This window comes from Euleptes europaea, chromosome 18, assembly GCF_029931775.1.
Source record: "Euleptes europaea isolate rEulEur1 chromosome 18, rEulEur1.hap1, whole genome shotgun sequence".
NCBI lineage: Eukaryota > Metazoa > Chordata > Lepidosauria > Squamata > Sphaerodactylidae > Euleptes > Euleptes europaea.
In genome coordinates, this window is record NC_079329.1 from 4,312,756 (window position 1) to 4,456,934 (window position 144,179).

The 144,179-nt window shown below is 45.4% G+C and overlaps 1 protein-coding gene and 1 gene segment (V, D, J or C); both read right to left on the minus strand.

The window, feature by feature from the left end:
- Positions 1–2,317: 2,317 nt before the first annotated feature.
- LOC130489885 (immunoglobulin heavy constant mu-like) lies at positions 2,318–13,842 on the minus strand. The segment is given in 6 exon segments: positions 2,318–2,481; positions 6,713–7,045; positions 9,672–10,013; positions 10,554–10,880; positions 11,876–12,187; positions 13,839–13,842. Coding segments are annotated over 6 exon segments (1,482 nt in total).
- A 4,986-nt stretch (positions 13,843–18,828) lies between these two features.
- On the minus strand, positions 18,829–119,492 carry LOC130489888 (uncharacterized). Its single transcript, XM_056863677.1, has 21 exons — positions 119,447–119,492; positions 119,001–119,345; positions 85,633–85,692; positions 56,653–56,973; positions 55,710–56,027; positions 54,347–54,673; positions 53,917–54,183; positions 53,498–53,569; positions 44,651–44,959; positions 42,889–43,215; positions 42,135–42,449; positions 41,047–41,229; positions 30,278–30,598; positions 28,356–28,679; positions 27,107–27,433; positions 26,861–26,943; positions 26,620–26,806; positions 25,253–25,600; positions 24,665–25,057; positions 21,070–21,239; positions 18,829–18,852 (listed from the first exon to the last, which is right to left on the minus strand). Exons 1-21 carry the CDS (start codon positions 119,490–119,492, stop codon positions 18,829–18,831), a joined length of 5,067 nt encoding a protein of 1,688 aa, XP_056719655.1.
- Between the last annotated feature and the right edge of the window lie 24,687 nt (positions 119,493–144,179).

The window sequence follows — 144,179 nt, forward strand, 5'->3', positions numbered from 1 at the left end:
TCAAAAGAACATAAGGCGAGCCCTACAGGATCACACAGGGGCCAGCCAGTTCCTCTGGAGGTCCAGCAACAGGGCATAGAGGCCAAGGCCTTCCTCTGATGTTGACTCCTGGCTCTAGTATTCAGAGGTTAACTGCCCCTGAATGTGGAGGTTCCCTTTAGTGACAGTAGCCACTGATAGACCATCTCCTCCATGAATCTTTCTAATCCCTTTTTAAAGTTGTCTATGCCCGTGGCCATCACTACATCCTCTGGCAGCGGTAGGGTTGCCGGTTCTGGGTTGGGAAACACCTGGAGATTTGGGGGGGGGGGAGTGGAGTCTGAGGAGGGTGGGGTTTGGGGAAGGGAGGGACTTCAATGCCATAGAGTCCAATTGGCAAAGCGGCCATTTTCTCCAGGAGAACTGATCTCTGTCACCTGGAGATCAGTTGCAATAGCAGATTGCCAGCTACCACCTGGAGGTTGGCAGTGGATTCCACATTTTAATCACTTGCTGTGTAAAGAAGTGTTTCCTTTTGACCGTCCCGAGTCTACTGTCCACCAGCTTCATTGTACGGCCTTGAGTTCTAGTATTTTGGGAGAAGGCCAACAAGTTCTCTCCGTTTACTCTCTCCACCCAGTGCATAATTTTATAACTCTCTATCATGTCCCCCCTTAGTGGTCTCTTTGCTAAACGGAGGAGTCCTAAACTCTTCAGTCTTTCTTAATAGGAAAGGTGATCAAGGCAGAAAGGTAGGGTATTTGGTACATAAATAAAGGAGAATTCACAGGAGAAGTAATGTATTAATCAAGAACATAGCTTTATTATAATGTTGTACATATAATCATAGTAAAAACGACCCGCCCTCTAGGTGCTGTGTGCAATGATCCCCTGTCTATTTTCCTCTAAATTTAAAAATGAAACTGAATACTTGAAGCTGCCTTCTATTGAATCAGGCTGTCCAACAAAGTCAGTATTGTCTACTCAGACTGGCAGAGGCTCTCCAGGGTCTCAGGCAGTCATTGCCTAAAACCTGATCCTTACTGGAGATGCTGGGAATTGAACCTGGGGCCTTCTGCATGCTCTACCACTGAGCCACAGCCCCTTTATGGCTTTATATGAGGTACATAACAAAAACAGAATAAAACATGAGCACCACAGAGACACATCGACACAACAGAAGCAAAATTGCACCATATAAATTTGCTGGATTTAAGATGTAAACAGCTGGCTGGAATCTACTTGAGCACAAAAGCATGCTTAAGAGTATGAAGTAAAACACATGGATAAAGCAGCCTCGCCAGTCAGTCATCTCACAGAAGAGAATGGAGAGGTTAAGTCCTTCATTGGGATAGCAATGAAAGAAATTGGAAGTGTCCATTTAGTCCATTGTCCTTTAGTCCATGGATTGCAGGCATTGCTGTTTCACTTGGAATTGGGAGAGAAAATGAAGCAAGAGGAGAATGGACCTCAGTTTTTTCCTGCATTGTGCAGGGGGTTGGACTAGATGACCCTGGTGGTCCCTTACAAATCTATGATTCTTCTCACAAAGGTGACGGAGAGGTCCTTTTTCACACTGTTGATGGAAGAAAGTGAAAAACTCTTTTAGTTGATGGATGGGTTGTCATTATCTGACGATCGTTGGCTTTGTTATTTTACCTGGAATTGGGGAAGAATAATAATAATTAGTGTTGCTCTAGGAAAAGTGTTACACAACTTCCTTTACGGACCTATCTGTCTTCAGGTTCACCATCACCATGTTGTGAGGTATTCTAATGGCATGAGAAATATTTCATAATGTATAGCTGAGGGACTGGGGGAGGGAGTCTGTGATGAATGGGATAAGTAATTCCCTAGCCATTTTAATGGTCTGGATATGCAAGTCTGAAAACTATACCTCCCTTGTTGATGTGGTATCCTCGTTTAGAAAGATTAAACTTCTCAACATTTTGCCCATCTTTAGTCTGGGCCATCTGATGATGATGATTGGTACCAAATATAACCTTTGCTCTGTTCCCCTCCCTTTAAAAAATGAATGGCTATTGGACCACAGTGCCTTGATCTGGATGGCCCAGGCTAGCTTGAACTCGTCAGATCTCAGAAGCTAAGCAGGGTCAGCACTGGTTAGTACTTGGATAGGAGATCACCAAGGAACACCGGGGTAATTATGCAGAGAAAGGCAATGCCAAACCACCTCTGTTAGTCTCTTGCGTTGGAAACCCCTACTGGGTTGCCACAAGTTAGTTGAGGCTTGACGGCACTTTACACACACTTTTAGTAAGACTACAATGTGTAATCTATAGTATATGCTTTCCAAACCCTTTCTTTCATATCCCACTTACTTTATCTTGATGACAGTCACGGTGGCACTGTAGAAAAGGCTCACGAGGAAGAGGATGATGAAAGTGGAAAGGAATGACGAGATGTTTAGGAGTCCTTCATCGTCATCCGGGTCTACAATCCCGTCAAGGTAAGCTTTGGATGATAAATGGAAATCAGTTTCTTTAGGAGTTCAGAAAGAAAAGGAAAGGTCTCAGTGTAGTCGACCTAAGGTATCATAGCAACGTCAAAAGCAAGGATTAAGTAGGAAATGGGGAAGATTCACTTTGATAGGCAGCAGAATTTTTTTTTTTTGGCATGCAGCAGCTGACTCTTGAGGAAGTCATGTGATAAGTAGAATTAGGGATGCACCAAGGCAAATAGAGGAAGAGCTGAATTTTTGAAGCTTTGTGTGTGTGTGTGTGTGTATGTGTATAATGCGCTGTCAAGTTGCAGCTGACTTATGGCAACCCAGTAGGGTTGGCAAGGCAAGAGCCTAACAAAGGTGGTTTGCCATTGTCTTCCTCTGCATAGCCCTGGGGCAGTTGCAGATGGTGGCATTTCGCTGTCTTCAAGTGGGAAGAGGAAAAAAAGATCCCACCCAAGACAGAAGGACATGCAGTTATTTCTGCCCAAGCAATGAATTATTACTTGGCTTGTTGGTAAGAAGTCCCACTGTTCTGCAACTGTACCAAGGGAGTTTATTGAAATTTCAATATATTACAGGGAATTAAAGCAATAGAGAGAAAGATGCTGCACAGGGCAGCAGAATGCTAAAACTGTCAATGGTTCAGTGCCCAGAACATTTGCCCGGGCAGTCTGGTGGTGGATTGGCACATATCTCACAGGCAAGTAACCCATGACTTAGCCCATGATAGATGTGCAAGTTCTTTATGAATTTTGTTTTGCAATTTCTGTCCTCTGAAGACAGTTTTCTCCATTTAACATTATGTACTGATAGCCACGCAGAGCCTTACTTGGCAACCATTGCTATTCTGGCTTAGATATTTTTTTTCAGATTTGTGAAGAATGAACTTCTTGCTGGAGTGGTATAGGATTCTTTCAACTTCTCACAATAGACCATGGCAATAAAGATTGTAATAGAGCTATAGCCTAGCACAATTTTGAGGGGCAGTGAGGATGTAATATGAGTAAATTTGCGGGCCAAACCATGTAATACTGGGGATCTATACCTGGGACCCCTGACATATCATTTAATTTGAAGAACACCTGTGAAGTGCAGGGAATATGGATGTGTGTATACGTACACAAAAATGTGTTTGTGGCTTCCTAGAGGCACCTGGTTGGCTGCTGTGTGAACAGACAGCTGGACTTGATGGGCCTTGGTCTGATCCAACAGGGCCTTTCTTATGTTCTTATGGATCTCTTAAAACTTATTCCACTGTTCCATTTCCCTGATAAAAATACCCCTCCTGGGCTGCTTAAAATCCCAGTAGGGAAAAAAGACTGGAAACCATAGCATTATTATTTGGGCATAGGTGGTTGTGTTAAATCCCACTTTCTCAGAGCTGTAGCCCCACTCTAAATCGCACCCCCCCATTGCTGTTTTTTGCAGCTACATTACAGAACTAGTGTTCCAGTCACAGATCCCTAATACGTATCACAGTCAGAGAGGAAGGCAATGTCTCCCCCTTCGTTGTGTAGGTTCTTTTATATATTTTATTTGACTTCATTTATACCCCTCCTTGTCCCCCAGTGTGGACCCAGAGTGGCTTACATCATTATTTTCTCTTCCGTTTTTTCCTCACAGCAACCCTGTGAGGTACGTAAAGTTGAGAGTGCTTGGCTGGCCCAAGCTCACCCAGCAAGTTTCTACAGCAGAGCAGGGATTTAATGTTGGGTCTCCTAGATCTAGGCTGGCTAGGCATGGCCCAGCCCAACCAAATGACTTTTACATCATATCTGGCCCTCGCAACAAATTAGTTCAACACCTCTGCTCTGGAGGATACTTATACCCTATTCTCTATGGACTTCAACATGCTGGCGTCTCATGTGTGATTATATTTGTGAAGGGAGAGAGAGAGTGGGGTGAACAGATGGGATTGGGTTAGGTGGAGTGTCGAGATGGGGATTCACTACGTTTGATCTAAATGGAGAATGATGCTGAGTTTGGAAGGGAAGGAAAAAGGCTAGGAGAACTTCATAAGTGAGACATGATGGTATAGGAATTAGCTCCTAGATGACCTAAAGTAGCTGCATTTCAGAATCCCTTCCATCTTTTCTGTGATTCTATGAATGACCGGCCTTCTCCATAGGGATGATGGATAATTTGATGTGGCATGAGAGAATAAAAGACACAGAAGAAGAAGAAGGAGTTGGTTTTTATATGCCTATTTTTCGGTGGGAGGTTTTTGGGGTGGAGCCTGAGGAGGGCGGTGTTTGGGGAGGGGAGGGAGGGGAGGGACTTCAGTGCAATAGAGTCCAATGGCCAAAGTGGCCATTTTCTCCAGGGGAACTGCTCTCTATCGGCTGGAGATCAGCTATAATAGCGGGAAATCTGAAGCTTGTACCTGGAGGTTGGCAACCCTGTTTATGAGGAAGCATGTTTAGTTGGTATCTTCTTCTTTTTGAGTGGGAAATAATTGTATGGATAACATACCTCGCCTTTTCCATGGATATATGTGAACCGAACTGAGGGCAACTATTGTGCAGAAAATAGACAGCTGTAAATATTTACTTGTGTTCATGGTGTGTTGATGTGAAAAGAACTTGCTCTCGCTAGACACCCTGGTGATAACTTCTAGAGTGTTTCTGATTCTCAGGGATTGGCCTCTTAATTTGCTATGTGTAAAGGGTGTAATGATGGTACACACGTTCCTCTACTCATATCAAATTAGCAAGACATCTACATTTTATATGAACCTTTAAATAGGGTAGTAAAGAAATGCCTTTCATGATCCAAGTCCCTGCATCTTCAGATTTGTTCCTTAGGATGAAGGAGCATGAGAAAATAGCCTCATCCCAGAATTAAATATGCTACCATTTTGAACAATAACTATTATGATGTGTATGTGGAACATGAGAAAGTGGGAGAATAGGAGGTCGAGGAGAATGCACAAGAGCAAAGGCCAAGAACAAGGAAGAAGCAGTGAAAGATTAGATGTTGAGTACAAAGTCAATAGCTGCAGTGTAAACATGTACACTGTTACAATGTGCTACCATGGAGCACCTGCAAACATATATGTTTAAATTGAGTCCAGTTTTAAGCTTTTATTTGTATGTTTTAATGTTGATGTGTTTATATGTATCTTTATGATTTATTGCATCCATTGTTGAAAGTCACCCTGAGCCCGGCAGTGATGAGGAGGGCAGGGTATAAGATTGATTTATTAATTATTAGTTATTAATAATAATAATGCCTTAGCAGTTGAGAGCATTTTCCCCAGGGCCTGTTATGTGGGCCCTACTTTCTTTGAATTTCATTACCCTGTCTTCTTGTTGCTGTTGTGTGGTTTTGTGGTATGCCTCTTGCATTTAAAGATCTTTTATCCCCCCCTGTGGCTTTTAAAATCAAATAGTGGCCCTTATCGCAGATGAATGCATGAAGCTGCCTTATACTGAATCAGACCGTTGGTCCGTCAAGATCAGTGTTGCCTATTGTGACTGGCAGCGGCTCTCCAGGGTCTCAGGTGGAGGTCTTTCGCATCACCTACCATCTGATGCTTTTAGCTGCAGGTGCCAGGGATTGAACTCGGTACCTTCTGCATGCCAAGTGGACCATGTACCACTGAGCCACAGCCCTTTTTCAGGGAGGCATGGTTCAATTATTTATCAATCCACGTATCTGTATCTTGTTAATGTTGATATTAGGAATTGCTTATAGAATTTTTAGCATTGATGCTTAATTTAGCATGTTTTTAATTGTATTGATACAAAGAGTATTGTGGGACTTCTTTTTTTTTAAAACACCTACTGGCTGAATGTGTGGTGCATGCACACCTTAACAAAAACCAGAAACAAAAAGAATGTTTTTAGCATCCCTTGAAAATCCAGGAATAGTTAGAAACTCGATGTCAGCAAGATTGGCAAAGGAGCGTTATTCCCCTCTGAATTTCAGTGGAGTTGAGTGCCTCTTCAACTGAGAGATAATATACAACCTTACAGCACGCCAGACAGTCTCCCTTTGGCTTGAAAAACATAGTTTATTGCAAACTGGATTCTGCCTCGAATAGGTGAATGACTTGACATTTAAGACCTCTGTTTTGAGACACCCCACATCACCCCTCCTTTCCATTACAGAGCCCGTAAGGAGATAAGAGGAGGCGCAACTAGAGAAAGATGCTGGTGGAAACAGGGGGACGGAAGATAATGAACAGAAATGGCAACAATGGTTAGTAGCAAGTGTTGGTGGTATCGGACAGCACGAGGGAGACGTTGACAAGGGTGGGTTTACCCGTGTTCTTGTCTATGGTCTTCTGAGTTGTCTGGAGGGGGAGCGCCTCGTGTCCCACCACGCAAGTGTAAATGGCTCCGTAACTCCAGTCCTGCTCTCTGACGTTCAACGTGCTGTAGGTAAAGTACAGCTCGGGGGTCCTGGATTCCTGGATGGGCTTGCTGGTGAAGTACTCTGAATCGGCTACCGGCTCATCGTTGCGCATCCATTTCACGAAGAAGTCGTTGGGAAAGTAGCCTTTCAGTAGGCAAGTGAGGGTCGCCGTTTCCTTCAAAGCCAGCTGTTCCGAGGGTGGGGGGAGGACGTAGACCGCGGGAGCGCGGTAAGTACTCCCTGGATGGTGGAAAGGAGAAAGGGTTATTGTCGAAGGCTTTCACGGTCAGAGTTCATTGGTTCTTGTAGGTTATCCGGGCTGTGTGACCGTGGTCTTGGTATTTTCTTTCCTGATGTTTCGCCAGCAGCTGTGGCAGGCATCTTCAGAGGAGTAACACGGAAGGACAGTGTCTCTCAGTGTCAAGTGTGTAGGAAGAGTAATATATAGTCAGAAAGGGGTTGGGTTTGAGCTGAGTCATTGTCCTGCAAAAAGTATCAAAGGTAATGTGCAGGAAATTTTTTGCAGGACAATGACTCAGCTCAAACCCAACCCCTTTCTGACTATATATTACTCTTCCTACACACTTGACACTGAGAGACACTGTCCTTCAGTGTTACTCCTCTGAAGATGCCTGCCACAGCTGCTGGCGAAACGTCAGGAAAGAAAATACCAAGACCACGCTCACACAGCCCGGATAACCTACAAGAACCAGAGAAAGGGTTAGTCAGCAAAATGGACTAAATTAGAATTTTAATGTTGTTTTACATAAAGGCAATACAGGATGATTCAGTGGGCATTTCATAGCCATTCTGGCTACTCTGGAGAGTACCAAGCTGAGAGATCCAGTGAACGTGATGCCACCACTGTGGACAAAGACAGGAGGAGTGTCAGGAATACCATGCAGACGGTGAAAAAACAAGCAAAAAAGGGGAGGCGGGAACGAAGATGAATAGTCACAAATGCGTATTCCTTGAATTTTTGACAGAATTCTTACCCATAGCTAGACCTAATGTTCTGACGATTAGCATGTTTTGAGAATGGCTGTAGGACATAAAGTAGCACAGTATGGACTGATTTCATATTGCGGACTGGCAAATTAACCAGCATAACCGAATCGTAGTTTCGATATAATGGCCTTCTAGCCAACTAGCAATCGGCTTTTACTGAATACTTCGATGGCTATCACTCTCTCGCAGAGAATTTTCACAGAGTCAGTTTGAAAGCTCATTGGCATCGCTGGTAATATTGCTTGATATCTAGGCTGGTAATTTTAAGGGTGGAAAGTGGTCAGGTAAGAGCTGTGCTGGGAGTAGGTATGCTGTTTTCTCCATGGGGTGTAGCTAGGGTTGCCAGGTCCCTCTTCGCAACCGGCGGGTTTTTTTTTGGGTTGGAGCCTGAGAAGGGCAGGGTTTACACAGGGGAGGGACTTCAATGTCATAGAGTCCAATGGCCATAGTGGCCATTTTGTTCCAGGTGAACTAATCTCTATCGGCTGGAGATTCGTTGTAATAGCAGGAGATCTCCAGCTAGTACCTGGAGGTTGGCAACCCTAGGTGTAGCTGCCTGTCCTCTTGTGAGTGGTGTGTTAGATTTGAGTCTTATAGCATCAGCACTTTTTAAACTTCAGATGCCTTATCCAGCCGTCCATACATATTATGATGGCACACTCCTTTATTTCATGACTGGTATGTTGTTATTATGTTTATGATTTATGTATCTTGCTGTTATGTTTATGTATTTATGGATCTTTCTTGTAGCATTTCACAATTATGCAGATGCATTTTAGCAATATATTCTGTTCTCCAGTACCTGGAGGTTGGCAACCCTATGATAGCATACGGGCCTGCCTAAACCTCCCGGACAGGACCTGGCAACCCGCTATGCAGGCACTTGACTACTGTCCTTTACACCTAGGTGCAGCTGCCTGTCCTCTTGTGAGTGGTGTGTTAGATTCGAGTCTTGTAGCATCTGAGAGACCAACAAGATTTTGGTGTGTGTGTGTGTGTAAGCTTTGGAGAGTCAAATCTCCCTTCATCAGCTTTGATTCTCGAAAGCTTATTTCCTCAAAATCTTGTTGGTCTCTGAGGTGGATTTGAATCTGACGCTTCTACTGCAGACCAACACGGCTACCCTCTGAAACTATCTTCACTGGTGTGTGTTTGCATGAATGTGTGAGAGAAAATCTGAGTAGGGCCCCAATAATCTGCTGCCTGTTTAGGACTGCCAGTCATCTGGAAGACCCCATAGTTAATGGCTGTTGGGCTGCCTTTAGTTTGGTGAGCCATGCATTGTGTGGGCTTTGATAAAACACTGAATGGCTTGGGACCAGGGTGCCAGAAGGAGTGCCAACTCAGATATGATCCTGCTTGTCCCTGAGGTCATCTTTAGGTGCCTCCTCCTTCTGATATTAGGCTGTAGTGACTAAAATGGCGAGTTCTTTTGGGGCAACCTTCTATAGGCCTAGGCTGGGGAGAGTGGGGTAGAAATTTAAATAAATAAGTAAATAAATATGGAATTTTCTTCTCAGCACAGCTCAAAGGGCACCAAATTAATTTTTTTGGGGTGCCAAGTTAAGATGCTTTTCTTGTCCACACAAATTTGCAGACTAGTTTGTTCTATTGCTGCTTCTTACTGGTGCTTAGTTGTTTGGGTTTTTTCCTTTTCTTTTGTATGATATTGTATGTATTGTTTAAATTCACATTATCTGCAGTTGTTGTGAGCTTCCTTGAAGGTATTTGAGGGTAGAAATATTTCAAAGGCAAGTAAATCAATGCCCATGCAGAGTATGCCAGGCCGAGAGATCTGATGAAGCTAATACAAAGTGGAGTCATTTTTTTTTTTTTGTAATGTAAAAGAGAGACCTACCTTGAAGCTTCTTCAGGGCTCTCGTTTCAGCTGTGGGAAGAAGGGAAGGAATAGCAACTTTGCACTTAAAGGTCTCCCCGCTGTTCCATTCGTCTGGGCACACAGTTGTAGTTGCATCTACAAATACCAGCTCTCTGTTTTCTTGCGGTGTAGCCTGTCCAATTCTGGTCTCCAGCTCTGTGTTGTCACGTTCTCGTGTCCAGACAACATCCAGTTCTTTAATATCGTGATCGTAGGGAATATTGGAGATTCTGCAGGTCAGCGTGGCTGACTTGGTCAGGTAAATATCTGTAAAGGATGGGGGGATGGTCGCCACGTGGATCTTCGCATCAGGAACAATACCTAAGAAGTGAAGAAGAAGAGTTGGTTTTTATATGCTGACTTTCTCTACCACTTAAGGCAGAATCAAATAGGCTTACAATCACATTCCCTTTCCCTCCCCACAACAGATGCCCTGTGAGGCAGGTGGGGCTGAGAGAGCTCTTATCAGAGCTGTGACTAGCCCTAAGTCACCCAGCTGGCTCTGTTTGATTAAGGAGAATCAAACCGGCTTACAATCTCCTTCCCTTCCACAACAGATACCTTGTGACATGGGTGAGGCTGAGAGAGCTCTAAGAGAATGGCGACTAGCTCAAGGTCACCCAGCAGGCTTCATGTGTAGGAGTGGGGAAACCAACCCGATTCACCAGATTAGAGTCCACCGCTCATGTGGAGGAGTGGGGAATCAAACCTGGTTCTCCGGATTAGAGTCCATCACTCCTAACCACTACATCATGCTTAGGAGGTAAACATTTGAACTGTTCTTACTGAAGACCTGTTTTCACCTGATTTGGTAGGGACTCTGGAGTTCTGGATGTAACTGGGTGGAACTTTTCAACTTACCGAGGTCACAGACAAGGGGCCTGCTGATATTCTTGGTGCTGGTGAAGTTCTCGCTGCGCACTTCGCAAGAGAATTTCTTGTCGGAGACCCAGTCCCTCTTATCGACCTCGAGCTCGCTGACGATGCTGTAGCCACCACGACCCATCACGGCTGGCCCAGTGGTGGTGAAACCAGAGCCGAGCACATGCCCATTCTTCCACCACTGGACTGTAGCGCTAGCAGTGTGCAAATTAGTAGCCATGCAGACGATGGAGGCATTTGGGTTAGAATTCTCAAAATCTTCTAGGCGTGGTGCTCGGATGATCATCTCAGGCTCCAGACAGGAAGCTTAAGGAGGAAGGACAACAGCAAAAGCAAGGGAACTTTACTACAGATGAATCTGACTGTAGCAAGTGAAAGTACATTTATGTGGAGGGATTTACAGATATCCAGGAATCTTTTCTCAGAGTAACCCCAATTGCATTCACACATATCTGTGATTAGGGGTTAGGCTTCCATAACAGAAGGCTAAGCTTCCAGCCAGACTTAAATTTCATGTTCCTCTTTCTTTCTTAAAAAAATTAATCACTGTTGATGAAACTAAAGCTTAGGTCTGAGCTGGACTTTGGTCACCGTTCATTATGTTAAGACAAGAGAGTGATGTACCGATTTTGGAACTGGCTGGTTATTACAGAGTTGGATGGAATGTGTAAGCATTAATTCTTTCTGGAAGCTTTTACCCATGCAAATTCATGCCATGATTGTCTTTGAAAACTGCCTTGTGGTTTCCAGGCAGAATGGTAAAGGTAAAGGTCTCCTGTGCAAGCACCAGGTCATTCCTGACCCATGGGTTGATGTCACATCCTGACGTTTACTAGGCAGACTTTGTTTTATGGGGTGGTTTGCCATTGCCTTCCCCAGTCATCTATGCTTTACCCCCAGCAGGCTGGTTACTCGTTTTACTGACCTTGGAAGGATGGAAGGCCAAGTCAACCTTGAGCCAGCTACCTGAAACCGACTTCTGTCGGGATTGAAAGGTCATGAACAGAGCTTGGACTGCAGTACTGCAGCTTACCACTCTGCACCACGGGGCAGAAAGGTGGGCTATATTTAATTCAATAATGAAAATACTACATTGTTTAATCAGAATGTGCTGTTGTGGCAGCCTTAGATGCTATTTTCTGAAATGGTTTCATAAGAACATAAGAAAAGCCCTGCTGGATCAGACCAAGGCCCATCAAGTCTGTTCACACAGTGGCCAACCAGATGTGTCGTTTCATGGTGTTGTGGTTCATGGGGAGATGTTGCTCTTGGAACAAGAGAAGCCAAATCAGTTTACTTACTCGGACGAATGACTTGTGCCACTCCAGTTCCATTGGCGTTATTAGCCCTGCAGTAGAATGGCTGAAAATTCCACCAGTCATTGGCCGAGATGGCCACTTGAGAGCTGGCAGTGAAGGTCCCCATGGGGTTGAAAACAGATGGGAACTGCTTGATGTAACTTCCATTGATGCTGACATTCTGATCGTCCCAGCTGAAACTGACCACGGGAGGCACGACGTCCTTGGCTAAGCATCCGATGGTGATGAGTCCACTGTTGGGGATGCTCTCAGAGGGTAAAATGAGAGGGAAAAGAGAAGGTGCACTTGGAGGAACTGTGGGAGAAGAAAAAAGAAAACACAAGGATGGAGAGTTAAGAAGAAGAAGAAGAGTTGGTTTTTATATGCCGACTTTCTCTACCACTTAAAGGAGACTCAAGCCAGCTTACAATCACCTTCCCTTCCCCTCCCCACAACAGACACCCTGTGATGTAGGTGGGGCTGAGAGAGCTCTTAATAGAACTGTAACTTGCCCAAGGTCACCCAGCTGGCTTTGTGTGTAGGAGTGGGGAAACAAATCCAGTTCACCAGATTAGCCTCCGCCACTCATGTGGAGGAGTGGGGAATCAAACCTGATTCTTCAGATCAGACTCCACCGCTCCAAACCACCGCTCTTAACCACTACTCCATGCTGGTTAAGTGTTAAGTGTTCAGTCTTTATTGATTAGCCAAAAGAAAGTGAACTGTTGTCTAGCTGCAAAAGGAAGACATAATTATCCATCATGCACATCTGGGTTTTTTTCTGATCAAATGAGACTGGCTGATGTTTTGGTTCTTGGTGCCATCTTCAAGTACTTGAAAGGCTGTCATATAGAGGATGGTGCCAAGTTGTTTTCTGTTTCCCCAGAAGGTCAGACCAGAAATGAAATCAAAAGAGTTTCCATCTAGACATTATGAAGAATTTTCTAACAGTTAGAGCGGTTCTGCAGTGGAACAGGCTTCCTTGGGAGGTGGTGAGCTCTCCTTCCCTGGAGGTTTTTAACCAGAGGCTAGATGGCCAACTGTCAGCAATGCTGATTCTATGACCTTAGGCAGTTCATGAGAGGGAGGGCATCTTGGCCATCTTCTGGGCATGGAGTAGGGGAGGAGGTAGTTGTGAATTCCCTGCATTGTGCAGGAGGTTGGACTAGATGACCCTGGTGATCCCTTCCAACTCTATGATTCTATGATCATAGAGTCTAGAATCATAGAGTTGGAAGGGATCACCAGGGTCATCTAGTCCAACTCCCTGCACAATGCAGGAAATGCACAACTACCTTCCCCCCAGTGACTCCTACTCCATGTCCAGAAGATGGCCGAGATGCCCTCCCTCTCATGATCTGCCTAAGGTCATTGAACCAGCATTACTGACAGATGGCCATCTAGCCTCTGCTTGAAAACCTCCAGGGAAGGACAGCTCACCACCTCCACTGAGGAACCGCTCTAACTGTTAGAAAGCTCTTCCTAGGTGAGGAGACCTAATTGTTCCCTGAGCCCTCCCAAATCTGCAAAGACCTGAGAGCCGGTGGGTGCATTGCCCCCTTTGAAGTTCTCATTTAACTCACCTATCCACCCCCCCAAAAGCAACCGTTTACTGTCCATTTCATTTTTAAGTAAAGAAATGTTTCTGGTTGAGAAAGAACCCGACGGTTAATACCCCCCTCCCCTGAAATGATCGTGCTTCGGATTCCACCCATGTGATCTACCCAACTCTGTCCACCTCAGATTCTCTCTCCCCAAGGAAGGGATTTTCAAGTCTACTCACATCCTTATTATGCTGAAGTTTTTCTGAAATCCCCCTCCCAAATTTGGCTAATGTGACTGGGAGGATGAGAGGGGCCTTAAAGGGAGTGTGTTCTTTATTTAAGGAAGCCATTCATTGTAAATAGGTAAATGCTCTTGAACATGACATTGTCAATTTCGAACAACAACAAGACCCTGTACTTACTCATCTTAACTGCTTTTGACACTTTCTATTTTCATATGGGGCAGAGTTATCAGGAACTGAGATATAGGGATGACACTTAAAAAATCACTGCTTTATCATTCAGTTTTGATACCTCATGTGTGTAGCCCCCACTAAATGAGCCAGGGGTTTAGATCATGAGTAGGTAGCTGGGATAAGGAGGAGGAAGAGCCCCGTCTTTCACTGGTAACTTTGAAAGCTTCCCAGATCGGTAGTACTTTGCAATTTATTCTAGCTATAGCTGAGGAATGGCGGGCAGCCAAAGTCTCTCTAAAGCTGAAGACTCAGTTGGAGAAGAGTAGGATGCCTGGGTACCATGCTTTCCCTAGTCTTGGTTTGCTCCTTGGCAGCCCAGGTATCACAACCATACATTTTAAACTGCTAGCGATTTGAAAGGGAATCCTTGCCCCATGTTTTCCAAGCCCTAGCTAGGAGCCAAACAATTATTCTAAAGCCGAGCGCCACTTTCTGAGGGATGGGGGCTGCTATCTCTGCTCCCACACCTGCTTTGGTGCTGGTTCCTTCCCAGGGAAGCTCTACACATCTGTATTGCTGTACCAGGTGAGCACGACAGAGTTGTACTGCTGTACTGAGGTAAGCACTACACACCTGTACCGCTGAACCCAGATAAGCACTACACATTTGTACTGCTGTATGGAGGTAAGCACTAAACACCTGTACTGCTGAACCCAGGCAAGCACTACACACCTGTACTGCTGAACCCAGGCAAGCACTACACACCTGTACTGCTGAACCTAGGTAAGCACTAACACATATGTACCACTGTAGCCAGCCTTTCCTAAGGTGGGTTGGCTGCCAAGGCCCAGGTCTTCAGGTGAGGTCCCCTGCTGTCGTCCTCTACCCGCTCAACTCCCTTGCAGCCCATCTGCTCTTGGTGATCTCTGCCACCAGCCATGCTCCCAGTTGCTAGTGCTACCCAGCACAGTCAGGGTAGGTTGTGTGAACACTGGGAAGACTGGACAAGGAGCAAGTGGGTAGGGGAAGGATAGCTAGCTAGGCAGTGGGGGAAGAGAATGTAGACACATGAACAGGGAGATGTGAGCAGGGGGCCCAGTGGTAAGGAGAAGATGGGAGCCCCCTGGGTCACTCTCTGCCCCAGGCCTGCCAAAACCTGGAACTGTCCCTGGCCATAGCTACAAAGATCTGAAGAAACTGCCCCCCCACTTAGATGAGCAGAAGGCTGTCCCAAAGCCGAGGTGGATGCGAGATTCCACCACTTTCTTCTTTCCCCACTCAATATTGGTCTTCACAGGGGGTGGCCAGGGATGTCCCCAAAGTGGTAACAGAACAGGGAGTCATCCTGTTCTTCTCCAGGTCAGCAATGGGCTCCAAGGGGTCTCTAAGGGCTCTGCCTGGGTCAGCAAGAGGTGATCCGAAGATGTTGGTTGAGTTGAAAAGTTCCGTGCCCCCCCAGGCGAGCAGTGGGTTTCAGAGATCCTGTGGGCTGTGTTTGCCCCACCTGGCAGTCCCTGCAGAATGGTGGGTGTGAAGGAGAACCTACGTGCCCGCCCCACAGCTTTCCCAAATTGCCATGAAGCCCTTGCTGACCAGTTCAGGGAGTTTGGCTTGCCCTGCTGCTTAGGTCTTCCACTGGCTAAGCTGGGAGATGCGGCTCTCCTAGCTGGTTTTTAGTAGGCTGGGCTGGATCCCCCAGTCTGTCCAGCCCTTGCAGCAGCCAGGGAATAGGGCCTCTCTCTGTTGAGCTGCCAATTTAGGCTGAGGCCAGAAGAGCTACGGGGAAGGTCTTAGCTTCCTTGAAACACAGCTTGAACGAGCGGGGCTATTTCCAGGCTACTGAGCTTCTGGGGATCTAGGAGTGGTCTCCAGCTACTAGCTCCACCTCAGCAGGGAGCTATCCAGCTCCCACCCAGTTTAGCAATGACCTTTCGGGAAACCGTGTTGGTTTCCCCTGCTTGAGCTGGAGCTGCTGCAGATCTGAAAGCCATGCAAGCCTGAAAGTTCTGCTTCAGGAAAGCAGGGAGGGGTGCTGGTGTGTGGCGGTGGAGAGGATTGTGCCAGCCGCGGTGGACAGGAAGCGTATTCGAATCACAGCACCTAACTCAAAAGTATACGCTGGACAGCGTCATCATCAGAATTAATTTCCCTTTAGGAACAGCCGATGAAATCGTTAAAATGTAAATTATTCAGAGAATAATACTTGGGCCATGATCTTACATGCTATAAAATAACACTTCCCCTCCGAGTTATTTTCCAGCTTGTGGCTTTCTTGCTCCTTTCCCTGCATCGCTCAGCTGGGTGACTCTCAGTTGAGCATTGGAGTTCAGGGAAACTGCTTTTAGAGGACTTTGGGGAAAATGCTGGAGAGCCCAGCTTTCCCCAACCCTCCAAAGTCTCTCAGCAGGGATCTAACAGCAAGCCAGCTGTGGGATTCACACGGTGCCTGAATTCAGAATGAGAAACTGGAATGTAAATGGAATTACTAGTCCTCGTGCCCAAACCTATTACCACCCCCTCCTATTCTGCACAAAAGACTCATCCAAGGAGTCCTTTCCCCTCCACCTTCTCTGCTTCTATCTTCCCCAGGTACAAGAAATGCAGAATGAAACCCCGTTTTACTCACCGAGCCAAAGGCAGCAGCTGACTGAGGAAACCAGGCCTCTGTTGCGGACCCAAAGTCTGTGGGTATTCTAATGGGGCCTCCAGAGTTTTCCCCTAATTACATTTTCAAAAATGGTCTTTAAAAAAACAACATCACATCATCGACACTCTTATTGCTGGCAGGAAGGTCTGAATAATTTGACTGAGGTTTTGGAGGGGCTATAATTGATCTTGGAGGGGCCACAGGAAACCTTTGTCCCAAGGTGGACTTCCTCTTTTTCTCCTGTTGTTCTTCTTGTCTTGTTGACTTCATTTCAGAAATCCACAAATTCAATTTCTGGAACAACAACAAGAACAAGAGGTACTAGATTTATCAGAGTTGGCAAGAATATATTCAACCAAACTCCCATCATTTGGTTTATATATTAGTCTGGTTTTTGTGTGTGTAAAACTTAATTTATTAAAATGCAGCCCCACTAGGTGTTTGGGGAGGGGAGGGACTTCAATGCCATAGAGTCCAATGGCCAAAGTGGCCATTTTCTCCAGGTGAACTGATCTCTATTAGCTGGAGATCAGTTGTAATAGCATTAGACCTCCAGCTAGTACCTGGAGGTTAACCATGCAAAAACAAAGTTAGCCTGCTGTATGTAGCCATTCAGCCTGAGGACTAGCTAAAGTGCAGTCCATGTTGAATCCTGATGATGATATCCATTGAAACAGGAGAATACCGGATCCCTGTTGTGAGGGGTTCATAGGAACTATGTTGTCTACTGAGCAAAGTCTATTGATGGGTTATTGAACCGAGGACTAAGTCCAGCGTTTATATATCACACTCTGGGGAGATCATATTACTTGGAACTCTGGTGATCTCAAGGAGTATCATAGAATACTGCCTGGACTTTTTAGCTCCATATTTCATGCTTGGACACTTCTCTGCTGCACTGGTTTTGTTTGTTGCATATTGTATTTTGATTGTTGATGTGATATGGTTATTCGTTTGTATATCTAATAGAATATTTTGATACGCTGATAGTGACTGGATTATTACTTTGTATATTTAATTTTTGGCTACTGAGTACCTCGAGGCTGACAACCCTAAAAGGGAGGATTGTGCTAGGACTGCTGAAGTATAGGGTGTGCTGGTGATCTTGAAAGAACCATCGAGGAAATCTTGAGCGGACATAGCTTGAATTTGGATGGGATCTGGGGGTCAACAAATACCACTGATTTTTTTTCCTATTCTAAAAAGCAATTTCTGTTCTTTAAACAGAAGTTGTTAAGCCACAATTAGCTTTTTTGGGGGTGGGTGTTGATGTCTTAGGTGGGGAAAAGCTGTTTTCCATGGTGGGCCATGCTCTCACTGACCACGCTCTGGGTAGGCTGCTGTTAATGGCAAAGTAGTGTAGCCAGGAGACATTGGTGGACACTTGCACAATTGTGACTGTGTACATGAAACCTTAAAAACATGCTTAGCCTGAAGAGGAGAAGACTGAGAGGGGATACGATAACCATCTTCAAGGGCTGTCATATGGAGGATGGTGCCAAGTTGTTTTCTGTTGCCCCACATGGTCGGACCAGAACCAACGGGTTGAAATTAAATCAAAAGAGTTTCCCTCTAGACATTAGGAAGAATTTCCTAACAGAGAGGTTCCTCAGTGGAACAGACTTCCTCGAGAGGTGGTAAGTGCTCATTCCCTAGAGGTTTTTAAGCAGAAGCTAGATGGCCATCTGTCAGCAATGCTGATTCTATTACCTTAGGTAGTTCGTGAGAGGGAGGGCATCTTGGCCATCTTCTGGGCATGGAGTAGGAGTCACTGGGGGTGTGTGTGGGAGGTAGTTGTGAATTCCCTGCATTGTGCAGTGGGTTCGACTAGATGACCCTGGTGGTCCCTTCCAACTCTATGATTCTATGTATTTTCTGCCATTTGCAGGTAGTTGTTCCTCTTTTTTTGCACAGCAGTTGACTTCTTCCAACTATCCAGTTCTTTAGAAAAATGTTGCATTTGATAAACAGAAGCTCAACAGCTGCCCTTTCATTTATTGCATATTTTCCCCCAGAGCAGGTACTGAATTAAACAGTTCAATCCTAAACAGAGTTCTATCCTTCTAATCCCACTGACTTCAATGGATTTACGAGGGTGTAATTCTGTTTAGGGTCACACCTGAAACTCAGCAAGGTTGAAATCTGTGGTATGTGTTTCTCCTGATATTTGCTACTCATGGCAACGTGGACAAGAAACAAAGACCACAGGTGACATTTTGGCAATTCATTTTCAGAACAGATGTCTCCTGTTTACACAGATGTGGACAGATGCTTCCACTTTGAGCAAAGGGCTAGACATGGTCATATGTTGCATGTGAGGCTTATTTCCTTGTGTGTCGGGGAATCAGCTTAATGAGGCAAACTGCTGGTTTGCTGGGGAGTAGGGGGGGACCCAGACTGAATTGGCAATAACATGTTTGCTTTCTTTTTCATTCAAAATTTCTCAGCACCTGGCAAAAATACATTTCTGATTAGTGTTGTATGGACCTCGTAGTCTCTGCAGCAAACAGAATCTGTGATGTATCCATTTCCAGTAAGATAATCTGAGGCACAGCTCCATTGTTTGGTGGGGAAAAGGATGTGTGCGTGTGTTAAGTGCTGTCAAGTCGCTTCTGACTCATGGCGATGCTATGAATCAATGTCCGCCAAAATGTCCTATCTTTGACAGCCTTGCTCAGATCTTGCAAACTGAGGGCTGTGGCTTCCTTTATTGAGTCAATCCATTTCTTGTTGTGTCTTCTTCTTCACCTGCTGCCCTCAACTTTTCCTAGCATGACTGTCTTTTCCAGTGACTCTTGTCTTCTCATAATGTGACCAAAATACGATAGCCTCAGTTTAGTCATTTTAGCTTCTAGGGTTACTTCAGGCTTGAATTGATCTATAACCCACTGATTTATTTTTTGGGCAGTCCACGGTATCCATAACACTTTTGTTACTTTTGTCCAGAGAACCACATACTAGCCGAATGTTATGAACCTTCTCAGGTCAGGTTCTGAAGCTGGGGTGCCCTCAAAACAGCTTTTCTTCTCATTTCATTTCTGGAACATCCCTTGCCCATCTCAACTAGGTTTGTTTACCCTTTCCTTTGTAATCGCCCCTTTCCCAATTTAGACTACAGGGTGTTTGGGACAGGGATAAATCACTGTCAAATGCCAGGTAAACTGACAGAACTGTTTGCGTGATCATGATCGTATTCATAATTGGTATGTCTCTTTAAGATGGGCATATTCGGCAACATCTCACATCAGTCAATGACACCATATAAGAAGCAAAAAAAGGCTTTATTGAGTAGCAGAAGTTTTTTAAAGATGGAGTCAAAAGTTACACAATGGAGGGCAATAGGATGCAAGGTCATAAAAAAGAATGGGAGAGCGGAATAAAATAGGCAAACTAAGGAATGCACTCAAGGGTGGCACAGGTCCAATGAATGGTCTTTGGTACAGTGCAGTAGAAAATAATTTGGGGCTCATCCTTGATAGCTTCATTTATATAGTTTGTACTCATTGTGGCAAAAGGCAGGGAGGGTAGGAGTCTGCTCTGAGTGCGATGAACATAAAATATCTGTGCTGTGTGGTTGAGTACACTACAATTTATCAATTCACTATAATATGCAGATGTGCCATATCAGGACAAATCGACAGAAGAACCTTGGCTATTTGTCAGGCACCACATACTTGTGGTTTATTATAGTTCTAGAAGAACAGTAATTTTATGCTGTGAGTGTAGGAAAGTCTTGATAGTTCATCATCAGTATTCTGTGATCACCAACCTATTGGCTTGGATCAGGTGATGCATGAGTGGAAACATACAAGGACTTAGTGCAGTTCCATTGTGTAAGATCTTGTACAACACCTATGCTTTCCTCCCTATATATTATAGCATCCATAAATTGGTTGCCCAAGAACTTGTGCAAGTGGAAAAGACCATAAGTTTAACTTAGCACAAGCAGCTATGGCAGTCCCATATACCCCAAAATACATTAATCAGAACATCTTTCTTAGGAATGTTGTGAACTCCTGCTAGGGTCCTTGGAAAGCCAGTCTAGACAGATGTCTCGAAGATGTGCTTAAGTAGTAGAAGAAGAAGAGTTGGTTTTTATATGCCGACTTCCTCTACTGCTTAAGGGAGACAAACCGGCTTACACCTTCCCTCCCCCTCCCCACAACAGACACCCTGTGAGGTAGGTGGGGCTGAGAGAGCTCTTAATTGAACTGTAACTTGCCCAAGGTCACCCAGCTGGCTTTGTGTGTAGGAATGGGGAAACAAATCCAGTTCACCAGATTAGCCTCCGCTGCTCATGTGGAGGAGTGGGGAATCAAACCCGGTTTTCCAGCTCAGACTCCACCGCTCCAAGTTCTCCTGTACAAGTTCTCCTGTAAGATGAGTGGGCAGGATGAACCATTGCTGGGTTCCCTTGCATATCTATGATTCTGTAATGTGAGGCTCATGCATGCATTTGATGGGTGAGCAAATGCCAAAAAAGAGAGAACATTCAGAATGAATTGATGGGTGAGTAGTTAGAAAGAGAGGGTTTTCTAAATGTGTGTGGTGCTACTATGACAGAACTCTAAACCTATTTCCACTTTTTACTTTGAATAAAGTGACAAGGCCCGCATAGGAGAGTGAAAGAAGAAACAGGACCAGGTAAGTGGAGACCCTGTAGCAGGCACCTTCCATCTCTGTTAGTTCCCAGTACACATCTTCAGTTCCATTGCAGATGACACAGATGTCCGCACCCATGACATTACAGTCCTTGGAATCTGCAGAAAGAGATGAGATTAAAATGTCATTCTATGGAGAAGAGGAACTAGCAAGCAAAGAGAGCAAAAGCAATTAAAAAGAGGTTGATGGAACAGAGATGCAGGGAGATTTTCCAGAGAAGGAGGAGGAGAAGGAGGATTCTATATGCCAACTTTCTCCACCACTTAAGGGAGAATCAAACCGGCTTACAATCATCTTCCCTTCCCCTCCCCACAACAGACACCCTGTGAGATAGGTGAGGCTGAGAGAGCTCTTAGAGAGATGTGATTAGCCCAAGGTCACCCAGCTGGCTTCCAATGTGCATCACCTTGCTCTTATGTGCACTGAATTTCATTTGTCACATTTGTTGCCCACTCACGCAACTTGGGAGTGATCCTTTGTGGAGGTTTTCACAATCCATTTTGGTTTTCACCATCCTCAGTAATTTGGTCTCACCCCCAAACTAGGCCACTACATTGCTCACCCCCAATTCTGGATCAGTTATGAACAGATTAAATAGCATTGGTCCCAGTTACATTCCTTGTAAGTAATTCCTTGTATTACCCTCAATTTCAAGAACTAGCCATTGTCTCCTTCTCTCTGCTTCCTGTATTTTAACCATTTTTAACTGAGAAGAGGACCTGCCTGCCCTGTCATCCAATAATTTTGACTCAGAAGAGGGACCAACCTGTGATCACATGATTAGTAAGTTTACTCAGGTATCTTTGGTGAGATACCTTGTTGACTCAAAAGAGGACCCACCCTGATATCACATGATTGGTAAGTTTACTCAGGTATCTTTGGTGAGATATCTTGTTGAAAGCCTTTTTGAAATCCTAGTACACAACGTGTACCAGATATTGCCCAAAGGGGAAGTACTTTAGTTACCTTTCATGGGGGGAGGGCAGCTTTCTACTGCAGAAAGGGATTCCCAAGGTGGGAAGAAATGCATTCTGTAAAACAGGGATACTCAGTGGCTTGGGAGTCACATGTGTCTCTTTGACATGCCGCCTACTGCTCACCAGAGCACCATCTCCCAACATGGCACCCAACTCATTTTTCAGGAAAGTGGGCAAGGCTGTGGCCCCATGGGATGTGTCTGGCAGGAGGTTCCCACTTAGCACAGAGAGAGGTTCTAACCACCCCATCTCTTGCAACAACACTGGAGTTCAACTGGAAGGGTACTTTGAACCTAGGGAAGCATTTCTCTTTTACCGTCCAACCTAATGAAGAGTTCTGGAGAACTTGGAAGCTTGCACACTGCTTTGTGCAAGGGCTGACTGGAAAGCCCTTCTCCTCGCTCTAGATATCCAAAGTTTGGCTAGGGTCCAACTCAGGCAGGGAGAGACAAGCCTACGTGATCAGAGGTACTGTGGTCATTAAAAACGGTTATCCACTTAATATTTATTCTTATATTTTATTGTATGAGGCACTCGGGGGCATAGACTAGCCATGTGGCTCTTTTGGTTGATGGTACACACATGAACACATGAAGCTGCCTTATACTTAATCAGACCCTTGGTCCATCCAAGTCAGTATTGTCTACTCAGACTGGCAGTGGCTCTCCAGGGTCTCAGGCAGAGGTCTTTCACTTCACCTACTTGCCTAGTCCCTTTAACTGGAGATGCTGGGGATTGAACCTGGGACCTTCGGCATGCCAAGCAGATGCTCTACCACTGAGCCACAGCCCCTCCCCAAATAATAATGTCAAATAATAAATACAGCATAGTGATGATGTTTTTATTAAGGTATGATTTAAAGGCTCTTTCTTCTGTACTAGTAGCCCAATTAAGAAGACTTTCTCCTTTGTATGTTCTGAATGTGTCCAGAAAAGGTAAATAGCCCCAAGCATGTGAATGATAACATGGAAACTCTTGGTAATTGGGAATGTGGCTCTCCCTGAGCCGTGGAATACGTACCACTGCTGTAAAGTGATGCACAGCAGTGGTGATGGGTGGAGCAGTCATATGTGAAATTGCAACCCCAGAGTAGGAAGAAATTCATAGGCTAGGCACATGGGGGACATTTTTCCACCGTGGAAACAGAACCCCCAAATGGAAAGAAAATCCTTGGTGTGAAAGCACCCATGGGAACATGTGACCCAGCCAGTCATATACTCCTGTGTGCTGTTGTGCTAGACGTACAGCCGGCCAGTGAACTCCATGACTTGGCAATCACTTGATTTGATCAATCAATCTCGGGGAGGGGGGATATTCGCAACTGGTGATTACAATGTGAGCCAAACATGGGCCATTTATGCTTGGTAATTAGCTGCGTGTTCCAGGCTGGAGTGCCCTGCATATTTTTTGGGGGGAGTTTTTCACGCTGAAACATCATTCAGGAGATGACTGTGAAGCAGGCGCCATACCTGCTTTGCATTTCTTAAGAGCCCCTTTAACGCAACCCTTTGTGTTTGCTCTGCCCTCGCACTGACGAACCCCCTCAAGGAAGCATGCAAAATTCACAGCAGCGCGTTAGCTATGCAAACACAGTTGCTAATGGAAGGAACGAAGGAGCAAGAGAGTTGGGGGGGGGGTTGGAATCTCTCTTTTTGCACCGGGACCGTGAATACGCATTTTAAAGGCCATATTTTTAAAAAGAGCTTTGAGCGAACATCCAAAATTGACCCTGCATAAATGGCCATACGTTCCTGCCAGGGTTTAATTTCCTTTCTCTACCATCTATAGAAGAGAATGAATTGCAGTTCTTGGGTGTGGTGGACAAGAAGGAGAATGGCTAGAAAAGCTTTATAAGTGATCCATGATGCTATAGGGCTTGGCTCCCCTCCCAGCATGGTGTAATGGTTAAGAGCGGTGGACTCTTAATCTGGAGAACCGGGTTTGATTCCTCCCAGTGTACTTTGATTTTCTGATAATCCTGCAATACAGATGATTATTTATGCTGGGTAGACTGAATGCCATCCCATCAGGGAAGTTAATAGGTCATTTAAATAGGATACCATACTGTGAGAGAGAGTATGTCAATGTGTTCTGGCCAAATAGACACTCTTTAGCATTCCTTGTTTAGCTTTGACTTGCTCAATGAGGCTAGAGACAGATGGATAAAGCCTTTTATTCAGGAATCTGTCTCTGAACTGGATAATTTGAGGGTTCTTTTAGCAGGGATGGATTTTAATACTACATTGACAGCTGCCAAATTTCTTTCCCAGTCAATTAAGATTAAAAAAATACTAATTTCCTTATGGGTTATTCAGATAGTTCCTTTTTTTATTTTGGTCTCAGTGTGACATTGTTCAGAGCCAAAATGGCCATACAAACATTATCATTAAAGTAAAGATTTAACAGAAGATCTTTTTAGGTGTTCAACATTGCCAGTCTGTCCAGTAAGGAGGCAATAACAAGACAAGAGGAGACTCAAGAAAGGAAATTTATGTTTGTGGAAGTGGGGGAACAAAAGGTCATTAACAGAAATGGCAACAATGGTTAGTAGCAAGTGTTGGCGGTTTCGGAGAGCACGAGGGAGACGTTGACAAGGGTGGGTTTACCCATGTTCTTGTCTATGGTCTTCTGAGTTGTCTGGAGGGGGAGCGCCTCATGTCCCACCACGCAAGTGTAAGTGGCTCCGTAACTCCAGTCCTGCTCTTCGATGGTCAACGTGCTGTAGGTGAAGTACCGCTCGGGGGTCCTGGATTCCTGGACGGGCTTGCTGGTGAAGTAGTCTGAAGCTCCCACCGGCTCATCGTTCCGCAGCCATTTCACAAAGAAGTCGTTGGGGTAGAAACCTTTCATCAGGCAAGTGACGGTAGCAGTTTCCCGCAAAGCCAGTTGTTCCGAGGGCGGGGGGAGGACGTAGACAGCGGGAGCGCGGGGAGTCCCACCTGGGTGGTGAAAAGGAGAAAAGGTTAGTCAGCAAAATGGACTAAATGGAAATTTTAAGGTAGTTTTAATGCTGTTTTTTGTAAGGGACATAAATGATGATTCAGTGGGCATTTCAGAACTATTCTGGCCACACTGGCATGTGGCAGGATGAAAAACCTGCTGAAACCGATGATATTGAGCAATTGGGTACCTACCATTAAGCCGCCTCAGGGTCTTTATTGTTGTGGTTGGAAGAAAGGTTGGAAAAGTAACTTTGCATGTGAAGGTATAGTTCCTCTCCCACTCTTCTGGGTTAACAGCAGCTGTTGCATCAACAAATACCAGGTCACTGTTTTCTTGCTCCTTGGCCTCTCCGATTTTAGTTTCCAGCTGTTTATTGTCACGTTCTCGTGTCCAGGTGACATTCAATTCTTCAAGATTCTTCTGACCACTGGGTATGTTGGAGATTCTGCAAGTGAGCTTGACTGACTTGGTCAGGTAAATATCAGAGAAGGAGGGGGGGATGGCCTCCACTTTGGCTGGCGTTCCAGAACATTCACCCACTAAAGACCAACAAAGAGGGAAATGAGAACAGTGTTTGCTTCCACAGTCAATGAGAACGTGGCATGCCATAGCTCCTGATATTCTGTTGGTGCTTAACACCAAAAATGTCTTGTGTTTTCTTTAAATAACCAACACGTTTAAGTATTTTCTTCCCTGTGACCAACCACAGTCTCTCAAGGATTGATGGAGAATGTCTCTTGCCACCCCTAGAGCTGGGTTAAAGAGACTGACTCTTGTAGACAGAAGCTCCATAACTGCCTGAACCCCCTTCCCTTGGAGATCCACTAAAACCCAGACCTGTATTTTTTTGGGAAAACAAAGAACACTTTTTTAAAGGCTTTTTTTGGGTGGCAGTGTAGTATAGTGCTTAGAGTGTCAGAATAAGATCTGGGAGAGTCAGGGTAGAATCCCGACCCTGGCATGGAAGCTTGCTGGTTGACCTTGGGCCAGTCACACTCTTAGCCTACCCTACCTTACAGGTTTGTTAGGAAGATAAAATGGAGGATAGGAGAAAGTTGCGAGCTACTTTGGATCCCCACTGGGGACAAAGGTGAGGTGTAAATAAATTGAGCATGTTTCATGGTAATTCACTGTTTCCGCTCAATGTGTGTGTGTGTATTAAGTGCCGTCAAGTTGCTTCCGACTCATGGCGACCCTATGAATGAAAGTCCTCCAAAATGTCCTATCTTTGACAGCCGCTCAATGTATGTCTCAATATTTATCACAAAAGTCAGATCTCTGAAAGTTGTGTATGTTCTTGTTGCTGGCCTTCATAAATAAATACATTCTTGCAAGAGAATCATTCATAGAATCATAGAGTTGGAAGGGACCACCAGGGTCATCTAGTCCAACCCCCTGCACAATGCAGGAAATTCACAACTACCTTCCACCCCCCACCTCTAGTGACCAGAAGATGGCCAAGATGCCCTCCCTCTCATGAACTGCTTAAGTTCATAGAATCAGCCTAGAATCATGCAAGTAATCAATCTCTGGTGCCCAGTTTGGAGGATATACTTACCAGAAGATGTTTCAGCCTTAATCATGGGCTCAAGAGAAGAGGAATGATAGATCACACTGGCATAGCTGTCTTTCCCATCCCCTACTTCGTTCCTACCAATCTTCAGGATGCTGTAAGTGGTGTAGGCATTCCCAGATGGCAGTACAGGCCCATTGTCATACAGTGATGAGTCCAGTAGTACGCCATTCTTCTTCCATGAGATGCTGATTTCCATTGGGAAAAACCCGCTCACATCACACACAAGAATCTGAGCAATGGTGCTGTTGGAAGACACTTCACGATAGACTTGGGTGATGGTGACGATAGGCTTGATGGTTGGTATATCTAAAAGACAATGGTCAAGTTGAGATCATTATTAATACAAGGTAGAATTAGGATTGCTTCTAAGGTTGGAGGAACTGCTATACAAAAATGTGGTCGAAAGACAGAAGGACCTTGCTAGGAGAGCATCCTTCTAGCACAATCAAAGCCGGATGTTTGTACTCACTTGTATCCTGTTTGATTGTGACATCTTTGGTGATTTCTTCTTCTGAGCACATGGTGGCTACTTTGCACTGGAATGTGGTTCCCCCTTTCCATTGCTCGAGTGATACTGGGTGGCTACTTTTTGCGTTTTTGCGCCCGCCGTTATCCGTCTTCACAATTTCAGCCGGAGGATTGGTGCTAGGGCTGCCGTTTACATTCCAGGTGATTTGGATATTTTCCAGGAAGGAGGCCTCCACGAGGCAGGTGACGGTGGCTGTCCCTTCAACCAGATCTCTGTAGGATGGTTTGGTGATGGAGACGGTCGGGGTTTGCATTGATTTGTAACAGGCTGGGAAGGATGCCAAGAGATAAGAAATATTCAGTGAAGGCTTCAATGACCAGACTTCTTAGAATGAGAACATAAGTTGTCACAGCTCTATGCACCCTTACTTGGAATAAGATCCATTGAACTAATTGTCATGCACTTTTCAGTAAACTTGCAAACCTTGGGTTGTATGACTTTTCAGTGATAAAATGTAATAAAAACATGCATAAAATTATGATAAATGTCCTGCTGATAGGGTTGCCAGCTCCAGGTTGGGAAATACCTGGAGATTTTGGGGGGTGGAGCCTGAGGAGGGCAGGATTTGGAGAAGGGAAGGACTTCAGTGCCTTAGAGTCCACTTGCCAAAGTGGCCATTTTCTCCAGGGGAATGAATCTCTGTCGCCTGGAGATCAGTTGTAATAATGGGAGATCTTCAGCCACCACCTGGAAGTTGGGCACCCTACCCGCTGATACAAGTCAGCAATTATCCCTTGTCTTTCCCATGCTACTTTGTCTTGAACTCAGATGGGATTGATTTGTCTGGTGAGGTCTAACTGGCATCAGTTTCCCAGAAGCCCTTGGACCAGGCTGTGGGCAGTGCCTACTACCAGGTTGGACTGTTCGTGTTTCTAGATCTGTGGTTGTGCGCTCTGTCATGTGTTTATCTCCCTGGGTCTCTTCTTTACTCGGTTCCTCTTTCTCCTTGCCTGTTCAGGATCCTTGTGTATGAAGTTATTTACCTTCAGCTGGGCCACGTCCTGCCTGTTTGCTTGTACCATGTCTTCCTGGATTTTCCAGTTTCTGATTTTGCCTTAAATGACCCACCCAAGTTCACAGGGCCCCTACATTGCTTATATCCTAGGGAACGCCCCAGATTTATCCACCCTAGTAACAGCTCTTGATCTGCCGCTCTTTGGGCACTTTCTGTAGGCCAAGCAGTGCTCACCTTTGCATTTGCTGGTGTTGTACATTTTAATGTCCTGGGTGTCTGGCGGGTGCGTCACTCGGCATGTATACTGGTCCCCTTTGTCCCAGCTCTTTTTGGTGATGTTTTGTGCTACGGAGCTGGAGTAGCCATTGCCTTCTTTTCCACCGAGGGTCACCTTCACTTTCGTTTGCTCCACAACTCCATTGATCAGCCACTCCACGTCGGCTTGCCCAGGGCCAGAACTCAAAAGGATGCATACGATCTCCAGACTGGTCTCTGTGTTCTCCGCATCGCAGTCAGGGGTTAACAGGCGAACTTGAATGGGCTTTATTTCCACACAATCTGAAGGTAACGAGTGAAAAAAAACCTTGCTGATATCTGGGAAGATGCATACAGGGCCTTCTGTAAAGGTATGCTTCCATAGGAAGTGTTATGGGTCTTGGGCAGGCTCAGCCGTTCACCATGAGCCATGTATCATCTCTATCCACCCCCCGCTCTCGTCTGAGGCTATGCATAGTGAGTAGAATTCACAGTAAGGCTTGGTATACCTTTACCACATTCCAGATTCCCCCTGTTTCCTTCCAACATGCCAATATAAGAAGAGTAGCAATATTGGATCAGACCATGGTTAATTCAGTCCAGCATCTTGTTTCTAAGAGTAGCTAGTTGGATGCCACAGTCAAGCCCATTGCCAACAGCCTTGACTGGCCAACAGTTCTCCAGCACCTGATAAGCCTCTGTACCCAAAGGTCTCTCTAGTATCAGAGGAGCATGCCTATTATATTAGGTGCTGTGGAACACAGGCAGGAGAATGCTGCTGCAGTTGTCACCTTTTTGGGGGCTTTTTAGAGGCACCCAGTTGGCCACTGTGTGAACAGACTGCTGGACTTGATGGGCCTTGGTCTGATCCAGCAGGGCCTTTCTTATGTTCTCATGTTCCATTTGGCTATCATGGGTAAGAGCTGGCAGAACATACATTTAAGAACATAAGAAAGGCCCTGCTGATATGATAGAGGGAGACATGATAGAGGTCTATAAAATTATGCATTGTTTGGAGAGAGTGGACAGGGAGAAGTTTTTCTCCCTCTTCCATAATACTAGAACACGGGGTCATCTGCTAAAGCTGGAGAACGAGAGATTCAAAACAGATAAAATGAAATATTTTTTCACACAACACATAGTTAAATTGTGGAACTCCCTGCCCCAGGATGTGGTGATGGCTGCCAGCTTGGAGGGCTTTAAGAGGGGAGTGAACATATTCATGGAGGAGAGGGGTATTCATGGCTGTTAGTTAGAATGGATACTGGTCACGCTGCATACCTATTCTCTCTAGTATCAGAGGAGCATGCCTATTATTTTGGGTGCAGTGGAACACAGGCAGGATGGTGCTGCTGCACTCGTCTTGTTTGTGGCTTCCTAAAGGAACCTGGTTGGCCACTGTGTGAACAGACTGCTGGACTTGATGGGCCTTGGTCTGATCCAGCAGGGACTTTCTTATGTTCTTATGGATCAGACCCAGGCCCATCAAGTCCAGCAGTCTGTCCACACAGTGGCCAATCAGGTGCCTATAGGAAACCCACAAGCAAGATGACTGCAGCAGGTTTGTCCTGCTCGTGTTCCACGGTGCCTAATATAATAGGCCTGCTCCTCTAATCCTGGAGAGAATTGGTCTGCATCATGACTAGTATCCATTTTTATTAGTAGCCAACCTCCCTTTTAAAATTAGCTAAGCCAGGCTCAAGATGGCTCAAGTTCTTTCAGAAGATCATTTCATGATGCAGATACTTTGGGGGATGGCATCTCACAGTGGCTTTCCCTCTTCAAAACATCACCAGAGCCCCTTTTCATCTACCCCCCAATAAGACAATTGCATTTGTCTTGAGTGTAGAGCATATTGAAAATTTCCAATCTTGGTTTCCACCCCGTGGTAAGGGACTTACCCCTCCTTTCGATGCGCTTTCGTTCACCCCCTTGCTTTGTAATAGCAGTGTGTTTTACGATGCAGGTATAGGAGTTCTTTTCAAAGTCCGCAGAAGGCACTGTGAACTGACTGCTACTGCTGAACTGTCCATTGTTTGCAGCTGGGTGCACTTCTGGGAATGTCTTTATTCCGCTTGCCACCAGAGGTTCCCATGTGATTTCCGCACTGCCTGGAAAATACCCAGTAGCCAGGCAGGCAAAGGTCACACTTTCCTGGTGTTCGCCGGGGGTGGAGCCACAACAGGGGACCAAAGGGAAGACTGAAGGAGCTGTTTTTTGTCCTGTGGGAGAAGGAAAAGGGACAGAAGCAACAGAGAACGTGAAAAGGCAGAACTAAGCCTTTCATTACATTATGTTCATACCTCTATCTCTCATCTATACATCTTTGCCTGTCTTGTCCGTAGCTGTATAGACAAACCTGTTCATAAATGAATGAATGAAACATCTCTGTCTATCTCCATCCTCATATGTATAGCTTTCTGTATAGCTCTCTGTGGTACCACGCCTAGGGTTGCCAGCTCCGGGTTGGGAAATACCTGGAGATTTTTGGGATGGAGCCTGAGGAGGGCAGGGTTTGGGGAGGGGAGGGACTTCAATACCATAGAGTCCAATTGCCAAAGTGGTCATTTTCTCCAGGTGAATTGATCTCTGTTGGCTAGAGTTCAGTTGTAATAGCAGGAGCTCTCCAGCTAGTACCTGGAGGTTGGCAACCCTTATTGTTGTGGTGGAGCTGCAGCAGGAGACCAGAGAGAATACTGAAGGAGCTGATTCTCACGCTGTGGGAGAAGGGAAAGGCACAGAAGCAACAGAGTACACAAAAAGCCAGAAATAAATCTTCAATTACACTATGGTTACATTCAACTAGTTATCACAATATAGAATACCGGGGAAGCATTTACAACAACTTTCTCATACCTTGATACCTTTTATAACTAATCCATCAAAGAATCCCATGAGACTTCCATGGAACTTTATAGAAAACGAGAGACATGTTTCTTCCCCAAAGAGCTTACAATGGTTGGCAGATCGAAATGTGATGAAGGCCACACCCAAATCATTTTGCGGTAGCAGTGCTTTATGCAGTGAACCTCATGGCTCAGTTTAATTATTCCCCTGCCTTTAATCCAGGATTAAATATCTGTGGCTACCTCAGGGAGAAGACTTGGGTTTGGGTATTTTTGGGGAATCACCCTACACCCCCAAGCTTCTCTCATCCATAAGCTGATCAGATGTAGGACAGTCCTTTAGATCTGTAGCTACTCTAGCTGGGGTAGAACTGAGTAACTCGTGTTTGTCTGAAGCCGAGAGCTCTGCTGAGAAAGAGCTGAAGGACTCTGTGCTGAGGTGTGGCTTTGGGATACATAGTGTAGCATAGGATGTCTCTTCCTTTTTTTTGAAAACCAAAGCTCAGCTGGGATGTCTTCTACTCTTCCTAATGGGTTGGAGAAGGTGACATCTGACCACCGTTGAGCTGGATGAGATGAAGCTTTGGGAAGTCATAGAAAAGGAGTGTGGAGCGTCTGAAGTTTAGAGCTCCTCAGGGAAACCTGAACTTTCAAACTGATCACTCGGTTTCAGAAATGCTGGGAGAATCTCAGTACTCCCCCTCCAACCTTCCACCTGCCCCCAGCACAGCAGGGACATAACCTTCTTTCTCAGTCAAGCATATGTCAGGAAGGTTGAGGTGTGTGTGTGTGGGGGTCTCCTTGAACTGGGGGTCTTCTTTCCAGGAGTCTTGAAACCAGACTCCCTCCTCAAATTCTGCCTTCCTCAGCCTCCACCCCCAAACTCTCCAGGTATTTCCCAACCTGGAGCTGGTGATCCTACCAACACGGCTACCCCCTGAAACTACCTTTCTGGATCCCATTGTTTTGCCTGGAGAGCTGGGCATGGCTTCCTGCTGAGCTATGGCCCAGGAAAGGAGGTGGAGCCATTGCCCTTCCCAGCATATGGCTCAACGAAGCTAAGGAGACACCAGGAATTTCCCCCACCATTCTCGAAGCCACAGGAAGGCAGGGATCTATCCACACTTTCCCCAGCTGATAGGGTTGCCAGGTCCCTCTTCGCCGAAAGCGGGAGGTTTTTGAGGTGGAGCCTGAGGAGGGCGGGGTTTGGGGAGGGACTTCAATGCCATAGAGTCCAATGGCCAAAGCGGCCTGAGGGGAGGTGGCCGGGTACTTCCCTTATCACTCCTCTCAAAGCTGCAGCTTGGCACAGAGATTTCCAAGTCTGCTGTGGTTTCCCAGAGACTCCTCCTGAGCAGGCTGCCTGTGAACCTTGATATGATATATTCATAGAATCATAGAGTTGGAAGGGACCACCAGGGTCATCTTGTCCAACCCCCTGCACAATGCAGGAAATTCACACCTACCTCCCCCCACACCCCCCAGTGACCCCTACACTCCATGCCCAGAAGATGGCCAAGGTGCCCTCCCTCTCATGATCTGCCTAAGGTAATAGATTAAGCATTGCTGACAGATGACCATCTAGCCTCTGCTAAAAAAAAAACCAGGGAAGGAGAGCTCAACCACCTCCCGAGGAAGCCTTTTCCACTGAGGAACCGCTCTAACTGTTAAAAAATTCCTCCTAATGTCTAGACGGAAACTCTTTTGATTTAATTTCAACCCGTTGGTTCTGGTCTGACCTTCTGGAGCAACAGAAAACAACTCGGCACATCCTCTATGTGACAGCCCTTCAAGTACTTGAAGATAGTTATCATGTCCCCTCTCAGTCTTCTCCTTTCCAGGCTAAACATACCCAGATCCTTCAACCTTTCTACATAGGACTTGGTTTTCAGGCCCCTCACCATCTTTGTTGCCCTCCTCTGGACATGTTCTAGCTTATCTTATTCCTTCCCAAGAAATTGTGAATTTTGTGACTGTGATTAAGCCACGGTGTCTGCATCTCTTGGTGGTCCCTGCATATTTTACTTCTGCAAATGATGGGAAAGTAAATTCGATGTAAAGCTTTGCCACTGTTGCCCAAATTTGGCATTAGGAGCCCCATGCCACTGAAGTGCCTGTTCCCTGAATGAATTTTTCCCCATGTCCTTTTTGACAATTGTGAGGGTGCATCAGGAGAACAAATGGTGTCCTTCCTCAGTTCCCCCACATCCATGATGCCAGTGTTTTGGAAACAGTAGCCAAGATCCTGACAGACCGGCCTCCTCCTTCCTGGATTGTCAGGTGGGGCTCCAGATATTTACTGGCAAATCCACACCCCTAACTTCTTGGGAACACTGTATTAGCAAGGTGAGCTTGATAATGTGCTGACCTGGATAGCTCAGGCTAGCTTGATCTCTTCAGACCTTGGAACAGGGTTGCCAGCCTCCATGTACTAGGTGGAGATCTCCTGCTATTACAACTGATCTCCAGCCAATAGAGATCAGTTCACCAGGAGAAAATGGCTGCTTTGGCAATTGGACTCCCTATGGCATTGTAGCCTATCTCCTCCCCAAACCCTGCTCTCCACAGGCAACCCTACCTTGGAAGCTCAGCAGGGTCAGCTGTGGTCAGTATTTGGGTGGGAAACCACCAAGGAATCCCAGGGTTGCTATGCAGAAGCAGGCAATGGCAAACCACCTCTGAATGTTTCCTGCCTTGAAAACCCTACGGGGTCGCCATAAGTCAGCTGCGACTTGACGGCAAAAGAAAAAAAAAGCTTCCTAATGGGCATCCACCCAGTTACCATCATGAGGTTTGGCCTGTTCTTCCTTTCTATGGAACACCTTGCCCTCAGGACCAACCTGCCTGGGACTTCTGGCCAGAAGGTTACAGGTGTGTGCTCTGCTGGGGAGGGCAGGGTTTGGGGAGAGGAGAGATCTCAGCAGGGTATAATACCATGGAGTCTACCCTCCAAAGCAGTCATTTTCTCCAGAGAAACTGATCGCTGTTGTCTGGAGATCAGTTGAAATTTGAGGTGATCGCCAGGGGACAGCTAGAGGTTGGCAACCCTATTTTTGCAGTATGAGCTTTTGAGAATCAAAGCTGCCTTCATCAGAGGTATCTGATTGGTCTCTAAGGTTCTACTGGATTCAAATCTAGGAGAAAATAAACCAAAATACTAGTCCTCATGCCCAAGCCTATCACCATCCTTTCCGGAGAAAGGGCTCACCCAAAAAGTCCTTTCGCCTCGTTAGGTATAGGAAATCCCGAACAAAACCCTGTTTTACTCACCAAGCCTATGGCTGCAGTCGACTGAGGAAACCAGGCTTCTGCTGCCAACCCACAGTCTGTGTCCGTGGAAGACAATCTTTATTCTAATGGAGACAGAGTTTTCTTTTAACCATATTCTCAAAAAATGGCGTTGAAAAAAAGGAACTCCAGTTAGTCATGAACAGTGAGCTGTTGGGTGGGGGGGAAGGAGTTGTAAATTATTATTTGACTAAATATTTTGGGGGGTATTACTGATGCTCAAATGAGGCCACATGAAACATTGCCCACGCTGGACTTCCCCTTTTTCTCCTGTTGTTTTTCTTGCCCTGTTTACTCGGGCAGGGGCCCCCAGCTCAGTGTTAGGACATTGGTTTTGCATGTAGAAGTAGGGTCGCCAACCTCCAGGTACTAGCTGGAGATCTCCTGCTATTGCAACTGATCTCCAGCCAATACAGATCAGTTCCCCTGGAGAAAATGGCAGCTTTGACAATTGGACTCTATGGCATTGAAGTCCCTCCCCTCCCCAAACCCCACCCTCCTTAGGCTCCACCCCGAAATCCTCCCGCCGGTGGTGAAGAGGGACCTGACAACCCTATGTAGAAGGTCCATGGTTCAATGCCTGTCATATCCAGTTAAAAGGATCAGGTAGCAGGTGATGTGAAAAACCCCTACCTGAGACCCTCCGGAGCTGCTGCCGGTCAGTGTAGACAATACCGGCTTAGACCAACAGTCTCATTCAGTATAAGGCAGCTTCATACGTTCATCTAGAAATTCAATTTCTGAAGGCAACAACAACATTTATGTATTATCAGCGCTCAGTAGAATGAGAAAGTCTGAGTAATTTGACTTAAGATTGTCGGAGTTTTTCAAGGGTAATAATTGAACTGTAGCAGGAGTCACATGAAACCTTTACCCAGACTGGACTTTCCCCCTGGATTATTTTCATCATTTAAACATCCAGAAATTCACTTTATGGAGGTAAGAAAGGTATGAGTTACAGTTCGCAAGGTTCTTTGTGACCCCACTGTGGTGTGTTTTCTCCTGATATTTGCTCCTCACGGTAATGTGGTTAAGAACCAAAGGCCTGCACCGACATTCGGGTGAGTCATTTTAAGAACAGATGTGTCCTGTTCACACAAACAGTTGGGGCCAGATGCTCCCACTTTGAGCCAAGGGCCAGTGTTGGTGCACAGATGGTGATGGGCATATTTGTTTGTTTGTTGGGGAAACCCAAAATGGATCGGCGATAACATGTTTGTCCTCTTTTTGTTGTTCAAAGTTTATTCGTCCCCGGAAAATTAAATTTCTGATTAATGGTGGGCAGGCAGCATGATCTTTGAAACAAACAGGGCCTTTGATATGTCCTTTTCCAATAAGACAATTTGAGGCACAGTTCCTTTTTTGAAGTGGAAATTGTTCTTGACTTCCCCTATATTGTTACCTTGGTCCAGAGAACCGCCTACCCCCGCAGCCATCCACTAGCACAGGCGTCCCCAGGTTTTTGAGCTTGTGGGCACCTTTGGGATTCTGACAGGGTAATGGGTGCAACCACAAAATGGCTGCCACGAGAGGCAGAACCAACCACAAAATGGCTGCCACAAGAGGCAGGGCGAACCACAAAATGGCTGCCACAAGCGGCAGGGCGAACCACAAAATGACTGCCATAAGAGGCAGAGCCAACCACAAAATGGCTGCCACAAGAGGCAGAGCCAACCACAAAATGGCTGCCACAAGAGGCAGGGCGAACCACAAAATGACTGCCACAAGAGGCAGGGCCAACCACAAAATGGCTGCCACAAGAGGCAGGGCGAACCACAAAATGGCTGCCACAAGAGGCAGGGCCAACCACAAAATGGCTGCCACAAGAGGCAGAGCCAACCACAAAATGGCTGCCACAAGAGGCACAGCCAACCACAAAATGGCTGCCACAAGAGGCAGAGCCAACCAAAAAATAACTGCCACAAGAGGCAGAGCCAACCACAAAATGGCTGCCATAAGGGGCAGGGCGAACCACAAAATGGCTGCCATAAGAGGCAGGGCAAACCAGAAAATGTCAGGGAGTGAAGTCATGCATAACTTTACTAATAACACTTCAATATTTCAGTGAGAAGCTCTGTTTAACAGGATGCTTTGAAAAATGAAAATATTGTTGTAAAACATTTTCTTGTGTGATCCAAGCTTTCTTTCAGTCATACTGTGAAGATTAGGATGGCCAGACCTCTGCTGTGGGTGAGGGACCCCCTGCTTTGGCCCTAACGGGGTCTTACCAGGTGCAAATTGAGGCCTAGGCTTAGCTGCTGTCGGCACAGTGATGTCACTTCCGGAAGTGACATCAACATGCTGATGGTGTCAAGGCCTAGACCTCAATTTGTGTCTGGTAGGACACCCCCCGCCCCGCCACAAACCTCCCCTGCTGGTTGCTAGGGGGTACCTGGTAGGGTTGCCTGCTCTGGCTTGGGAAATACCTGGAAATTTTGACTAACTATTGAAAGCTTATACCCTGGAAATCTTGTTGGTCCTTAGGTGCTGTTGTGTGTCATTTTGCTGTCAAGTCACAGCTGACTTATGGCGACCCTGTAGGGCAGGGGTGTCGAACTCATTTGTTATGAGGGCCGTATATGACATTAAAGTCACTTGGCTGGGCAGGGCCATGTGTACAATAAAATTTAATCCCAGGTACCAGAGATATAAACTTTATCGAAGATACAGGCAAAGCCAATTAATGTTTTTTTAGTTATAATATTAACATGCTTAAAACAATAACACAGCATTTTCTTTCATTTAACAGTCTTTGATCATTGATACCTCGGGCCTGGTGGGGCATGGCTGCCTCGCGGGCCGGATAAGAGCCCTCAAGGGGCCTTATGTTTGACACCCCTGCTGTAGGGTTTTCAAGGCAAGTGACGTTCAGAGGTGGTTTGACATTGCCTGCCTCTGCATGGGCTGAGAGAGATCATCTGAGAGAGCTGTGACTGGTAAAGTTGCCAGCTCCAGGTTGGGAAATAAATTCAGGGATGGCTTTGCATTGTCTGAATGACCTGGCATTGAAATGCCTGAATTATTATATCAATACCAAATGACAATAAAACAGCAGGAGGTTGAAGATTCAAAGCAGTTTGTTTATTGGCCAATACACAAAACACCTGGTGAAAATTGCCCAAAGCGCAGGACAATTCACACACACATCAAAGGATTTCAAGCACAAATATAGTCTTTGGTAATGCGTGGTACAAAGACACAATGCATAACGTAGAGACCCAAATACCCATACTAGGGACCCCCGGATTAGCACACCCTATTAGAGAATCGGAGGCGTTGCAGAGAAAGTAGTGATCTAATGCTCACTAATGAGCAGAGAAGACCCACCAGGTGTCAGGTGCTTCTCTGTTTGATCCTAAATCATTGCTATCCTTATCTTGGACCTTGGTTCCTGCCAAGGCTAACTAAGGAGGTTCCTAGCTGGTCCTTATGAGTGGGAAGCCAGCTTATGAAAGCATACTAAGACCATCTAGGAGCAAAATATTGTCGAAGGCTTTCACGGTCAGAGTTCATTGGTTCTTGTAGGTTATCCGGGCTGTGTGACCGTGGTCTTGGTATTTTCTTTCCTGACGTTTCGCCAGCAGCTGTGGCAGGCATCTTCAGAGGAGTAACACTGAAGGACAGTGAAGGAGCAAAACTTAGCCTCTTATACTTGAGGCATGTAACATATACAAGTGCTTGGTGTGACTATAGTAATGGATGCCAACTCTTATATACTGAGTGTGGCATGTTTATGAGTGCAGATATACTTAATTGAGTACAAATAATATAATTCAAATCAAATAATACATTTCCCATAGCATATAATGATTTCAGGCATTACAGCATGGGCATCTGGTAGGGTTGCCAGCTCTGGGTTGGGAAATACCTGGAGATTTTTGGGGTAGAGCCTGAGGAGGGCAGGGTTTGGAGGGACTTCAATGCCATAGAGTCCAATTGCCAAAGTAGCCATTTTCTCCAGGTGAGCTGATCTCTGTCGCCTGGAGATCAGTTGTAATAGTGGGAGATCTCCAGCCACCACCTGGAGGTTGGCAACCCTAGTGAATGGCCCAAGGTCACCCAGCAGTCTTCATGTGGAGTAGGGAATCCAACCCAGTCCTCCAGATCAGAGTCTGCCGCTTTTAACCTCTACACCATGCTGGCTCTATTTTCTCCAATACCCAATATATCCCACCCTCCCCAGCTGAGGCCAAGCATAAGTGAAAACCTTGTGTCCCAGCCAAAGATCACTCATGCTTATCTTTTAAGATTTTTATTTAAAATCAATCCAGTCATTCTTGAAATGAGTAAATATGAAAGAATCACAATGATACAAGAAAGAATCACAATGATATAAGTAATACTTGCATATGTAAATGAGATCACAAACAGAAAGACATCCATATCAGCCTACCTATCTGAAGATTAAAAGATAAAATACAGTTTCTGAGATTGTCACAAAAGCACTTTCAGAAAGATTAAATAGTCTCACGAAAGCCACATATGAGAGATTTAGGGGTGACTTGGGTGTGGCTATCTTATATAGGCCCGATTTTGTGAAATTCACATGACCGTATTAAACCTTCCAATTTGTCATTTCTGATGGGATGAGGTCAGTGGTTCTCTGAGCTTAGAAGAAACTTGCGCATGAAATATGTGTATCAAAACCGTGAACTATTAGATCAACTTGTTCAGAGATTTTTTTCTGGGCATCCAGTCATCTATTCCTTCCCTTTCTCTAGATTTAACAGCCTTTGGCTATTCAGCTACCATTTCACACTTTAAAAAAGGGGAAAGAAAATTTAATTTTTCCTTGACTCTATAAAGAGAAAAGTTGCAACATCTATTCCAAGATTTCTTTTCCCCAAGCATGGAACAGTGAGAACATAGCTGGGAAGTAAAACTTTTGCAGATCTGAAAACTAAAGCCCATTATCAGGCCTGTTTTTTGATCAATACCTCTACCAGATAAAGGTCTGTGACAAGACCAGGAGAGAAGGCCGGGCAAAGTAACAGTCTGATCTCAGTGTGATGAACGTTAATGTCATAAAATGTCTGTGCTATGTACAGAACCATTAAACAATTAACTATAATAGGTTATTGTAGGTTATTCAGGCTGTGTGACCGTGTATAACCTACAAGAACCTATGAACTCTGACCATGGAAGCCTTTGACAATTAACTATAATGCTCAGATGTGCTCAAGGACCTTGGTTATTGAACAAACACCACACATTTGTGGCTAATCATAACTTCGTAAGAACCGTCGCCTGGTGCTGAACAAAGGAGCAGCAAGAGAGCACAGTGTAATGCAAATACGATTCTATAAAGTCTCGACACACTTCTTGGAAATAGAAACAGTGCAACTTGGAAAGGTAATTCAGTACGACACAGAGCAATGAGAATCAGTGTAATGCATCATGATTTAGGCAAACGGGAGGGTTAGTGGATCATCATTCGCATATTCGCAAAATCCTGCGCATCCACGATGGCGAGTGTTGCCAGAGGGATCTAAACAACACTGGCACTAATGTTTTCTGTCCTTAATGCTTTGTTTCATTGTGGAGTCATTGGAGTTTGTAGTAGATAATACTTTGAATGGAGAAAATCTGAGAGGTTTCTCATGGAGAGGAAAGCTGGGGTCATCCTTCACTGGGAGTAGAGGGCGATGGCTATTTCACCTAGAAAAACGGAAGGGGTGGGAAAGAGAAATAAAGTAAGTGATGGCTCTGCATTGTTTGAATGACCTGGCATGGGCATCTGGTAGGGTTGCCAGCTCCGGGTTGGGAAATACCTGGAGATTTTTGGGGCAGAGCCTGAGGAGGGCAGGGTTGGGGGGGAGGGGCTTCAATGCCATAGAGTCCAATCGCCAAAGTGGCCACTTTCTCCAGGGGAACTGATCTCTATCGCCTGGAGATCAGGTGTAATAGCAGGAGATCTTGATCCTGAAAGTACACTTAACTGGGAACCTTATCATATCCTATGATACACATATTTACAAGTGCAAATTTGTCTCACCTTGTGCACATATTTTAGGTATAAAATTGTTTTAGGGATCTTCCTCATAATATTGTGTGTGTATCAGAATATATTTCTTAGGAATGTTGTGGAGTCTTCCTGCAAGGGTGTTTTGAAAACCAGCTAGACCAATATTTACAAGCAATGCTTGAGTTAATGAGATTGAGAGACTAGTTGTTGGTTCCTCTGCAAAGTGATGATTCCATAATATAAGGCCATGCGTGCATTTGAGAGATGAGCAAATGCCAAAAAATTAGACAATTCAGAAAGAATTGATGCGTTAGTCGTTGGAAAGAGAGTGTTTTCCAGATGTGTGAGCTGTTGCTGTGATGGGACTCTAAACCAGGAGTGTCAAACTCATTTGTTACAAGGGCCAAATAGGACATAAATGTCACTTGGTCAGGCCGTGCCATGCCTCACCAGCCCAGATTGGGAGGGGTGGTGGTGGCTGCTTTAGCTGGCTTGAGGGTCAGATAAGAGCTCTCAAGGGGCCAGATCCGGGCTCTGGGCCTTATGTTTGACACCCCTGCTCTCAACCTACTTTTCCTTTTTACCTTGAAGAAAGTGACAAGGCCCCCGTAGAAGAGTGCAAGAAGAAAGAGGATAAGGTAAGTGGAGACCCTGTTCCAGGCACCGTCAATCTCTGTTAGTTCACTGTATTCCTCTTCTGTTTCGTTGCAGATGCCGCAGATTTCTGCACTTGTGAAAGCAGAGCCCCAGGAATCTGCAGAAACGAGGTGAGATGAAAAGGTCATTCCATGGAGAAGGGAAATAAGCAAAGAGAGAAATGACAAAAACACCAACAATGAGGTTGATGGAACAAAGAGACATAAGGAAATATTCCAGAGGCATTACTTGCTGATCTTTGGTGAGCCTAAGAAAAGCCCATACTGGATCAGACCAAAGATCCACACAGGCCATTCATGCAGGGCTGTTACCCCGCGGTCACCCCCGCCGACTGCTCTGGTGCTTCTGTTTGATTATGCATGCCTTTCCCGACCTTCAGAGGTCGCCTCACTCTCCCTGTGCATTTCCCCGCCTTTTGCCCTCGTTTTCCGGATTCTCACTAAAACAGCATCCAGAAAACAAGGGGAAAACATGTGGAAATGCGCTCGGAGAGCGAGGCAACCTCTGATGGTCGGGAAAGGCATACATAATCAAACGGAAGCACCAGAGAAGTCAGTGGGGTGACCGCGAGGGAAACAGCCCTGCATAAATGGCCATAGTTCAGCACCCTGTTTTCCACAGTCGCTGTTCACATGCTATTCACTGCCATGATATGTATGAAATAGCCTCCTGCCTGGTGTTTGCCCCCCAGTAACTAGAGTTCATCTTTTGAAAATGGAAGCTCCGTCAGTGAAACATTCACCTTATCAAGATCCACAGTGATCCAAGAGCACCTGGGAGTGTGGGTTTTGCCAATACAAGAAGAATGAGATAAATATCCCTTGGAGTATTCGTTTAATATAAATGAACAGTATACATAAGAACTGAGACATAAGGTAAGTGAGAAGAATGCTACATTGAGTAATGGAAGAGAACAGGAGAAAGACACCAAGGAAAAGAGACCATCTTTGTAATGAAGGAATTTATCTGGTGATATGTACAAACAGAACAGGCACATTTTACCAGAATGAGAATTGGCTCTTCTAATTATGATGTTTGCAGAAGAGACGTGAGCTACAAGACACGTGTAGGAGACTCCCATCATCCATTGGCTTCTGGGGACTTCGAGGATACTGAGTAAAGAGCATCTCTCTCTTTCATGGTCACATTTCAAGTCGTGGGCGTCATGGCCCTTCAGTGACACCTCTGTGTTCTCCTCCTGCCATTTCACAAAAACTTCCCCTGGGTAGAAATCTGTGGCTACACAGAGTAAGGTTACATTTTGGTCTTCTTTGGAGGACTGCTGTTGGAGGTAGACTTTCGGGGGCTTCATGGTGCCTGCATTGGAAAGTGTGTAAACATAATAACGGGAACAAAAAGGTGGATCCATACGACACGTTTATGCTTCCTAAGCAATCATTCCTTCCCAGGGAACCCTGAGAACTGTGAGGGGTAGGGGATAAAGATCTCCAATAGCATTCTTAGTACCCAACTATAATTCCCAGAATTCTTTGTGGAAGCCCAAGAATTAAACTGCCACCAGAACAGGGACAATTTTTCATATATTTATGACCAGTGGTTCCATCCCTGATCAGAGGGCTTTACACTTGCAGAAGAAACTGAGAACTTGCTCAGTAGCATCTGATTCTGGTCGCAACAAAATCACTGATTAGGTGGGCCTGTCATTAATGTTACCAATCGTACCTTTGTTATGTTCCTGAACCACCCTGTCATACTTATGCTCAACATCTAGCCTACCCTTGCCATAAGTTCTCACCATTCCTTCGCTGGTAGAGCTGCTTGACTTCTCCTAATCCAGTCGAAATGCCACAGGTGAACTTTGTGGTGGCTTTCCATTCAGTAAGGTTCACCACCAACTGGCTATGGATCCAGGCAGTGTCGGTGGTTTCGTTCCAGACTTCTGTGATCACAGCTTGTGCATGGGCAGGTTGTCCATCCATAAGCCAACTGACTGTCCAGTTCATCATGGTATCGGCTAGAGGTGCTAGGCATGTTAGAGCTGCACTGTTGTTTATAAAGAGATCTTCAAGGGGCGGGGGTTGCATGGATATAACTGTTGTGTTGGTGGGAGTTGAGACCGTTCCTTGAGAAATAAACCATCATAGGTATTGATTTGAAGAATGTTTGTCATCAGTTACCCCATCTGCCAGTATTTCATAATGACTAAAAACACAATATACCTTAGGGTGGATTACCCAGTGAGACTTAAACCAACAGAGTTTAAGATGTATATGCCTCTGTCAACATTTGAATGCATGGCATACAGGTGGCAATTGCGTATGGACTTATTTTTAGATATTGGGAAACCGTTTTTAGAAACCTGTGTGTAGATCGACCACTACTGTTGTTATGTTTTTGTCTTTTCTTTATGTATATAAACTTATTTAGTTGCTGGGTTTTAAGTTTGTTCCTCTTTTTTTCTGGTTTTTTTTTAAAGAAAGAAAGAAAAAGACACATATGTCAAAACTGGGAAGAAGAAAGGGAGAAGACAACATCTACTCTCCTGCCTTGAGTTTATTTCACCACTACTGTGGAACATGAAGGAGTCCTCCAGTTTTGACTGAGAGACACGAAGCATGCGGGAAGCTGACACAACTCAACAGAATGATGTGGGTTCAGCCCCAGGTACAGCTGATTCTACTTTCACCCAATCAGTTTGCTACCTTCTTCTGAGTTGAACCACAGTTATCTCCTGTCAGAGGGGCTATGGCTCAGTGGTAGTGCATCTGCTTGGCATGCAGAAGGTCCCTGGTTCAATCCTCAGCATCTACTGTCAGGATCAGGTAGTAGGTAAGGTGAAAGACTTCACCCTAAGACCCTGGAGAGACCTCAGCCTGAGACCCTGGAGAGCCACTGCCAGTCTGAGTAGACAATACTGACTTTGATGGACCTATGGTCTGATTCAGTATAAGGCAGCTTCATGTGATCTATTGCCAGAGCAGGTGAGTATCCTGTTCTAGATTAGATAGTCATATGTGCTTAACCATATGCCCACCAGCTCTGTAAAACATCTGCCTCAGAACTAGTAACCAATCAACTAATCCATTAAATGCACAATCATATTCAATATCATAGGCTGTTCCTGCATTGAGCAGGGGGTTGGACTAGATGGGCGGCATGGCCCCTTCCAACTATATGATTCAATGATTCCTACCACCTTACCCACCAGCAACCAATCACTAACCCCATTTATTTCTGTCTTTATCTCTACTCAGCAACCTGTACACCATGCTGGAGTAAAAATCTTGTTAATAAATAAATAGTTAGCCACCTTGGTGGCTTTATGAGGGCAAAATGGTGGGGAAAAAACCTCTTATTAATAAATATAAATTAATAAATGCCATCTAGCCTGGGAACTCTAGTATCCCAATAAAGTGTACAAGGAATGATCATTGTGTCCAGTTAGTGGTGAGGGAAAAGCACTCTGTAGATACCCAGAAGAACTCTCTCCTGTACCAGACTAGGCTTCTATCAGTTTACTGATTTTGCATGCCATTTACCTTCATATTTTAACTTACCAGAAGAATATAAGATCTTCTTAATTGAAGTGTTGGTTGAGCTGTGATTGACAGTGCAGGTGTATGTTTTGGGCTCTCTCCATTCTTCTTCACTGAGTGCCAGGTTGCAGCTCTTCTGATACTTCCCATCGCTGAGGGCCACCAGAGCTGAAGAGTCAGAACTACAGTTGAGGTCCATTCCTGGAACACTCCACTGAATGTCTATATTTTTGGGATGGAAACCAGTAGCAAGGCAGATGAGTTTATGCTTTGCCTCTTTCTCAGAGATGTGGAATGCCATAACTTGAGGGGAAGCTGGCTCCAGAAAATCTGAAATGAAATGGTTGACCTTTGGGATGCATAACACAGTTTGCTTCTGCTGGATACAGTGTTTTCCATAAGCTTAAAACCCAGGGTTCAGCAACAGATTTAGCAATGTCAAATAGGAACTTAAGGCCATGTTGGATCAGACCAAGGTCCATCAAGTCCAGCAGTCTGTTCACACAGTGGCCCACCAGAGTTTATTCTCTAACATGTACTTGGAATTTTAGGGTATTTTCACTTGTGAGGAACAACAACAACAATAGTGTGCTGTCAAGTTTCAACTAACTCATGGTAACCCCATGAAGTTCCTCCTTGTGGGGTTTTCAGATGAATACAGGTGGTTTACCATTGCTTCAACTGAATAGAAGAAGAAGAGTTGGTTTTTATATGTCGACTTTCTCTACCACTTAAGGGAGACTCAAACCGGCTTACAATCACCTTCCCTTCCCCTGCCCACAACAGACACCCTGTGAGGTAGGTGAAGCTGAGAGAGTGTGACTGGCCCAAGGTCACCCAGCTGGCTTCGTGTGTAGGAGTGGGAAAACAAATCCAATTCACCAGATTAGCCTCTGCTGCTCATGTGGAGGAGTGGGGAATCAAACCTGGTTCTCCAGATCACAGTCCACCGCTCCAAACCACTGCTCTTAACCACTACACTACGCTGGTTCACCATGATGAATAGTAAGCCCAGTCTTCCTTGATGGCCTCCCATCCAAGTACTAACCATGGCCAATTCTGTTTAGCTTCTGAACTCTGACAATTGGGCTAATCAGGCCTATTCAGGCTGCTATTCAGGCTTACATGGAAGTAAATAATGCTTTAGACTTCATGCATTAAAATGCCTGATTCTACTGACTTCCATGGCTCTAAATTCCAGTGGCTTACTTTTGAGTAAAATATGAGTGAACATAAGCTTATCCATCACTTGATGACTGCATTTCCAAATGTTGACTTGCAACTGTGAATTGCCAACCCTGCCCAAACATCACAGAGAGAGGGTTCCTATCAGCTGAGGCCACCTAAAACACATTTTTTCAGGATAGGAACTTCAATGTTAATCTGAGAATTGGTGAGATGGTTGAGTGAAAGATGTTTATTTGTGAACCAGACTTATCAAACCATTTTTAGTTGGTGGTGGAAAGTGCCGTCAAGTCGCAGCTGACTTATGGTGACCCCCATGGGGGTTTCAAGGCAAGAGACGTTCAGAGACGGTTTGCCATTGCCTGCCTCTGTGTAGCAACCCCGGAGTTCTTTGGTGGTCCTCCATCCAGATACTAACCAGGCCTGACCCTGCTTAGTTTCTGAGATCTCACAAGATTGAGCGAGCCTGGGCAATCCAGGTCAGTATTCCCTTTCTGTTTTACTGCATTATAATGATGACCATATGAGGTCAAAGTGAGAGTCCAGGTCAAGGCAATCCTTAGTTACCATGGCCTAAATAAGAGTAATTTGTCGTTTGCAACTTTAAATTCCATCCTATTCTCCAGACTTACCGTACAAACTTTGACTGAGGTTGTACATGTCAGTGGAGGATTCATGCCCCACCAAGCATGTATACAGGGTTCTGCTTTCCCATTCAGAGGATGGGATTTTCAAGATGCTTCGCATGGTAAAGGTGGGGCTTCCATCTTTGGCCACTGGAGACCCTATGATGTACGCAGAGGCATCAACATTGCTGTCATTCTTCTTCCACCTGAACAGTATTTCTGCTGGGAAGAATCCAGAGGCTATACATTCCACCCAAGTTGCAAGTTGGGAGGTTGGTTGCATTAGTTGCCTTGATGATGGGGTGCCCCAGGAGAGAGATGGAGCTTTAATTACATTTGAATCTGTGGTAAAGGGGAGGGAAATAGAAATGTTGACAAGGATGATCCTAGCATCTGGAGAGAAATCCTAGTATTTTCCTTTTGAAATATGGTGAGGCAGGAAGGATTGGGGATCTCACTGTTCATATTTTGAACGTTGGCTTCACTTTACATGGGAAAAATAGCCAGGGCTCATATGTGTACTTGGAAGCCTCCCCCGCCCCTGACCTTTTCCTTCTGTAGTACACTAAGATAAAGCCATTGGTTATCACTTACATACTTCTTAAATCTTCTCTCACCTTTAATGCTTTGGATTGTTTCCTCCTTCTCTGGGAAGAGTGAGCAAGAATGAGAAAGGATGCACTGGACTTTGCTTCCGGAATTCCAGACCTCTTTTGAGATGACCAGCTGGCTTTCTAAAGTCTGGGTCTTATTTTTGTGATTTCTGGTGTTCCCTGTTATGCTGTCTTTGCTGTTGTTAACACCACCCACCATCCATGTGAGTAGGCCATAGTCTAGCTCATATCCTACCACAAGACAGGTCACGAGGGCTTTCCTTTGGATGAGTAGTCCCTCAAGGGATGGCTTCAAGAGGTAGAGGCTGGGGGGAGGGATGCTGCCTTTACATGCTGGAAAAAAAAAGAGCATAGTCGTTTACAATGGACAGAGATAAGCACTTGTTGGGGGTGGGGAAGAGAAGGAGAACTAGAGACCTAGAAGGAGAATGGAAAGGGACATGCGGGATGAGGTTCCCAGCTTTACCACAATCAGTGTTTGGAAATTCTGCACTATTTTTAATAGTGATGGTGGAAATGATGACCATCTTCCAAAGTATTAATGCCTGCATTGTTCTTACAGGAACACTGGTGTGGGACAGCCATATGGCATAGAGGAAGTATGAACAGATTCATGAAAAAGAAGAGAGAGTCGGAGAATGTTTACCTGTGCACTTGCTGATATGGCTTGTTAGGGTGATATTTTTTCCAAGTTGCGTCACCTTACAAGTATATTCCTGTAACTTGTTCCATTCTTCAGTGGGCACAGTGAGGTTGCTGGTGGTGTAGAATTGGTCTCCTTTGCCCTGAGGGCGTTCCATCTTCAGGATCTTTGGAACCTTCCCACCAGCCTCCCAAGTGACCTTGATGTCCTCTAGGTAGCCGTTAATGGAACAGAGTAAAGTAATGTTGCTGCTGTCACTTAGGCCTAGGTGGGCGCAGGGTGGTTTGGTGCTGAGACTCAGCGTGAGAGGCATGGGCATAATCCAGTCTGAAGGAAGGAAGGAAGGAAGGAAGAAAGAGTCTTTCATCCAAGCTTGTATCAGGAGATTGTGGTGACTGTAAGATTTCCTTAAATAGTGCTGTTGACTTTAGAATGAAGCTAATCATATCCACACTCCATGTATATTCTGGGAAGAAGAATCCCATTGTTTGCTCAAACACTGTCTTTCCTTCTTTCCATTGCAATATATCTCAGTTTTCACCATATTCATTCCATATGTTATTCACTATTCAGGCTGCATAATGTCTTAACTTTGCCTCGTAATCTTCCTTTTCACCTTCAGAATCAGAAGATTGGTTTGTTCCCATCCATCCATCCATCCATCCATCCATCCATCCATCCATCCATCCATCCATCCATCCATCCATCCATCCATGTTTTCATCCATGCATTCACTGACTCACTGACCCATTCATTGATCCATTGATCGGATTTGGGTCGTGTGCCTTTATTTAGAGCACCGGTTAACACTAAATATCGAGCCTGTCCTGCAGAATATCTTTCGGGATTAGAAGCATTTAACATCAGGAGAGCTTTCACCCTAGTGCGCTGTTTGGCCCTGCCCTCGGCCCTCTTGGAGGGGAAATTTCTAAAGATCCCCTATTCACAAAGGCTTTGTCCATGTGCCTCTGGTGAACTGGAGACAGTGGAGTACATTCTTTTCAGGTGTAGTTTTTATAATGAGGCGCGCGGAAAGATATTGGGCCCTCTTCTTGAGAAAAATACAGGTTACGCTGAGGCAGACAGAGTAAATCTACTTCTTAACGATGAATTCCCAGACATAACAAAACAGTTGGCCAGGTTCTGTAGACTGGTGTGTAATGTAAGGAAGTCCAAACCGATTCACACTTTTATTCCAGCTCATAATGGGGACTCATGATTTTACTAAATAGTGTTTTAAGGACATTATTTGTATTCATTGGTTCTTGTAGGTTATCCGGGCTGTGTAACCGTGGTCTTGGAATTTTCTTTCCTGACGTTTCGCCAGCAACTGTGGCAGGCATCTTCAGAGTAGTAACACTGAAGGACAGTGTCTCTCAGTGTCAAGGGTGTAGGAAGAGTAATATATAGTCAGAAAGGGGTTGGGTTTGAGCTGAGTATTGTCCTGCAAAAGTAATGTGCTAATCATTGTCCTGTAAGTATCAAGATAATGTGCTAATGAGGGTATGGTATGTTAATATGGAACCATTGTATCCTGAAGTGATCTGTTAATGTGTGTAATCCAAAGCTAATCTGCATGGCTATTGTTGAATGTTGTCTTTGTTAGTCTGGAGGTTTTTTAGAACAGGAAGCCAAGCCTTATTCATTCTTAAACTCTCCTCTTTTCTGTTAAAGTTGTGCTGATGTTTATGAATTTCAATGGCTTCTCTGTGCAATCTGACAAAATAGTTGGTAGAATTGTCCAGTCTTTCAGTGTCTTCGAATAAGACCCTGTGTCCTATTTGTGTCAGTCCATGTTCAGCCACTGCTGATTTCTCAGGTTGGCCAAGTCTGCAGTATCTTTCATGTTCTTTTATCCTTGTTTGTATGCTGCGTTTTGTGGTCCCGATGTAAACTTCTCCACAGCTGCAAGGTATACGATATACTCCTGCAGAGGTGAGGGGGTCTCTTTTGTCTTTTGCTGATCGTAGCATTTGTTGTATTTTCTTGGTGGGTTTAAACACTGTTTGTAGGTTATGTTTTTTCAACAGTTTCTCCATCCTATCAGTGACTCCTTTAATAAATGGCAAGAATACCTTTCCTATGGGAGACTGTTTTTCCTGAGTTTTCTGATTTTTGTTTGGTTTAATGGCCCTTCTGATTTCATTCTTGGAGTAGCCGTTTGCTAGCAGTGCGTGATTTAGATGATTAGTTTCTTCCTTGAGAAACTGTGGTTCACAGATCCGTCTTGCACGGTCCATTAATGTTTTGATTATTCCTCTTTTCTGTCGGGGGTGGTGGTTGGAGTTTTTGTGTAAGTAGCGATCTGTGTGAGTTGGTTTCCGGTAGACCTTGTGACCTAACTGAAAGTTTGTTTTACGGATGACAAGGGTATCAAGAAATGGGAGTTTACCCTCAATTTCCTTTTCCATGGTAAACTGAATGTTTGGATGGATATTATTAAGATGGTTTAGAAAGTCCATTAATTTTTCTTCACCATGGCTCCAAATAGTAAATGTATCATCTACGAACCTGAACCAGACTGTAGGTTTGTAAGGTGCTGATTCTAATGCTGTCTTTTCAAAATATTCCATGTAATGTACTTTCTAAACCATCTTAATAATATCCATCCAAACATTCAGTTTACCATGGAAAAGGAAATTGAGGGTAAACTCCCATTTCTTGATACCCTTGTCATCCGTAAAACAAACTTTCAGTTAGGTCACAAGGTCTACCGGAAACCAACTCACACAGATCGCTACTTACACAAAAACTCCAACCACCACCCCCGACAGAAAAGAGGAATAATCAAAACATTAATGGACCGTGCAAGACGGATCTGTGAACCACAGTTTCTCAAGGAAGAAACTAATCATCTAAATCACGCACTGCTAGCAAACGGCTACTCCAAGAATGAAATCAGAAGGGCCATTAAACCAAACAAAAATCAGAAAACTCAGGAAAAACAGTCTCCCATAGGAAAGGTATTCTTGCCATTTATTAAAGGAGTCACTGATAGGATGGAGAAACTGTTGAAAAAAACATAACCTACAAACAGTGTTTAAACCCACCAAGAAAATACAACAAATGCTACGATCAGCAAAAGACAAAAGAGACCCCCTCACCTCTGCAGGAGTATATCGTATACCTTGCAGCTGTGGAGAAGTTTACATCGGGACCACAAAACGCAGCATACAAACAAGGATAAAAGAACATGAAAGATACTGCAGACTTGGCCAACCTGAGAAATCAGCAGTGGCTGAACATGGACTGACACAAACAGGGCACAGGGTCTTATTCGAAGACACTGAAAGACTGGACAATTCTACCAACTATTTTGTCAGATTGCACAGAGAAGCCATTGAAATTCATAAACATCAGCACAACTTTAACAGAAAAGAGGAGAGTTTAAGAATGAATAAGGCTTGGCTTCCTGTTCTAAAAAACCTCCAGACTAACAAAGACAACATTCAACAATAGCCATGCAGATTAGCTTTGGATTACACACATTAACAGATCACTTCAGGATACAATGGTTCCATATTAACATACCATACCCTCATTAGCACATTATCTTGATACTTACAGGACAATGATTAGCACATTACTTTTGCAGGACAATACTCAGCTCAAACCCAACCCCTTTCTGACTATATATTACTCTTCCTACACCCTTGACACTGAGAGACACTGTCCTTCAGTGTTACTACTCTGAAGATGCCTGCCACAGTTGCTGGCGAAACGTCAGGAAAGAAAATTCCAAGACCACGGTTACACAGCCCGGATAACCTACAAGAACCAATGAACTCTGACCGTGAAAGCCTTCGACAATATTATTTGTATTCGTTTATTATTGTATATTATTGAATTGTAACCATTAGTATTCGTTTTCAGGTTTGTATTCTTTGGATGTTTTTGGAAGTGTGACTGTTGTAGATCTTAGAATTTTATGTGGGACTGGTCAATTGACCGCGATCGATCGATCGATCCAATCCAATCCAATCCAATTCAATTCAATACCTTTATTGGCATATAAGAAAATAGTCAGGATAACCTACAAGCAGTAAACATTAGATTTAAAGGTTTCATATTTAAAAGACAAGCTCCCGTATCCTTTCTGCATAATATAAAAATTCTGCCACCTTATTGATTAAGTCCGGATTCTGGCTACATCCATCCATCCATCCATCCATCCATCCATCCATCCATCCATCCATCCATCCATCCATCCATTCTTATCTTGCCTTCCTTTTATTATAGAACTGAAAGCACAGAGTTCTTAGAGGTACAAAGAAGTCTCAAATCAACTTACAAACCAGAACCAGACCTACTTAGTTTCAAGAAGGCTATGTCACTTGTAAGAGGGGTCACCTTACTAGTTCTATCTTTACCAGCTTGCTTAACTGTGAAAGAACTCCATCAGATCTAACTGGGAAATGCAGCACAGAGATTATGACTGTGTGGTGTGTGGTTGTGAATGTATTGTCCCCCTTCACCTTTTCTGGAGACTCTCTCGACAGTCTTGGAATGTGATTCTTTATGCACCACCTCACAAGCATGGCTGTCTGCTTCTTGCCACTGAGAAAAGGTGATATTGAGTTGGCTGCTGGCTGTGTATCTTCCATTGGCCATTTTTTGTTCTGTGAATTTTACATCCTTACTTTGTGGTCTAATCTTCCAATTGATATCTACTTTTTCAGGCCAGTAGTCAGTTGCAAGACAGTTCAGTATTACAATTTCCTTCTCTTGGTCTACTGACTGGAGGAGTTCAATGGTAGGAGCTTGAGGTTTGGGTAGGTCTGTGGAGAAACTGCAGTTAGGAACAGCAAAAGAAGATGGAAAAAAGAGGAGCAACCAAAGGTGGCTGGGAAGGCACCAAATTACCTGGATGAAGCAAAAGGAATCCCTCAGATGCATGAACAAGAGAAAGGAAGACATTCTTCATGAGCCAAAGAAGGCGAAGCGCAAATCAGGACCACGTGTGTCTTTCCTTTGTGGCCAGCAGAAGGGAATGAATCCATGCTGTGCAGTTGGTAAGGGAAGTTGATAGAATTGAATTTTGAGCATGCCCAAAGGGTAGAGATGGAGGCCAAGCATCAGTCAATTGAGCTTAGCAATAGCTCGTAGAGAACTGGGTTGTCTGGGCAACAACACTGGCATTTTGAATTACAGAGAACACCCTCTGATTATCCCACCAGTAGGCCGAGTTCAGAGAACAGGGGCACTGCCTGTGCTTTTCAATGGAGGGCACTCACCTGTTGGCCAGAAGATCCTTCTGTAGTACATCAATCAGGGAAGTGCTTGTTTATGTCATTCAGTGTTCAGGCCTGGGCTTTGGTGAGCCTCCATGGGAACTAACCACGGCAGCCCCAAAGCGAGTTGAAGGGATAGCAAAACTCTGTCTGTGATGTTTGATTTGGATGGCTGTTTCACACGTGCAAGTCAGCCCTAGAGTCATAGTGATGTGTAGTTGCCTGTGTGGATTTGTACCACAGGGAGCCCTGCAAAGATTTTGTGTTTGTGTTGAGGCCTGGACAGGCCTATGCTAAACTTAGTTTAATTTCCCCCCAGTTTAAGAACATAAGAACATACGAAGAGCCCTGCTGGATCAGTAAGGTTGCTAACCTCCTGGTAGTAGCTGGAGATCTCCCGCTATTACAACTGATCTCCAGCTGATAGAGATCAGTTCACTCGGAGAAAATGGCTGCTTTGGTAATAGAGGTGATAATTCATACCAGTACTCTAAGAGGTGATAATTTATACCAGTAATCTAACTGCTCTCCAGAACCCTAGTGCCCCCCCCCCCCGAATATCCACTTACCAGAGGATACTATTTCATCAGCAGTGATTGGCTTGGGAGAGGAGGAATGGTGGACCACACAGATGTAGCTGTCTCTCCCATTCCCTCCTTCGCTCCTACCAATCTTCAGGAAGCTGTAAGTCACATAGATCTTCCCAGATGACACCACAGCCCATTGTCATACAGTGATGAGTTCAGTAGTATGCCATTCTTCTTTCATGAGATACTGATTTCCATTGGGGAAAACCCACTCACATCACACACAAGAATCTGAGCAATGGTGCTGTTGGAAGATACTTCACGATAGACTTGGGAGATGGTGACTCAGCATAGAATCATGCAAGTAATCAATCCCTGGTGCCCAGTTTGGAGGATGTACTTACCAGAAGATGTTTCAGCCTTAATCATGGGCTCAAGAGAAGAGGAATGATAGATCACACTGGCATAGCTGTCTTTCCCATCCCCTACTTCGTTCCTACCAATCTTCAGGATGCTGTAAGTGGTGTAGGCATTCCCAGATGGCAGTACAGGCCCATTGTCATACAGTGATGAGTCCAGTAGTACGCCATTCTTCTTCCATGAGATGCTGATTTCCATTGGGAAAAACCCGCTCACATCACACACAAGAATCTGAGCAATGGTGCTGTTGGAAGACACTTCACGATAGACTTGGGAGATGGTGACAATAGGCTTGATGGTTTGTATATCTAAAAGACAATGGTCAAGTTGAGATCATTATTAATACAAGGTAGGATTAGGATTGCTTCTAAGCTTGGAGGAACTGCTACACAAAAATGTGGTCAAAAGACAGAAGGACCTTGCTAGGAGAGCATCCTTCTAGCACAATCAAAGCCAGATGTTTGTACTCACTTGTATCCTGTTTGATTGTGACATCTTTGGTGATTTCTTCTTCTGAGCACATGGTGGCTACTTTGCACTGGAATGTGGTTCCTCCTTTCCATTGCTCGAGTGACACTGGGTGGCTACTTTTTGCGTTTTTGCCCCCGCTGTTATCCGTCTTCACAATTTCAGCCTGAGGACTGGTGCTAGGGCTGCCATTTACATTCCAGGTGATTTGGATATTTTCCAGGAAGGAGGCCTCCACGAGGCAGGTGACGGTGGCTGTCCCTTCAACCAGATCTCTGTAGGATGGTTTGGTGATGGAGACGGTCGGGGCTTGCATTGATTTGTAACAGGCTGGGAAGGATGCCAAGAGATAAGAAAGCTTCAGTGAAGGCTTCAATGACCAGACTTCTTAGAATGAGAACATAAGTCATCACAGCTCTAGGCACCCTTACTTGGAGTAAGATCCATTGAACTAATCGTCATGCACTTTTCAGTAAACTTGCAAAGCTTGGGTTGTATGACTTTTCAGTGACAAAAATGTAATAAAAACGTGCTTCAAATTATGATAAATGTCCTGCTGATACAAGTCAGGAATGACCCCTTGTCCCTCCCATGCTATGTTTTCTTGAACTCAGATGGGATTGATTTGTCTGGTGAGGTCTGACCGGCATCAGTTTCCCAGAAGCATTAGGACCAGGTTGTGGGAAGTGGCTATTAGCAGGTCAGCCATTCATTCATGTTTCTAGTTCTGTGGTTGTATGCTCTGACATGTGTTTATCTCCCTGGCTCTTTTTTTGTACTTGGTTCCTCTTTCTCCTTGCCTGTTCAGTATCCTTGTGTCTGAAGCTATTTACCCTCAGCTCTGCCCAGTTCTGCCTGTTTGCCTGCACCATATCTTCCTAGATTTTCCCGTTTCTGATTTTGTCCGCGTGGTGTAGTGGTTAAGAGCGGTGGACTTTAACCTGGAGAACTGGGTTTGATCCCCCACGCCTCCATTTGAGTGACGGGCTCTAATCTGGTGAACCGGGTTGGTTTCCCCACTCCTACACATGAAGCCTGCTGGGTGACCTTGGGTGAGTCACAGTTCTCTCTGAACTCTGTCAGCCCCACCTACCTCACAAGATGTTTCTTGTGTGTGTGTGTATGTGTGTGTGTGTGTATGGGAAGGAGGGAAGGTGGTTGTAAACCGGTTTGAGACGCCTTAAAAATAGAGAAAATCAGGGTAAAAAACCCAACTCTTCTTCTTCCTCTTCTTAAGGGCCCACCCAAGTTCACAGGACCTCTACATTGCTTATATCCTAGGGAACTCCTCAAATGAATCCATCCTAGTCACACCTCTTGATCTTGCCACTCTTTGGGCATGTTCTGTAGACCAAGCGGTGCTCACCTTTGCATTTGCTGGTGTTGTACCCAATTTTCTGGGTGTCTGGCAGGAGAGTCACTTGGCATGTGTACTGGTCCCCTTTGTCCCAACTCTTTTTGGTGATGTTTTGTGTGATGTAGCTGGAGTAACTGTTGCCTTGTTTTCCACTGAGGGTCACCTTCACTTTCCTTTGCTTCACAACTCCATTGATCAGCCATTCCACTTCGGCTTGCCCAGGGCCAGAACCCAAAAGGATGCATACAATCTCCAGATTGATCTCCGTGTCCGCATCGCAGTCAGGGGATAATAAGCGAACTTGAATGGGCTTTTTTTCAACACAATCTGAAAGTAAAGAGTGGGGGGAAAACACCTTGCTGATATCTGGGAAGATGCATACAGAGCCAGCGTGGAGTAGCAGTTAAGAGCGGTAGCCTCTAATCTGGAGAGCGGGTTTGATTCCCCACTCCTCCACATGAGCGGCGGACTGTAATCTGGAGAACCGGGTTGGTTTCCCCTGCTCCTCCACATGAAGCCAGCTGGGTAACCTTGGGCTAGTCATAGTCTTCTCCAAACTCTCTCAGCCCCACCTAACCTTACAAAGTGTCTGTTGCGGGGGGAGGAAGGGAAGGCAATTGTAAGCTGCTTTGAGATTCCTTACAGGTAGAGAAAATCAGGATATAAAAACCAACTCATAGAATCATAGAATTGGAAGGGACCACCAGGGTCATCTTCTTCTTCTGTAAAGGTATGCTTCCATAGGGAGTGTTATGGGTCTTGGATGGGCTCGTCCTATCACCATGAGCCATGCACAATCTGTATCCATCCTCCCAGTCTAAGGCTTTTCCCTTTCAAAACATCGTCGGAGCCCCTTTTCATCTACCCCCCCCAAGACAATTGCATTTGTCTTGAGTGTGCAGCATATTGAAAATTTCCAATCTTGGTTTCCACCCCGTGGTAAGGGACTTACCCCTCCTTTCGATGCGCTTTCGTTCACCCCCTTGCTTTGTAATAGCAGTGTGTTTTACAATGCAGGTATAAGAGTTCTTTTCAAAGTCCGCAGAAGGCACTGTGAACTGACTGCTACTGCTGAACTGTCCATTGTTTGCAGCTGGGTGCACTTCTGGGAATGTCTTTATTCCGCTTGCCACCAGAGGTTCCCATGTGATTTCCGCACTGCCTGGAAAATACCCAGTAGCCAGGCAGGCAAAGGTCACACTTTCCTGGTGTTCGCCGGGGGTGAAGCCACAACAGGGGACCAGAGGGAAGACAGAAGGAGCTGTTTTTTGTCCTGTGGGAGAAGGAAAAGGGACAGAAGCAACAGAGAATGTGAAAAGGAAGAACTAAACCTTTCATTACATTATGTTCATACCTCTCTCCCACACCTATACATATTTGCCTGTCTTGTCTGTAGCTGTATAGACAAACCTAGCATCATAGACCCATAGAATCATAGAGTTGGAAGGGGCCACCAAGGTCATCTAGTCCAACCCCCTGCCTAATGCAGGAAATTCACAACTGCCTCCCCCCCAAACCCCCAGTGACCCCTACTACATGCCCAGAAGATGGCCAAGATGCCTTCTCTCTCATAATCTGCATAAGGTTATAGAATCAGCATTGCTGACAGATGGCCATCTAACCTCTTCTTAAAAACCTCCAGGGAAGGAGAGCTTACCACCTCCCGAGGAAGCCTGTTCCACTGAGGAACCGCTCTAACTGTTAGAAATTCTTCCTAATGTCTAGACAGAAACTCTTTTGATTTAATTTCAACCCGTTGGTTCTGGTCCGACCCTCTGGGGCAACAGAAAAAAACTCGGCACAATCCTCTACAAGACAGTCCTTCAAGTACTTGAAGATGGTTATCATGTCCCCTCTCAGTCTTCTCCTCTTCAGGCTACCTGTTCATAAACGACTGAAACACCTCTCCCTCTCTCCCTCTCTCTACATCCTTATATGTATAGCTCTCTGTTTTGGTATCTATATCTGAATCCCAACAAAGTTCACTGCGTTTTACAAAGTGCAGGAGACAAGTCCCTACACTAAGGAACTTACATTGGTTGGGGGAGGGATGGGAAGGATGAAAAAGTGCAGAAGAGGGCAGCACCAATACAGAAAATGGTGCAGTGGGAAAAATAAAGTTTTATTCTGTTATACTGCTTTTGCACATTTCTTCAGGGGGATCTGTGTATTAGTCTCAAGCTGATCCTGTAGCTGCTGTTGGAACTGCCTGAGACTATTATTCAGATCCATCTGAAGAAGTGTAGGTGAAATGCATAGGGGCAGTATAACAGAATAGAACTATTATTTCCCCCACTGCTCTCCCTTTTTTTTGTTCTTTTATAAGGACAGGAAAGGCCAATTTAACTTTAGGTGAACTTGAATAAGTACAGTTACACATTTTGTTGTGGGAGAGTCACTTTAATTTCAGCCTGTCAGTAACAGTGATATACATCTCTTAGCCCTTCCTTCCTTCCTTCCTTCCTTCCTTCCTTCCTTCCTTCCTTCCTTCCTTCTTTCCTTCCTTCCTTCCTTCCTTCCTTCGCTTCCTTCCTTCCTTCCTTCCTTCCTTCCTTCCTTCCTTCCTTCCTTCCTTCCTTCCTTCCTTCCTTCCTTCCTTCCTTCCTTCCTTCCTTCCTTCCTTCCTTCTCATTTGTAATATAATCACTAAATATCAATCAATCAAATTTGTGCATGTTGTGGTCACAGAGCTTAACAATCCAACAACACCCTAAAAAAATAAATTCAACCCACAGCATGTATTGATCCAATATCACAATAACATCCAGGATATTATGGACCATATCAAGCCATTATATTACCTGTATCAGGCCTATTAAAACTTTTCCTTAAATGCTATAATGAAAAAAGAGGCCACTCTCTGTGTAATAGACACATTTACATCAGCCAGCAAGAATCTTACTCGTGCTTCTTCTGACCAACACCTGTGGGTATGCACTGGATCAATCTAGGTCGTATCGGGGCGGACAGGGCACAGTGGAAAAGAACTTGTGGCAGGCCTTTGACCTGGTCAGCAGAACAGGGGCAAAACCGTTGACCGTATGGAATACTACCCTATCTACCTTGAATAACTTCTGATGGAAACACTTGTAATTAATCACTAAATATGTTCATCTGCACAATGGATCTAATGGTCATGGAGGATGCACTTAAGATTGCCAACCTCCAGGTACTAGCTGGAGATATCCCGCTATTACCACTGGTCTCTGGCCGTTAGAGATCCATTCACCTGGAGAAAATGGCTGCTTTGGCAAATGGACTCTATGGTATTGAAGTCTCTCCCCTCCCCCAAACCCGCCTTCCTCAGGCTCCGCCCCCAAAACCTCCCGCCGGTGGCAAAGAGGGACCAGGCAACCCTAGCTGCACCCAAATCGTTTCCAGGTAGCAGTGCTCTAGTTCGTGAACCCTGTGTGTCGATTCAGTTTGTGACAATTGCTGCATTAAATATCTGTGGGTTCCTCAGGGGAACTTCTTTACAGTGATTCATTTAGCAAAGTGTTCCTCTGCATCTGCCAAGAATGACTTGAACATTACAGAATACATCTTCAGTATCTATCAGGGTCCCCAACCTCCAGGAGGGGCCTGGAGATCTTTTGGTATGAAGACTGATCTCCAGACGACAGAGAACAGTTCCTGTGAAGAAAATGGCTACCTTAGAGGGTGAACTCTATGACATAATATCCTCAATGAAGTCCCTTCCCTCCCCAAACTCCACTCTCCCCAGACTCCAACCCCAAATCTCCAGGAATTTCACACCCCATAGTTGACAACCCTAACTCTTAAGTCATCATATCTAGGCCCTTCATGAATTGAGTGCGTGCCCTAAAAGCATTTTAACCATGGGCAACCAGTCATTCAGGACAGCTCTTCATCCATTACTGATGTTCCCCTTGTGAAACACCTCACAAAATTCTGCTCAATGAGAAAATTCAGACCAGGGAGTGAATATGGACCAAATGTTTTCAGGGAGAAAGTTGCCCACAGCCCCTCACCCACACAAAACCCACCCTTTAACATACAGAAAAACCTTTCCTTGAAAGAGAAGACCACACTCTATTAAAGCTCTGTCATGGAGGACATTGCCAGCCAGAAGCTTGTATAAACGTCCTCAGTCTCTCCCTCCCCTAGGGTTGCCAGCCTCCAGGTATTAGCAGATCTCCTGCTATTACAGCTGGTCTCCAGCCAACAGAGATCATTCCTCCTGGAGAAAATGGCCGCTTTGGCAACTAGACTCTATGGCATTGAAGTCCCTCCGCTCCCCAAACCCTGTCCTCCTCAGGCTCCACCCTAAAACCTCCCGCCGGAGGGGAAGAGGGATCTGGCAACCCTCCCCTCCCCATTTAGGGCTCACTATTCAAAATGGTGCCCTTGCTCGATCCTAAAACCACACCAAACATATCATCAGTTAAGAGACAATAGAATAGGGGTTCATGTTAGAATAAGGGTACATAGTAGGAATAAATCTGTATCTTTTCTCTAATTGGTCTTTTACAGCATCACACCTCAAACGTACCATTAATTCAATTCCTATTTTTTTAAAACAGATTTTGTGTTGACCACAAATCCCGCCACTGTTCCCCTAAAGGGGTGGTAGATAGGAAGCGGATAACATTAAGACATGTAACAGAAGGTGGCATAGGGTTGCCAACCTCCAGGTATTAGCTGGAGATCTCCTGCTATTACAGCTGATCTCCAGCCGATAGAGATCAGTTCCCCTGGAGAAAATGGACACTGGCAATTGTACTCTATGGCACTGAAGTCCCTCCGCTCCCCAAACCCCGCCCTCCTCAGGCTCTGCCCCAAAAACCTCCCACCGGTGGTGAAGAGGGACCTGGCAACCCTCAGGAGGCGTGTTTTCATGAAATTTATACTAGCGTTTACTTCTTTTTACAATAATTTCAGTGTCCGAATACAATACACCCCTTATCGCCCCTGGCTGCAAAAGTAATTTGGGATTCATTACGTATTAACTACAATGATTCAAGAAGAAGTTAAAGTGTTGATAAAGAATGCAACTTTATTGCAATATTATATATGCAACCACAGTAAAAATGACAAACATTCTGGTCGGTATGGATTTTGCAAAGGTCCTCTGTCTATTGCACACTGAACTCTTTATGGGCTTTATCCGACAAAAACTAGAATAAAATAGGACCGCCACAGATATACACAGTTTAAAAATCATCATCAACAACAACAAAGGCAAAATTGCACCATATAGCTTGGGTGGATTTAAAATGTAAACAGGTAGCACAAATCTAGTTTAACACAGACTGAACTTTAAGACTATGCCATAAACCACAAGAGGAATGCAGCCTCTTTCAGTCAGTCCTCTCACAAAAAAGGACAGAGAGAGATAAGTCCTCGATTAGCATAACAGTGAAAGAGAGTGAAAGGGTAGTCTGACGAATCCATTGTCCGTAGACTGTTGTCACTGCTATTTCACCTGGAATGGGAGAAAAATAAAAATTAGTGTATTTGTACAGGATGCATATTGTATTAACTACCCATTCCCTTTCAGTCTCTCTGGCATCTGGTGAGAAAGCTGTCTTCCAGAAGCATAACTCTTTTTACACAGCATATATGAAGGTCTCTTGGACCACTCTGGTAGTTTCCATTTTGAATTTCAGTAGCTTTGGCCCTATCTATATCCTTCCAAAGCAGAGGGTTGGATTCTCCACAGGTTCTGCATGAGGTAAGGGTAGATGGATTGACTCAATAAAGGAAGCCACAGCCTTCAATTTGCAAGATCTGAGCAAGGCTGTCAAAGACAGGACATTTTGGAGGACTTTCATTCTTAGGGTCGCCATGAGTCGGAAGTGACTTGACAGCACTTAACACGCACACAAGGGTAGATGGTCATATAAATGATCTCAATATTTAATCTTGATCTGGTCATAAGGATGACCTCGCCCTGACTTGAATGGCCCAGGCTAGCCTGATCTTATAAGATCTCAGAAACTAAGCAGGGTTGGTCTGGGTTAGTACTTGGATGGAAGACCGCCAAGGAAGTCCAAGGCAATGGCAAACCACTTACGTTAGTCTCTTGCCTTGAAGGCCCTCCTAGGTTGCCATACGTCCGCCGCGACTTGACGGCACTTTACACTCATAAGGATGACCTCATTATTTAAACTTTATATTTGAAAAAAGCGACTGACGTGGTGCTTTCTTGAAATGGTTCACAAAATGTGTGTCCACCTTTGGAATATGATCTGGCTGATTCTGGGAAGACCCATTTTCTTCCCTTCTGCAAGGGAATGACTATTGGACCATGGTTGGTAAAGCTATGTCCCATAAATATCCTTCCAGTTCCTTCCCGTCCCATTCATTTTACCTTGATGACAGTCACAGTGGCGCCGTAGAAAAGGCTCACAAGGAAGAGGATGATAAAAGTGGAAAGGATTGAGGAGATGTTTAGGAGTCCTTCATCGTCATCCGGGTCTACAATCCCATCAAGGTAAGCTTTGGACGATAAACGGAAATCAGTTTCTTTAGGAGTTCAGAAAAAAAGGAGAGGCTTCAATGTAGTTGACTTACGACACAACAGATGGTAACACAGCAAGGGAGAAAGGCGGGGAAAGAGGAGGGAAGGGACCTTTTTGGACAGGCAACAGTTAAGTCTGGACGATGTTATGCAGCAAGTAGAATTGGGGAGAGGCAGAGGAGGAAAAAGATTCTTGTGATATCATAAAGATTCTCAGATTATCAAAGTTCAAGCTTTCGTTGGGTTGGATCCAACCAGTTTCTCTGCTGGTGAAAAAGGAACAGTCAAAAAGGCTATGCTGGGAATCAGAGGAGCTGCATGGCCAAAAGCCATGTGAGATGGGAAATGTAATAAGGAGAATTGGGTGAGACTGAAGGAAAATTCTGTCTGGATCCGCTTTATGGACTAAAGCCCCCATCATCAGATGCATGAAGTGAAGGCTCTGTTATATATACTGCAAGGGAGTACATAAGAAAAGCCCCGCTGGATCAGACCAAGGCCCAACAAATCCAGTGGTCTGTTCACACAGTGGCCAACCAGGTGCCTCTAGGAAGCCCACAAGCAAGATGACTGCAGCAGCATTATCCTGCCTGTGTTCCAAACCACCTAATATAATAGGCATGCTCCTCTGATCCTGGAGAGAATAGGTCTGCATCATGACTAGTATCCATTTTGACTAGTGGCCATGGATAGCCCTCTCTTCCATGAACATGTCCACCTCCCTCTTCAAGCCTTCCAAGTTGGCAGCCATCACCACATCCTGGGGCAGGGAGTTCCACAATTTGGTAGATTGTGAACAACTATTAAAATTCTATGGATTGCACCCTATCACCTTTTGCGCTGACCCCAAAGAGAAGAAGAGCAATCCTGCTCAGCTGCCTCCTCACTGCAGCCCCTTTTAATTTGGTTTGTTGGCCAAAGGGATCCTATGATTGTTGACATAGCCTTGGGGGGGAATCAAAATTGGGCTCCTCCTTGCATCAGGGATGTTGGTAGGATCCAACCCTATGAAACGCAATGTTTCGTACCTGTTAACTACTGTTCACATCCCCTTCCCCGCTCTCAGTGTATATACACTGACTGCGACTTCATGTATCTGATGAAGAGGGCTCTAGCCCATGAACGTTTTTGCTCCAAGAAATCTTTAAAGTGCCACAAGATGTTTTTTTTTGAAGGGGGCTGTAACAGTTTAATTTGACTACCCCAATGGAATATGCAACCATGGAAGGGCAAGAGAAGTCAAGTAGTAGAGTGTAGTGTTGGTACAATGGCAGATGGAGGCATTTCTCAATGCTGCCTAGATGAAAGAAAACAACTCTTGAGACAGAAGGGAAAGTAATGATTTCTCACTGGGCAAAGAATTATTGTTTGGCTTGGTGGCTACTCGAGACACTAGATTTGTGCAATTGGATGCGGAGGAGGAATGAAAATTAAGAGCATTATTTAATGAAGGAGATAATGGTCGGGATGGTAGACCAAGCAAAGACATGCTGAAGCTGCTGGTGTCTATATCTTTCATTGTGTTGGTATAGTAGAATATTGACATATATCCAACACGTACACATCCCAGGAGTTGAGCTCATACTGATGGTAGCATAGAATGCTTGAATTGTGCACAGGAAGGCCTACTTAGTAAAGGGATGACCCCTTCCAGTATGGTACCCTTCTAACTATGTAAACGCCTCAGAAATTTGGCAACCAATTGCCTTTGTGATCTAGATGGTCCTTGGGAAACTTGCGAAGAAGAAACTTCTAGACAGGGTTGTGTAGGCTTCTTTCAGGCTGAAAGCAAAGCCTGTTATAACGCAGAATTTACTGGTATAGCCTGATGCGATGTTGAGGAGGAAGGGGAAATGGTAGTGAAATAATTCCTGCGGGGTAGCCATGCTAGCAAAATTAGAGAGGAGTCCAGTAGACCCTCAAAGACTAAGAAAATGGATTCCGATCTAAGCCTTCATGAGTCAGAGGTCACTTTGTCAAATACTGGACTCTTGTTTAATAGTGATGGAAGAAGAAGAGTTGGTTTTTATATCCCCCTTTTCTCTACTGCAAGAAGTCTCAAAGCTGTTTACAAGTGCCTCTCCCCCCCAACAAGCACCTTGTGAGGTAGGTGGGGCTGAGAGAATTCAGAGAGAACTGTGACTTGCCCAAGGTCATCCAACAGGATTCATATGAAGGAGTGTGGAAAAGATCCCAGTTCTACAGGTTAGAGTCCGATGCTCTTAATCCCTACACCACAGAGAGATGGCTCATACTGGGGCTAATCTTTGAACATGTAGCTATGAAGCTGTGTAATACGGAACCAGACCATTGGTCCACTTAGCTCAGTATTGTCCATTCTGATTGGCTGCAGCTCTAACCTGCTGACTGAGATCCTGTAGCTGGAGATGCCAGGAAGTGAACATGGGACTATTTGCATTCTTCCACTGAGCTTTGGCCCCCTTTCCAAAACGTGCGAGTTTCCTTTATGCTGCATGCAAGGATTTCTTTTAAACTGTGCCAGCAAATTGAACTCCTCACAATGTAGCCGTTTATCATCTGGGAGCACTGGAAGCTATTTAGTATTGAATTTATAGCCTAAGAGTATCTTATAATTGGTATATCATTTATTGTTACAACTGGAGTGAGGTTAGAGAGAAAGTGAGATTAATGGCTGAGCAGAGCTACACTTCAGTCCAGCACTAGATCAAGTCCATGGTACTGATGAGTATTTGTGTGTGTTCGTACTCATGACTGTCTTTCCTTATGTGAACCCCTATGGATTTTATCGAGAGCCAGCGTGTTTTAGTGGTTAAAAGCAATGGACTCTAATCTGGAGAACTGTGTTCGATTCCCTGCTCCTCCTCATGAAGCCTGCGGGGTGACCTTGGGCCGGTCACAGTTCCCGAACTCTCTCAGCCCATGCGGAGGCAGGCAATGGCAAACCACCTCTGAATGTCTCTTGCCTTGAAAAACCCATGGGCTCGCCATAAGTCAGCCTGTGACTTGATGACACTTTCAATCACCACCATGGATTTTATCTCCTACTATTATCCTTTACAATGGGTTCCATAAAGGGTTCAATACAATGATAGAAATCAGTCACCATGCTAATATTACGGATCCAGCTAACCTGGGTTAAAATTCCTTCCTGACTCCAAAAGGTCTTTTCCTTCTCCCCCTGTGTGTTTGAGAGTGATTGATTCTTTCCACAGGATTAGTGGATGATATATCTGGCTAAAGAGATGAATCATCTGAGCATGCATGTGTGTAAAGTGGCCCACATTTCTTCAGTTATATGAGTTTGCCTTCCTTGATATTTATGGCCCAATCGAATGCCTAAGTTTTAGCTTTCTAGTAGGGGGTGAGATGGCCCTTCGTGTTGCAAAACTCTAGTTTCACCCATCATTACAAAGCACTTGTTAGACAAAATGGTTTTTGGATGTTTTTAATCCTACATTTCTAAGTTAAGAGTCCATGTACGGATATTTTTTTTTTGCTAGATATGCATTTAAATGGTTGCATGCCAACCACCAAGATGTCATCCATTGACACATAGAAGATGACTTGGATGACAATTGCATTGCTGTTATTTGACAATTTGTTATTTGACAATTGCCGGTGTGTTGTAAGCAGCTTGTTTGTGGGGTAATTGGTGGCTCCAATCTTTGTAAGACAAAGAAAGACAAGATGGATCAACTTGTCTGAAGATGGTGTGCTGGAACAGAAACAGCTACCTTTTGATGTACATAAATATGTAACTATTTATTCATTTATTTTTTTAGATCATTTATATGTCACCTCGGCGGAGAGTAATATGTGCATCAGAGCATTGGAAAAAGCTGTCGGTAGATGCTTTGTATGTCATTTTAAATTCTCATGGAAAGGTTGAATAATGTGCTTGTCTTTAGTTCGATCCTGACAGAAGTTGGTTTCAGGTAGCTGCTCAAGGTTAACTCAGCCTTTCATCCTTCCAGGGTCGGTAAAATGAGTACCTAGCATGCTGGGTGTAAAGGGAAGATGACTGGGGAAGGCACTGGCAAACCACCCCATAAACCAAGTCTGCCTAGTAAATGTTGGGATGTGACATTACCCCATGGGTCAGGAATGACCCACTGCTTTCACAGGGGACCTTTACCTTGGGAGAATTATGTGGACATAGACACCCAGTGAGTGAGACATCTCCTTTGACATATCAAACTATTAAAAGAGGTGTACAGGATCTTTTTTCACTCCTGTCCCTACGTGCATGGAAATGGTTACTGAGATGATATGGGGAACACATCCTCATTGGTTGATCCTCACTGACAGAAAATCCACGAGCCCAAATATGTGAAATGGTACCTCCTAGCTTCCTAAAACAGTTCGGCCACACGGTAGATATGGGAATAGAACGATTTAGATCAAAGATTGGTGTCATGTGTAAGGGAGATGAAGAAAGAGAGGAGCAATGGAAGAGTGACTTGCAAGAGAAAAGACTAATAAAAGAGCACAGCCAGATTATGGATGGGAGAAGAAAGTCAATCATTGCGGTGCATCTATGCACTGTGAAGATTTGGACAGCTAATACTTTTAGCATTGTATGAAAATCTCAGATAGTTGAGAAGATGCCATGGGTGGAGTTTTTTTTTTTTTAAGGAAGCTTTATTTCACACTGAATTAACATGGGAATTGGGTGACTCTTTCCTCCATGCCTGTGCAATCGAAAAGTATGACCCCCCCAACACCATTTCTCACAGCCAGCCAGATTTTTTCTTTGTTTTGAAAAAAACATACTTTATTGCAAATAATTCTTCTGCAATAACACGCAGCCAGCCAATGATTTTAACATATTTTTAGATCTCCAACATTGCCTATCCATTCTGCTCAAGAACGAATACTGAGACAAGGGGAGACACAAGGGAAAGACACTGGCAGGCGGAGGAGGACGGAGGGTGCTCAGCAGAAATGGCAACGGTGGTTAGTGGCAACTGGAGGCGACGTCGGAGAGCACGAGGGAGACGTTGACAAGGGTGGGTTTACCCGTCTGCTTGTCTACGGTCTTCTGAGTCGTCTGGAGGGGAAGCGCCTCGTGTCCCACCACGCAAGTGAATCTGTCTCCAGCAGTCCACTCCTGCTCGTTGATGTTCAATGTGCTGTAGGTGAAGTACCGCTCGGGGCTCTTGGATTCCTGGATGGGTGTGCTGACGGAGTACTCTGAATCGGCCACCTGCTCATCGTTCCGCAGCCATTTCACAAAGAAGTTATTGGGGAAGTAGCCTTTCAGCAGGCAAGTGATGGTAGCCGTTTCCTGCAAAGCCAGTTGTTCCGAGGGCGGGGGGAGGATGTAGACAGACGGAGGATTGTGACTACCACCTGGATGGTGAGAAGAAGAAAGGTATGTGCGTGGGCACAAGGAGAACAGCAAATGCATGTTGCTTGTGTTATTCGAAGGAATTCTTAGCATGACATTCTTAGCTCTGTGAGACGACAATTTAACCCCAACCACTCCGTTATCTCAACTAGCATGTCTGGAGAGAAAAAGAGCACCTGCAGCATAGTGGAGCTGCTCCAAAAGGTGACCTGGGATCAGCAAAAGGGACCCAGCAAAATGGACCCAATAAGACTTTTGATGCAGTTGCTTTCTATCCAGCCAGGAACAGAGCTGTCTTTCTCTGAACATAATGATGCTATGGTACTCCCTGTAAGCAGGTGCTCCTCAAGCTTGTGGAAATGCCAGACCAATCCGGCTACTTTGGCTGCACCGGTCATGTATGGTGGGTCATCAGAAATTCAATAAGCCAATCATTTGGAGCACTGTCTCCTTCTGTGTGTCCCTTTGTCCTCCACCTACAGTCATTAGGCAGCCATCTGTTGCCTGTCCCGCTATTTAGGGTGGCCTGTATGGCATCAACCAGAGCCTAGGCTGTTCCCATCATGGCTCCAGTGCTATGGAATGACCTTCCTGAAGATGTGAGGGCCCCCCACTCCTTAGGGATCTTTAGGAGGCCCTGCAAGTCCTGCCTACTTGCCAGGGCTTTTGAGGGGTTTTGAATGGCAGACATTTTTTAAAGGGGGGAGGTGGAAGAGATTTGGGGATTTGCCATTTTATTTTTTGGTTGCAATTGAAAAAGTTTTTTACTAGTATTGTAAGCCACCTTGAACCACAAGGAAAGGCCAGATATAAAAGTTTAAATAAATAAACATATTGAAAGGTCACCCATTGTATGGATGGTAGGATTTGGTGGGCTGAAAATTCTGCACACCAGTCTTAAGTTAAGTAGGTTGTCCTTGGTTAGTACTTGGATGGGAGACCCCCAAGGAGGTCCAGGGTCAGTACATAGAGGCAGGCAATGGCAAACCCCTCTGAATGTATCTTGCCTTGAAAACCTTACAGGGTCGCCATAAGTCGGCTGCGACTTGACAGTACTTTCGGCACCAAAACAGAAAGGGCAAAAGAGCTCCCCTTCTAAAAGGATATTAAGAGGCATTCATTGATTCTCGCATCTGTTGAGGTAAGGGTATCGTTGGGCACCCCCTGCTTCTGATTCAAGTTGGGGTGAATGATTCTAAGGGCAGTTTCGAACCAGTCTGGGCACTCTGGAGTCTACCAGTCTCAGAGAGGCACAGAAGACAACGATATTAGGGGGGGTCCTTTAATGATTTTGTGGGATGATATAAAATAGTCACCTACCATTCTGCTTCTTCAAAGGCTTTGTTTCAGTGCTGGCAAGTAGGGGAAGTGCAACTTTGCACAGGTAGTTATCCCCGCTCTCCCACTCCTCTGCGCAAATGTTGGCTGTTACGTCCACAAATACCAGTTCTCTGTTTTCTTGCTGTTCAGCCTGACCGAATGTGGCCTCCAATTCTTTGCCGTCATGTTCTCGTGTCCAGGTGACATTTATTTCTTTAAGATCCTGACCCAAGGGCAGGTTGGAGATTCTGCAGGTCAGCTTGGCCGACTTGGAGTGGAAAATATCGAAGAAAGGCGGTGGGATGGTCTCCACATGAACCGGCACAGTAGTCCCATCACAACCTGAAGAGCAACAAAGGGACAGCTGAGAACAATGTTCTGTTCCATCGTAAATGAGAGTATGGAATTCATTGGCTCCTGATACTCTGGGGGCGCTTAATACTAAATATACATTTCACATACTTCCAATAACCAATATACTTAGGTATCCTCTCTTCTCTATGGCCAGTCACAGTCTTTCTCAGATCAACTCTCTTGTCATGGCCGTGGCTCAGTGGTAGAGAATCTGCTTGGCATGCAGAAGGTCCCAGGTTCAATCCCCGGCATCTCCAGTTCAAGGGACTAGGCAGGTAGGTGTTGTGAAAGACCCCTGGAGAGCTGCTGCCGGTCTGAGTAGACAGTATTGACTTTGATGGCCCAAGGGTCTGATTCAGTATAAGGCAGCTTCATGTGTCCCCCTGGGTGCCATGCTCAGGAAACAAAGGCAAGTGGACAGACCCTCATGGTGACTGCTTCACAGCTGTGAAACTCCCTTCATTTGTCAGTCTACCAAACACCAGGCCTATTCAATTTTGAGGAAGCCAAGAACAAGTTTTCTGTTTGGGACTAGGATAGCATTGGCAGTATATGCCGCGATACTTCTCTAAGAAGAAGAAGTGTTGGTTTTTATACTCCACTGTTCTCTGCCTTTAAGGTGTTTCAAAGTGGCTTATAATCCCCTTCCCTTCCTCTTCCCACAACAGAACACCTTGTGAGGTAGGTGGGGCTGAGAGAGTTCGGAGAGAACTGTGACTAGCCCAAGGTCACCCAGCTGGCTTCACGTGGAGAAGTGGTGAAACCAACCTGGTGCACCAGATTAGAGACCGCCGCTCATGTGGAGGGGTGGGGAATTGAACCCGGTTCTCCAGTTAAGAGTCTGCTGCTCTTAACGATTATGCCATGCTGGCTGCATATCTTTCTATAACATATTTTTGTATGTATTTAATATGTCTGTAAAGCTGGCAAAAGTCTGGCATGTTGGGAGTCTCATCTGAATGTCCTGATCTTATGGCATAAGAATATTATGTATTCAGCCATTCCTCTCTCTTCGTACATCTTAAAGATGCAAGAACAAAATGGTTGGAGCTATGATCATGTTTTGTATACCTTTGCCTGAAAAAGTTGCTTTTGATACTGGGTGGGATAGTTAACTAAAGTCTTAAGCACTGCTGATGAATTCTAAGGCATCAGGCTTGTTTGTGTCCTTTTGTAAAATCTTATATCACAAAGCACTCTTCTTTACAAAATTCAAATTTTCACCAGCAAACAAGTCAAAAGAATGTGCCTTCCTCTCCCCAAATGCATTTCAGCTCTACATGCAGGATAAAGTCTGAATTAGCATGGAGGAGAATGTTTTTCATATGGATAACAAAGTAGGGATGAATTAATGGTCCTACCTGACATTTAAGCCAACATCGGCCCTACCTGGGAAGCATTCTGGGACATGCCAAAGGATGCTGTTTTAAACTATATGGGCATCAAACACTTCTCAGGGGAGCTGGAACTGAAGCTTGACATCCATTTGCATACTCATTTTGCAGTAGTATGGGAAAGCATTTTTTTCCACAGAAGATTGTGACTTGAATTCTCAAACGTTGAACTTTGAGAACATTTCAAAAATCAGCAATATGCTTATATCCCATTTTGGGATGATTCCCTCATTCATTTCATGAAGCGAAGGCAGTATGCATCAGGAACTCAGGGGATTCCCTAGCTAGGTTTTGCACAGGCATGCCGGTGGGCACCTTTGGAATTCTGAGAGGGGGTAGTGATAGGGTTGCCAGCCTCCAGGTACTTGGCAAATAGGTACTAGCTGGAGATCTCCTGCCATTACAACTGATCTCCAGCCAATAGAGAACAGTTCACCAGGAGAAAATGGCCACTTCGGCAATTGGACTCCATGGCATTGAAGTCCCTCCCCAAACCCCACCCTCCTCAGGCTCCACCCCAAAAACCTCCCGCCAGTGGTGAAAAGGGACCTCGCAACACTAGGCGATAAGGACCATCCCAAAATGGCTGCCACAGGAGGTTGAGGCAAACAGAATATCTCCCTCCTTACACTTCCTGGGAGGAAAGAAACCCTGAAGCTGGAATGGAACCATACATTGGCTAAGAAAAACCCAGTTGCTTACCAGCCCTCCTGATCCTCCAGTAGAAAACCCTTTCCTTTGAAGGAGGGCAGCCAATAACAATAGCAAGCCCTGCCTTACAATGCCCCTGCCCACTTTCTGAAAAGCTCGGTGGGTGCCAAAGGAAGTACTGGCAGGAACCATGATGCCCATGGACACCACACTGGGTAACCTTGTCCTAGTCCCTACTTCAATTTCAGCATTATTTGGGAATTGATTTGGCAGGCTTTCTGACGGAGTAGGACGGAAGCTTTCGATTTACCTTCACAAACGGAGGGCTTGCTGACGTTCCTGATCTCATTAAACTTGTCGTTTTGCACTTGGCAGGAATATATCTTGTCGGCATACCAGTCCTTTTTGGTGACGATGAGCTCGCTGCTCATGGAGTAACCGTTGCGGCCTTGTCTGACTGGTGCAGTGGTGGTGAAGCCAGAGTTGAGCACGTTTCCACCCTCCAGCCACTTCATGGTTGTTCTCTCTGTGTGCAGGTTGTCAGCCTTGCAGAAGAGCGTCGCATTGAGGTACGCGCCCCGGAAGTCTTCTAGAGGAGGCACGCGGATGGCAATCGTAGGTGGAACAGGTGGTGTGCATGGAGCTATGGGAAGGAATCACAATTAGAACACAAACAAATGCATTGCAGGTGAATGTATTACCCCAAGAGCAACTTTTAAAAGGTAACTTGAACTATACTTATACGTAAATATCTACAGAACCACCTGGTCCAGTCTTGTCAGATTTTGGAACTAAGCAGGATCAGCCCTGGTTAATATTTGGATCAGAGACCACCAAGGAAGTCCAGGGTTGCTATGCAGAGGTGGGCAATAGCAAACCACCTCTGTTAGTCTCTTGCCTTGACCTGCATGGTCCAGGCTAGCAAAGTTTTGCCTGATCTTGGTTGCTAAGCAGGGTTGGCCCTGGTTAGTAATTGGATGGGAGACCACCAAGGAAATCTTGGGTTGCTATGCAGAGGCTGGAAATGCCAAATCATCTCTGAACATCTCTTGCCTTGAGAACCCTCTGGGGTCACCATAAATCGGTTGCGACGTGATGCCACTTTACCCATCCACATCTACAGAACCAGATCTGTCTAGGGATCTCTCTCCACCAAACACACAAAATGATCTTTCCCCTAGTGTTCTGGTGTTCTCATTCTGGAGAAATATTTTCACGTCCATTTGAATCTGTGAGGAAGCAGGGTTCCTTCAAGCCTGGCTGCTCATCCTCAAAACAAATGTGATTATAATCTGAGAAAGAGTGCCACAGAGCATGTGCAGAACATAGTTCCCTTACTACAGAATAATCACCTCTCCTTCACCTGCATTTCTGATTTAGAGAAAGGTTTCCAGGGCAGAAGGGGAATCTTCCTATGCTGCTGAATATTAAGTCTGCCCTGCATTTCAGTAATTGCTTGTTTTGTTAAAACAATAAAAGGATGCAGCACTTGAGGGACTAACTAGTTACTGGATACTATGCCAGCAGTAATTTAATATGTTATGAGACAATCAACTGGACCAGAACCAACGGGTTGAAATTAAATCAAAAGAGTTTCCATGTAGACATTAGGAAGAGTTGTCTAACAGTTAGAGCGGTTCCTCAGTGGAACAGGCTTCCTCAGGAGGTGGTAAGTGCTCCTTCCTTGGAGGTTTTTAAGCAGAGGCTACACAGCCATCTCTCAGCAATGCTGATTCTATGACCTTTAGCAGATCATGAGAGGGAGGGCATCTTGGCCATCTTCTGGGCATGGAGTAGGGGTCACTGGGTGTGTGTGTGTGGGGGAGGTAGTTGTGAATTTCCTGCAGGGGGTTGGACAAGATGACCCTGGTGGTCCCTTCCAATTCTATGATTCTATGAATCAATTAGTTTCTAAGATTGCTATAGCTCTGTCTGACTACTTGTTGCTAATTTTCTAAAATGGGTCTGTGCTGTGCTAGCCTGGCAGGGGTGGGGGCATTGCTAGTCGGACAAAACAAACCATACATATACATATATACTTACTCTGACGAACAACTCGTGCCACTTTGGTTTGAGAGTTAAGTTCGGCCTTGCAGAAGTAGGGTTCGAATGCCTCCCATTGATCAGCAGGGACGGTTGCCTCCGAGCTTGCGGTGAAAACCCCGCTAGTTTTCATAATAGAAGGAAATCGACTGATTTTGGCTGCCTCGAGGCTTTCATTGTTTGGCTTTTGCCAGGAGAGAGTGAGTGAGTCAGGTAGGAAATCCTTGGCCAAGCACCCGACGGTGATGCTGTCTCCAGTGATTGTGTCTTCCGATGATGGAATGAGGGGGAAAAGAGAAGGGGCACTGGGGGAAGCTGAGGGAGAAGAAGAAAACAAACGGATGGAGGGTTTTTTCCGGAAGGTGTTAAATGTTCAACTGGGATTGATTCACCCAAAATGTGAACTATTGCCATGTTAGGAAAGAAAGATGAGATTGTCCAATATTCAGATGTGTATGTTTTCCCTATTGGAGGGCCTATATCTTCCCCCCATCAACAATAGACATTAAAAGAGAGAACCCCCTTCCATACAATCCTGACAATGTTGGGGGATCACCATCCAGCAAGCTTTGCTGAGCCCCAACCTTGTAACATTACTACCGAAAGATTTCAGCTAGAGGAATTCAAGGACACCCGGATGTACCCCCTTTCTTTGTGGATGGATGGTGTTCTGATGAAGTTCTGGGAAAAAAATGTTGGTGGACATTCTTCAGAATATCCTCAAAAAGGCAAAGTACCTTCAGTGAATCTGCAAGGACCAGTGGAGAAGCTGTTTTATCATCATGTCACTGTTTCAGAGGTCCCCTTGTCCCACAGCAGTGTTGGAGACGGGGAGCCATTTTGTAATGCCCCTGTTGGGACCTGTTTCAGGATGTTTACAATGGCCAACGAGGAAGCGCATGAACTTTAGAGAACTATTAAAACTGGAAACAAGTTAGTGAAGAGGACGGACCCAGATGTAGAAACTTTGTGGAGATAGAGTTTGAAGCCGGTGGGTTTTTTTGTGTGTGTGGGTATATTTGCTTTCTTACTATGGTCTTGGAAAGAGAATTGCTCCTCCACCATCACTAGCTCTGAAATAGCAACATTTTTTAATTTAGGCAATTTTCACATGCGATAAAATGAAAAGAACCTATGTTTTTCGAGATGCTGGTGCTAAACATGCAATGAAACAACACATTCTTTCGCGCAACAGCCCCGCCCAACCATTTCAACATCCCTTTAGTTGTTACTTGAATAAAGCCTTTATATGGCATATTGACCAGAACCCCCAACAGCCCAGTCTCTTTAAAGAATAACAATTGCTTAGTAAAACCCCATCTTAAAAAAGAAAAGAAATAAAAAGAAATTTAGGGACATATCGAATGTTTGAATGTCTACATCCATCGAGTTATGCTTATCAGAATGCACAAAACTCCTTGGTAGGGTTGCCACTTTTGCATTGGGAAATTCTTGGAGATTATGGGGGTGGAGCCTGGGGGAGGGCAGAGTTTGAGGAGGGGAAGGACTTCAGCAGGGTATAATGCCATAGAATCCATGCTTCAAAACAGCCAGTTTCTCCAGGGGAGCTGATATCCATGACCTAGAGATCACTTGAAATTCTGGGAGATTTTCCAGGTTTCACCTGGAAGCTGGCAACCCTAATCTATAGCTCTGTCTGTGCAATGAATACATTATTAAAAATCTTTCAGAAGCTTTTGAAACCATCAAAAGACACCAGCATTGTGTTGCCAATTAATAATTCAGACTAGGGTTGCCGGTCTTTCCAGGTTAATGGCAGGGGATGAGGGGGTAGGGTTGCCAGCTCCAGGTAGGGAAACTCCTCAAGATTTGGGGGTGGAGCCTGGAGAGGACAGGGACCTCAGCGGGGTGCAATGTCACGGAGTCCACTCTCCAAAGCACCCATTTTCTCCAGGGGAACCGATCTCTGTAGTCAAGAGATGAGCTGTAATTCAAGGAGATCCCCAGATTCCACCTGGAGGCTGGCATCCCTAACAGACACTGGTCATCACAATCAAACAACAATCCCACTCTGATACAACTCAGTCCTCAAGGAGATTTTGTGTATCACAAAGAGCCTAAGACATCCAGGAGGTGCGTTGTCAATCTGACTTTTTTTCTGAACTAGCTCATGTGAGCGGGAAATGCCAAACCCCCCAGGTAATGAAAACCAGGTACCTTGAGCGAACTTGGAAATGGAGAATCCTTATGGAAAAACTATTCGCATACTCATGCAGAGAACTGATGTGGTGAAACTAGTAACCATATTAAAGAAACGTCATCTCCAGCGAGATGCTGATAAAAAGCCAGCTATCAGAAAACACCAAGCTTAGGGTTGCCAGCTCCGGGTTGGGAAATACCTGGAGATTTTTGGGGCGGAGCCTGAGAAGGTGGGGTTTGAGGAGGGGAGAGGCTTCAATGCCAAGGAGTCAAAATGCCCATTTCTCCAGGGGAACTGATCTCTATCGGCTGGAGCTCAGTTGTAATAGCGGGAGATTTCCAGCTGCTACCTTGAGGATGGCAACCCTAACCAAGCTGCTGTTTCCGCATATAGAGCCCCCAAACAGATACTTATTCATATTTATCATTTACTAAAATGTTTATATCCCACCTTTCCTGTTGGTTCAAGGTTGCTTACAACAGTCCCCAGATACAACCAAAGATAAAATAACAAGCCCCAAATCCCTCCCCACTCCCCCCTTAAAAAGATACAACTGCTACCAGACACCAGTCCTACTTTTTCATTTTATTTGCTAGAACCAGCAGGGCTGCAGCAGGTACTGCATTTACTTGAAAGGAAGATGATCCAAAAATGTAAGATGGCCCTCCCAACATATTATGCACACAAGAAAATATTAGTTGACATAGCTGTTACTTGTACGCAACAGTAAAACGACCCCCTCCTTTTTTATGGCACATCTGGGGAAAAAACCTGGTTTTGAGGAAGTACAGGACTATGCAATGAAGTTAGGTTTGCTAGCTGATTCGAAGGGCCTGGCTAACAGCAGCTGTGGCTTCCAACAGCATATTGGAACCAGCATCAGTAGGTGGAGCATGGAAATAATCAACATTATCTCTTGCTAATGGCCGTACACCAGTCTGCTCTTAAAGGCATTGCCAGGTGAGAGCCAGCGTGGTGTAGTGGTTAAGAACGGTGGTGTGGAGCGGTGGAGTCTGATCTGGAGAACCGGGTTTGACTCCCCACTCCTCCACATGAGCGGCGGAGGCTAATCTGGTGAACTGGATTTGTTTCCCCACTCCCAGCCAGCTGGGTGAACTTGGGCTAGTCACAGTTCTCTTAGAGCTCTCTCAGCCCCACCTACCTCACGGGGTGTCTGTCGTGGGGAGGGGAAGGGAAGGTGATTGTAAGCCAGTTTGATTCTCCCTTAAGTGGCGGAGAAAGTCGGCATACAAAAACCAGTTCTTCTTCTTCTTGCTACAGTGGTGAAGGGAACAGCCAGCTCAGATAATGGGTGCCGAGCGCTTTCTGCACCATTCACAACCTTAGAATTCTACTGGGAGCGACCCGGGGCTTGCCCTGATCAGCGCTGGGCTTTGGAGGGACTGCAGGAGCTCCCAGTACCTGACTATTGCTGCAAAATAATCTGTAAGGCTTGCCTGACTCCCTGCCCATAGTGAGCTTCAGGGTAGCTAAGAAGAAAAAGAAGAGTTGGTTTTTATATCCCGCTTTTTCTCTACCATAAGGAGTCTCAATGAAGCTTACAATCACCTTCCCCTCCTCTCCCCACAACAGGCACTTTTTGAGGTGGGGGGGCTGAGAGAGTTCCGAGAGAACTGCCCAAGGTCACCAATCAGGCTCCTACCCTACCAGAAAATATTTTTGTTAGTCTTTAAGGTGCTACTGGACTCTTGCCCTTTTTGACAATCAGGCTTCATGTGTAGGAGTGGGGAATCGAACCCACTTCTCCAGATTAGAGTCCACCACTCTTAATCACTACACCATGCTGGCTAGGGGGATGCTGGAGGTCCTGTGTTAACTCCCAGTGCCCGGCTGTGCTACAAAAGATCTGAAAGTCTTGCCTGCCTCCCTGCTCCGTAGTGGTCTTCAGGGTAGCTAGAAGAACGCCAGGGACCCCTTCACGACACTACAACGACGCAGGCAGTCACCCAAGTCTTTCCCAGCACAGCAATGGGCTTGGGAGGGACCGTGGGGTCCTGTCCCGTGTCCAGCTGTTGCTGCAAATGATCTGGAAGGCCTGGCTCTCTGCTCCATGGTGGGCTTGAAGGTAGCTAAGGGGATGCTCGGTGCTTCTCCCGACATTGCCAACTTCAGACCATTCAGGAGGCAGCCAGCGAAGCCTTCTGTTACATAGAACTGGACATGGCAAGGACTGCCCTAGCTCCTTGGGACCAGCACTCAGCGCAAGCGACCTGCCAGGATTGCCTAGAGCCCTACTCCATAGTGGTCTTTGGGCCAGTCGGGGACAACGATACAACCCTGCAGGGAGCCACCCAAACCTTTCCCTGCTCCACACTGGGCTTTGGAGGGACCGCGGTCCCTCCCCGTGCCCCCGCTATTGCTGCAAAGGATCCGTGCTGGCCCCCTGCTCCGTGATGGGCTTAAGAATAGCTAGGGGATCCCCCCCCCCCAAATGCCACGGTTTAACAGGGAGCCAAGCTTTGACTACTGAGATCTGGTGTGCTTCAGACAGGCTGTGTTGTGCTTCAGCCACCATTCACAGCACCCACGTTTAGCAGGGAGACAGCGAAGCCATCCGCGGCATAGAACTGGGGCATCTCAGGGACAGCTGCCGCTCCCTGGGACCAGCTCCTGCAGCAAATGACCTGCCAGGCTTGCCTAGCACCCTACTCCATAGTGGTCTTCGGGCTAGCTAGGGGGATGCTGGATGCTTCCCCCCCCCCATACAACCCTATAATCCTGCAAGGAATGGCCCAACCCTTCCCCTGCTCAGTGCTGGGCTTCGGAGGGACTGCTGGCATCTCCATGCCCAGCGATTGGTGCAAAGGAACTGCAAGGCTGGCTTGGCTCCCGGCTCTATGGTGGTATGTTTGGGAAGGGAATGTTTGGGAGTTTCCCTGCAGAGCTGCAGTGTTGTGAATGGTAGCTGAAGCACCCAGCAACCCCGGTTAGGGAAATGCTGGGTGCTTCAGCCGACACCACAGTTCAGCAGGGAGCCACCCAAACCTTCCCCTGCAGACAGGTGGTCTTTGGAGAGACTCCGGTAGCTCACCGTGCCCCATCTATTGCCAGAAAAGCCCAGCAGGGCTCACCTGCCTCCCTGCCCCATGGTGGGCTTCAGGTTAGCTAGGGGGTTGCTGGGTGCTTCAGCTGCCATTCACAACACTGCAGCTCTGCCTGGAAATTCCCAAACATTCCCCTGCTCAGCACTGGGTTTTGAAGGGAATGCGGCAGCTCCCTTTGCCCTGGCTATTGCCACAAAAGATCTGGAAGGCTTGCCTGGCTCCTTACCCCACAGAGGTATTCAGGCTAGCTAGGGAGATGCCAGGCCCTTTCCTGATCATTCACAACCTTACAGCACAAGCCTGCAGGGAACCTTACGGTAGCCTCCCGTGCCCAGCTGTTGCTGGAAAAGACCCATAAGGCTTGCCAAGCTCCCTACTCCCTAGTGGTCTTCAGGCCAGCTAGGGGGATGCTGAGTGCTTTTCTGGTTGTTCACAACAATACAAGCCTGCAGGGAGCCATCCAAACCCACCTCTGCTCAACACCGGGCATCGGTGGGACCGCGGTCGCTCCCTGTGCCCCAGCTATCGCTGCCAAGGATCTGAAAGGCTGGCCTGGCTCCCTGCCCCACGGTGGGCTACAGGATAGCTAGGGAGATGTGGGTGCTTTTCTGGTAGTTCACAACAATACAAGCCTGCAGGGAACTACCCCAACCCACCTCTGCTCAACACCAGGCTTCGGTGGGACCATGGTCCCGCCCTTTGCCCCAGCTATTGCTGCCAAGGATCTGAAAGGCTGGCCTGGCTCCCTGCCCCATGATGGGCTACAGGATAGCTAGGGAGATGTGGGTGCTTTTCTGGTAGTTCACAACAATACAAGCCTGCAGGGAACTACCCCAACCCACCTCTGCTCAACACCGGGCATCGGTGGGACCGCGGTCCCTCCCTGTGCCCCAGCTATCGCTGCCAAGGAAATGAAAGGCTGGCCTGGCTCCCTGCCCCACGGTGGGCTACAGGCCAGCTAGGGGGATGCCAGGTGCTTTCCTAGTCATTCACAACAATACAACCCTGCAGGGAGCCACCCAAACCTTTCCCTGCTCAACACTGGGGTTCGGAGGGCTTGCGGTCCCTCCACATGCCCCCGCTATTGCTGCAAAGGGTCTGAAAGGGTTGCCTAGCTCCCTGATCCACAGTGAGCTTCAGGGCAGCTAGGGGGTTGCCGGGTGCTTCAGCCGCCGTTCACAGCACTACGGCTCTGCAGGGAGCCTCTCAAACCTTCCCTTGCTTAGCACTGGGCTTCGCGGGGATTGCGGCAGCTCCCCGTGCCCCAGCTGTTTCTGCAAAAGATCTGGAAGGCTAGCCTAGCTCCTTAGCCCATAGAGGTCTTCAGACTAGCTAGGGAGATGCCGAGACCTTTCTGATAATTCACAACAATATAACACTGCTGGGAGCCACCCAAACCTACCTCTGCCTGGCCCTGGGCTTTGGGGGAACTGTGGTAGCCTCCCGCGCCCAGCTATTGCTGGAAAAGACCTGCAAGGCTTGCCTAGCTCCCTACTCCCTAGTGGCTTTCGGGCCAGCTAGGGGGATGCTGGGTGCTTTTCTGATCAATTCACAGCAATACGACCCTGCAGGGAGCCACCCATACCTCTCCCTGCTCAACAATGGGCTTCAGAGGGACCGCGGTCCCTCCCCGTGCCCCAGCTACTGCTGCAAAGGACCTGAAAGGCGTGCCCGGCTCCCTGCTCCATGGTGAGCTTTGGGGGAGCCAGGGGGTTGCCGGGTGCTTTAGCTTCCATTCACAACACTACAGCTCCTCAGGGAGCCTCCCAAACCATCCTTGGCTCAGCACTGGGCTTCAGAGGGATTGCGACAGCTCCCCATGCCCCAGCTATTACTGTAAAAGATCTGGAAGGCTTGCCTAGCTCCTTACCCCATAGGGGGTCTTCAGGGTAGCTAGGGAGATGCCGGGCCCTTTCCTGACCATTTACAACCTTCCAGTACTGCCGGGAGCCTCCCAAACCTTCCTTTGCTCAGTACTGGGCTTCAGAGGGATTGTGACAGCTCCTCGTGCCCCAGCTGTTACTGCAAAAGATCTGGATGGCTTGCCTAGCTCCTTACCCCATAGGGGGTCTTCAGGCCAGCTAGGGGGATGTCGGGTGCTTTTCTGATCAATTCACAGCAATATGACCCTGCAGGGAGCCACCCAAACATACCTCTGCTTGGCACAGGGCTACGGGAGGTACTGCAGTAGCCTCCTGCGCCCAGCTATTGCTGTAAAAGAACTGAAAGGCTAGCATGGCTCCCTGCTCCACGGCGGGCTACAGGGATAGCTAGCAGGATGCCCAGTGCGTCTCCTATCATGGCTCACCCTACCATTCAGGAGAGAGCCGCAGAAACCATCCACCACCTAGCATTGGGCTTTGGGGGGACTGCTGAAGCTCCCCGTGCCCAGCTATTACTGGAAAAGACCCATAAGGCTCCCCTAGCTCCCTACTCCCTAGTGGTCTTTGGGCCAGCTAGGGGGATGCCAGGTGCTTTTCTGATCAATTCACAACAATACAACCCTGCAGGGAGCCACCTGAACCTTTCCCTGCTCAGTACTGGGCCTCGGAGGGACCGTCGTCCCTCCCCGTGCCCCAGCTATTGCAGCAATGGATCTGAAAGGCTTGCCTGGCTCCCTGCTCCACGGTGAGCTTCAGGGCAGCTAGGGGGCTGTTGGATGCTTTAGCCATTGTTCCAAACCCCACAGTTTAGCAGGGAGCCCCAGCGAACCTTTCACTGCAGAGATCGGGTCTTCCGACAGACTGCAGTAACTCCCTGTGCCCCAGCTGTCGCTGCCAAAAATTTACAAGGCTGGCCCGGCTCCCTGCTCCATGGCGGTCTTCAGGCTAGCTAGGGTTTCCAATCCTACAACCCCTGCAGGGAACCACCCAAACCTAGCCCCTGCTCAACACTGGGATTCGGAGGGACCGTGGTCCCTTCCTGTGCCCCAGCTATTGCTGCAAAAGATCTGGAATGCTTGCCTGACACCCTGCCCCATAGCAGTTTTCAGGATATTTAGGGGGATGCCGGGAGCATCTCCCATATTCTTTCAGGAGAAAGCCTCAGAAGCCATCCGCCGCTCAGTGTGGGGCTTCGGAGGGACTGCGGCAGCTCCCCGTGTCCCAGCGATTGCTGTAAAAGGCCAGCAAGACTTCCCCGCTTCCCTGCTCCATAGTGGTCTTCAGGCTAGCGAGGGGGGTGCCCAATGCCACCATGGAGCAGGGAGCAACCTGAACCTTTCGCTGAAGTTCAGGGGGTCTACGGCAGCTCCCCATTCCTCCGTTGCTGCTGCTAAAGACTCACAAAATGAGTTGAGCCCCAATCCATTACAATGGTGTGTTCTGATGGGGGATTTGCCAGCCTCTTCATGCGGGGCTAAGTCCCCAGCACGATTGGGGCACCCCTCTTGACTGACAAACTGAATGGTGGGGGGTTGAGAAAAGGTCCGGATAGTCGAAATACAATCAAAATCTCCCCAATAATTGCTAAAGAATCAACTGCCATCCTTAATCCTCCTAACTGGAACCACAAATTCTGCTTAATAATCATGAAAATTAATTCAACAATTGAACATTAAATAAATTGATCCAGAAGTAAAAAAACAAAACAAACCCAAACAAAATTAATGGTTATTGAACGAGTTGTAAGCCGCCCTGTCCCTGTATAAGATCAATTCAGATAATTAAAAAAAAATGATTCATTTTTTGGTTACTGATCCGACTGAAGTGAATCCAATTATACTATAGATAGAGATGGAAGTTTAAAAAGAAATAAAAAAATAATTAACAAATTAAAAAGTTTTAAATAAAACATAAGAAATAATATAAATAAAATATAACTATAAATACAGCTTCAACCCCATTCACAAAGAATGTAGAATAAAGGAAAGTGAAGAAAAACATTAGGGGAAATTCTACCCCCCAATTATTAAATGCTTGTTTTGTGAAAATAATCAATAAAATAATATTTCATTTCACAAATTCATTACATTTACTTAACAAAACACACACACTATCTACTCAAATACTGCTATAGGGCAGGATTTCTTACTAAGTATTCATAAATGTTATTTAAGATGCATAAAATTATCAAAGTAATAAAAGAATAATTTCTATCTTATAACTGGTAATTAAAATAATGAAAATATAAAAATACTTCTAGAGGAAGGGCATCCACTTTTCTTAACCATTAAATACACAATTTTCTAGTTGAAATAGTGCATGTACCTCTATAACATGAGAACCAGAATATTTTTTTTCTTTAGGACAAAAACATGATAAATTTGGGTTATTTTTTTATAAGATGGCACCCACAAATCTTAAAAGGGCAGGTGTTATGCTGTTGTTTTCGAAACATTTTGGCTATTTCCAGCCATGCAAAGCATCTTTAGCATTTCGTAAAGGAACTTTGGATCTTAAAATAAACCAAAACGGAGAAACAACTCTGAAGCCACCTGTTTCTTTCAATTCCCCCAAAGAGCCCCAATTTTCCGAGCCTCCATTTTTGGCTTTTTGAGAAAAACTGCTTTAAAAATCTTTCATTAATTTCTTTAGTGAATTAATTTTTAATGCATATTAATGAGCACTGTCGTGCCATTGACTTCCATGTGTATGATTGAGGTTACTCAGATGTAAGGAATGCTATTCTCCCAAATGCTGAATCTAAGCCAAGAACACCCTAGAACCTCCATGCAGTGGCCATAATTCACCCCTGAACATATGAACAAACAGGAATACAAAGAACATGTGCAGAGTACCTTCCCTTCACCTCTAAAAGTAATCCAAACCAGACCCCCCATAAATCTGTTTCTGTCTTTTGCCCAGCATTTACTGACATCTAAGAAAGACTTGGAGTGAAACCTCGCCTTTTAGAACTGTAAAACTCTTTCCACTAAAAATAAAAAAAATCATAGGCTAGTATCCAAAGAGTTATTGAACTTGTTAGTCTCCAAACTGGTCTGGGGGTCCCCTCAATGTGGGGTCAGCGGTTAATAGAAAACCACTCAAGCACTTGAACATATCTGAAGTAGAACTTGGCATGTTGGCCATTAGGAAGAAGAAAGATAGATAGATAAAAAGAAGAAATAATCTATTAAACCCTACTAACAGATGTATTATGGCATGCACTTTTATAGAGAGGTGCCTACCTCAGGTGATCTAGATGAAGATTTAAACTTATGAAGTAGGATTGTGCCCATGAAATTAATTTATCTATCTCTTAGGTGCCCAGGGGCCACTTTTTTTTGCGATAACTGCCTAATTTATCTTCTTAGACAGACAGACAGAATACCAATAAATGGACAGAGACTAAGAGAAATAAGAGGAGAAAACGAATGTCTAGTATACTGAAGGAATATAGATAATAAATGGATTGAAGAATGAATAAGGGGAAATTATTACGGTCAGAGACAGAAAAAACACACGGCAGATAGATGTATCTGTGCCATGGTCAGTCAGATTTTCTGAACTAGCAAGTAGTTAAAAATGCATTTCCCTTTCTGCATGGAAACTTTTGGTACATTAAGGATGTTAATAAACAGTATCCCCCAGAAAACCAGAAATTAGTTTGAATTAGAAGAATATAAATTTACCTGAAGTAACCGTCACCAGGGTCCCCGGACCCCAGTTGCGGAATCCGTAGTCCACACTAACACAAGTTTCTGGTGATCTTGTACCTAATCCTCTATAACCACTAACAACAAGACTTTACATCAAAAAGATCTAATACTAAATTTTCTTGCACCTTCTATTTTAAGGAGAGTAAATGAATTTTCTCCAGTTACTTAAGTCCCTTTAAATGGCCTTTTTTTTGGGGGGGGGTCATCTTTGAGTCTGACAAAGTATTTTCTTACTAGAAATCATGCATTTGTCGACTCTTGTGAAATGTACAGAACATATAGTACAATATTTTCAAGGAACAGGAAAAACCCAGAAAATGTATAGTTCCTAGTTGAAAAAAATGAGAAGGATGTTTTGGGTTCCCAGTCTATGAGCTAGATGGGAAAATTCAGTTCTCACTGAAGCTCATGAAGAACAGTGAATCCAAGGAAAGTTAGCCTAACAACAGTTAAAAAGAAAATCATTCAGACTGAGCACATTTCAGAAAAAAGATTTTGTTTTACCTGTTGTAACGGTGACGAAGGTCCCCTTTCCCCAGTAGTCAAACCAGTTGTCACACTGGAATGTATACATAGGGACATACTACAAAAACCTATTCTGCCCATGTTAATTTATTAATTGATTCGTTGCCTCATTGAACATAGTGGGACTTCTTCTGAAGACTTGGATATCTTAAATCTTAATCCTAAATGTATATGTTCAAAGTAAATTCTAGTTTTCTAAATTATACTCTTTCCCCATTTAAACAAGTTAAAGATTATATTATAATTATGTCACTCTTGCACAAGAATATAAAAAAGTTGCACTTCTGGATTAGACCAAAGGTCCAGTGTAGAATTTTATCTTCAACAGGCTGCCAGTGCCACTGAACTGAACTGGACTCCTCTGGAGTAATGCAATTGACCCTCAGATCTTAGGACATGGTCTCAATAGGAATTCTAAGACCCCAGAAGTAACAATAGGAAAGACTCCGTTTTCAAAAGTTTCAGTTTAAAAAACAGAGGAAACTCTCAGTTAAACTCTAGCAGGCTTAAAAGGAATTAAAATCGTACCTGAAGTGACGGTGACCATAGTCCCTTTCCCCCAATAGTAGAGGTCGTCACACTGCTTAAACCTTTTCTAGACTATGCACAAAAACTTAATGATGGCTACATTTGCCCTTCACAACCCACTAAACCTTTGGTTATCTCTCAAATGGTGCTTTTTAGGCTTGTACAATCATAAAATTAGGTGGAAACCATTGCTTGGACATATACAATATTAAAAAGAGGGAATTAAGGGGAATGAATTCCTAATCTTCCCAATCTCTGGTTCACCACAAATCTATTTGAGTCATGAGACTGAGGTACACTTAAAAACTATATTTTTAGTCTAGACATCTTATTTAAAAGGCAGTGGATATTCTGGATGGTCAAAGGGGGCAGCTGGAAATATGAGTCGATTTGGCAACCGCTTAAAAAAGATAGAAAACTGACACAAAATTCTAAAACACACACCAGGCAGAATTAAATGAGGCAATTGAACTTACCAGAGCTTACTGTCACCAGGGTTCCTGGGCCCCAGTAATCGAAAGCATAGTAGTCACAGTGGTGTTAACTTCCCTCGTAGGTGTCTAAAAACATTGTTCCCTGAACCCAAGAGGCCAGAGATCACATCTGTCTGGTGGTGTTTGCTTTCTAAATTATCTCTCAGGGACAGAAGTGTACAATCTTTCTTCTTCTTCTTCTTTTAAAAAATCAAGATTACATTTCCTATGCCTAACACAAAATGTGGGTTGGGAGAGACCTAAGAAAACCACCTTGTTTTCAAAAGGTTTTTTAAAAAGTTGTCATTGTGGATAAGATCTGCTTATTTTGCCAAATAGATTAGATATTTGAATCAACAAGAAACACAGAATGGAAAGAGAGGAGTAAACCTTTACCTGAAGTAACGGTCACCATGGTCCCTTGGCCCCAATAATCAAAGCGAGCATTGTAATCACAGTGATTATTCTGCCTTTGGCATGTGAACAATAACCAAAAACTATGGCTATATTATCAAGGCCCCCAATTAGATAGTATTTAGAGACAGTGAACCCAACAGAACCCAACATTTCTGGACTGTCTAGTTTACTCCTTTGACTATTAGTCATTTCTGCCATTTATCTGTTGTGTGTCCTCTAAGCATATTTCTTGATGCTGAATGTACTGTTTGGGGGGAAGTAATCTAAGTTTCTTCAATGCAAACACTGGACACAATAAAAATTACATCTACAGTTCTTGCACCCCAATCGTAAACCTATTTGCTTAGCAGTCAGCCCCAGTAATTCCAATGCAAGGTTACTTCTATGTAAGTTAATTTAAAACCAGTGGAGCTTTCTCCAACATAAATGTGGTTAAAATTGAGATGTTTCTCAAAACCCAGTTAAGTTTAGAGTTAAGATGCAATAGACCATTCCTTTGAAGAAGATTAAATTGGCCTAACCTGAAATACCTAATCTTGGGGATTATATTGCAGAACTGTAAATTTTGTCCGAGTTACAGTTTACTGAAATATGGAAACAGAATAGTCAATTGTCATGGACCCTATGACATTTTCTTGTTACCTGCTTTGTACATCTGCAATCTGTGAAACATTTTCACCGAAATCACAACCGAAGTTAATATTTATCCATATGGAGGTGGGACACAAAGCTAAGCCAGCAAAAAACTTTGCTAACTTCAATTCTAGGTCAAACCTCAGAATTGAGAATGAACATTTCAAGACAGATTGCTACAGGTTGAAATAAGTCAAGAATGGTTACCTGTTGTGACCGTGACGGGGGTCCCTTTTCCCCAGTAGTCAAAGTAGTCATAGCACGCTATACAATGTGCTACTGAGAGCTGTGCAAAATCTCACTTAGAACTAGTTAATGGATCTGGCACGGCAAAAGAGAGGTATATTTTTTACCTGTCGTGACTGCGACGAAGGTCCCTTGTCCCCAGTAGTCAAAGTAGCCATAGTAGCACACTACTCAATTGTCTACTGCGAGGTGTACAAAATCCTACTTAGAAGTAGTTAATAGGTCTGATTCTTTAAATGACCACCAAAAAAGAGGTATTTTTTTACCTGTTGTGACTGTGACGAAGGTCCCTTTTCCCCAGTAGTCAAAGTCACACACTACTCAATTGTCTACTGCGAGGTGTACAAAATCCTACTTAGAAGTAGTTAATAGGTCTGATTCTTTAAATGACCACCAAAAAAGAGAAGTATTTTTTACCTGTTGTGACTGTGACGAAGGTCCCTTTTCCCCAGTACTCAAAGTCACACACTACTCAATTGTCTACTAGGAGGTGTACAAAATCCTACTTAGAAGTAGTTAATAGGTCTGATTCTTTAAAGGGCCACAAAAGAGAAGTAGTTTTTACCTGTTGTGACTGTGACGAAGGTCCCTTTTCCCCAGTAATCAAAGTAGACATAGCACAACACTCATTTCTCTACTGACTGGTGTGCAAAATCCTACTTCAGTAATGGATCTGACCCAATATGATACCATAGACAGAAATCACTGATAGAAGGGGCTTTCTTTTACCTGCTGCGATCAAAACTTGGGTTCCTTGCCCCCAGCCCTCAAAGGAAGTAAAGTAGTAACACTAATTAATACCCTTCTACTGAGTGATCTAAATAATTATTTCCTTGACTTCTTGAACTCACAAAATAAAGACCAAGGTCAGATATCTTAGGCACTTTAGAAAAAAGTAAATATTACAAAATTATATTTGACAGCATCTTAACCACTAAAAGATTTATTATGGCATAAAGGTCCCATCAATCACAGCCCATGAAAGCTTCTGACATAAGAAATTTGTTAGTCTTTAAGGTGCCACAAAGCTCTTCCTAATTTTCTTATGAAATGCTTACTAGGGTCCCATTTCGGAGCGTTAAAGAAGAGCAAGAATGTATGCTTCACAGATATAAAACTGAGGATTGAAAGAAGCCAGAAACAGGAGGAGAAAAAAAATTCAAACCTGATTTTTTTAAAAAAAGAATAACATTTTGAGCAAACTTTCTACAGACTGTAATAACGGGAAATGTATTTTTTTACCTGATGTGACGGTCACTGGGGTGCCTCGGCCCCAGTAGTCCAATCCCCAGTTGTCACATTGATTAACCCTCTTTTCAGTAACATACAAAAAGGTGCCTGATGGTTTTTATAGGGAACCAGAGAGCTTTCAGCATGAAATAAATAAATACCCTTCTACTGAGTGATCTAAATCATTATTTTCTTGACTTCTTGAACTCACACAATAAAGACCGAGATCAGATATCTTAGGCACTTTAGAAAAAAGCAAATATTACAAAAATATATCTGGCAGTGTGTTAACCACTAATGGATTTATTACGGCATAAAGGTCCCACGGATCACAGTCCACGACGCTTTCTGCCGTAAGAAATCTGCTAGTCTTTAGGAAGCCACAAAACACTTTCTAATTTTCTTATATCACACTTACAAGGGTACCATTTTGGCGATTCAAAGAGGAGGAAGACTTTATGCTTCCCAGGAATAAAACTGAGGATTGAAAGAAGGCAGAAAACAAGAGCAGGGAAAAAAAAATCAAACCTGATTTTCGGAAGAAAAAAAAAAGCCTTTCAAGCAAACTTTCTACAGACTGCAATAACGGAAAATGCATTTTTTTACCTGGCGTGACGGTCACTGGGGTACCTTGTCCCCAATACTGCAAACCCCAGCTGTCACACTGATTAACTCTCTTTTCAGTATCATACAAAAAGGTGCCCCATGTTTTTATAGGGACTCCCATGACATATTTTATTTACTGCCTGTCTTCTTTGCCTCACTAAAATTCTCAGGCGTGGACAAGTTAACCAGTGTTCCACAACTCAGTTATTCTGGTGCAGCCCCTGTTGATGTTCATACGAATTCTCTAATTCAAACAGGTTGTGAATGGCAGAGTTAGGAGCCCCTGGAATGAATCATTTCCTTCTTAAAAGTGGCATTTATCCTGAAAACAAAGAAAACCACCAACTGGCTCCTGATCTTTCTCAGATTGTAGAATGGGAACAGAAAAGACCCACATGCAGGATTCTGGAGCAGGCAACCCCAAACCCGTAAGTGCTAGGTTAATCTGCAACAAACAGCATTCGAAGAATCGAAATAATTACCTGAGCTGACGGTCACCATGGTGCCTTTCCCCCAGTAATCGAAGTACCAGTAGCACAGAGATACTTCTGTCTAGGAACCTGACACAAAATCTCCACTCTGTTTGGTCATTTTGACATGTGGTAGTGGCCCCTACAGTTTGGGTCCAAAACTATCTCTCTGATCTCTTTGCAGATTTTCTAGTTCAGACTGCATTAGTTAGAAGAGATGAGAGTGCTTCGTTTTGCAGAAAGATCTAAGAGGTTTCCTTTCTTTTTTTCTACAGCAGATCAGATGGCATAACACTGCCCTCTTTCTTATCCATCTTCCCCCCTCTTACTTTTCAGCTTTAACCAAGAGACTTTCCCCCCAATATTACTCTACAGATGGACTTGTAAGACCCATTTTGTAAGAGGTGCAAATGCCACTTAAGACAATGTTTTTTTAATCAGTTTCATTGGCAAGATAGGTGTTTGGTGGGAAAACCCACCTTAGACATTATGCCAATAATGTTTAATGCATTATCTAACTGCTGAGACATCCTTCATTGAGATGTTGGTCTCGGTACGGTTCTATACCAAGGAACATTGGAAGACACTCGGCTCAACTCAAAGCAGCCCCAACAATTATATTTCAGATATCTCGAGGGGAAACCAAAATGTGCTGAGATTAAATGGATTAGATTAGAAAGAGTCCTTACCTGTAGTCACAGTCACCATGGTCCCCGGACCCCAGTAATCAAACGGGTTGCACACTGGACTCATTCCCTATTAGCTCTGTACAAAAAGCCATTTCCTGGAGCGAAAACACCTATTTTTCTTTGCCCCGTTACAAGATGAAGTCCTTTGGGCTACAATATTTCTGCTGAGTGTTCCCCATGAAGCGAGACTTCCACCGAGTGAGGAGTTTGGGAACTCATGTCGCAAAAATATATAGATATCAAGACAAAGGAGTTTTCTATCCAGACTATAGCAACACTTTTCTATTGGCTTCATTTATTTAGTGGACAGTATCCTTCGCTGCCTACTTTCTTTGACCCTTCCTTTCTCTTTAGGCTAACTCATAAATGATGCCGCAGTCTATCTGTGAACTGCCTTAGAGATTCCTTTCAACACAGATCCTAACTGTCCTGTTGTGAACAAGTCCAGGAAACAAATTTTTAGGGCTGTTCACATGCAAAGAAAAAGGCAGGCAGGAGATTTTTCTCTGGTGATGGTTTTTATCATGAACAGAAGCACGACATTGATGTGAATTTAACAAATTTAGAATGCCATTGACACAGGTCTTAAAAGAGCTGTCATGCTGAAAATAAAATCTTGAACTAGCCCCTAAGTAATTTTTCCTCCTCTTATGGCAAATACTGTCCAGATATTGAAATATGTTTTAATTAAATCTGGCCTATCTGAATGGGTCTACTTATTCCAACCGAACTAAGTTATATTGATATCCTAGGAACAAAGACCCAAACATATCTTAATTTTACACTCAGAAATAACAATGTGACCAACGTTAAGCAACTTACAAGCACAAAGTTTTAAAGCAAAGGCTCATGTTTTGGGGTCGCCAGTGCCAACTGGAATGTAAATATCCCAAATAGAAAACCCATAACCCCCCTTTTCAGAAAATCTCCTTTAATAGGTCAAAGGATAGAATCTTACCTGGTGTGACTGTGACGAGGGTGCCTTTACCCCAATAATCGAAAGCAACCCAGCTGTAACACAGTCACATCTTGCCCGAACAGCTCTGTTCAAATACTCATGGAAGAACCCAACCCCAGAAAGTCAAGAACTGCACATTTCGTGTTGGAAATAAGGGTTAGACATTTACCTGTTGTGACGGTAACTGAGGTTCCTGGTCCCCAATAATCGAAAGCTGCCCAGTTGTAACACAGTCACCTAACGCCCAAGCTCCTCAGCTCAAATACCCATGGAAAAACCCAGGCCAAGAAAATCAAGAAATGTACATTTTGGTGCTAGAAATAAGAACTTGAAGGAAGGTGAGATGTTTACCTGATGTGACAGCGACCAAGGTGCCTGGTCCCCAGTAATCAAAACCGTTGTAACACAGTCACCTAATATCCAAGCTACTCATTTCAAATACTCAAGGAAGAACCCAACCCCTCATCCCACCACTGAAGAATGGATGCTAGAAATAAGGACATGATTGTGATTTAGATATTTACCCGGTGTAACTGTAACTGGACCGCCTGATTCCCAGCAATCAAAAGCTGACCAGTAGCACAGCAAATCTCCCTCCTGTTGGTACTGCCCAAACGTACCCACGGATGCAATGGCCCCTAGAATTCGTTTCAGACCCCATTTAGATTAAGGGGGCCCAGGACTTGCTCAAGACACTGGAAAGCTTCCTAAAGTTACAGATCAATGTTCCTTGCCCAATATGATTGCTAAAATAAATTGGAGTGGTAATCCATATTATGCCAGGCAAATGAATGAATGAAAGAAACCATTGAGTTCAGCACAAACAAATGACAATAGAGAGGTAGGGAAAAGTTCCTAGTAATTTCTCTTCAAAAAACCCTGTCCCCAATTGACAGAATCATAACAAATGAAAGGGAAAAAATGTTTACCTGAAGTAACTGTGACCGACGTCCCTCGGCCCCAGTAATCGAGAGCATAGCCGTAGTAGCACAGTTGTATCTATCCTAACTGGGACTCTACAAATACTTTGTATTTTGGGTTTGACTTCATAGAAGAAAATTGCCCATATGGAGGGGGAGACACTAAAACTGTTTCCCCCCCCAGTGCATACAGAATGAGAATTGGCAGTCATTTATCCTGACTTTTAAAGCTCTAAAATACACACAATGGCTTCTTTTAATGGAATATTCTTTTGGTGTAACGGTAATCATTTTGATCAATAGAATTTGATCTACAAAGACATATTTGTATCCTCTGGGGTCAAAATAACACCAAGAAAGACTCGAAATGCACTTATTCTGGAGAGTCGCCCTTCTGAAGTCATGTCAGTATCGAGGAGGGAGCAGCGTTAAGAGTCAATAGTTAAGACAGACTGTTTTCAAAGTGGGGCTTTTAAACACCTGTCCTCAAAGAAATTGGATTTGGTGAAAGATTTGACATAAAAGAAGGAAAATAAAGCAGTCTACCTGATGTGACTGTGACGAGGGTCCCTTTCCCCCAGAACTCGGGGTAGCACATCACTCAGCTTTCTTCTGATAACCATGCAAAATTCTAATTAAAATTACCTTATGGATCTACCAAAAACAGGGACCTTTAAACCTGACCATGTCAAGAGTATATTTTCCATGTAGTCAGTGATGATTGTACCACTTTAATTAACCCTCTTCTGTTTTAAGGTATCAGAAATTTAATCTTGTTTGGGGAAGATATTGTATGGAAGCTCCATTGGCAAACTAGAACATGCACAACTTCCTTTCAAGCAGTATTCAACAGACATTGCAATCCTAAGCATGCTTAGCCAGAAATCAGTCCCATTTTAATCACTGGGGCTTACCGCAGGTAAGTGTCCTTTGGATTGCAGCCTTAATTTGTACTGTGTTAGATCAGACCTAGATCAGAGCTAGGGAACAATCCAGGGAAGATTTCTCCTGTAAATGGAACAGTTTTGTGGAAGAGAGAATTGTGGCTAAATCGCTTCATCTGTCAAAGGTACAGTAGCCCTGTCCTGGATTTTATCTGGCCGCCCTAGTTTTGAGCTTTTCGGCTCCTGTCACAAGGCAACCGAGGAAGAACCCCATTTCTCAGAATTTTTTTAAAAAGTCATGAAAACAGAAGCAAAGAAATGGACATGTTCAAAACAGGGAATCACTTACCTGAAGTTACGCTCACCGAGGTTCCTTTCCCCCAGTAGGCAAAATCACCGTACCACAGTTGTTTGATTCCCTCTTCAAGCCTGCCCTTTACTGCAACTACAGATGGGCAGTTTCCATGCCTCAAGGGTCCCCTCCCCGTTCCATTAGTTAACTTCTGGTTATACAAAAGATGCTAACAACCTCTGTTGCAGAACAACTTAGATCTGAGTCCAGTAGCACCTTAGAGACCGACAAGATTTTCAGGGTATAAGCTTTTGAGAACCAAAGGGATGCCCGCAGAGCTCGCCCAAATAGCCTTTTCATAGTTGTCTGGTTTAAACAGGAAAATATTACAATAGTAGATCTTTAAAAATCATTAAATGTTGCTTAGTTTTACCTGTGGTCACGGTCACTGGTGTTCCTTGGCCCCAGTAATTGAAAGCATTCCCGTAGCACACTGAATGTCTTTAATAAACCTCTACATCAAAAACAGGGCTATGTCTATTGCATCTCAGTGGCACTTTTCCAAGCTTTCCATACGAGACAGTCTCATCTAGCAGATATGGAACTCATTGCCACAAGATGTAGGGATGGCCACTGGGTTAGATGGCTGTAAAGGGGACTGGTCAAGGGGAGAGCCAACATGGTGTAGTGGTTAAGAGCGGTGGTTGGGAGCAGTGGAGACTGCTCTGGGGAACCGGGTTTGATTCCCCACTCCTCCACATGAGCAACGGAGGCTAATCTGGTGAACTGGGTTGGTTTCCCTACTCCTACACACGAAGCCAGCTGAGTGACCTTGAACCAGTCACGCTCTCTCAGCCTCACCTGCCTCACAGGGTGTCTGTTGTGGGGCTCCTCCTCCTCCTCCTCTTCTTCTTCTTCTTGGAAGAGGAGAGGTCTCTCAGTGGCCATTAGTGATGATGCCTAGATGAAACCATCATGTTCCAAGTATACCTCTGAAGACTAGTTCCATGATGAGCAACATATTGAGAGGGGTATATTGCTTGTGGACTTCCCAGAGGCATCAAGTTGTCCTGTCACAACCATCCCTATTGGGAAGGCTAGACAGACCAGGATCTAGGAAGCCACCAAGCTACCCAGTTACCTCAGTTGCCATCATTTAGCCCACCAGAAAAGGAGGAGAATCCATTCATAGGATTATCCTCCTCTTTTAAGTTTAAAGGTTCATGAAATTTCCCACAAGGCTTCGCAGAGCAACATGCTAGGATGTTGTGACTCCATTGGTGTGAGCAATTTCAGCAGGCAAGATTAGCTCCTTCTGATGGGGACAGTGTGACCTCCGATAACTCCACAGTCCATATTTTGAGAAATGCTGAGCAAGGCTGTCACATACAATAGGCACTTTTAAGTGCTCAAAAACCAGAGTAAGGACATCATAGAAGAAGAAGATTTGGTTTTTATATGGCGACTTTCTCTACCTTTTAAGGAGAATCAAACCAGTTTATAATCTCTTATCCTTCCTCTCCCCACAACAGACACCTTGTGAGATAGGTGGGGCACAGAGAGGTCGGAGAGAACTGTGACTAGCCCAAGGTCACCAAACTGGCTTCCTGCGTAGGAGTGGGGAAACCAACCTGGTTCACCAGATTAGAGTCTGCTGCTCATGTGGAGGAGTGGGGAATCAAACCCGGCTCTCCAGATTAGAGTCCGTTGCTCATGTGGAGGAGTGGGGAATCAAACCTGGTTCTCCAAATTAGAGTCCGTCACTTATGTGGAGGAGTGGGGAATCAAACCCGGTTCTCAAGATTAGAGTCCACTACACCATGCTGCCTCTCGTAGATGTTCCAAGGCATCATGTTATGGCCAACCATGACAGTCCACCATGGGAAACAGGATGGAGAACTAGATGGACTTTTGGTTTAATTCAGAAAAGATTTTATTGTGTTTTTATATTGCTGAAGTTGACAAAAGGAATCCATCACATATGCAATCATATATCTTGAAGGGAGTAGTAAGGGCAGGGAAGGAGATAAAGAAAGATGGTTGGGTATTGGTGGCAGAAACAGAGAGATATAAAGGTAGGTAGCCCATATGGTGAAATCTTTAGAAGATTGGACTAGGCAGACAAGACCCAGGTTCAAATCCTTACGTTCCTTGGGCCAGTTGTTCTCTTTTGCCTACCTCACAGGGTTGCTGTGAGAATCAAACAGAGGAGGGAAGAACCATTGTCTTGAGGTCTTTGGACACCTGGCTTCTGAATACTGAATGCTGGGAGGGAGGGACTGAGACAACTCCTCTGTCAAGACAACTTTTGCAGTTTCATGGCCACCCACAGTAACCCAGAGACAAATGAAGTGGAGTGTTCCTCCTTTCTGTGGTGGGGCTTCTGACTTGTGGTTCATTTGCAGCTGATGGAGCGTATCTGGCCATTTCCTGACTTTGATTCCTGGGTTAGATGGCTTCTTTTTGTATGATATTGTATCACCGTGGGCCCCCGTCCACATTGACTGAAAGCTTGACAAAAACCCCATTTCCTCCCAAATTGTAGGAATTGCTTGGCACAAGCATAAAATAGGTTTCTAGGCCCTGTAGGTGTCTGCAGCTGTGAGCGTGCATAAAATAACTTGTGCCGGAATGGCACATTCCAGTCGCCTTTCTACAGTTTCAGTTAAGATTGCCAACCTCCAGGTGGCAGCTGGAGATCTCCCGCTATTACAACTGATCTCCAGGTGATAGAAAACAGTTCCCCTGGAGAAAATGGCCACTTTGGCAACTGGGCTCTATGGCATTGAAGTCCCTTCCCTCTCCAAACCCTGCCCTCCTTAGGCTGTGTCCCAAAAATCTCCAGGTATTTCCCAACTCGGAGCTGGCAACCCTATGAGATGCCCATGCCAGGTAATTCAGACAATGCAAAGCCATCACTGAATTTCATTCTCCTTCTTGTCCCTTCTGTTTTTCTAGGTGAAATAGCCATCACCCTCTACTCCCAGTGAAGGACGACCCCAGCTTTCCTCTTTATGATAGACCTCTCAGACTTTCTCCATTCTAAGTATTATCTACTACAATCTCCAATGACTCCACAATGCAACAGTGGTGTTTCGATCCCTTTGCTCACAATCATGAATGCACAGGATTTTGCTTCATAAGCCTAAATTATGCTTCATTTGCCTAAATCACTACACCAGCGTGGTGTAGTGGTAAAGAGCGGTGGTTTGGAGCTGTGGACTCTGATCTGGAGAACCGGGTTTGATTCCCCACTCCTCCACATGAGTGGCAGAGGCTAATCTGGGGAATTGGATTTGTTTCCCCACTCCTGCACAGGAAGCCAGCTGGGTGACCTTGGGCCAGTCACACTATCACAGCCTCACCTACCTCACAGAGTGTCTGTTGTGGGGAGGGGAAGGGAATGTGATTGTCAGTCGGTTTGAGTCTCCCTTAAGTGGTAGAGAAAGTCAGCATATAAAAACCAACTCTTCGTCTTCTTCTTCTTCTTCTTCTTCTTCTTCTTCTTCTTCTTCTTCTTCTTCTTCTTCTTCTTCTTCTTCTTCTTCCTCCTCCTCCTCCTCCTCCATCATGCTTTTAACTTGTGGTTCATTTGCAGTTGATGGAGCGTATCTGGCCATTTCCTGACTTTGACTCCAAAGGCTTCTTTTTGTATGGGATTGTATCACTGTGCCCCCCACCCACAATGACTGAAAGCTTGACAAAAACCCCATTCCCTCCCAAATTGTGGGCACTGAAGACCCTCCCCAAACCCCACCCTTCTCAGGCTCTACCCCCAGCATCTCCAGGTATTTCCTGACCCAGAACTGGCAACCCTAGTTTCAGTGTAGCCCATCACTTGTGACTTCCAATAACGGTTTGCTCTCTGAGGATTTTCCAGTGCTGAATACCATGTCTTTGTAGAATGGCCGATCAATGGGTTCCCCCAGCCAGCTCCCACTGGGCTATAGAGCATGACAAAAACTCCAGTGGCTGCACGGATTTTTTTTTTTTTTTAAAAACAGTGTGAGAATTCAGCCTGGAAATTCCTGTTTTCCTCTGACAAATCTGGTCCAGTGGATCAGCACATGTGCCTGAGTCTAGCTTCTGATTTGCTATAATATTTTTTTCTAAAGATGACCTTGTGATATTCCACAATGAACTTCAAGGGGCCAGGGCGGAATAGCTATAGAGCTGAATTTGGCCTGCCACCCAGAAATCTTACCAACCAGTGACGAGAGAGGATGCCTGATTTTTCTCTACTCATCCCAGAAAGCAATTTTTGTACTGCGATGTAACACTGTGGTTGCTATATCTTCTCACAGTGGTTTCTTCTAGTAGTAAAACCTTCATTCGTACAAAAATTCTGCAGTCCTATATGATGGCTGGTAAGAGCCCCATGGCGCAGAGTGGTAAGCTGCAGTACTGCAATCAAAAGCTCTGCTGACGACCTGAGTTCGATCTCAACGGAAGTCGGGTTCAGGTAGCCGGCTCAAGGTTGACTAAGGCCATTTATGCTGGGTAATTAGCAGCAAGTTCCAGGTTGAATTGCCCCGCAAATTTTTTTTTCTTTTCACGGTGAACCATCATTCAGGAAGTGTCTGTGAAGCTGGAACATACCTACTTCGCATTACTTAAGAGCCCCTCTAACGTGCCGTTTTGTGTTTGCTCTGCCCCCACACCGAAGAATCCCCTGAAGGAACCATGCAAAACGACAGCTGCATGTTAGCTATGCAAACAACGGTTGGCTAATGGAAGGAACAAAGGAGCAGGTGAGTGGGGTGTGTGTGGAATTTCTCCTTTTGCGTCAGGCCCGTGAATAGTCATTTTAAAGGTCACATTTAAAAAAAGAGCTTTGAGTGACCTTCAAAATTGACCCCGCATAAATGGCCTCAGCCTTCCATCCTCCCGAGGCGGTAAAATTACCCAGCTTGCTGGGGGTAAAGCGTAGATGACTGGGGATGGCAATGGCAAACCACCCCATAAATAAAGTCTGCTTAGTCAACGTTGGGATGTGACGTCACCCCATGGGTCAGGAATGACCCGGTGCTTGCACAGGGGACTACCTTTGCCTTTATATGATGGCTTCTGCAACAGATGACCTGTTATTCAGGTTGTGGAAATTGTGCCTGCATTCAGTTCTGTGTTGGTCTTATTCCGGCTTTCAGCATACACAGGAATGGCGCATCGGTTATTTATGTGGACACTGAATGTGGAAACAAGAATCTAGCCCCCAGAGAATCTTAGATTGTTTGAAAAGGGGAAATTTTCCAGACCTTATGAGTTGGAGCTAGGGTTGCTGGGCAGGGCCTAGTGACTTGGAGGGGGGTGAACTTACCAGCGGCGGGGCCCCTAGCAGGTGACAATGATATTGTTGGGGATATGGTGATGTCATTCCCTGTGCACCCACAAGTTACATTAGTGCTTTGCTGGGGGACGCCAGGGATGCTCTGGCATACCATAGAGTTTTGCCCAAACACCATAGTGTCCTTTGGTGACACACTGACATCACTTGCGGGCACATGGAGAGTGACATCAGTGCATTGGGACTCTGCTGACATCCCCTCAATTCCCCCAGCTTTCCCCTTCCAGCCGGTTGAGTGGTGGTGGGGAAGTGCCCACTGGGGGCGGGGGAATGGCAGTCCTAGTTTATTTATGTATTTATTATTTCAATTTAATACCCTGCTCTCCCTGGCCTGGTGGAAAGGAAGGAGGGATCCCCCTTGATCACTCAAAAGGCTACTCAATTGATCATCAGACCTTCTTGGCCAAAGGCCTTGTGGGATAGGGGTTGCAGTATGGATGAGAATTGGGTAAAGCAGGCTGGATCCAACCCTGAAACTGTAAATGCATATTTGAAAATATATGGTCAGAGTGCATGATAAGAGCTCAAAATTATCTATACTGCGATGATTATGATTGTCATTGGATTCGCAAGAGGACTGAGGTGCTGAGAGTACCACTAGCCCTTCCTTGCGAGCAGAAGCAGTGTGGTGTAGTGGTTAAGAGTGGTGGTTTGGAGCAGTGGACTCAAATCTGGACAACCGGGTTTGAATCCCCACTCCTCCACATGATGCCAGCCGGGTGACCTTGGGCTAGTCACAGCTCTTTTAGAGCTCTCTCAGCCCCACCTACCTCACATGGCGTCTGTTGTGGGGAGGGTGAAGGGAAGGTGAATGTAAGTTGGTTTGATTCTTCCTTAAGTGGTAGAGAAAGTCAGCATATAGAAACCAATCCCTCCTCCTCCTCCTCCTCCTCCTCCTCCTCTTCTTCTTCTTCTTCTTCTTCTTCTTCTTTTTCTTCTTCTTCTTCTTCTTCTTCTTCTTCTTCTTCTTCTTCTTCTTCTTCTTGCTTAGTATCATTAGGTGGGGATTTATTATTAGCACACATAAACTGGTAGATATGGAGTTATTGAAAATGGCTGAATTGGAAAAAAACACAGCTAAAGAGTTGGCAGTCCTGTAGTCCCAATCAGCTTGTGTGTTTCTCCTGGTGGACTAACTTTCCAGGTTTGGAACATTTCAGCATGTAAAGACTGAAAGAAAAGGCACCACGAAGAGAGCTTTCTCTTTCAAAAAAGGTTCTATGAATTGTTCCCAGTTTTGAGAAACTGGAGGGGAAGGTCTCACCATCTCCATTGTCCCATCCCCCATTTCACTGTTTATATTTGTCATCTCATCTCATCTGGGCAGCTCACATCCTTGTGCTTAAACTGTTGGAGGAAACCGAAATAGAACAGGCTTCCTGCGGAAGATTAATTTTGGATGTTCTGAGACACCAACAAGAAGCCCATTTTAACTCCCTGTGTGGTTCTCCAAGGAGCTCCAGACGGCAGGTTGGTTTTGCTTAACTCGAGATTTGCATGACATTCAGGGCAGATGTGAGATTTTCAGAGATGAAGAACTGTGAAAGATGGGGAAGAGAGGACTTGGTGCTCAATTAGGGAGCGGAGAGAATCATATAGTGATAGTTATGGATGGGTAGACACAGAAGAGCAGCCCAAATAGCCAAGCTTAGCTCGAGCTTGTCAGAGCTTGGAAACTAAACATGGTTGGCTGTGTTTAGTACTTGGATGGGAGACCACCAAGGAAGACTGGGGTTGTTACGCAGAGGAGGGCGATGGCAAACCACCTCTGCTCATCTCTTGCCTTAGCCACTCTGTCCACAGTTCGTGAGTCGGTTGTGACTTGATGGCACATTATTCATTCATCTACTGAAGGACTGGAATGGATATGTCCATTGATGGCAGGGAGAGGAAGGTTGGTTATATGCATATGCCTGAATTCATGTCATTGTTTCAGTTAGCAGTTTTTGATCACGGCAACTTTCTGCACCCTGGCTTTTATTAAGTGGGTGGAGTTGAAAGGCATTCTGTTCTTGTGAGGCAGAAGATTAACAACATGTGCTTGCTCCTGGAGGACATTAGCTCCGTATACTTTTCTCTACTAGAAGACGAGGTGTCATTGGTGTCTTCCGGTTGTCGATTTAATCCTCACTGCAGAGGGTGAGTTTGGACAGCTTACTCTTTCAGTGCCTTGAGATCCTTGAGAGACAAGACTTGGGTGACATTACTGGCAAGGATGCTGTGAACTTGGCAGTTTGTAAATGATGGCAATGCTTTGTCTATGGTCTCTCGGTGCATGGTTCTTCTGAATCTGCCAGGCCTATGTGTCCTCTGCAGGAGGAACATTTAGTCCTTAGTAAGTCAGTATGGACCTAGGGCATTTGGTTGGACACTGGACTAGATGGACCACTAGTCTGTCCCTGGAGCTCTTAGGTTCTAATGGTGTAGTGGATTGAGTTATGGGCTTGGGATAGCTCTCCAGCTTCCAAATCTTGCTCAACCACTAAGCATCCAGGGGTTAGGCTGTGTGTTTCAATCCAGGGGTTAGGCTGTGTGTTTCAACCCAATCATTCTGCTCATGGGATTGTCATGATACAATTACGTATGCTGCTTGGAGGATGTCTGGATTCATGTCCAGTGGCACCTTAGAGACCAACAAAATATTTCAGGGTGTGAGCTTTCGAGAGTCAAAGCTCCCTTCATCAGAGAAAGGGTATGAATATGACTGTGATAATCAGTAATGTATTGCTTTCCAATGGGTCATGGAAACTGGGTCAAAACAGCCCAATCAGATGGTGTCTTTGCTTCGTCTTTGTTTTCTCTTGTTTGTTGATCCCAATCTGCATTTTGTGGATGACTCTGGCTTCGCCTTTAGTATTTGTATGGCTGGAAATCACCGTGTTCCCGTAGTTTCCACAATGATGCAAACCCTGTCAATAACCTCTATCTGGATCATAAGCCTAAAAGATTCACTAAGGCATAGGAGGAGATGTGGGCCAAAGCAGATCCCTTTCAATTAGCAATAGGTTCACATCACAAAATAAATAAATAAATAAATTGTGAAGTGAAAGCAAGTTCCCCTGAAAGCAATGGAATTTATTTCCAAGAACGGGTTGGATGTGAAAACCAAGCAGATCTAAAAAAAATTAATTCATTGATTAAATTGTATTGGTCACAGACATTGATGATGTATAAAGTTCCATCGAAGAGGACAACTAGAACTGTGTAGATAGATACACAGATCTGCCTGTGCCCTCAGGACAGTTATATGTTTGGCCCCACGTGGACCTTAACTTGGTCACTTAAACCTTTTGGAAAAGTTGTGAAAGCTTTTCTGTTTTCAGAAGTATTTTAGTCAAACTGGCTTGGATGCGTCCATTTTTAGTGTTAACTCTCTTGGCTCAATTGTTTGTTATTCTTTGTCAGTTGGGCTCAGTGTGCTTTCCATGGTCTTGTCAGGCTCTTTCTTGAGAGCCCCCGTGAGATCCAGTTATAAACCTGAAAAATAAAATAGCACAGTAAGTCTAGAAATTCAGAAGGACATCTGGAAAAAAATGTCTGGATAGAGAAATAGAACATTGACAACAAGAGCCGTGGCACCAAGATAGCATCTTGAATGCTCAAAGTACTTCATGAACATCATTCTGGTGGTCCTCAGCTCAACGTTGTAATCTGGAGAACCAGGTTTGATTCCCCACTCCTCCACATGAGCAGTGGACTCTAGTTTGGCAAACCAGGTGTGAGTCCCCACCTCCACATGAAGTCTGCTGGGGGGCCTTGGGCCAGTCACAGTTCTTTCGGAACTCTCTCAGCCCCACTTACCTCACAGGGTGTCTGTTGTGGGGAGGGGAAGGGAAGGCAATGGTAAGCTGGTTTGAGTCTCCTTAAAGGTAGAGTAAATCAGAGTGTAAAAACCAACCCTTCTTCTCTCATAGTCAACATAGCCAGCCCCTACATTATATGAGCCAGCAGATCAATATGGAAAACTATGGATGTTCAAAGAAAATCCTGGAGTGTATATTGAAAGGGGGGGGGGGGAGAGAGACAGAGAGAGAGAGAGAGAGACAGAGAGAGAAATTGTCCCGTTCATGGAAAGTCAAGGAAAATAATTGTTTCATATGTTTGAGGCTGAGGTGATATTCTTGTTAACTTGGACACGTCATGTAGCACATTTTCCATCTCTTCTCAATGGCTGTCCTTTTTTTCCTGAATGTGGAATATTTTGTGATAGTATTAGGTTACACAGTGATGTGTTCCCCTACAAGAACTATGTGGTGGGAGCCTATTGGAGGTCACCAAAGACCAGAGTCCTAGAAGAAGAGGTACTTGGATTGTGAGGATTGTTCATTAAAATTATCTTTTTAAAACTTATCTCCCATTTTTCTCCATAATTGGAACCCAAAGTAACTCACTTATCTCTTTGTTCTGCCCTGCTCCACTTTATCCTCGCAACAGCCGTGTGAGGCAGGTTAGGCTGAGAGAAGGTGAAGAGCCCCAGGAACAAGACTCTGAAGAGGTGGAATAGAAATACTCTAAATAAATAAAACAAATACAGTCACAAATAAGGATACGTATATCCTTCTTGGAGTATGTATGTATGATCTAGAGATTTGTTTAAAGGTGATGGAGTTTCTGAGCCTCCTCCTTTTACGGTCTCCACAACCACCAATAAAGGCACTACCCAAATTTGGAAGAATATCAGGGATAGCTTTCAATGCAGAGCAAGGAGTTATCACTGTTAGCAAAAGACGATTTAACGTGTGCAAACGATGAATAGATTTAGCAGCTACAGCATTTGAGACAGCCATCCATGGATAATCAGAGCAGGTTTTTGACAGAGCATCTTTCACCGTGGTAGCCGCTGCTATAATAGTTTGCACTATGATACACGGTTTGACAAAAATGGAGGATTCCAGAATGTTGTTCAGAGATGAGGCAGGGTATCTCCTCTGAGCTTAGCCCATGGTGCTTGAGGTATTAGAGATATCCTGTTCTCTATTGCTTTATGAAGGAGGAAAACAAGCCAATGGAGACTTTTCTGACCTGGATGGTTGGTGACAGTTGAATGTGACATATTAGAAAGTTCACAACGGGTAGCCATGTTAGTCTGTCTGTAGCGAGCAAGAGTCCAGTAGCACCTTAAAGGCTAACAAAATTTCTGGCAGGGTATGAGCTTTTGTGACTCTTTTCTGTATTAGGAAGTATCGTCTTCATGTGAGTGGTGAAACGGTCCTAGCATGATCAGGGTTTTTGACTGAGCGTTCTTCAATGGGGTAGCTCCCGTCATAATAGTAGCCACCATGATATATGGCTTGACAAATATGGAGGATTCGGGAATGCTGTTCGAAGATATGAGACAGTAGGATTGCCAGCCTCCAGGTGGGGCCTGGCGATCTCTCAGAATTGCAATCTCCAGACGACAAAGATCAGTTTACGTATAGAAAATGGCTGCTTTGGAGGGTGGACTTTATGGCACTATGCCCCGCTGAGGTTCCCTTTCTCAAATCCTTGCTCAGGTTCCAGAAATCTCCAGGAATTCTCCAACTCTGAGTTGGAGATATAAGAGGTTTGCTTTTCTCAGAATTCTGAAAGGTGATGAGGGAACCATTTATTTTAGGATGAGGCTAGTCAAACAAGTGGTGCATTTTCGATCTTGGGTGGTTGGTGACAGTTTGCTAGAGTCTGCTGAAAAGTATTATCTTCAAGACAGTGATAAACAGATTTAGTGTTGGCCCCCTGATAATCGGAGCTGGTTTTTGACTGAGTATCCATCACTGTGGTAGCTCCCACCATAATACGCACCATGATACATAGCCTGACAAATATTAAACATGCAAGAACACCGTTTAAATATATGAGACAGGGCATGCATCCTGGCTTTAGCCTACAGTACACCAGGTGTAAGATAATTGCTGTTTCTAGATAGAATTCAGAAAGGTGCTGATGGAACAATTTATTCCTGGATAAGTAGGGTTGCCAACCTCCAGATACCAGCTGGAGATGTCCTGCTATTTCAACTGATCTCCAGCCGATAGAGATCAGTTCCCCTGGAGAAAATGGCTGCTTTGGCAATTGCAGTCCATTCTCCTTTCTAGAGTTTCAGTTAGGGTTGCCAACCTCCAGGTGGTGGCTGGAGCTCTCCTGCTATTACAACTGATCTCCAGCTGATAGAGATCAGTTCACCTGGAGAAAATTTGGCAATTGGGCTCTATGGCATTGAAGTCCCTCCCCTCCCTAAACCCCACCCTCCTCAGGCTCCACCCCAAAAAATCTCCCACCGGTGGCAAAGAGGGACCTGGCAACCCTATGGATAAGGCTAGTCAAACTAGTTTTGCTTCTTCTGAATTGAGTGGGTAGCGATCGCTAAATGTAGCATATTAAAAAGTATTGTCTTTGTGTGTGTGATAAATAGGCCCAGCATGGACTCCAGTAGCCCACCGATATTCAGAGCAGGTTTTTGACAGAGCGTCCATCAGTGTGGTAGCCCCAGCTACTACACCATGATACATGGCTTGACAAAATAGAGCTCTGTACAAATATGTATTTGGGATTAGGGTTGCTAGGTCATGCCTGGCAACCAGTGAGAGGACTGGGGGCAGGGTAGGGTTGCCAGGTCCCTCTTCGCCACCAGCGGGAGATTTTGGGGGTGGAGGCTGAGGAGGGCAGGGTTTGGGGAGGGGAGGGGGCTTCAATTCCATAGAGTTCAATTGCCAAAGCAGCCATTTTTCTCCAGGTGATCTGATCTCTATCAGCTGGAGATCAGTTGAATTAGCAGGAGATCTCCTGCTGCTACCTGACAGTTGGCAACCCGAGGGCAGGGACATGGGAGGGACCACAAAGTCACATGTGCCATTACGTCACTTCCTGGGAAATCCAGAAGGTGTAGTGGGTAGCTGTAGGAATCACCAAAAGCTCTACATCCACAGTTTCCAAACAATTCCTAGAGCTACCCTCTGTCACTTCCTGGTTTCCCCTGGAAGTAACATAATGGTGCATGCGACACTGCTCTTCTCCCACTGCTCCTTGGAGTGGTGGTGGGCAACAGGACCAGGGTGCGGGGAATCCCTCCACCCTGACCAGGGTTTCCTCGCGGTCACCCCGCCAACTACTTCAGGGCTTTGTTTCAATTGTGCTTGCATTTTCCAGCAATCAGAGGTCGCCTCCCTTTCCCTGCGCATTTCCACATGTTTTCCCTTCGTTTTCTGGATCCTGGCTAAACACAAATCCAGAAAATATGGGGAAAACATGCAGAAGTGCACAGGGAGAGTGAGGCAGCCTCTGACGGTTGGAAAATGCAAGCACAATCGAAACAAAGCTGTGAAGAAGTCGGTGGGGTGACCTTGAGGAAACAGCCATGCATAAATGGCCATACAATTCAGGCAGTGCCTAAAGTTCCCCTCTGAAATGGCATTGTAGTGAAAGTCCAGTACTAAAGTTTTTGTGTATCATCTTATATGATACAGGCATGATTCTAGCAGGGGGAATGGGACCATCAAAGAATGAAAATAAGAAGAGCTGAAAGTATTTGGAGTGGATGGTGTTCTTAAGTCACCCTTGCAACATTTCAGTTTGATTTTTGGTGTTCATACATACATACATACATACATACATACCTACCTACCTACACACACACACACACACACACACCCCTAAACCTTTATTGGCATAATAACAGCATTTTAACATGCAATAATACAAACACCAAAAGAAAATCATATTCTATCATGAGCATGGTGTTCACAGTTGTTAGTGTGGTTGACTTTAGGGGGATTTAAGAAAACCACAACTAGGTCTATAAGGACTGAATTTGAAAAGGGGGTACTTGATTGATCCAAGATTTCTTTTGTTTTAGAAGACTTCTGTACTATTGAATTTCACAGTGGAATTTGCATTTCAGATTCGTAAACGTTAACCGTTTCCTAAGTGGTGCCATTCCAACAACATGCACGTGTGGCCAACTTTTTGATAGGGCTTATTTCACTGTGGGAGCTGCCACCCCAGTAATCACCGTGCTTCAGAGCTTTGCAAAATCCTCTGGAAGGATATGGTCACGGTGGGTTGACCGTTTCCCATGGAGTGATTGTCTCAATTTAGCATATGCCTGAGGTGATGTGCATCTTGTAATCTCCCAAGTGGCATGTAGTACACCAGCCATTTCTTGTAGCCTGTAAACCTCTCCCCCATCATGTTTTACAGGCCCTGATGGGCAAACAGCAAAGAAAGAAGTCTTATAGGATGTATTTGCTTTTATTTATTTATATCTCGCTTTTCTCTCCAGACTCAAAGCAGCTTAGACTATTGTTTTCCCTCTCCTCTGTTTTCTCACAACAACAATACTGTGGGGTAGGCCAGGCTGAAAGGTTGTGATGGGCCCAAGATCACCCAGAGAACTTCCATGGTAGAATGGGGGATTTAATCCTGGGTCGCCCAAGGTCCAGCTTCTCCAAGTCCTCCACACTTTCCACTATACCATGTTGGCTCTCACTACACTGGAGTCTTATAGACTCCTAGGGGTCTTCAGTGGATGGTTGTTGGACATCCCGTTTTTTAAATAGTCTCATTTGTCACTCTTCCAACACAATGTCACACTGGTGTAGTGGTTAAGAGCGGAGGTTTGGGGCGGTGGAGTCTGATCCGGAGAACCGGGTTCGATTCCCCACTCCTCCACATGAGAGGTGGAGACTAATCTGGTGAACTGATTTGTTTCCCCACTCCTCCACATGAAGCCAGCTGGGTAACCTTGGGCTAGTCACACTCTCTCAGCCATACCTACCTCACAGAGTATCTGTTGTGGGGAAGGGAAGGTGATTGTAAGCCGGTTTGATTCTTCCTTAAGTGGTAGAGAAAGCTGGCATATAAAAACCAACTCTTCTTCTTCTTCAGCATTTCTGAAAGCTAGTTAGGACTGCTACCCAGTGTCCGACAAGTGGTGGGAATCTGGGTGTGTGTGTGTGCAGAGACATGGGGAGATGTCAGCAGTGGTGGCTTGATGAAAAGGAAACCCAGAAGTAATATCACACCTCTCTAGGAATTTCCAGACCTGTATGGTAAAACCACAGAGTTTCTAGAAATTCCTAGATCGGACTGATGTCACTTCCAGGGTTTCCCTGGAAGTGATGTCATGCCACTGCCAACATCATTTCCCACCAATTATTATTCTCCTGCTGGCTGCAGGAATGGTGGCAGGAAACAGGAGCTGGGGGGAAGGGAATCCTAGGGCAAAGGCTGTGGCTCAATTTGTAGAGCATCTGCTTGGCACGCAGAAGATCCCTGGTTCAATCCCCTACATCTCCAGTTAAAGGGACTAGGCAAGTAGGTGATATGAAAGACCTCTCTCTGAGACCCTGGAGAGCCACCACTGGTCTGGGTAGACAATTCTGACTTTGATGGACCAAGGGTCTGATTCAGTAGAAGGCAGCTTCATGTCCTGCCTTTTTGTTACACTGCATTTCACCGTGGTAGTTCCAGTCAGCACAGTGATACATCGTTGTATGAAATCCTCTTGCAGGGCTGTGCAGTGGTCCCCTTCTGAAGGTGTTTTCTCACAAAGTAATGCCACCATTTAGATTTGTCTCTGGGGTCTCCACAATATTCCTAAATGATCTCTGTTTTTGGCTGGGTCCTAACTTTACTTACTTGGCATATTAATGAATTCCTTGGGCAGGGGCTGTGGGTCCATGCGAGAGGTTCAAAAAACGCTACTTTGAGCAACCAGTGGAGAGACAGATGGGTTATGTCATGGAGCCGGGTTGTCCTCAAAATGACTGTATGGGGATAAAGGAGAGGTCAAATGTCCAGTTTTCCATTTTGTACAAATGCTGCTCCCAGGGGACTCACTGCCCTTATGTCTTTGTAATAGGAATTATGTCTTCGTAATAGGAATACTCAGGAGGAGATCAGTTTGTGTTGGTTCTCCCTCCTTTACTTGGTTGTCATTTGTTATGTTTTAATTATTACTTGTTAAACTGCCTTGTGCCAAGAGGAAAGACAGGGTAGAAATGCTGAAATAAATGAATAAAAGTAAATTAAAGTGGTTGTATGAATTGACCCCACTTTCCATCTCACAAGCTCAATTTAGCAGCTATTTAGCTCATTTTTGAGAAGTTAGATGGTGCTGTTCTTTCCACTGCCCTATCGGCCCAAGCAATGTTCTCATTCTGCATTTCGTTCTTCTCCTCTCATTTGCCCAATTAGTCTCAGAGGGCTTTACCAGCTTCCTTATTAAAGGGTGGGAGGAAATGGAGCTGGAGATTTTCTGTCCAGGATTCATTTTGGAATCCCTGTGCCTTTCTTGAAGGGCTTCCTTGAAGCTAAGCAGGTATTGCATATCCAGAGATGCTGAGACATAGAGAGGGGAAGGCACAGGGAACAGAGTGTTTGATGATGAGGTATGGACAGAATATCAAGTATTTAGTTTATTTTATTTCCCTTTCTCAGGGGGCTTCCAACAATAATAAATTGTACGCATAAAATATAAAATTAAAACATACTCATTTAAAACCATCAATTCCAGTTTAACTGAGAAGATAGCATCCTAAAACTATGTGACCACCTCATATAGGTGGAATTGACCTCAGCAGTGGAGTTGGTTTAGAAGAAGAAGAGTTGGTTTTTGTACCCCAATTTTCTCTACCTTAAGGAATCTCAAACTGGTTTACAATTGCCTTCCCTTCCCTTCCCCTCCCCTCCCCACAACAGGCACCTTGTGAGGTAGGTGGGGCTGAGAGAGTTCGGAGAGAACTGTGAATGGCCCAAGGTCACTGAGCAGGCTGCATGTGGAGGAGTGGGGAAACCAACCCGGTTCATCAGATCAGAGTCCACCACTCCTAACCACTACACCACACTGGCTCTCTTTAGGATAGTTATGTTAGGATAATAAGAGAGAAAGAGCTAGATGTATGGGAGGGGACTATGTGTGTGTTTTGTCAGTCCCGTAAATCCCCGGACTGAGAACTTGTATGAGTGTTAGTCACAGTGCTACCCCCAGGAGCCACAGTGATGTGTCCCCATACAAAAACAAATTGTATTAGTTATGTAGACATTCAGCAAAAAGGTTTAGCACCTGCTGCTTTTGATCCAGATGATAATCTTAACAGGTTTTTGACCAAGCTTTAATCACTGTGGTAGCCGTTATAATATACACTATGATACATGGCTTGACAAATATGGAGGATTCATGATCTCTGCTGGACACAAAAACACAAATACACAAACACAGAGATCAGCTACTGTTTCTCTAACTTTTGCCCCATGGTACCACAGGTGTAAGAAATTTGTTCTTCAGGAATGCATTTCCTCAAAGTAGTGGTGAGACAGCTTGAATGATTCATGCAAAGTCTTGGATGGCTGGTGGAAAACCGATAGAAAGTTTCCTTTGATCATTCATAATCCATGTTCTTCAATGGCCTTTTTCACAGTTTTGAGTGTATCCTTCAAGTTTGGTTGTAGAAAGCCAGAGGAAGATGCAAATATAGCTGTGTTTGGATAAAAAGTCTGTAGAATTTATGAATGGATGAAATTTTTGGCACGGTCTATGTTACTGTTCTAGCTACCAAGACACCTTCATATATACAATCTTCTCTAATGTTGGCACAAATGTTAAATGAGTACATAAATGTTCTCAACATTGTATCTATGCACTGTTGTGTCTCATGTTAAAAAAGAGAACATCTGCAGGTTTATATAACTTTTGGAATCTATAACTAAACAGAGGTGTCCAATCAAATGGATTTCTTAAGACTTAGGTGGGAAGACGTCTTATGGAAGCGTTGGATGGACCAAAAATGGCTACAAGATGTAGCAAGATGGCTACAACTACTGTTTATCCCAGGCAATACATAGCTAATCAATGTTAGACATTCTATATAGAACCAAAGGCAAGTGAGAAACGGGTAGGTTTAGGGTTGCCAGGTCCCTCTTCACAACAGGCGGGAGATTTTTGGGGTGGAATCTGAAAAGGGTGGGGTTTGGGGAGGGGAGGGACTTCAACACCATAGAGTCTCTATCGGCTGGAGATCAGTTGTAATAGCAGGAGATCTCCAGCTAGTACCTGGAAGTTGGCAACCCTAGGTAGGTTGCCATTGCCTTCTTCCGCAGAGCTGTCCTGGGTTGGTCTCCCAATTCTGTCATTGGCAGCATGTGTATATGACTACCTTTCCACAAGCTGAAGCATCTGAGAGCCAAAACAGAGAAGGTTGTTCATGCGCGCCAAAATGGTTGTGAGAATAGGCTGTATGCTACACACCGACAATGTACCGATGCAGTCTTACGCAAGAACGTTTCTCCTTTTGTATTTGAAATGCTGCCGCCCACTGGTGCTTTGAGAGAAATGCAAGGGAATTCACTAAGATAAGAGGATCAGACTCTTCGAAGAAATCACAATTTTTAGTCACAATAGCTTCACTGAGGTCTTTTGAATGCTCTTGGTCTCTAAAGGGCTTTTTGTATGGGACTATATCACTGTGGCTCCCACTCCATCCACAGTGGCTGAAGCCACAAAAACATCCTTTCTTCTCAGATCCAGTTGCTTAATGTAACCATATGAAAGCCCCCCCCCTCACCCCCTAGTTAGACTGCTTTTCCCCAGTTAAAGCACCACATCTGATCAGTTACTGGAGAACAGGCTGTATCCACTCAAGACATGGTTATTCAGATCATTAAACCGACTAACTTGTATAAAGCACAGACTCACTGCAGTTCATCCTCTTTTTGCACCTCTGCAGTTGGGTGCATCTCTTAAATATATAATGGCGGATAGAACCCGTAGCCTGCTTTTTCTACACCTATGCAGTAAGTGCAAGAGCTGATCACAAGACTAGCAGGTTCATGGGCAGACTCCAAAGGCATCACAGAGACACTAAGTGGTAAGTCTCAGCCCAAGAATCTCAAACTGATTTTTTAGAAATTACTACATGCCCTTTTAATAACTAAAAGCAGTGGCAGATTGGGGTGGGGGCCAGGAAAAAAACTGTATAGTGAGAATACAGTGTAATCATGCTGACGGACATGTTCAAATGTATTAGGACACATTTGAATAATCAGCTCCCTGTTTTTGACTATGAAACAGGACATAAACCGAACCATCAGTGTTAAAGTGTACTTAATAGTGAGGGAACCATACTAAAAAAAGTAGGTCACTTTAATGCCTTGTGCATCACTGGAAGATGCTTGTCATAATTACAACAGCAATAGAGAATAAAACTGCTGCTATCATACTGCCCTTATACAAATCTATGGTGAGACCACACTTGGAATATTGTGCACAGTTTTGGTCACAACAGTAAGGCTAGAGCAGCTGCCCTATGAGGAGCATTTAAATATTTAAGGCTGTTTAGCCTAGAAAAAAGGTGAGTCAGGAGAGACATGATAGAGGTTTATAAAATTATGCATGGCGTGGAGAGAGGGGACAGGGAGAAAACCTCTCCCACAGTACTACAACCTGGGGTTATCTGCTGAAGCCGAAGGGGGGGGGGAGATTCAGGACAGACAAAAGGAAGTGTTTCTTCACTCAGCGGATAATTGGTGGAACTCGCTGCCACAGGATGTGGTGGCCGCCAACTTGGAAGGCTTTAAAAGGGCAAATTCATAGAGGGCTGGGCTATTGGTGACTACTAATCATGACAGATGGCTACTCCCCACAGTCCCGGAGGTAGTATGCCTCTTCAAACCAGTTGTGGAGTGTGCGGGAACATATGAACACATGAAGCTGCCTTATACTGAATCAGACCCTCGGTCCATCAAAGTCAGTATTGTCTACTCATACTGGCAGCGGCTCTCCAGGGTCTGTGGCAGGGGTCTTTCACATCACCTCCTCGCCTAGTCCCTTTAACTGGAGATGCTGGGGATTGAGCCTGGGACCTTCTGCATGCCAAGCAGATGCTCTACCACTGAGGCATGGCCCCTTCCCAGGATTCTGTTGCAGTCTTCCTGTTTGTGGACTCCCTAGAGACCCGAATGCTGGACTAGATGGGCCTTTGGTCTGATCCAGATTCTATCTGCTGACTGTGCAAGCGCCAAAACCACTGGAAGTTGAAGTCATTAATTGCAAACGGGGTCAATTTACCCAGGAAAGGGTTAGAAATGGCTGCAGGACATAGTGTCCGATGTGAACTTGGAGCAAACATACCAAGATGATTCTGTAAGGGGCTGGGCTCAAACCGGCTCTGACCTCTTAGAAGCAGATTCTCTAAATTGTAGCAGAATTAGTTGTCTGTACTTTTTTCTGGGGATGACCCTGAGATCAAGCGATCAGGGTTTTGTAGCAATGAAGAGATGGATTTGATGTGCCAAACAGAAAAAAAGGACCTGGCCAGAACTGGCACAAAATCCCTTTTTGGCTGTTTGCCATGCAGTTTTTGTATTGGAGTGTAACACTGTGGCTGCTATATTCTCACAATGGTTTGGGCTGATGCAAAAACCCTTATTCGTTCTTGATACAGAGAAGCACGATCACTGGAGAAAGTCTCGGAAGTTCTCCATCATCAAAAGTCACTTTAGGTTGGGGGTGTGTGGGGGCGGGGCAGGGTGAAGAGTCAGAAGATGCCCAAAAACCCATGACGAAAAGGTTACTTTGCGGCTACTTTTCCATCCCCAAAATTGTCATGTGGCTTCCGTTTTTTCAAGTCTGGTGGCGTTGTCAAGAAACCACACAGGAGGATGGGGCCTTGTTTCCTGACCTTCCAAGCTGTCCTGTCATTCATAGTTCCCTTCATCTCATCCCATCTGCTCAACCAAGGCTCAGGGGGCTTGATCAGCTTCCTGTAGAGCAGATTTCCTGTCCCAGATTCATTTAAGACACCGCAGGAAAGAGAGAAACCGGTTTTCCTTCCCCAATGCATTCTCCAGGGTCTTTGTAATGGCAGACTAGTTTCTCATACCTCAAGATGGAAAGAGAGAGATGAATAGGAGTGAGGGTGAGTCTTTGTGGTTCCGAGTGAGAGAAAACAACTTTGCTCAAGGTCACAGTGGATCTGCGCTACGATGGCTTTTTGAGATCATCACATAGCTGGATTTAAGCAAGGCTTTGCTTTGCAAGACAAGAGGCCAAAAACATCACGGCAGGAGCAGTAGACAAGACCACCCATTCTGCAGAGAGGTTTTATGTTTTTTTTGCAGTTCAAGTGAGTTTTATTGCACTTCTGTTAGCAGTTGCAGAAAGACTGCATAAACTACCACCAACTGAAGGGATTTTTTGCTCCATGAATTCATCTCTACCAGAAGACAAGGTGCCATTATTGACCAGGGCCTTCACACATGCTGAGTAATGCACGTTCAATCCACTTTCGGTGCACTTTAGCGATCGCTTGCAAGTGGATTTTGCCGTTTCACACGGTAAAATCGGGTTGCAAAGTGCATTGAGCGTGGCTTGAAAGTGCATTGTTCAGCATCTGTAAAAATCCTGTAGCCCATCGGATCCTCCCTGGTTTTTCTGCATGAGATGGACTCTATCTCAATCCCTCGGCTTCTACTGGATTCTATGCCAGGTAGGAAGTATATGTTCTGTGCTCTGGATAGCTGATTGAATGTATGAATAAGAATTTAAATCACAGCTAAGATTTAGGTGAATCTATTTGTCTGTCGGGGGGGGGGGAAGGCAGCATGGTGTAGCCTGATCTCGTCAGATCTCGGAAGGTAAGCAGGGTCTTAATACCTGCTAACCAGGTAATACCTGGTTAGTATTTGGATGGGAAACCACCAGGGAAGACCAGGGTTGCTGTGCAGAGGAAGGCACTGGCAAACCCACTTCTGTGGGGAAACCAAACTGGTTCACCTGATTAGTGTCTGCCGCTCATGTGGAGGAGTGGGGAATCAAACCCGGCTCTCCAGATCAGAGTCCACTGCTCCACATCACTGCTCTTAACTACTACACCATGCTGGCTCCCCATTACAGTGGTTGACTCAAATCTGGTGAACCGGGTTGATTTCCCCACTCCTCCACATGAAGCCAGCTGGATGACCGTGGGCTAGTCACAGTTCTCTCCAAACTCTCTCAACCCCACCTTCCTCACAAGGGGAGGGGAAGGGAAGGAGATTATAAGCTGGTTTGATTCTCCTTAAAAGGTCGACAAAGTCAGCCTATAAAAACCAGCTCTTCTTCTACTCTTTTTTAATGGCAATTCCAAGATATAGATCGAACCCCCTGCCTGACTGTTCTGAATCAGGGACTTAGCGGCTGCCGTTGGTATTTGCATGGCTAAAAACCACTGTGTGCCCGTAGCTATCACAATGATGCAAGCCATGACAATAACCTCTGCCCTGGATCCACGAGACATGCTCCCTCCCCAACTCCAGACTCCCTTATAAGACTCGAGCACAGCCCATCACCCATGCCCAGAGATGATATTTTCCTGTGTGGAGTGTTTTTGTATGCGGGTTTATCACTGTCGATTACCATGCTGCGCCCCAGCCAGCTAGCTGCCACTCCAACAAAAACCCAAGTGGGTTCTTGGATGGCTGCCATGTCACTCTGGGAGGAGGAGGAAGAAGAAGAAGGAGGAGGAGGGGGGGAGGGTTGGTTTTTATATGCTGACTTTCTCTACCACTTACAATCACCTTCCCTTCCCCTCCCCACAACAGACACCCTGTGAGGCAGGTGGGGCTGAGAGAGCTCTAAGAGAGCTGTGACTAGCCCAGTGTCACCCAGCTGGCTTCGTGTGTAGGAGTGGGGAAACCAACCCAGTTCTCCAGATTAGCATCCACCACTCATGTGGAGGAGTGGGGAATCAAACCCGGGTCGCCAGATCAGAGTCCGTCGCTCATGTGGAGGACTGGGGAAACCAACCCGGTTCTCCAGATCAGAGTCCACTGCTCCAAACCACCGCTCTTTACCACTACACCACACTGGCTCCCAGCACAAATTCTGGATTCAGGATGGATTGAGAATATGGAGGATTTTGTTTGTTTCTGGGGACAGATATGTTCCTGTGGGTCACCGCTGCAGAACATTGACAGTCAGTTGGTCAGCCAGTGCGGTGTGGTGGCTAAGAGTGGCGGTCTCTAATCTGGAGAACTGGGTTCAATTCCTCACTCTTCCACATGAAGCCTGTGGGTGACCTTGAGCCAGACACAGTTCTCTCAGAACTCTCTCAGCCCCACCTACTTTACAAGGTGACTGTTTGTGTGTGTGTGTGTGTGTGTGTGTGTGTGAGGCAATTGTAAGCCTCTTTGAGACTCCTTAAAGGTAGAGAAAATCAAGGTATAAAAACCAACTCTCCTCCTCCTCTTCCTCTTCCTCTTCCTCTTCCTCTTCCTCTCCTCCTCCTCCTCCTCCTCCTCCTCCTGCCCCTTCTCCTCTTTTTTGATGGCAATGCCAAGACACAGACTGAATCCCCAGGCTGACTTTTCTGTATCAGGAGCTTAGCAACTGCCATTGGTATTTGCATGTCTAAAAACCACTGTGTCCCCGGTAGCTTCCACAATGATGCAAACCATGACAATAACCTCTGCCCTGGATCCACAAGACATGCTCCCACCCCTCCTCCAGCCTCCTTTATAAGACTCGAGCACAGCCCATCAGCCCAGCGATGATAGTTTCCTGTGTGGAGGCAGCATTCTGTGTTTTTGCATGCAAGTTGATCACAGTTGATCACTGTGCTGCGCCCCAGCCAGCTAGCTGCCACTCCAATGCGGAGCTCAACAAAAACCCAGGTGGCTTCTTGGATGCCTGCTGCATCACTCTGGGAACTCAGTCTGGATTAAGGATGGATGGAGTATATTGAGGCTTTTGTTTGCTTCTGGGGACGAATACGTTCCTGTGGGTCACCACTGCAGAACATCGACAGTTAGTTGGTCAGCCAGTGTGATGTAGTGGTTAAGAGTGGCGGTTTCTAACCTGGAGAACTGGGTTCAGTAACCCATTCCTCCACATGAAGCATGATGGGTGACCTTGGGCTAGTCACAGTTCCCTCAGAACACTCTCAGTTGCCCCTACCTGCTGTGGGGAGGGGAAGGGAAGGTGATTTTAAGCTACTTTGAGAATCCTTATGGTAGAGGAAAGCAGGATACAAAAAACTCCTCCTCCTCCACCACCACCACCACCTCCTCCTCCTCCTCCTCCTCCTCTTCTTCTTCTTCTTCTTCTTCTTCTTTTTCCTCTTCTTGTGCACATGGAGAGGCAGAACAGATGCCCCATGGAATACCAACATTTCTGTGAATATACACCACACTAGAGAATCTCCCTATATCAGACTGGAGAACCCCAAGGAAGACCTGGAGGGCGCTTTTCCAAGGATCCAGGAGTTGCAGAAATGAGCACCCAGAGACCTCAAAAGTGGCAGACATTCGAGAATCTTAGGAAATGCCAGGGTGCAAGTGGAAGTGGGTGGAGGGAGCGGGAAGGCATCTGCTCCAGACCTTGGGGAGTGGGTGCCAGCCTGAGCATCCTAGGGAGGGCGAGAGGGACCACCTGTCTGGCTCGTTATGAAGTGGATCCCCTTATCCATTTGTTGCTTTTCTGTTTCACAGAAATGATGCTGTGATGGCTGTAAAAATGTAACTGGGTTTGATATGTGTGTGTGTGTAAAGTGCCATCAAGTCGCAGCTGACTTATGGTGACCCATTTTTGGGGGTTTTCATGGCAAGAGACTAACAGAGGTGGTTTGCCAGTGCCTTCCTCTGCACAGCAACCCTGGTCTTCCTTGGTGGTCTCCCATCCAAATACTAACCAGGGCTGACCCTGCTTAGCTTCTGTGATCTGACGAGATCAGGCTAGCCTGGCCCATCCAGGTCAGGGCCGGGTTTGATATACTCACTAGAAAAAGGACTTGCCTGTGAAAGGAGTGGAGATCCCCCCTTTGCTTGCACTTATCTCAGGAAGCAGTTTTTGTCCTGAGATGTAACACTGTGGTAGTTATAGTGTGACACAGTGGTTTCTAGTAGTATTAAATCCTTCTGAGGCGGAGAAGTGGCATTTGGACATCATGACTGTCAGGAACTCTGCATCCAACAATGACAAGTTTTGCAACTGATATACCTCATCCATCCATCCATCCATCTTCATGCATTCATTCTTTCATTCATGCTTTCTTTCATTCATGCTTTCTTTCATTCATGCTTTCTTTCATTCATTCATTAATATGAATGCATGCATTCATTTCAGCCTTCTGGTTTACAGCATAGGTAGAGTTAAGTGCATCCACAATTCCATGCGGCCATGTGATTTAGCAATATGAATGTAACCTTCTAAGAATGTCTAATTTGCAGCTTTTATTCTAGCCCTTAGAAGTGGGAAGGTTGGTTTGAAAATGGGGTGACTTACCAGGAGAAAGCTCAGAGTAGAAGGGAGGTTGCATACAATTGAGAGCAGTTGTGCAGGCTAGAGTTGACCCTGCTCTTCAGTAGCAAAGGCAGAATGAATTATGCAAAACACATTCATTTTCATCATTGTATTTGGTGCAGAATTTTTATTTTTTTTCTTGCAGCACAAATTAGACCCAAACCTGCAAACAAGAAGGATAAAGTACTGAAAGAAACAAAAGAGTACCAGAAGTCCCATTCCCTCCCCCCACCCCAGTGATCCAAAATGCTCCTTGAGTGGATTAATTTGCTTAGTGTTTTGTCTTCTATATATGAAGACTTGGGAAAAAAGTGACTTCAGGGAGACTTTTGCATTTCAAAAAAAATTCTGCAGGGATTGTCCCATTACTAGCAGGTCCATCTTGAAGAAACCAGAGCAGAGAAGAGTCGAAGGGAGGTGATTTTAGAGATGAGTCTTATTTCAGTTTTATGGTTCGACACCTCGGTCTAAGAACAGGGGGAAATAGAGAGAAAGGTTATAATGAAGGGAAAGGTGGAAGGCGGAATGTCTTGATTTGGTCCTGGGAACGTTTCCAAGTACCAGCATTTAAACGTTCATACATGAAATGCTGCCACCTACTGGTAATTATATAGGAGTGCAGCACTCTCAGAGGAGAATCTTCCCTTAACAAGAGCCAACTTCATCGGGAGGACAGAGCAATTTTGTAGGGGTAGTTTCACATTTTAAGAGTAATGTCATGGATATGGTGAGAAGTATAAGGGAACAGTTCCTTGACTTGACCAGAAAGTTCAGGGAAGATGTTGGGGCACACAAAGGCAGAACAAACCTGACCTCTCAGGGAAGCCTGCCAAGAAGGGAGACCCAGAACAGAATAGACTTGCAGATCAGTAAGAAGACAGAGGGGCAACAATTATATGGCCTTGTAAAGGTTAGAAGCCATCTAACCCATTATCAATAGATACAATTTGTTGAGGCCCAGGTGTAGACTTGTCTGAGAATTGAAAGAAACAGAACTAGAAGAAGTTGGTGTTATACCACACTTTTCTTTACCTTTAAGGAGTCTCAAAGTGGCTTACAATCCCCCTCCCCCTCCCCACAACAGGCACCTTGGGAGGTGGGTGGGGCTGAGAGAGTTCAGAGAGAACTGCGACTAGCCCGAGATCACCCAGCAGGCTTCATGTGGAGGAGTGGGGAATCAAACCCAGTTCTCCAGGTTAGACTCCGTCGCTCTTAATAAAGGGGTGGGCCCATAGAGATGTATGTTTTTGAGGGTTAGTGTGGAATCTTCTAGGGTGGGATGATCCCCTCTGCCAATCATCATTGATGGGCATTTTGGTACATAAACACCAGTGCTTTAACCAGACTGTGGTTCTCTGTGGGCTGTGGTTGTCGGAGACCAAGACCCAGCCATGTGTATGTGGGTGAAGGAGTCTGAGGGTGGTTTTTGCCTGGACGCTCCATTGCTTCGTCTCTCTGTGGTTCTTTCACACAGTAATAAGTTGCAGAGTCTGCAGCTGTCAGGGAGCTCAGCTGGAGGTAAGCCTCGTTCCTGGAGGTGTCCCTGGAGATGCTGATCCGGCTGCTGAATGCGGGATTGTACTGGGTGGTTCCTTGTCTCGCATTATTCCGAATGAATCCCAGCCATACCAGGCGTCTCCCTGGATGCTTCCGGACCCAATTCCAGTAATGATCGCTGACTCGGAACCCGGAGACAGTGCAGGTCAGTCTGAACGACCCTCCCGGCTTCACCATGGCTGGGCCAGACTGGGCCAGCTGAGGACCAGAGAAAGTGCCTGAAAAAGAAAAGAACAGAAAGGAAAGCAGTGAGACCCAGTCCCGGGATTCTTGTTTGTGGCATTCCTCATTTAGCTTTACTCAATGCCGAAACCCTCACCTGGCACAACGTTCAACAGAACAAGAAAAATCACAATGGGGTCCATCTCTTTTCTCTCTCACTGCTGCCTGTTTCAAGCAGAAAGAAATTGATACCGCCAGGTCTGGAGTGACAGCGAATGGTGCTATTTAAGAAGGAGGAACCTATCTGGGAGTTTTGCATAAAGGGTGTCAGGACCAGAAGCAGAGGGGATAAAAGGAAGCCCCCTTGCTGGGCTTAGCAGACTGAAATTCAAACACAATGAAAATAGAATCCAGCTGAGCCTATCTGGTGATAATCTAAGAAAAGTGGCCAGTGTTTTTTTAGAAGAAGAGTTGGTTTTATACCTTGCTTTTCTCTACCTTTAAGGAGTCTCAAAGTGGCTTACAATCACCTTACAATCACAACAAGATACCTTGTGATGCAGGTGGGGCAGAGAGAGTTCTAAGGGAACTGTGACTAGCCCAAGGTCACTCAGCAGGTGTCATGTGAAAAAGCGAGGAATCGAACCCAGTTCTCCAGATTAGAGTCTATCACTCTTAATTAAAGTGGTGGGCCCACAGAGACATATCTTTTTGAGGGGGACTGTGGAATCCTCTAGGGTGGGATGATCCCCTCTGCCAGTCATCATAATGGCCATTTTGGTACATAAACACCAATGCTTTTGCCAGACTGTGGTTCTCTGTGGGCTGTGGTTGTTGGAGACCGAGACCCAGCGATGCGCGGGTGGTGGAGTCTGAGCGTGGTTTTTGCCCGGGCGCTCCATTGCTTTGCCTCCCTGTGCTTCTCGCACAGTAATACATCGCTGTGTCCGCAGCTGTCAGGGAGCTCAGCTGGAGGTAGACCTCGTTCCTGGAGGTGTCCCTGGAGATGGTGATGCGGCTGCCGAAGGCTGGATTGTACTGGGTGGTGCCTTTCTCTGCAGTTTTCCGGATGTATCCTAGCCACTCCGGGCTTTTTCCTGGGAGCTGTCGGTGCCAGGACCAGTGATGGTCACTGACTTGGACCCCGGAGATAATGCAGGTCAGCTTAAAGGACCCTCCCGGCTTCCCCGCTGCTGAGCCAGACTGGGTGAACTGGGGACTAGAGAAAGTGCCTGAAAAAAAAGGGGAGAACAATGAGGGCCAGTCCTAGGGGATTCTTGTTTGTGGCATTCCTCATTTATCTTCACTAAGTGCCCAAACCCTCACCTGGCACAACGTTCAACAGAAAGAGAAAAACCACAGCGGGGTCCATCTCTTTTCTTTCTCTCTCACTGCTGTCTGTTTCACGCAGAAAGAAATGGATACTGCCAGGTCCTGGAGCTACAGCGGATGGTGCCATTTAAGAGGGAGAAATCTGTCCAGGAGTTTTGCATAAAAAGTGTCAGGGCCAGAAGCAGAGGGGATAAAAGGAAGCCCCCTTGCTGGGCCTAGCACACTGAGAATTCAAACACAATGGAAGCAGGGGGATCCAGCTGTGCCTATCTGGTGATGATCTAATAAAAGGGACCAGCGTTTTTTAGAAGAAGAAGAAGAGTTGGTTTTTACAGCCTACTTTTCTCTACCTTTTAGGAGTCTCAGAGTGGCTTACAGGCACCTTGTGACGTAGGTGAGGTTGAGAGAGTTCTGAGAGAACAGTGCCTAGAACAAGGTCACCCAGCAGGGGTCATGTGGAGGAGTGGGGGACTGAGTGCGGTTCTCCAGATTAGAGTCCACCACTCTTAATAAAGGCGTGGGCCTACAGAGATGTATGTTTTTGAGAGTGACTGTGGAAACCTTTCAGGTGGCCTGATCCCCTCTGCCGATCATGAGGAGCATTTTGGTACATAAACACCAATGCTTTTGCCAGACTGTGGTTCTCTGTGGGCTGTGGTTGCCAGAGACCAAGAACCAGCCATGTGTGTAGGAGTAGAGGAGTCCAAGTGTGGTTTTTGCCTGGATTCTCCATTGCTTTATCTCTCTGTGTGTCTCGCACAGTAATATGTTCCAGAGTCTGCTGCTGTGAGGGAGCTCAGCTGGAGGTAGACCTCGTTCCTGGAGGTGTCCCTGGTGATGCTGACCCGGCTGCTGAATGCGGGATTGTACTTGGTGATTCCTCCATTTGCAGTAGCCCGAATGAATCCCAGCCACTCCAGTTGCGTCCCTGGAAGCTGTCGGATCCAGCCCCAGTAATGATCACTGACTTGGACCCCAGAGACAATGCAGGTCACTTTGAAGGACCCTCCTGGCTTCGCTGTTGCTGGGCCAGACTAAGTCAGCTGGGGACTGGAAAAGGTGCCTGGGGGGAAAAAAAGATAAGAATAAGAACCAGTTCCAAGAGTCTGTCTTGTTGCATTCCTCATTTATCTTTACTAAGGGCCAAAACCCTCACCTGGCACAATGCTCAACAGAATGAGAATAATCACAGTGGGGTCCATCTCTTTCCCTTCTCTCCAACCCCTCTCTCTTTCTTTCATAGAGATGGAAATGGATACTGCCAGGCCCTGGAGCTACAGCGGATGGTGCTATTTAAGAAGGAGGAACCTCTCTGGGAGTTTTGCATAAAAAGTGTCAGGACCAGAAGCAGAGGGGATAAATGGGAGCCCCCTTGCTGGGTTTTGCAGATTGAGAGTTCAAACACAATGGAAGCAGTGGAATCCAGGTTTCCGTATCTGGTGATGATCTAATAAAAGGAACCAATATTCTTTAAAAGAAGAAGACTTGGTTTTTATACCCCGCTTTTCTCTACCTTTAAGGAGTCTCAAAGTGGCTTGCAATCTCCTTTCCTTCCCCTACTCATAACAAACATCTTGTGAGGTAGGTGGGTTTGGAGAGAACTGTGACTAGCCCAAGGTCATCCAGCTGGCTTCATGTGGAGGAGTGGAGAAACCAACCCGGTTCGCCAGATTAGAGTCCGCTGCTCATGTGGAGGAGTGGGGAATTGAATCCGGTTCTCCAGATTGGAGTCCAACGCTCTTAACCACTACACCACGCTGGCTCTCTGCTCTAGGGAAGTGAACCCTCAACAATGAGACATTAAAGTTGGAAAGGTATTTGAATCATTGTTTGAGTAGCTTTATTACTTTGATCTGGAAAAATATTCAGAGGCCTGAGCTTTTGAAAACTGCAGTTGCCCACTTCCAGAGAGGCAGTGGGTAAGTAAGCAAAGAAAACACACTATTACTGCCCCATCAAGATCTTTTTGAATATGCTTTTGAAGACTGTAATTTTTTTTTTTGCATTCATCATAAAATTAACTGTATAAATAAAACTGCCTTGACTGGAGCATGAATATTTTTACTTGTGGTTGGATGGGGTGGGAGGACTAATGATAATGCTGGACGGTGATACGTTGCCATATCTAGGTTGGGAAACTCCTGGAGGTTTGGGGATGAAGCCTGGGGAGGACGGGCACTTTTCAAGGGTACAAGGCCATAGAGTCCACCCTCCAAAGCAGCCATTTTCTCCAGGGAACTAATCTCTGTAGTCTGGAGATGAGGTGTAATTCTGGGGCGATCCCATGGGGAGGAGTCATAGCTCAGTGGTAGAGCATCTGCTTGGCATGCAGAAGGTCTCAGGTTCAATCTGGCATCACCAGTTAAAGGGACCAGGCAAGTAGGGGATGTGAAAGACCTCTGCCTGAGACCCTGGAGAGCCACTGCCTGTCAGAGTAATCAATACTGACTTTAATGGACCAAGGGCCTGATTCAGTAGAAGGCAGCTTCATGTGTTCACCTGGAGGCTGGAATCCCTAGATGATGATAATGTTAGATAATTGGTTTAATGGTGAAGAGCTTCTAGTCTGAAAGATGACCAGTACCCCTTTTGAAGATGCTGGCACACTCAAGTTGCATCTCAAGGCCCTGTTTATTTTCCCATCTCTGTTGGAGGCTATTCCGTCTGTCCACAGTAGCTGGGCCTCTCATCCGTAGCCCCTGCCTATGAAACTCCATGCCTGAGAAGGACGCCTCCGCCCCAACCTTCTCTCCTTTCAAAGATGGGCCTCCTGGGGAAGGGATCAGTGTGAAGTCACAACCCACTTCTCCTTTTGTGCGGGTTCCTACTTGACTCTGTCCCACTGTGCCTCCTGCACAGTAATACATGGCAGAATCTGCAGCCGTCACCGAGGTCAGCCTCAGAAAGTACTTGGTTTGTGAAGGATCCACAGAGATGGTGAGTCGGTTGCTGAAAGCTGGACCAGGGTATGTCCTAGCAGTCCAGCCTCCGATCCAGACCAGCCCTTTCCCAGGGGTCTGGCGAACCCAGTGCCACCAGTAGCTGCTTGTGACCGAGATACCAGTGACGGTGCAGGTCAGCTCGAGGGTCTCTCCGGGTCTCACCACTCCTGGCCCTGATTCTTGTAACTGGACCTGGGATGAAAGTCCTGGGAGAGGCAAAGAAACTCTGAGTTATTCATAGCCATGCCTGAAAAGCTTCTTCTCTGAAAATGACCCCTGCTTGATCCAAAAGACAAGAACAGTGCTTAATATCAATAAGATCCACTGAATTCAATTGCCTAAGCATCAATATTCCCATTAGACTGAGTTGCAGAGTCGACTGGAAGAGTTGTCAAAGATACCAACCTATGAGGAGAGCCAGGAGAAACAGAGAGGTGTAGCCAGTTGCCATGTTAAACTCCCTGAGGGAATATGAAAAGGAGATCAGAACATCTAATGCAGCTTTTCCCTTGAGGTGGAGCGATGATAAGAACTCAGCTATTCTTAGCTCATATTTGAATGGGAGGCCAGTAAGGGAATTTGCATATTGCTAGTCCATGTTTTGATAAGAGGCCCATAGAAAACCCCATAAAACCAGACGCATCGTCAAGAGCCAAAATAAGTTGTGTTTCTCATCTTGGGCTGAGGGTGGTGCATGGATGGTGTGAGACAGGAGTGTAGTCATAGACTACAGATATCATAGAGCAGAGCATAGAATGGTGTGCATGATATAGAAAGGAACAAATACAAAATTAGGAGAGTGGAAACGAAGAGGACAGACAAATTCAGAAGAAACTATCGGCTCTCTTGAAGCTCACCTGATACAGCGTGTTGCTGAGGTTCTTTGCAGCAGTCAGGGTTGCAGCAGGCAAGGGAAACAGGGAAGGATATGTTTCCCTGTGACCACCAATGGCCTGCATTCTTGCCAGAAAATGTATCAGTCAAGAGGGAAATGTATCAGTCAAGGGGGGAAATCAAAACACAACCACACCTTCCTATCTTTGATAGGAAACGTCTGGTCTTCAGCTCTTGCTCCTAAATAAACGAATGACCTCAGTGGGCTGGGTATCCTCTGGCTATGACTTCTTGTTATCACCTTCTTCATCTATGAATTCTCAGTGACAAGTCACCTGAAAAGTAACCGTCTACTTAAAAAAACAACAGTGCTTCAGTGAATTGGCCTTGTTTCCGTTAGTCAAGCTCCAGTGTCCACTGAAATTACTTTTGAGAAACTGGTGTGTGTGTGTGTCTTCTTCCACTATCATCTCTTTTGGTGTCATCCATGGACGACTTTGATTTGTTCCATCTGCCCATCCAACCACAAAGCTGATTCATCTACAGGAGGAAGCAGAAAACAGAACAGACTTCCCATTCAGGGTTAATTTTGCTTTTCCTGAGGAAAATGAGATGCCTCCGTCATGTTTCACGCTCCATTACAGCAAATTCTTCATAGAGGGATTGTGGCTTTATCCTTGATCACTACAGTTGCAGAAGATGTCTTAGATAGACACTGTGACTTCTGAGATGGATGGGGGGGAGAGAGAGAGAGAGAGAGAGAGAGAATGTGATAGTTGCTGAGTAGAAGCACACAGAGATGTAGATAAGGAGATATTTATGGATGCTAGATTTAAGGTACAGATAGAAGATAGATATACGTGTATGTGTAAAATTTTGGGGAAGAAGAGAGAGGATATTTATGTGCAGATATGCAGGTCCATCAGATCTTCCTGTGACAAGAGATTTGTCGAGAGCATTCCAAAGTCCAGAACTTATTCATAGCATGGTCCTTATGAAGGCTGTGAGACTTCTTCTGACCCAAGTGCCTTGCAGATAGTTTCGTGATGGAAGCTTCCATGTTTCTCCTTTGCCAACATTTCCTGGTTTAAAGAGTATTAACCTACCAGCTTCGAGGTAGGGAATATGAACAGGGGTTAGTTATATCATTGAATGTAGAGGGACCACGAGATGTTTCCTTGGTCAAAGGTCTGCAGAATGAATGGATAGACACAGTTTTGACAGGGTGTGCATTGCTGGGGTAGGAATGAAAGAATATCCCTTATCATGTGTAATTTTTTCAGGCCTTTTGTCCCTTGGTCCATTTAGAATTGTTTGGCTCAATTGTTTAAAAATTATTGGAAGATTTGTTGGTCATGAGGTGTTTCTGCCTTCAAGGTCCCAGGTCCAATTTCTAGCATGCCCAATTAAAGGATTTTAGGTGCTGAGTTGGGAAAGGCAGATTTTCATGTGAACGAGCAGAGCCATTGCTACTCAGAGTAAACCATGCTGAGGTAAAAAGGCTAATGGTCCAACTCACAATCAGGCATATGTCCTCCCTTCCTTTGGAGTTTGATCTTGCTGACAAACACATGAAGATGCCTTATATTGAATCACACCTGGGTCCATCAAAGTCAGTCTTGTCTCCTCCCTCTCTCTATTTACAACCTGATCTTGATTCTGTTTCCTTAGAAGCTTTTCCTTCTGCCTCCCACTTTTCCTAGCATTGTTGCCTTTCCCAGTGAGTCTTATCTTCTCATAATGTGACCAACATGCTACATCCTTGTAAAGACCCCTATAACAGATTGGATCCCCTTTTCACACTCTCATGGGACCTTAGTGCTTGCGCTGGGGCTGACCCTGCCAGAAAATGCTCCATTATCCCCTAAGGTAAAAGTGCCACAAGATTGTCTGTTTAGAGGTCTCTTTGACCTGGGATTTCGATATGTGCCTTCCATGTAGGGTTGCCTGGAGATTTTGGGGTGGAGCCCAAGGAGGGGTGTGATTTGAGGGGGGACTTCTATGGGGTGTAATGCCTTGGAGTCCACCTCCCAAAGCGGCCATTTTCTCCAGGTGAACTGATCTCTATCAGCTGCAGATCAGGGGTAATAGCAGGCAATCTCCAGCTAGTACCTGGAGGTTGGCAACTCTATCTTGGGGCTGTCAGTTTCTCTGCCTAAGTGACCCTGAGAGTTTTGTTGCTGTGTGGATTAAGTGCGGGGAGAAGAGCCATGTGAAAAGCCACTTCGGGTTCCAGACAGGGTTGCCAACCACCAGGTGGTAGCTGGAGATCTCCCGCTATTACAACTGATCACCAGCCGATAGAGATCAGTTCACCTGGAGAAAATGTCCACTTTGGCCACTGGACTCTATGGCACTGAAGTCCCTCCCCTCTCCAAACCCGCCCTCCTAGGCTCCTCTTCCCAAATCTCCATGTATTTCCCAACCCAGAGCTGGCAATCCTAGTTCCAGATCAGGGTAGGGTTGCCAGATCCTTCTTTACCACAAGCAGGAGGTTTTGGGGGTGGAGGCTGAGGAGGGATGGATTTGGGGAGAGGAGGGACTTCAATGCCATAGAGTCCAATTGCCAGAGTAGCCATTTTCTCCTGGTGAACTGATCTCTATCGGCTCCAGATCAGTTGTAAAAATGGAAGATCTCCAGCTAGTACCTGGAGGTTTATAAAAATAATCATTGTGCGATCAGGTAAGGCTGGAGTGAAAATTATCTACACTCGGCTCTATTGCAAAACATATATTCAATGGAGAGACACATTTAGAACAAAGACAGTGCAACAATATCTACAAGTGAAAGATCTTAAACATTGAATGGGAACACTAAACAAAACACATAAACCCGAACTGTATACAAAATCTATGTCAAAACATTTCTTATAAGTCCATTAGACTTCCGTGGAGTAATACGACAATCCTTGTAGTAGCCGGTCCATAAAGAGCAAGCAATAGGAAATCTTCGTGTTTAGTCTGTGTCAATGACCAATTTCTCCAATATTGGCTTCTTCAGCCTTCATTTCATTTGCTGCATAACAGTCTGTGAAAAGCTCTCAGCCTAATGGAGGGTGCTTTTCTTGCCGTCATGTAAAAATAATAATAATAAAAGACTCGCATACAGTAAAACCTGTCTGCTTCCAACGGATGGGCCTCCGTGGGAAGGAATCTGCTTGAAGTCACAGCCCACTTCCCCTTTTTGGGCAGGCTCCTGGCTGAGTCGGTCCCGCTGTGCCTCTCGCACAGTAATACATGGCAGAATCCGCAGCTGTCACCGAGGTCAGCCTCAGAAAGTACTTGGTTTGCGAAGGATCCACCGAGATGGTGATTCGGTCGCTGAAAGCTGGAACAGAGTACGTCCTGCCAACCCATCCTCCTATCCAGACCAGCCCTTTTCCAGGAGACTGCCGAACCCAGACCCACCAGTAGCTGCTCGTGACCGAGATACCGGTGACGATGCAGGTCAGCTCGAGGGTCTCTCCGGGTCTCACCACTCTTGGCCCAGATTCCTGGAGCTGGACCTGGGATGAAAGTCCTGGGAGAAGCAAAGAAACTCTGAGTTAGACATTCATAGCCATGCCTGAAAAGCTTCCTCCCTGAAAATGACCCTTGCTTGACTCAAAAGACAAGAACAGTGCTTAGAATCAATAAGATCCATTGAATTTAATTGCTTAAGCAACAATATTCCCATTAGACTGAGTTGCAGAGTCGACTGGGAGAGTTTTTGGAGACACCAACCTATGAGGAGAGCCAGGAGAAACAGAGAGATGAAGCCAGTTGCCATGTTAAACTCCCTGAGGGAATATTAAAAGGGGATCAGAACATCTAATGCAGCTTTTCCTTTGAGGTGGAGCGATGATAAGAACTCAGCTGCTCTGAGCTCATATTTGAATGGGGGAACCAGTAAGGGAATTTGCATATTGCTAGTCCATGGTTTGATAAGAGGCCCATAGAAAACCCCATAAAGGCAGACGCACCTTCAAGAGCCAACACAAGTTGTATTTCTCCCCTTAGGCTAAGGGTATTCCATGGGTGGTGTGAGACAGGAGCGTAGTCATATGCTATAGATATCATAGAGCAGAGCGTAGGATGGTATGCATGATATAGAAGGGAACGAAAACAAAATTAGGAGAGTGGAAAAGAAGAGGACAGATAAAGTCAGAATGGCTCTCTTGAAGCTCACCTGATACAGCTTGTGTCTGAGGTTCGTTGCAGTCATCTGGGTTGCAGCAGGCAAGGGAAATAGGGAAGGATATGTTTCCCTGTGACCACCAACAGCTGTGTTCTTGCCAGAAAGTGTTATCAGTCAAGGGGGAAAATCAACACTCAACCACACATTCCTAACTTTGGTAGGAAACATCTGTTCTTCTGCTCTTGCTCCTAAATAAATGAATGACCTCAGTGGACTGGGTATCCTCTGGTTATAACCTCTGGTAATCACCTCCACCTATGAATTTTAAGTGACGAGTCACCTGAAAAGTAACCGTCCACTTAAATAAACAACGCTTCATTGAATTGGCCTTGTTTCCATTAGCCAAGCTCCAGTGTCCACTGAAATTACTTTTGAGAAACCAGTGTGTGTGTCTTCCTCCACTATCATCTCTTTTGGTGTCATCCAAGGACTACTTTGATTTGTTCCATCTGCCCATCCAAGTTCAACCACAAAGCTGATTCATCCACAGGAGGAAGCAGAAAACAGAACAGACTTCCCATTCAGGGTTAATTTTGCATTTCCTGAGGAAAACGAGATGCTGCTGTCATATTTCACGCTTTGTTACAGCAAATTCTTCAGAGAGGAATTGCGGCTTTATCCATGAACACTGCAGCTGCAGAAGATGTCTTAGACATAGTGACTTCTGAGATGGATGAGGGAGAGAGAGAGAGAGAGAGAGAACATGATAGTTGCTGAGTGGAAGCACAGAGAAAAGTATGTAGATAAGGATATATTTATGGATACTAGAATTAAGGTACAGATAGACGATAGATATGCGTGTGTGTGTAAAATTTTGGGGAAGAAGAGAGAGGATATTTATGTGCAGTTATGCAGGTTCATCCGGGACTCATTTTGCAGCCTTGACGGTTTTTCAAATTGGTGATGCAGGTTGGATATGCATTAGGGAGGATTTTAAAGTCATGGATTGATTGGATTTCCAAGCTGTTTTTCTTTCTGAGAGGAGAGGCCAACCACCTCTTGGATCTGCTGTCCTTCTGATGGATATTCGATTCTCCATGGTGTCCCCCCCCCCCCCCATGGACGGTGTTGCTGGCTCTCTCAGCAATTTCTGAAGTGAATTCTAGGTATGACGTTTCTATGACCTTTGTTGGGGATCATATATTATCTACAACGATAGAGACATCATGAACATCTCCTGTTCTGTATCATAGCCTAAAATGTGCACTGAAGTATTAACTGGAGGATGTGTCAGAATAAGGCATATTCTATTTGGTTTAGACTATAATCCCAAATATATGTAAACTAGAAGCTGCTGCTTTTAAAATTAGGGATGTATGGATGTGATGAGTATTTATTTATCACATGTCAATATTATTGTAACTCTCTTCAGTGGAACACAGGCATGAAAAGAAATAGTATTAAATAACCGCTAACAAGAAATTCAAAATTGTAAATTAAATGAGTTTATTGTTGCCTGTTGTTGGTGATGATCTATAGATTTACTGGATTTTTCTGCATTATTGTCCTTGGTGTGGGACTTCCTAGCTGTCTATATAAGCTATTGGGCTCTCACTTGTCGAAGTATGATCACTTTTGAAGCTCTTTCTATACGTAGAGGGAAATATTAGGGAAATGTTAGGAGAGGACAGCATGAATTACCTCATTTGTGGTGTTTTTATCTGTTACAAGATGAGGTAATCCGAGATTGCTTGAAATGAAGGTTATTTATGGGCCAACAGAGGATTTTTCCTATTCTGGGAAGCGTTGGCTATGGAAAGCGTGATATGGAATGTTCTTGTTGACATTGTTGTGTTAACTGCCTGCTTCTGCCATAGCAACTCTGGACTGCCTTGGTGGTCTCCCATCCAAGTACTAACCAGGCTGACCCTGCTTAGCTCCTGAAATCTGACAAGGTTGGGCTAGGCTGGGCCATCCAGGTGACATGAGCACACTGGTTTTTGACGGGCCCTTCACTACTGTGCAGCTCACTACTTCTGTTGTTATAAGCTCACGCGCAAACATTTGATCATACTCAGCATTATCATACTGATCAAATACATCAGGTGGGACAGTGACATAGCTCTTAGTACAAGCACACTGATACACACTCTTACCAAAACTGCCTTTTGGAAAAAGCCTTGGTCATAAGAATTATTATTTCTCAGATTAACATAAATGATGAAAAATAGCACCGATGTTTGGAAACAGCAGAAAAATATTCAGGGAATGTTTGCTCTTGAATCTTCTGATAATAAAAACCATTGTGCTGTGTGTGGTCAGTCTATCTGCAGCTGTTGTTCTAGACCTGGGAGCAATTCTTTGCAAGTCTGTCATTCTTCTCTCATCCACAACCCAATCCCTACCTTTAACACTCTCCCTATTTACAACCTGATCTTGATTCTGTTTCCTTAGAAGATTCCCTCCCACTGAAATAAACAGGGATTCCTGAGTTAGCATATTATAATTGTAATTTGTGGTCCCGATTCAGAAGGCTCTAAATTTTCTTCTGGAGGTAACACCCATACCACCTAAATGTGGGGCAGCTTCACCAGCGGTTTCCAGTCTGACAAAATAGTGAGTGTTCATAGACTCGACTGTGTTTATATATTTTCAGAGAAGTCACTGGACTTTGCTCCTAATTGTGGAACTCTAAGAACACTTTCCTGGGTATAAGACTTATTGATAGACCTCAGAAGATTCTGATTAGACCTCGATGGGTAGCCGTGTTAGTCTGTCTGAAGCAGTAGAAAAGAGCAAGAGTCCAGTAGCACCTTAAAGACTAACAAAATTTCTGGTAGAGTATGAGCTTTCATGAGTCACAGCTGAAGAAGTGAGCTGTGACTCATGAAAGCTCTTTTCTGTTGAGTAGGCCTGAACAGGATAGCAGTCTGTAACTATTGCTTAGAATGAACATTTCAAAAATGTTTTCAGATTATAAGAATGCCATGAGTGACAGGCAAAATCACTGTTAAACCAAGTGTATCCTGGCAGAAAGAAGGTGTTTGTTGTGGGGAGGGGAAGTGAAGGCAATTGTAAACCACATTGAGACTTCGTAAAGGTAGAGAAAAGCAAGATATAAAGACCAACTCTTCTTCTTCTCCTCCTTCTCCTTCTCCTTCTCCTTCTCCTTCTCCTTCTCCTTCTCCTTCTTCCTTTCTTCCTTCTCCTTCTCCTTCTTCCTTTCTTCCTTCTTCCTTTTTCCTTTTTCCTTCTTCCTTCTTCCTTCTTCCTTCTTCCATTCTTCCTTCTTCCTTCTTCTTTCTTTCATTCTTCCTTCTTCTTTCTTTCTTTCATCTTTCTTCTTCTTTCTTTCTTCTTTCTTCTTCTTCTTGTATGGATTCATTCTACTTTTTCGGCCTTATTGTCCTTGGTGTGGGATTACCTGGTCTCTGTGTAAACCACTGTGCTCACCCTCTTCTTCACCACTTCAAGTCTGATCACTTTAAAGTTGTCTTTGGTCTGTAGAGAGAGATGTTAGGGAGATGTTAGGAGGGCAGAGTGTGCATTAATCCTTTGTGGTGGTTTTTCTCCTTCTAAGCTGAAAGATTCCAAGTTTGTTTGAAATGAAGGCTGTATGTAGGTCAGGAGAGGACTTTTCCCATCCTGAGAAGCATTGGCTATGGAAAGTATGAAATGGGATGTTGCTCTTGTTGACTTTGTGTGTGTGTGTGTGTTAAGTGCCGTCAAGTCACTTTTGACTCATGGCGACCCTATGAATGAAAGTCCTCCAAAATGTCCTATCCTTAACAGCCTTGCTCAGATCTTGCAAATTGAGGGCTGTGGCTTCCTTTATTGAGTTAACCCATCTTGTTGACTTTTTACTTCTATTAATAATACTATCCCATTGTTTTTACAGGCTCTGCCACTGTGTAGCTCACCTTTATAATCGAAGCACCCTCATTATCATATTCCAAGGTATAACCATCAGCACATCAATACATGCTCATACCAAAACTGCCATTGGAAACATTCTTGGTCATAGGAACGATATTTTTTGGTTTACTATAATTTATGAAAAATAACATAGAGATTTGGAAAGAGCATAACGTTTCTCTCGGGAACATTCTGGGAATGTTTGCTCTTGATGCCACGGATGATGTGATCTCTAGTCTGAAACGTTTATGCCAGAATGAGTGTGTTCATCTGAAAAATGCCATCAGTTCCCTAGCAGCTGCTGTTCTAGACTTGAGGGCAATACTTTGCAAACCTGTAGTTCTTCCCGTATCCACAACCCAGTCTCTAATTTTAAGCCTCCACCAATTTACAACCTGTCCTTGAATCTGTTTCCTTGGAAGCTAACCTCCTGCTGAAATCAATGGAGATTCCTCTGTTAGTGTATTTAGAACTGACATTTCTTGTCTTGATTCAGGGGCTATAGAGTCACTGTAGTGAAAACTTTTTTCTTCAGGTGACATCTGCCCCATCTAAACGTGGGGGGAGCTTCACCAGTGGTTTCCAATCTGATGAGAGAGTGAGTGTACATATGGACAACTGTATTTATACATCTTCTGGACTTCACTCCTTATAGCACAACCCTAAGAACACTTTTATGGGAGTAAGACTCATTGAATTTTAAGCGGAGGCTAGATGGCCATCAGTTAGCAATGCTGATGCTATGACCTCAGGCAGATGATGAGAGGGAGGGCATCTTGGCCATCTTCTGGGCATGGAGTAGGGGTCACTGTGTGTGTGTGTGTGTGAGTTAGTTGTGAATTTCCTGCATTGTGCAAGGAGTTGGACTAGATGACCCTGGTGGTCCCTTCCAACTCTATGATTCTAATTGACCTGAGTAGATTCTGAGTAGATCTGTTTAAGATGGCAATCTGTAACTGTTGATTGAGTGTGAGCAATTACAGCATTTCAAAAGATTGGGATTTTAAAGAATATATTTTATGTCACAATAGAACTGTGACCAGTCCAAGGTCACCTAGCTGGCTTCATGGGGAGGAGAGGGGAAGGTTCTCCAGATTAGAGTCCACCACCACTCTTAACCACTACACCATGCTGGCTCTAGAGGAAGAATGGTTGCTGAAACAGCAGGAGTATAATATCTTTTTATTAGGAGCAACCAAAATGTCACAAAGAAGAAAGTGCAAGGTGTTCCGATTCACTGGTGCTCTTCTTAGGGTTGCCAACCTCCAGGTAATAGCTGGAGATCTCTTGCTATTACAACTGATCTCCAGCCGATAGAGATCAGTTCAGCTGGAGAAAATGGCTGTTTTGGCAATTGGACTCTATTAAAGTCCCTCCCCTCCTAAACCCCGCCCTCTTCAGGCTCCACCCCAAAAACCTCCCACAGGAGGCAAAGAGGGTCCTGGAAACCCTAGCTCTTCTTCAGGGTGAATATTTCTCAAAAAAGTTAAAGGGTGTTTATGTGTTTGTGTGTGGGGGGGGCTAAGATATTTAGGGCATGATGGAAAAGCTCAAACTCCATCAGTAGTTTTTAATCTTTATGAATTCGGAGACTAGGAGGTTCAGCAGACCGAACTGGATCACTTTTGGCCTCTGACAAAGGGCTGCAATTTATATGTTCAGAGGCAAAGCTCCAGTTTCTTCATCCAAGGAGCTTCTGGTCCAGTCGGGCATCTCAGTTGGAAAACATTTAGACTAAGGCCTTTTATGGCATGGGTTGGATCTCCATGGTTAGACCTGGGTTCATTGCACATTAATGTAACCCGATTTTTGGGAAACTGTATGCATTGGCTTGAATGATCAGGGACAAAACTGTGTGCTAATGGAGGCATGAATACAGAAAAGCAGTCTCCCAAGCTCAAATCAAGTCCCACCCCTTTAAATGCTGCTCTGTAATTGGCTTACTTCACAGTGCTCACCGTGAGAAATTTCCTTCCCCTCAAACCCAATGGCCACATAAAAAAACATTTTAAGAACAAAAAACAAAAAACAGAGCAATTTGAAAGAAGGGGGGAGAAAGACAACTCTCATTTTTTAAAAAAAGCCTTTCTTTTGCTCAGAAAGAGCTCCAAGGTAGCAGGAAGCACTTGAATCCCTGCCTCTTTACACACTGCTTTGTGATTCGCTGTGAGATAAACCAATCTTGTGTTTCCCCCTGTTTAGTCATCTGCACGCTGCTTTGAGTAGGGCTGAGCTCAGGAGAGAGGGAAAAGTCGGATTAACAAGAGGATCAGGAGGACCCGGGCTGGTTTTGTGTCGAAACAGCATCAAGCTACCAAGGAATGGGATATCATGCATACTGAAAAGTTAGATCCTTGCTGAAACAGGCAATAAAGGAGGTTAGAGTGACCATGCATAAATAATAAAAACAAAGATACACCCTACCCTCTTTCTAAATAAATAGACCAAGCAAGTGTGCAACATCACCTCAGATCCTGAGCAGAGAATAATGTTGAACAAATCTATGAGATTTCATAGAAACCAGTCCCTTGACACCCTGGTCTATGGAAGAACCAGAGGGAGAGCTCTGGAAACAAGGGGGTGGGCCTATAGAGATGTATGTTTTTAAGGACTGGTGTGGAATCCTATAGGGCAATGGTGGCGATCCTATGGCATGCATGCCAGAGGGGGCACGTAGAGCCCTCTCTGTGGGCACGTGTGGGGTTGCCCCAGCACATCTAGATAGTTGCAAATCCAAGGTAAAACGTCCCATGCGTTTTGGCCATTTGGTCTCTCCCCTTGCCTGCCGGCCGCGCTAAGACCATGCAGGATCCGGCCAGGCCTGCTGCCTGCCTTCCTTTCCCCCTGCTTCCCGTAGCCTCCCGATGGTCCTCCGAGTGGCTGAGCAGCTCCGGAGCAGCAGCAGCAGGCGGTGGCAGGGGCGGGGCAGGCATGGAGCAGCAAAGCTGGGGGGTGCTGCTGCTGGCCGCCCTGGCCGGCGTGCACTACGAGAAGTACAGCTTCTGTGGCTTCCCAGCAGCCAAGCTGCTGCCGCTGCAGCACGCCTACGCCTACACACTGGAGCAGTATGAGGGCGAGGGCTGGAAGGAGAGCATCTGGGCCCTGGAGGCCAGCCTGCGCCTCCACCGCCTGCTGCGTGACAGCGAGGTGCACTGCCACCAGGAGTGCGGCAGCGGTGGTGGTGAGGCACTGGGGGAGCCCTGGCTCGGGGAGCCAGCCTTTGGAGAACCGGGCCCCGGCGCTGCGCCGGACAAAGGGCTGACTGAGCTGGAGCTCTTTGGGCATGTCCTGTGGTGTGCCTCCTGCCTGCGGCACTGCAAGTGCGGCCTGCCAGTCTTCCAGCTCTGCTACCCACCGGCCAAGACCCTGCGCGACTTCCAGCGATGCACCCCTTATTTGTAACTGCACTATGCGCTCTATAAGGTGAGGGCCGCGTCCCCCAGAGACCGTCCGGCCGCGCGATCCTGTGCAGAGCGACTCCGCTATCATGGGATGAAGTGGGGATGTTAATATATGAGTTGTTTTTTCTAAACTAAAATCTCAGTATTCAGGTTAAATTGCCATGTTGGCACTTTGAGCTAAATAAGTGGGTTTTGGGTTGCAGTTTGGGCACTCAGTCTCTAAAAGGTTAGCCATCACTGCTATAGGGTGAGACTATCTCCTCTGCCAATCATCATAATAGGCCTTTTGCTTTGTAAATGCCAATGCTTTAACCAGACTATGGTTCTCTGTGGGCTGTGATTGTCGGAGATCAAGAATCAGTGATGTGAGCATGGAATCTGAGTGTGATTTACGCCCGCATGCTCCATTGCTTTGCCTCTTTGTGTGTCTCGTACACTAATAGGTCCCAGAGTCTGCAGCTGTCAGGGAGCTCAGCTGGAGGTAGACCTCAATCCTGGCAATGTCCCTGGTGAGGCTGACCCGGCTGCTGAATGCTGAATTGTACTTTGTGCTTCCTCCATTTGCAGAACTACGAATGTATCCCAGCACCTCCAGCCTTTTCACTGGGAGCTGTCAGTGCCAGCCCCAGTAATGAGCACTGACTTGGACCCTGGAGACAGTGCAGGTCAGTTTAAAGGACCCTCCCGGCTTCACTGTTGCTGGGCCAGACTGAGCCAGATGGGGAGTGGAAAAGATGTCTGGGAAAAAAAAGGGAGAACATGTAAGAGCCAGTCGGGATTTTGTCTTGTTGCATTCCTCCTTTATCTTAACTCCCTGCAGAAACCCCCACCTGCCGCAAGGCTCAATAGAATGAGAAAAATCACAATGGGTTCCATCTCTTTCCCTTCTCTTCCACCCCTCTCCCTTTCAAAGAGATGGCAATGGGTACAGCCAGGCCCTGGAGCTGTACCCATTTTATTTAACAAGGAGGGGCCTGCTGGGGAGATGGGCCAGAGGCAAAGTAAATAAAAGGTTGCTGGGCTTAGCAGATCAAGAGATCAAGCACCATGGAAGCTGTGGGATCCTGGTGTGCGGAAAGGGTTGTCAGGTCCCTCTTCACCACCGGTGGGAGGTTTTTTGGGGTGGAGCCTGAGGAGTGTGAAGTTTGGGGAGGGGAGGGACTTCAATGGCAAAGAGTCCAATTGCCAAAGCTGCCATTTTCTCCAGGGGAACTGGAGATCAGCTGTAATAGCGCGACATCTCCAGCTAGCACCCGGAGCTTGGCAATCCTATGTGCAGATCTGGTGGGGATCTAATAAAAGGGCCAAGTATCCTCTAGGGAAGTAAACCCCCAACAACTGGATATTACTTATTTTTATTTTATTAGATTTTTACCCCACCCTTTTGTTAGCCAAAATGCCCGTTTATGAATTGTTATATGGATCAGAAAGGAGGGGGGAGTTTTCCTATCAGGAGTTCATGGGCGAGGAGGGTATTATATGAGCCTCCGTGTAGATCGTGCAAATGTCTAGGTGCGTTCCCTACACTGCAAGTCCCAACCCCCGATAGTGTGGGAATCTTGTCGCCAAGATTTAATTCCCAGGACTTTGCTGAAAACGGTCCACTGGTGATGTCAAAGACGGGCGTCTACACCGCTCAGCTGAAGGAGGTGAAGGGGGGAAAGCCAGCCCACAAAGACTGCGTTCGCTAGAGCCAAACACACAGAAAAACACCCACACGCGCTCCCTTGCCAAATTTAAAGGTCATGGACTTTCTCCTACGTCTGCGTTCCTGAAATGCCCGCAAGGTTGCCCTCATTCTCCACCAATTCTGTTAGCCCAAATGCCCGGTTATGAATTGTTATATGGGGGAATAAGCGAATCAATAACCGGCAATGGGCATAATTTAAGCAGGGATGCAACCTTTGTATACCAGAGTCCATACCATGACCAGTAAAAGAGGCAGAAGCAATGGAATTAGGTTAAAAGGATTTTACTCAGATTATATGTTCACACATACAAAACTACACATATGCATCACACAACATACAGAGTTTAGAATCAAAGAGAGGAATATAGAGACATTTGCCCCATGTGGCAGGTGCTTTGATGAAGGGGAAATACTGCACCTGTCCTGGAGTGGAGATGTCCTGAGTTCCATGCTGCTAAAGGAGGGTGAAGGGGTATGGATTTCTGTGGCTTAACCAGCAGGGCTGGAAAGCTGGGTGGTCTGGCATGGCTACCCAGACCGGCAGAGTGGCAGCAAGTATGGGGAGGAAGACCTAAGGTACCGTATGGATCTCAGGGACCCCAGCTGGGATTACCCTCGCGGTTCCTATGCTAAAACAAAAGGTGACAAAAGGATTAACGATCGGCTGCCGGGGTGGGGAAGTATGATAATTTGGTAGACTATACTGTTTCCATTGATTTGCGCAACCCAGGGGGAATCAGGAATCTCTCATTGATGGGCTTTGCTGCTCATACAGGAGTTGCACATTGCGAAGTCCGAGAATGCCTTTCTTTGCATAGCCGGAGGAAATGCTGTTTATTTGTTGCTTAAAGTCTTTCAATTATTAGCTGATTAAGTCGATCAGCTCAAGGGGGTGGGGGTGGGGAAAGAGCGCTGCCGGTAGTTGCGTGCTGTCAGCTCCCTGCAATATGGGTTCCACTGGAATGGGGGCACTGCACACAGTGAACTCCCTCTGGCTCGCTGGAGGGTTGACCTGGCCTCCACTCCTTGACTGCCAGTTCGCGGGATGACAGACCGCTCCTTTCCAGGCGGCTTTAGGCTTGCCGTTTGCTCTGGAGAGGCGGGGGCACACATTGATTGGGGTTGCCATGACCAGTCCGGGAAACAAGTGACCCATATCGTAACACTTTCCCTACCAGGGTTGGGCTCAGGGTGGCTCACATCCAACAGTAACATCCAGAATATTCCAGTTAATCATACAGTATCGTAAATAATTAAAATATATCATAGGTTTAAAAATAAACCATTCAAAACTAGACAAATCTACATCCACATGACTCCAAGACTAGGGTTGTCAACCTCTAGGTACTAGCTGGAGACCTCCTGCTATTACATCTGATAGCCAGCCAATAGAAATCAGTTCACCTGGAGAAAATGGTTGTTTTGGCAATTGGACTTTATGGCGTTGAAGTTCCTCCCCTCCCCAAACCACACTCTCCTCAGGCTCCACCTCAAAAACCTCCCACTGGTGGCAAAGAGGGACATGGCAACCCTCCTCCAAGATGCCTTCCATATCAGTAGCAGTGGAATATTCAGGTAGAAAAGTGGATAGGCAGCAATAAGAATAAATCGGAGATATAACATAGATGGTACAGGGAGGCCAGCTGATGAGGGAACCATCACTGTCCGCGGTAGGGTTACCAGCTCTGGGTTGGGAAATAGCTGGAGTTTTTGGGGGTGGAGTGTGAAGAGGGCAGGAATTGGGAAGGGGAGGGACTTCAATGGGGTTTAATGCAATGGAGTCCAATTGCCAAAGTACCCATTTTCTTGAGGTGAACTGATCACTGTTGCCTGGAGATCAGTTGTAATAGCAAGTATCGAAGGGCTGTCATATAGAGGATAGTGCTGAGTTGTTTTCTGTTGCCCCAGAAGGTTGGACCAGAACCAATTAAATCAGAAGAGATGCCGTCTAGACATTAGGAAGAATTTTCTAACAGATCAGTTTTTCAGTGGAACAGGCTTCCTTGGGAGGTGGGAAGCTTTCCTTCTTTGGAGGTTTTTAAGAAGAAGCTAGACAGCCATCTGTCAGCTATGCTGATTCTATATGCCCTCTCAGATCATGAGAGGGGGGGCAACTTGGCCATCTTCTGGGCATGGAGTAGGGGTCACTGGGGGTGTGAAGGGGAGCTAGTTCTGAATTTCCTGCATTGTGCAGGGGGTTGGAGTAGATCAGGGGTGGAGAACCTTTTTTCCACCAAGGGCCATTTGGATATTTATAACATCATTCATGGGCCATACAAAATCATCAACTTAAAAATTAGCCAATCAAGCCCCGAGCAGGCAGCTGCCCCAGATGACATCCCCCCCCCCACGTGGGCAAGCAGGCAGGCATCCAATCAGTGGCGCCCTCCTGCTCCACATGGCTGGGGCCGGATTCTACAGCAGGCTCCTGCTATCTCCGCCTGCAGGGATGAAATTAGGACACATTGGCTAAGAACTCTCCCCCCCCGCACATTCTGGCCCTGCTTCCTTTAACCCCTCTGTTGTTGCCACTTCCGCCCTCAGCCCTCCTATAGTACAGAGGGAATACTTTTCTCCACGGCCTGGGTGGGAAAGGGTTAACACAGTTTCTTGGGCGGTCCTAGCAGCTCCATAGCTAATGACTCTTCTGCAAGGGGGGAAAAGGTTGCTTTTCTCCACAAAACAAACTCACATCCGCCTTGAATAGGGGCTATTCCTGTCCACGGGAGGGGATGGATCACCAGTCTTAGATCCTTCTGAGCTAGAGGTCTGCCAGGACCCATGAAGGGCCAGACCAAATGATTTCGCGGGCCTTAAACGCCCCCCCCCCGGGCCTGACGTTTTCCACCCCTGGACTAGATGATCCAGGTGGTTTCTTCCAATTCTAACATTCTATGGTTCTATGAATCTATGAGATCTCCAACCACCACCTGGAGGTTGGCAACCCTAGCCCTCAACCTGGCAGAACATCCCTGTCTTACAGGTCCTTTCAGGGTTGGAGGCTGGCTGAAGGTCAACCAAGTCATAGGATGATGGACTAGATGGACCATTGTTCTGATTCAGCCGAACTCTTATGTTCTTAGGGCTGGAGAGGAAGACATAATGACTTATGTGTAGGTGGCGAGAGTTTCTGTGTGGGCTGTGTTTGCAGACCAAGACACAGCCATATGTGCGTGGGTGGTGGAGTCTAGATGTGGTTTTTGCCTAGATGCTCCATTGCTTTGCCTCTCTGTGTTTCTTGCACAGTAATATGTAGCCGTGTCTGCAGCTGTCAGGGAGCTCAGTTGAAGATAGACCTCATTTCTGGAGGTGTCTCTGGTAATGCTTATTCGGCTGCTGAAGGCTGTATTGTAGTTAGTGCCACCAGAACTCCAGATATGACCTACCCATAATAACCCTTTCCCTGGTGGCTGGAGGACCCAGTGCCAGTAATTATCACTGACTTGAGCACCGGAGATAGCGCAGGTCAGTTTGAAGGATGCTCCTGGCTTCACCATTTCTGGGCCAGACTGAGTCAGCTGGAGGCCAGAGGAGATGTCTGCAAAAATGTGCAGAAAAGGGAGTCAGGGCTGAGATTCTCTTCTGTTGGGTGCTTTAGTGGTCTTTTACACAATGCACAAATCCCCATCTGGTGCAATGCTCAATAGAATGAGAAGTCAGGAGGGGCCCCATCTCTGTTACTTCTTACTCACTCCATCTTTCCTACCAAATGAAAGGGATACAGGCAAGCCACAGAGTCACTTTGCATGATGGTATTTAAACAGGAGGAGTCTGTCTGGGGGATTTGCATATTGGGTGTATAGGGTTGCATTTGAGAAGAAAAGGGGATAAAAAGAGGCACACTTTATCAGGTCCATCAGATTCAATTGTGAAGTGCTGTGGGGTCATGGTGCATTGATCTCCTTTTCTACTGTGGCTCAAAGGAATAGCCTCTCCTTTGCATACAGAAGGTCCCAGGTCAAATTCTCAGCATCTCCAAAATAAAGGTTCAGATGTGAGATGTTGTGAAATACCCTTGCCAGCAACCCTGGAGAGCAGCCGCCAATTTCAGTACAGACAGTACTGTACTGACCTTGATGGATCAAATGGTCTGATTCGGTAGAAGGCAGCTTCATGTGTGCTGATGTCTGTTAAGAAAAGGATCAAATATTTTTTATGTAGCTCACAAAAGCTTAAAACATAAAAAGATGGCTTCTCCTGAGTCAGCTCCACTAGCTCCTGGACCAGGGATTGATCCTGGGGGGTTTCTTGGCAACCTTGGACGGGAGCACTTTTCACCAGTTTGGACTGGTGCAACCCCTGTGTCCGCTCCTGGGAAATTATGCAATTGGTACTACCACTCACACTACTGACATGAACTGCACATGGTGTCACCATTAAAGAACATCCTGCAGTTGGAGCTCTAGAATTTGGTGGTCAGATTCTTGACCACACAACAACCCTGATCATACGATGCTAGCGTGGAAACATTTGTTAAAGGGTCCCAGTTTCTGGGCACAATATCTAGTTCTGGTTCGAACTGATGAAGCCCTAGAAGCCAAAAGGGCGAGGTCATTTATGCATGGTCGCTTTAACCTCCTTTATTCCCTGTTTCAGCCAGGATCAAATTTTTCAGTATGCACGATACCTCATTCCTTGGAAGGTCAATGCTGTTTCAACGCAAAACGAACCCGACTTTTCCCATTCCTCTTCTGGCCTGAATTAATCTGTTCATCCTGGCTCATTCTGGAGTCACAGAGCGTGCATACTCCGTTCTTGGGTTGAACTTCCCCACGCAATCACATCCCACCCTTTTCCAACCCCCTCCTCAAAGCAACAAAACATGGGAAAACAGAAGATTGGCTTCTCTCACAACCAATCACAAAGCAGTGTGTAAAGAGGCAGGGATTCAAGTGGTTCCTGCTTCCTGCTACCACAGAGCTTTTTCTGAACAAAAGAAAGACTTTTTAAAAGCAAGGCTTTGATTTCTCCCACCCCCTTTTTTTAGATTGCTCCATTTTTTTGTTTTTTGTTCTTAAAATGCTTTTTTACGCTGCTGTTGGGTTTGGGGGGGAAGGAAATCTTCTCTCACAGTGAGCACTGCAAAGTAAGCCAATTACAGAGCAGCATTTAAAAGGGTGGGACTTGATTTGAGCTTGGGAGACTGCTTTTCTGTATTCATGGTTCGATTAGCACACAGTTTCATCCCTGATCATTCAAGCCAATGCATACAGTTTTCCCCAACCAGGGTTACTTTAATGTGCAATGAACCCAGGTCCAAGCAGGGAGATCCAACCCATGCGTCAATGACCCTAGTCTCTCCTGCTCCATTAGGGTTGCCAGGTCCCTCCTTTCCTCTGGCAGGAGGCTGTTGTTTGAAAGTGAGTGTGTTCGAAGCACGCACGGTACTTCTGGTTTAGAACCGGAAGTGTTGCCTTGCAAGGGGCCTTTATCTCTTAGTTTAAGAGGTATAAGGCACCACGTGAGGCGGAACTTCTAGTTCTAAACCGGAAGTGCAGCACATGGTATGATTGAGCGCATGCACGTTTGCCTGTCGACCTTCAGGCCCGCCGACTCCCGCCGACCCTATCACAGAGGGATAAATTGCCAGGGGTTTGGCTGCCACCAGCGGGCACCTGGCAACCCTATGCTCCACCTATGAATAGACCTGCATGTTCAGGTTGTCACTCGAGGTTTTGCTTCTAGTTCCACCTCAAATGGAAGCTAGGCGATGAGAAGTGAGGCTTTTCACTGGTGGCTCCTGCTTATGAAACTGTCTCCCAGTGGAGGCTGACTTTTCCCCATCATTCCTTTCCCTTTCAGTGGGATGGGTGAAGAAGAAGAGTTGGTTTTTATATGCTGACTTTCTCTACCACTTAAGAAAGAATCAAACCAGCTTACAATCACCTTCTCTTCCTCTCCCCATAACAGACACCCTGTGAGGTAGGTGGAGCTGAGAGAGTGTGACTAGCCCAAGGTCATCCAGCTGGTTTCATGTGTAGGAGTGGGGAAAGAACTCCAGTTCACCAGATTTGCATCCACAGCTCATGTGGAGGAGTGGGGAAACCCAGTTCAGATTCCACTGCTCCAAACCACCACTGTTAACCCCTACATTACGCTGGCACGCTGGGTGGTGGGTAGCATGGATTTGTTCTGCTTACTTTTTAATTTTTAATTTTATAGCTGTTGACTTTGTTACTTTAAAGCCATTGTACATTTTTAAAATCATACTTTGAGTTGAATTTTTAGGTACAAAACCTTGAAGATAGATATCCATACTGGGCGTACAGGATAGCTTACGGACAGTGGCCTCCAATTCAGCAAAAGGAAAGCAGAGTAAATTGGGGTATAAAAACCAACTCTTTTTCTTTTTCTTTTTCTTTTTCTTTTTCTTTTTCTTTTTCTTTTTCTTCTTCTTCTTCTTCTTCTTCTTCTTCTTCTTCTTCTTCTTCTTCTTCTTCTTCTTCTTCTTCTTCTTCTTCTTCTTTTCCTCCTCCTCCTCCTCCTGTACAGATCTGCACGGTTTTTTTTGGGGGGGGGAGGGTGACCAGAGAGCATTAGAAGACCAAAACAGGAGTGTGCTTGCCAAAGGTAATGATGACTGCAGAAAAAAAAAAAAATCACCCCCACTTAGATTTGGTTGGGAAAATGCCTTAGTAACTGTGGCTATTCTGACCGTC

Coding starts and splice junctions, on each gene's coding strand:
- LOC130489888 (XM_056863677.1), bottom strand. CDS start 119,492: ATGGACCCCATTGTGATTTTTCTTGTTCTGTTGAACGTTGTGCCAG. Junction 53,570..53,916: donor TGGGAAAGACAGCTATGCCA/GTGTGATCTATC, acceptor GGAATGGGAGAG/ACAGCTACATCTGTGTGGTC. Junction 25,058..25,252: donor GACCCTGAGGCGGCTTAATG/GTAGGTACCCAA, acceptor TTCACCACCCAG/GTGGGACTCCCCGCGCTCCC.